Genomic DNA, 144,179 nt, shown 5'->3' on the forward strand with positions numbered 1-144,179 from the left:
AGCTGCATAGGAAAGGGGTGTACTCCCACAGAGCAGTCTTGTTGAGTTGGTGCCCTGTGCAGCTGAATAGTGGTGTGGGCTTATGAAACTGAACAGATATGATGGCTGAAAGGCTGCTGCATTTCTAGATAATGAAAGGTTTTTCATTGCCTCCAGTTCAGCCATGATTTATTTTAAGCACTAAACATAAAGCATTAAACTTTAAACATATAAAACTCTTTTCACTTGGAACCATTGTTGTTAATAATTAAAACAATGTCAAATCAACATTTGATATGGGAGTTCTGAATTGTATAAATATGAAATATGCATTTAATTGAAATATTTAATGTTGCCTTGATTGCTTTAATATAATGTGACATTACTAATTATATTACTAAACTGTGGTATGATTTTAATCCTTATTTTTAATATACATAAACACACATATAAACATGATGTCATTTTAATGGCATATTGCATGCAATTTGTTTCATTTTTTTCTCTAATTTTTATGGTTTCTTAAAATATTATCATCTGTCAAGTCTAAAAAGGCCAAATTAGAAACAAGCTAAATCCTCCTTTTCTTATCCTTTTCACCAGTTCCTGCTGTATTTTATTTATCATTTATAAAATGTAAGCAATTATGCAGAAAAAGGAGACACTCGCTTTGTCTTTGAGCAACTTTGTGCAAATGTAATGGATGCACAGCACAGAAGTGAGCTTTCTGCTCTGTGGAGAGGTGAGTGAAATGATAAACCTTAGAAAGCCCCTGCAGAAAAGCAATTAGGGCACAAAGAACATGCACATTGTTTCCTCAGTTAATTTTAAATGTGTTGTGGTAAATTACTTTCTCGTTATAAATACTGGATGTGTCATAGCGATAGCACTGCTGGAGCTGCATTTGACTAAAAGCATCTAGGTGTGGTTCTTGATCATTTAGTCAGAGGACAAATGAAAGGACACCAGAGAATTTCCCAGAGTAATACAGTTATCTCCCGAGGTATAAATAAAAAAAAAAACAAAAAAAAAAAACTGTAAAAGGATGAAATGTTAACCTTTTCCAATACTCCTCTGTTGTATCTTATTAAGTAAAACAATGACTGTTTTCTCGGTGGTTGGTGATAATGGAGGGAAGATAAGCATGCCATCCTTGAAGGTAGCTCCTGTGAGTGAGTTCTAGATTAAAATTGTTACTGTCTCTTTTGGAAAAGTGTCTTCTCTAGCTTCAAAGGGTTAAATAATTAAATATTTCTGGAAATCATGTTCACTATCCCTTACTTAGTTCCACCAGATACATGGTTAAATATTTGTTATGAATAAATAGAATCATAATCACGGGGGCTGGAACAGATCATTGAGTCCACCTGCAAAAATCAGGTTTCGTATTGTAGGTTGAGCAGGAAAATGTCCTGGTGGGTCTTGAATATCTTCAGAGGAGACACCACAGACTAACTGGGTAGCCTTTTCCAGCACTCTATCACCATTACAGTAAATAAGTTCTTTCACATGCTTGTATGGAACTTCCTTTTTTCATTTTTTCCCGTGGCCTCTTGTCCTGTCACTGCATGCCACTGAAATTAATGAGTTGAAACTGTTAGTGACTTGATCTTCATTTATGTGAAATCAAGTTACATATTTACTAAAACTCAAAAAATAACTTTAATGCTGTGAGTTACTCGCAGGCAGTCTCCTCTGTTTGATTCTGAATCTGATGATGATGTTTTTACTCCTTGGTGTACAAAAAATGAATAGGGGATGGCACAACTCCCTTATCTCCAAGGCATGCACAAATATATGATGTTTATGTGCATGTCAGTGTTTCTGTACACTGTGACTCCACTATACAAGTTAGGTAGAAAAAAAAAAAAGAATAAATAATGTTTATCCACAAGGTTGAACAAAGGATTTATCACGTGAAATACTTAGTTAAAACCAATGTGAAGGTAATCCCCCAGCTGTAGCACTATGGAATGCAAATGGACTTACATTTTCTTTTACTGCATTTTAGGCTCTTCTGTGGAGTTTTTGCAATGTCACTGAAGTGTCTATTTGGAAAATTACATCTAGACTACCTATACTAAAAATGAAACAAGACAATCCCAACCTACTACATTTTATGAACAGAACAGCAGTCCTGATAATTAGGTGAGACAGATGCCATATTTTATTGTATTTTACTCAAAGCCAGATACAAAAATGGAGAAGGAAATAATGAATCAAAAATAAGAATTCTCAAAACTCAGCATTTCCCAGGTTGTGCAAAACTATTTTAAATATATGCTCATACTGCTGAGTGAAAAACTGAGAATTTGACCAAATGACCATTGGAACTTAATTCTCAAAGACAGTCACCTGAAAGAAAAGATACATAGAACCCTGGATACTGAAAAGTACAATCATGTGTTATACTCTGACACCAGGAACTGTTTTGAGGTACACACGGCAATTCAGACAGGGTAATTAAACTGAAGTATCTTGTAGGAAATGCTAAAGTGCTCTTTTTATTTGGAGGTTCAGTGCCCACTGGAAAGCTGTCTTAACTCAAAAAGTAGCACTGAACTGGGGAAATAATTAGTTATGACTGGAAATGGGCATATACTTTTAGACAAAGCTATGATTGTCAGAAATTGCTAGCCAAAGCTGATGTGAAAACTTCTCCCTGCCAGATAGACTATGACATGTTTTTTGTGTTAGCGTTTTAGATATTTTCAATGCTTTTTTTTTTTCCACTTGCTAAACCAAAAATTCTGCAACTCTGGCTTTAAAGAACATGAAGAAAACAAACCAATTTTAGGAAAAGTTTGAAAGCTTAAAAAAAAAATTAATTGACCTGGACTATTTTCAACTCCAAACTTTTTTGCTTTTCGTATTAGTACTGTTTGACATTTTGAAATTAGAGCAGTACCATTTTTTTATAGCTGAACAACTTTGATAGCTCAGCATTTTTGGGTGAAAGAGAACATCCTAGAAAATGCTGCAGGTAGGATATATCTTCACCTGTTGTTTGCTGTGGTATGTAGGTGTATCCACTGGAGCTCTGTCCCACACAGAAGGAGGGACTTCCTTGAGGATTTAATCCTTATGGGGACTCATTCTGGAAAAGAACAATAAGGAGACAGGAGCAGAGCATGAGAGCACTGTGCAGTGACAGCATCCTCCTTTTCTGTCCACAGTCCCACAAGAAGGAGAGGCTAAGCATGCACCATGAGAGAAAGGTGCCAGTAAGGAAGACTGGCAGAGACAAGTTGGACTGAAACCAAGCGTAGGTGAAGATTTTTACCTGTTTGTTTGTTTTCCAGTTTCTTCTTAATGTTCAAACCAGTAATTAAAAACTAATGTTAAATGACAATAAATTAAAGTAAGTGAAATCCCTAAGCTGAACCTGTTTTGCACATGACAGGTCTTCATCCTGAAACACTTGTTTTATTGGTATGACTGAGGAGGAGTTACCATGATGAAAGACGCGGGGTTTGAAATGACCATGACCACCTCACTGTCCTCAAGTTATGGATGGTTGTTCTTCCTTCTTCTCTCTTTCCCATTCCCTCTCCCCAGTTTTCTTTCTCATCTCATTAGAAAAGCTAGCCCCCAAAAGAAAACAACATTGGTGACAGGATACAAAGCAGATAAACAAGCATGAGAAAATTTCTTTAGAAATGATATGGTGGAAATTCTCAAGGTGTTCAGGATTATGTCCTTGAAAACACTGTAGCACACAGGATTATCTTTGAGGATGGCCACATGCTCCTACAATTTTATAAAGATTTTTACATTTTTATTTAAACTACATTATTAAAATGAATGGAATCTACTATAATGCCTTACACACTTGACAGGGGAAAAAAGGAGGCATTTATTTGTCTGAGGAATAAATGCAAAAATAAATCTTTATAATGAAGCCTACTTACATAGGCCTCTTTCAGATATTAAACCATTATATCTTGCCTCCAAACTACATTATTCCCAAATGCAAACAAAAAGTTTTACACGGTGGCATTTCATATTACACATCTGAATTTATATAAAGTAAGACATACAGTGTTCAGAATATATTAGTGAAAGCCTTTAAATTATATTTCTTAGAACTAGGTCACATAAAGCATTCATTTTAGGATGAAGATATGTATGTACCTGCACATACTGGCACCTTCAGCTGTGAATGAGAATATGTAACTATTTAAAAGATATCTGTCAGGCAAAATAATGGCATTTTGTTTTTCTCTGAGTTGATAATTACTCATAGTTTACATGAAGCTGTCATTACATAGTTTACATGAAGTTGTCATTACACTGCTTCTCTGATATTACCATTCACCTTGCAGGTGTCCACGTAAGTGTACTGTCAGTGTCACTTACTATCTTGGTGGGTTTTGATCATCCTGAAAAAAATGGAGATGTTGTGGGAAGTGGCTTCCTGTGTCACAGAGTTCAAGACTCTGCTTCTGCAGATAGCTTTACTCTATAGCATCCACTCCCCCCCCATTGTTCCCTATAGTAAAACTGCCTGCTTTTGCTGCAAGATGTTTTTCTATGAGATACTATTACAGAATTTCACTCTGCTGGAGAACAGCTTTCTTCTCTTTGTGGAGCTGTTGGAAAAATGATAATTTTCAGTTTATGCTCATTAATTCATGCACCTACAGTGACCTTTAACTTAAAAAGCTCCTCTTCACAAATCCTGCCGTACTTATAAAGCAAAAACCACATCTACTCCCAAACTCCAGACTTTATTTCACTTCAAAGTATTGCAGATGAAACCAAACAGTGCCTTGTCTAGAGCCTTAATTCTTCCCTGTTACTGAAATATTTCACCTAAACTGCTTCAAAGTACCACATTTGTATTTTTTTCTTTCCTGTATTACAGATGTAGTCACTTTAGGAATGATTAATCAGAAAATGCAAATGCTAGTAAAATAGAAAAATCAGATTTTTGTGTAGATAATTTTAATAAAGGGTTAATTTGGCTCATGAGTTTTTATAGAAAATGTCTGATCACGCAGGTGAATCATCTTCAGCTGTGCTCCTATAGTTGACCAGCTCTTTCCTTCAGGTGCTCATTCAGTGTTTCAGGCTGTGGCTCAGCAATTCCCATGCAAGTTGCCATCCCTGAAAACTAGTGGGATGATTCCCATTGCTGGAGTGTGGCTACAAGGTATTCAGAAGGGACAAACAAGGAAGGAGAGGAAGTGGGCATTGCTATCTACATCAGGAAAGGAGCAGAATGTGAAGAGCTGTCCCTAAGGAGTAGTTATGAGCAAGTCAAAAGCTAATGAGTGACAATTAAGAGACAGAGGCAGCAAAGGGAGCCCTGTGATTGGTGTCTACTATAGACCACCTGATCAAGTCGAGCCTGTTGATGGGGCCTTCTATCTCCAGCTACAGGAGGTATTGCGATTGCAAGCACTTGTTCCGCTAGGGGATTTGAACCACCCAGAATCTGCTGGAAAAGTAGCATAGAGAGTTGTAGGCAATCTAGGAGGCTCCTGGAATGCACTGAGGATAAATTCCTGAGTCAAGTAATAGGTGACTCAGTACTAGACCTGTTGCTCACCAGTGCAAATGAAATGATTAGTGATATCACGAATGGAGGCTGCCTGGGTTTTAATGACCATACTATGATGGAATTCACTGAGGCATATGAGACAGGCAGAGTAAAGGTATCATGGAAAGAGTAATGGGAAGCTGCTAGGCTGTGTAGGGATGGGGTCAGGAAAGACAAGGCCCAGCTTGAGCTAAATTTGTCAAGAGTACCAAGAACAACAAGAAAGGCTTCTTAAGGTACCTTAACCAGAAAAGGAAAGTCCAGGACAGTGTACCCCACTAGTGAGTGACGCAGGCCAGCTGGTAACAGCAGACAAGGAGAAGGCTGAGGTATTTAACAACTTTTTTGGCTTGGTCTTCTCTGACAACTGCTCATCATGCAGCCCTCTGACATATGGTTTGGGAGGAGGGGACTGGGGAAGCAATATCCCTCCCTCTGTAAGTGAAGATCAGGTTTGTGACCACCTGAGAAGCCTGAACATTCACAGGCCTAGGGGTCCTGATGAGATGCATCCCAGAGTCCCGAAGAAATTGGCTGATGTAGTTTCCAAGCCATGCTCAATTATTTTTTAAAAGTTGTGGCAATTAAGTGCCTGGTGACTGGAAGAAAGGCACTGCCACACCCATTTTTAAGAAGGGTAAAAACAATGACCCTGTGATCTATTGACCTGGCGGCCTCACCACCATACTGAAAAAAATCATGGAGCAGATCCTCCTGGAAGCTATGCTAAAGAACATGGAAGACAAGGAAGTGATACAGGAAAATGAGAATGGTTTCACTAAAGGCAAATCCTGCTTGAAAATCTAGTGGCTTTTTTATGGTGGTGTAACTGCAACAATGGACAAGGGAAGAGCCACTGATGTAATCTATCTGGACTTCAATGAGGTCTTTGACAAGGTACCCAACAACATCCTTATCTCCAAATTGGAAAGATACTGACTTGATTGGTGGATGAAGAATTGCCTGCAGGATTGAATCCAGAGAACAGTGGTCAATGGCTTCTTGTCTGGGTGGAGATCAGTGATAAGTGATGTGTGGTAGACACTTCTGAGGGACAGGATGTCATCCAGAGAGACCTAGAAAGGCTTGAGCAGTTGGCCCAGGAAAACCTCATGAGGTTCAACAAATCCAAATATGAAGTCTTGCACCTGGTTTGAGGCAATCTCCACTACCAATACAAGCTGGGGGACGAAAGGATTGAGATCAGCCCTGATGAAAAGAACTGGTGGATGGGAATCTGGAAATGAGTCAGCAACATGCTCTCTCAGCCAAGAAAGTCAACTTATATCTTGGGATGCATCAAAAGCAGTGTGGCCAGTAGGTTGAGGGAGCTGTTTCTGCCCCTCTATTCTGTGCTGGTGAGAGCTCACCTGGAGCACTGCATCCAAATGTGGAGTCCTCAGTACAGGAGAGACATGTACCTGTTGGAGCACATCTAGAGGAGGGCCACAAAAATGATTAAAGGAATGGAACACCTCCACTACAAAGACAGGCTGAGATAGCTGGGGGGTTCAGCCTGGAGAAGAGAAAGCTCTGGAGTTACTTAATAGTGTCCTTTCAGTATCTAAAAAGGAGCTACAGGAAAGAAGGGGACAGACTCTTTAGCAAGGTCTGTGGTGACAGAACAAGGGGAAATGGTTTCACAGAATCAAAGAATCGCAGAATCACTCAGTTTGGAAAAGACCTCAAATATCATTGAGTCCAACTACAACCCAACCATACTGCCCTCACTCTAACAACCCAACGTTACATCTTAGCACCACATCCAAATGGTTCAAGCTTGAAGAGGATAGATTTAGGTTAGATATAAGGAAAGGATCTTTTACAGTAAGGGTGGTAAAGCACTGGAATGGGTAGCCCAGAGATGTGGTGGATACTCTGTCCCTGGAGACTTTCAAGCCAGACTTTGTTTGGCAGCAAAGCTTTCACTGATGAGCTGATCTCTGTGAGAAGTACAAAATCTAGAACTTTGCCCTTTTAGATGACTGCATATTTCTTTGTTGCAAAGCACAGGACAAATAAAAAGAAGAGTGAATTCATAGTTTTATGTGCAGCACATATAAAAGAAGAGATACTTTCCTCGAGAAATGCAAACTCAACCACTTTCATTAACTGTTCATTCACACTTGAAACAATTTATTTCCAATTTGTTACTAGGTGTGTTTTAGATTCCACTCTTTCACTGAGAAATGCAGCTAGGTTTGTTCCTGAACACCTGTAGCTTTTGCTGAGCCAGGCAGTTTTGGGCACTGCAAATGGGAATATAGCAATGAGATGCATTAGGTATGAGCAGATAATGCAGTGAGGCAGGACTTCCTGTAAATTGGGACTGAACTGAATAAATTAGAGTGAATACTGTTAAATTTGTAGCTTGTGACCTATTTTTCTATTTTATTTCACCAAGTAAGGGGATAGTCAAAGAGTCTTCTTCAAGCTTTAATGAGACCCTTCCTTTTCCTAGTTGAGCTCTGAGAATAAGGAAGAATCCAAGTGAATAAATGCCAGGGAGTCAGGTTCAACTAGACTATGTGAATGAGAAAGTCTTTTCTAGCATCATTAGTTTTATAGATCTACTGGGCTGACAATTCACTTACACTGACACAGAAAAGTCCAAGTGACCTAATTTCATCCCAGAAAAGGCTACAGTACCTTATAGGCATTAACTTATCTCTATAAGTGTTTGAGGTCTGCCCTCTACATGGGGCTATCTAGCTGTAGATAGCCTGGAGGATAGTCCAGAATTCATCTGTAAAACAGAGGTGCAACAGGGTGTCACATTGGCAGGGGTAGCAAAAACTTATCTTTCAAATTTGAAGATGCTTGGGATAGACTTCCTGCCATTAAGTTCTTCACAGTCCAGACTGCTGCAGAGACAGTGGTCAGTGAGCACAATAAACTGTTTTTTTTTTTTCTTTTGGTGCATTTAGCACCTTTTAAGGACATGATTATTTGAGAGTCACTATTTTGGAGGTATTCTAGGAATTGTGTTGTTGTAGATGATACATCACAGCCTGGAACAAAGACTCCAGAACAAAAGGCATAGGCTTTTCCTTGTTTCTGTCTTGCTTCTACCTTTCTAGGTGTTCTTACTATCTTACAGAAGGGCAAAAGTAAGACTGAACACACTGTTTGGTGAGCAAAAGAATCCAGAAAGGAACCCAAAGTTCCTTTCCAGTGCTCTGCTCTTCATATCTAGTATCAGTTTCTTGGTCTCACATGTAAAACCACAGAAGAATGCAGAGCTGATGAGACTTCCAGTGTTGGTCTGGTGCCAGCTGACTGAAAATGGCCACTATTAAACTCCAACATTTTCTACACATAGCTTTGCTTGTTTACTTTTTATGATATAAGGTCCTGTTGATGTTACAGGAACTCGTAAGTCAAAGGGTTTGACAGTCTCTCTCGAAGTGTTCTCCTGGAGAAGCTGGCAGCCCATGGCTTTGACAGATACACTCTTTGCTGTGTAAAGAACTGGCTGGATGGCCAGGCCCAGATAATGGTGGTGAATGGAGTTAAATCCAGCTAGCAACTGATCATGAGTGATATTCCTGGGGCCTGTCCTGATCAATATCTTTATTGATTACATGGATGGGGGCATTGAGTGCACCCTCAGTGAGTTTGAAGATGACACCAAGTTGGGAGGAAGTATTGATCTGCCTGGGGGTAGGAAGACCCTACAGAGGGATCTGGACAGGCTGGATAGCTGGGCTGAGGCCAATGGTATGAAGTTCAACAAGACCAAGTGCCAAGCACACTGGCTGCAAAAATCCCAGGTGGTGCTACAGGCTTGGGGCAGAGTGGCTGTAAGACTGTAGAAGAAATGGACCTGGTGCTATTGCTCAGCGCTCAGCTGAACATGGGTCAGCAGTGTGCCCAGGAGGCCAAGGAGACCAATGGTATGATGGTTTGTATCAGAAATAGCATTGCCAGCAGAAACAAAGGAGTGATCATCCCTCTGTACTCATCACTAGTGAGGCTGCACTTTGAGTACTGTGTTCAGTTTTGGGCCCTTCACTACAAGAAAGACATTGAAACCCTGGAGCACGTTCATAGAAGGGCAGTGAAGCCTGTGAAGCCTCTGTAGCACAAGCCCTTATGAGGAGTGGCTGAGGACTTGTTCAGTGAGAGAACACAGCTTGTTCAGAAAAGAAGGCTCAGGGGAGGCCTTACCACTCTTTTCAACTCCCTGAAGGGAGGTTGTGGTGAGGAAGGGGTTGGCCTCTTCTCCTGTTTAACTAGTGACAGGACTAGAAGGAATGGCCTCAATTTGTGCCAGAGGAGATTCAGGTTGGATGGTAGGAAAAACTTCTTTGAAAGAGTGGTCAGGCACCTCCAGTGCCTGGGCTGCCCAGAGAGGTGATGGAGTCACCATTCCTGGGGGTGTTCAAGAAACATTTAGATAGTGTACTGAATAATGTGTTTTAGTGGGAAATATTTGTGATAGGTGGATGGTTGGACTGGATGGTCTTGGAAGTCTGTTCCAACCTTGATGATTCTACGATTCTATAGCAGAGCAGACACACTTCTATTGGTAGGTATGTGCTTTCCTTTTCTATTACAGCAGCAGAGAGCATAGTAAGATCTGAGCTGGAATGATGAAAGTCAGGTCAAGGACCTGAGGAGCACTGAGACAGCAGGCAGGCAATTTTCCGAACTGCTCTCTTTATTTTTTGGCTCCACAAAGGGATATGTCTCTTCATTGTAAATGAGTATGAAGACAGTTTTTATGAGGGAAAACTATCTTAGAGGATGTACATGATCAGGGGTATGCATTCAGCTTAGTGAGGGGACTACAAGCAATAAACATAAGGCAGGTTGATTATGTTTAGGCATATTAATACTGGTTATATGTTTTGACAGTGGACATTCAAATTTGTCTTGGCTTATATAACAAATATAAATCTTTCAAGGTTTTCTTTTGAATTTTTTTTCCTGTCTTACGTATTTGTCCTATCAGAGGTACGCAGGATAACAACAGAAAAGTCTGCTGCATCTTTTCCTATTCTCTGGAAATATTCAGGTGCAGTTGGATTTGAGTTCAAAATCATAACTCTTCTCAGGAATTGGTGCTATCCTGGACTGATATGTCAGTTACAGCTAGTACTATGGTAATATCATAAGCTGGCTTTCATATTTCTCCTATGTTACAATGTATGGCTCAAATGGGTTCTAGAGGCCCATCAGAAAAATGCTGATTATTAAACTACACTGAAGCAACACATCCTTTTAAAACATCAGCCAGATGAACAAGCAAAATGGCACTGTGCAAGTGTTTTTTTTCCTTGCTTCTTCCTGTGATGTCCACATTTTTGCCTTCAGCACAGGAAATGAGAATCTTTCTCTCTTCTTTGCTTTTGAAAAAGCAACTCCTTTGTTTCTCAAGAGTGGACAAGTGGAAGTCTGAACTGGCCCTCTGAATACATTTGGAAGTTGTACATGAGAAAAAAAAAATACTACTTTGGAAAGGATTTTGACATGAATCAAAAGCTTTTGAGAGGTGGAATAAGTCAGAGCAATTACAGATGAAATTCGAAGCACTGTAGAAGATTTTTGAAAGAAGTCAAAGAGTTGTAACATACAAATAATCTACCCATTCTTTTTCTGTCACTTTGATTGCACTCCTTGAATCACATGCACAGCACTATATACCCTCACATTATTGTCTTCTTCACTGGAATTTCAAAGCTTGCATTTCTCCCTCCACCTAGTGCCCATGTTCTCTCCTCTGTTACTTTTACTGTAATTGTTACGGTGTCAGCTGTGCTGATCACTTCAGAGAGCTGAGACCTGAATAGTGTCTGTATACACATTCAATATTTATTTAGCTTTTTATCTGTAGGTTATTATTATTATTTTCTTCTTTTGCTCGCTGCATCAATGGAGAAATGAAAGGGAGGTTATTGCAATAGCCTCAGCCTGGAAATTTTCAAATGACAAAGTTACTTTTTCAAATATACCCATGATAAGAAATGAACTCCAGATCTATGTTCCTTGAATTATTTAGCCTGCTACTTAACAAACAGAGCAGCTAAAGTTCTCTGTGGAAGGAGTTTAGTTAAGAAGGGAAGCAAATCAGTCCATTTGCATATTTAAAGTACGAGTGTGCTAGTGTGTGAACCCACACCATCATGTCAACTTTTGATAGCCATTAAAAGAAGATGATATATTTTGTTTCAGCTTTGGTGACTTAGAAGGTAATGTTGAAGGTTTCCCTTCTCCTGCAAACTCACATTATGCAGTCTTTTTTTGTTGTTGTTGTTTGTTTTTGTTTTTTGTTTTTTGTTTTAAATCCAATCTGTCTGTGTCAGAAGCCCAGCAGTAAGTCTGCTTCTCTGTATGAGGGAAATTGTTTTCTACTAACTGATGACCTCAGCGTAGCAGTTTCTTTTCCAGCACATCAAAGCTCACAGTCAGACTTGCTACAGCAAGTGCACTTTTGAGTGGCTTTATGACATATAAAGACCCTCTTTGGCATTCATACTGTGCTTCTCTATTGTTTACAAGCTAGCAGTGAATTATTTATGGAATTTGCTAGAGATACAACTCTCTTTTTACCCAAAAGCTGTATTTTATCTTGTGGTGAGATTTTACGTGAAAGCTATTTTGGGGGTTTATGTCCTTTCTACATTTATTTGACAGATTTTATGAATCCAATCCCTTGTCTCCATTTTTATAACTGTTAAAACCCGTCACTGAAAATTATTACTAAGTGCAGCATGGCTTTAACTGAGTTGATGATATTTTTTGTTTGCATTTCTCTTTTTGAATGATTTCAGATACAATCATACTGAAAAAACAAATAGTATTCTTAGCAAAGGAGCAGCCATTTTGTTTCTTCACGTAAAACTTAAGGTCATTGGTTCACATGTGCAAAGTGCATATCTTAGATCAGGGACAAATTATGCTTCACTGCCAGTATTTGTAAGTTATGACGTCAACCAATAATTGCATTGGCATAAAGACAAGCTGTTAATAGTGACCAATGTAAAAACTCACTGATTGATATTAGAAGCTATTCTACAATTTCAGCTCTGTGGGAGTGAACTATAATTTGGTATTTTCTTTCCCCAGTTTCACTGCCCTATTACTCTTAAGATGTTATTTAGACTTCTTTCTATGAACACCAGACTTGGAGAGAGATCATTTCAGAGAGCAGGATGATTCCAGACGCTGGTATTTAAAACCGTCTGAGAAGGACTTTTCTTCACCAGGTTTTTCACCCTATATGTATTTATTCTCTGGATGATGGGACTGTCAAAATGTCATAATAGAGATGGAGTTAAGGACTTCTCTAGCTCTTAAATTCATATTCAGACATACATGTACCATTTGTCATCTCCCTGGAAGTGTTAGCCATGTGTTTAAGTCTATTTAAACTGAGAATCTAGAATGCTTACATATGTGTATTTGCAGGCTGAAAGCCTAAGAAAGTAGATAACTGGATTTGTTGCTATGGTCAGTGGCTACGCTGCTGTTATTTAGCATGACTTTTTGAACATTTGTTTATTTATTTATCTATTTTTTTCACAGAGAATTGACCATACATGGAAGTCTATGTCTCACGGACTAAAATTTAGGTTACTTTGGAAAGCAGAAATGCCCTAGTGTTGATATTTCTGTATTTGCTTTTACAACATGGAGCCTTTGGATTGATTTAGTAGTGGTGTAATTTTCACATCAAATGATACATTCACTTCAGCTAACTCCATGTGTCTCCACAATAGGTGTGTAGAACTAACATAACCATCTTGACTCCCAGTACAGTCAATAGTGAAAAATAAGTATCACTAGACATTGACTCCTGACTCCAAGACATCAGCTGTTCTTAACATCACTTGAGCATCTGTAAGTTACTGACAATTGCTTCTTAATAAATGTGATGCAATCATCATATGATTCATGTTAATGACTGACTGGATCAAACTTATTTGCAATTGGTATGACCTGTCAGCTCAGAGACGTAACCATGGGAATTGTTTTGAATATATAACATGGAATTTGCATAGGAATGTAGGACCATTAAAAAATTGTTTCATTTCATTGTAAAAGAGTTGGGTTAGAACTGATTGCTTTTGGGTATCATCTGTTCCTCTTGGGGTTGAAACACTTGTGTTGGCAGCTTCTTGTTTTTCTTCTTGAAGAAGTGTACGATCTTCTGATACTTTTCATGGGTGCTAAATTTTAATCTGAAGAGCTCAGTTGAATTGCCTACACACAGATATTTATTTTCATTTTAAATGCCTCAGGACATCCCTAACATCAATATGAATCATGCCCTAATCCCCTTCTGTGTTTTTCTTCAACTCTCTGGTTGTGGTAGTGGGACAAAAGAGATTGCTACAAAAGTCCTAGTAAGATAATAAGACACATTACACTTCTTGTCACAACAGCTGTAACTTCCTGTTTGGCTTAAGGATGTCTTATCTAGTAATTATACGTAACTTTAAATACCTCTACATACAGGAATATAGTTTTACAAATAGGCCTTTGGAATAGGTCTTGGCAACAATACAGATATTACCATGCAAGAAAAGCAGTTCAAGCATAGAGGACTCTGAGTGTAGAAGAAGTGGAGACTTACCTCCTGCCTATTTATTGCTTTTCTACTTACTCAGCATGGAAAACAGAAATTAGTCTTGTTCTCTGTAGGTGGGGCATGGATTTCATAAGATCCCATGCCTATTTGTCTGAAATTTTTATACTTATTTCTAAATCAAGGCTTCTCCATTTAGTCAGTCTCCACAGAGTGATATTTCAGAAATATAGCATGAAATCACAGAATGGTTTGTGTTGGAAGGAATCTTAAAGATCATCTATTTCCACTCTCCTGCCAGAGAATGCCTTCTGCTAGACCAAGTTGCCCAATGTCCCAAGAGTGGATGGGGTATCTACAACTCCTCCTGCCAACCTGTTCCAGTGTTTCACCCTCATAGTAAAAAATTTCTTCTTAATAGCTCACCTAAATCTCCAGATTTTTTTTCTAATAAAACATAACATCTTTGCCCCTTGTTACAAACATCTCTCCTTCAAGATAATTTAAGTATTGCCTGTGAGCTACATTATTATATATAAAGTACGACCCTGTCTCTCAATATCCGAAAGACTCTGCAGCCTGCAAAAAAAAAAGACTGTATTCAGTCAGTGAATTCAAGTCTTATTTTCTGCCTGAGTCAGGAGACTGTTTGGAGACGTGATGGAGCTAAAACCAAAAAGGAATAAGGTTTTAATATTTAAGAGAAGTTTTCATGCCTGCTCCTATGATGGATCTATATAGTGAACTTCCATCAAATTCAGCTAGTCCTGTATGTGAGAGGCAAATATTGAACAGGAACTGATCCAGTCAGCTGCCTCACTAGTGAAAAAATGAATGGGAAGAGAAAAACAGGTGACTAATCATTTCCAAGAAAATTTTCCCAGAAAATAGTAGTAAAAATTAGCCCTATATCTTTCACTAGGAAGCTGTTTTTTTTTTTTTTTTTCCCCATTCTGAACAATGTTTTTGGTCTTTCAGACTTGCTACCAAAAAGCAGTGACAGTTATGTTTGGTTCTTTAAATTCAGTAGACAAGCATCTCACATCTGGTCAATTACCTGTGTCCTCCTTGCCCTTTCTGTCTAATCCCTCTCATATACAAGTCCTTTATGATGTGACAGTTGAGCATTAAAAACAATGTGAGGTTAGATTAGAAGCAAGCTGAAGGTAACCCCTGTCTGAATGACAGATGCTTGTGTTTTACTTACATTTTGCTTCTCCAGCCCAAATGCCTAAGACACTAATCTTTCATATGTGATTTTACAGAAATTTAAGTTAGAAGAAAATTGTTATGAGACATTTTCAAAATTAAAAACATTGACAAAATGAGTTTTACATAAAAGGTCTATTTATTTACAATAGTGCTTAAAGGTACAAGATTCTGAAGAATGCCTATTAAAAGTGACTGAACTAATCCTGGATTTGATGCTTGGGCAATGGGGTAAAAATAAAGCACTTTAAATGCCTTGTGCTGTTGTGCTGATGGATGACGCCTTCATGATCAGTTTATGAGCAACTCTAGTGCTATAATTTTGGGATGCTTCAATGTGTAATTTAAACCCATTTGGAGTCAAGAAGTTCATTTCTATTTTGTAGTTAGAACTTGATTTCTCTTATATCTCATCCTTTAAATGGTATTCTAACATTTTACTTATGACCAATATGTACTGGGACTGGGTATAATGGAAGAAGTGTCAAAGAAAAATTGTTCATGGAATAGATATTCTCAAGTAACTATTAGTTCTTCTGAGGGTCTAGAGCAGTCCCAGCCAGAGGCCTCTAGCCCTTGCACGGATAAAGAAGGAACATTTTTAGAAGTAGTTTTGCCCCATATTTGTGTATATTTAAACCAATACTCAGATGCTGTCCTGCTGTGCCTGACTCACAGAGCTCCAAACGTTTGTCTTTTCACTTTGTTATTTAGTTAATCATAGCTAGTTTCAACAAGACCTGTTTCCAAAACATGGTCAGATGATGACTGCTGGACTACAAAACAATAGAAATTAATTTATTGGGTTATTATAACTCTGGTTTCCACAGCATTCATAATTTCAAGTGTAATGGGTGCATGACTGAAAAAACTGAAGAGGGCAAAAAATGACCCAACTGGAGAGTGATGTATTCAGTCATTAATGGAGATAACCTAGATGAAGAACTCAGGCAGTGATCTTTAGTCCCAGCTAATTTTCATTCAAGATGTTATAGTTTGTTGGCTTAATCTTCAACTTTTCAGAAATGGCACTTTTTCAGCAATGCTGCATAATACTCAAGATTAATTTACTATTCAGCATAGAATTAATGGAAAATATTAAAAATATATTTTAATGTTTTTGCCAATATTAACTATAAACTCCATGACAAAGGATGAAGAACTATTTATATCTGTTTTCAGAGCTCTCAGCAAATCCATACATTCACTCCTCAGCCCCAAACTGCCTGCCACTTCCATGCCCTTAACGTGATATTTATTCACATCAAATTAAACTTCTGTATTATATCTTGTATTCTGTCATCCTTTAATAGTGGAAGCGGTGATCTAAACAGACTGCTAGATTCCACTGACATATTCATTAGGACTGAATAATGAGTTCAGGGCATCCTGAAAGTAGGGACTGTTTAGTACATTTGTACAGGTGTCATCTTGCTGCAGGAATAAACCAGGAAAGGAATGACTGAAAAAAAAAAAACAGAAACCCCCCAAACCCAACAATTCCTTCCATCCCCCCCCCCCCCCCAAAAAAAAAAAAAAAAAAACACCCAAAAAAACAAAACAAACCACCTCAAACAAACAAACAAAAACAAAAAAACCAAGTGCTGTACCTACCACTTGTTTTGGTAACTACATCTTCCTTTCCTCCTCAAAAAATAGTATTCTTTTGACAGGATTTGTCTGACAGTGTAAAGAAGCTGACATTTAGAACCAAATGTAGGAAAAGCAAGAACGATCAGGAGTTTTGGGTAAAATACAGTTTAAAACATGACAAAGAATAAAACCCACTTGCTGCAGTATAATTTATCTTTAGAAAAAGTAAAAAAGCACAGAAGTTCACATCACACCATATGTTGTTGAGTTAAATCTAGCTTTGAGTCAGGAACATATATACTCAATGAAGTGGCAGTTGTTATGGAAAATATGCCTTCTTGTTAGTAAATAACATTAGAAAGCTACAAACAGCCCCTTGAGTGATTTTTTTTCTGTGATAGATTAGCATGCAGAGCAGCCATTACTATGTAGAAACCTTTAAGGCCAAGTGACTTCTAATCACTTTAGAGGCTGGAAGAGGTGACTAGGGGTGCATGAAAGGCTGCACAAGCCTGCTTGTCTGAGGAGATCATATAAATACATTTTTTATACTTCAGGTGGCATTTTAATATTTCATTACATATTTTTGAATGAGGAATGCTCAGGCTGTCAATCAGAGAAACAAGAGAAACAGACCTGTTCATGCTGGAGACATTTTCTCTTTTGATCCTAAATATCATATGTATGTAAATCAAGACATGCAGCCTGCCAAGTGAAAGATAAGTCAGGCTGTGTGAGCATTTGTGGTCACATTTTGGGCAGAGAATTGTGACAAAACTGCAATTGTTTCAGCACAGCCCTCTGAAATGTGTGGAGACATGCTGGTATTCTGTTGGCAAACAAGTGTGCTCCAGACTACTGGCAAACACTATGTCAACACTTGTTACAGAGTGATAGGCCTATGGAAGGGTGGGGAAAGCTTTGAAAGCCATAGATGAAAACAGGTATAAAAAGATATAGGAGGGTATTAAAAGGGTATAAAAGAGTTTCTGTGTTCATGCACAGTTTTTACTCTGACTACTTCTGTTCTGAGTTTGGGAATGTTAAAGGATATTTGGGCTTCTAGTGCGTGTCAGATGAAGAAGTAGACAAACTCAAATACTTCAGTGTCATTAACTTTAGTGCTAGTTCTGCCTGAAGCCTCAAGGGTAGTTTCAAACAGTAGCACATGTATATTCTGTTGGGGTAGGGGATAAAAGCTGGTATGCAAGGGAGCTCAGAGAGACAACAGGATGGGGGTCCCAAACAATACCCTGCTCATCCACCCCCACGTCCACCCCAGGAGCCACAAGCCCATTGAATGCCCAAGGACAGGCAGGGAGACACCCAAATTAAAGACTCAAATTGAGTGACCTTGTCTGGGCTCCCTTTGGATCAGATTTTGGACTTAGGGTTTTTTTTTGCCTATAAGTGGGATGCATGGGGAAAGCAGTTTGGGATCTCACAGGACTTATGGCATACTTTGGGGAGGAAGCAAAAGTGGGAAAATAGAGAGGTAGGGCAATAAAAAGGGCAGGTCACATGTAAATAGTGAGCTGGTCATTATGCTTGTCTGGCTGTGCCGTGTACTTGGTGAGTGTAGTCTGTCCCATATTCATACTAGACAGCTCTCTTCCAGTTGAGGAACTTTACTCTGCATGTGTGTATATAGGTGTGTGAACATAGCAACTGCAGTCTGACTGTGGATTGAAGAACCTCATGTCTGAAATGACTGCAACTGGAACAAGGACAGATATGTAAGTATATGATGACTAGTGAAGACCAAGCTTGACCAGCTGGCGAGGAGGGGAAGTGGCGTAGGGACGAGGGGTGGGTATATCTGCAAGGACTGACTGTGGGAGTGAGAAGCCAGTCTATCTCCAGCGGTGAGAGCAGAGCTCTCTAGCTATATTCATTCTGTGTTATGTTTATTATACCTTCTGTTTTCTTTCTTCACTCACTATTCATGTTAAGAGACTGATGATAAGTAAAGCTTTCAAATGAAGCAAATTTCTAATGATTGCACCTTTTGGTAGCACTTGTATATCCTTCTCTGAATCTTTGCCAATAGAAATAGCAATTTAGAGCCCATTGTTCTGTGTGCTGCAGTGATCTGCTGGAGCACATACACTCTGGGACAGATCCATGTGGAGTCCAAGCAAATTAAGCATATTTTCTCACAAGCCACTAACCACAGACAGAGAGCATGGAATTAGGCTCATGACAGCTGTGAATCTCCATAACTCATCTTGCTGTGAGTAGGAATGATTGCCCCTCCTCAATTAATCCTGACATAAGAAAGATTGGACGCGTGACAGCTGCTTTGAAAAATATCTAGATCTTAATGGTTAATCTCTGAAGCCTTTACAACCAATGAAATATGACTCATCTTCAGGCTTGACAAGATCCTGGAAAGCTCAAACTAGTTGGTACTCTCTGTAAATTACAGAGTAGTTGGTACTAGTCTGTAATGTTTAATTAAATAACTCTTCAACAATTGCATTTTGGGATGCAATTTCACCCATTTTGACAGTTCTTAGTTCTTTGGCTTTATAATTTCCCTACTGTACTGTATGACTGTGTTTGAACAGACACAGACTGTATGCAGAGTGGGAGCTCTCTAGTCAACATTTTATCTTTCATATGAAAAAAAGCTTGAGATTGCCTTTGAGATTCAGTGTAACTGACTGTATGTAACATCTGAAAAAAATCTGTCTTCTTTCACATCCTTCCCTTGTTTTGTCCAAAAGAGGGCAGTCTATGCCTGACATTCTTTCAAATTTTTACTCTTTTTTTTTTTTTTTACATTCAGTCTGTAATTGCACAAAAGATGGTGACACCTTTTACTTACAGTTCAAAATACATGGATCCACTTGCATTGTTGCTAATGAGGAAAACTGCTCACTGTAATTTAGAGAATAATGAAGCATATTTTCTCTTTGAAGTCTTTTTTCTTCTTTTTTTTTTCCAAAAGTGAAAGATGAGAAGTCTCTTGGTTTGACCTGCCATGTTAACCTGCTAACAGTTTCAGCCAGGGATGTAGTGTTTGCCCTTTCACGTAGTGGAAGGATGAATTCATTCTGACAGATTTAGTCTCATGCTTCCATGGAACACCATGTGGCTTCTCCCTCATCATTAAAGCTCCATGGGACAAAGACAGGCATTAGGTAACTTGTTCTTTGACTGCGCAGCAGCACTATCTTATCAGGATATAGTCAGTCATCCTGAGTAGTCAGGAATTCACCAGTGCACCATACTGTGGAGAGTTGCTGTTATTTAACTCTGTATTTTTTCCTATCTTGTTTACTGTTGCAGGCTGTGCCCCTGGTGTATACAGGAAAGAAGGAGTGCTGCTGTGTTACAAGCACACCCGCACCCCAGAGCTGTTCCTTTGGTGGTTTCGTTTGTTTTTTGGTTTGCAGCTATGCAGGAAGAAACAAGTCCATTCCTCTGCCTTTTATAGAGAAGCTGTATGTTGTGTGAAAGCAGATTTGCAAGTGACTTAGCATGGCAATCAGCGCAGGAAGTGCAGAAACTGCTATTCCACAGTCAGTGAAAGTTTAAAATACATTGCATACTGTTCATATTGGCTCCTAGTTTAGTCCCTTTTTTCTGTATGTGTGACTGATATAAGCAATGGCATATAAAAATGACGTTTGTGGACACTCATTTATAGGCCTCTATAGCTGGCAACCTGTGAATAAAACTCCCTCACATCAGCATACTTATTATACAGCATACATCATGCACTTTGTACACACAGATATGCATATAGATATGTATATGTATAAAATGTTCTCCATGTGTACATATACCATAAGAACAATTCCTAGTGAGGAGCTTTAGTGACATAGATGTGTGGAGTGATGTAGTGTGTTAACAGCATACATATTGATTAACATAAAAAATCTAGACTGTTATTTCTCATTAATTTATTAATATAACTATTCATTAACATGGAGCAAATTAACCCTGTCAAATAGATCACACTGTAGCAAGTTGTCCAATACACTTCCTGCCGTACAGAAAATTTCTTCCACCATGAAATACCATGGGGTCTCTATGGCTATGTATTATGCCAAGAGTTTTGAGTGAACAGAAGAGACAAAGGACATAAATACACATATACTCATCTTACTCTTTTCGTAGTCCATAAAGTAATGAGTCCCTGTCTCTGTCATTTGCAACATTTTCTCTTCAAATCTCCTTGTTTCACCTCTTTTGTCATTTCCTCTCTTTGCAGATCACTGCATGACTCACAGTAGGCCTTGGATGAGGCTATAGACTGCTGCTCCTTTTAAATATTGCCTATTTCTTCACAGCTTTCTCAAGAAAAATTAGAAATCACCAGAGATTATTTTAAATGAAATAACAAAGGGTGAGAAATGCTAAATTTGACAGCAAAAAGGTACTGCTTAAAAATGGGAAAGTGAATTAACGGATGGCCAGTTTCAGGGAGCACTTAAAGACCAGAGGAAAATAAGACAAAGTCTATCCAATAACAGAAATCTTTCACCAGCCTCTGCCTGCTATCTTTGGCTGAACAGTATGGGTGTTCCCTCCTACAATCACCTATGAAACCAGTACAAGCCTAAAATTAACCTAACTCTTCTATTGTCTGTCTCTTGTCAGTCTAGCTGAAAGAAATACTGAGCATGGGGATCCAGACAGTGCTTGGGAATTTGCATCTCAGAATTAACAATAGGATTTTAAGGATCTTTAAGAATCTGTGCACTAAATTCCATGCTCAGTTTACCTTATCTAATGATAGGTGCACATTAATCATTGAGCAAATGTAATACTTTACTCCCTCTTGTGATTATAGCTGAGGGCTAAATTCTGTCATGACCTGTACTCTGCTAGCTGCATAGTTCAGGGAAAAACTTTCAGAGAATATAAGGCCCATAGAGGTGATGAAAAAATCTGTTTTCTTTCTTTTCAGAACAATTACAATATTAAAGCAGGATCTGTCAAAAAGCGGTGTTACCTTACTTAGAAACTGTTGAGTCCTTGCCATCCTGTGGAATGTGGAAGTGACTTGAAACCTAGCTATTTGCTACTTATTTCTTAGGACGTCTGTATTTCGCTTCCTTTCTTCAAACAAAATTAAGGATTTCTATGTTTTAGTTTGCATCTGTGGGTCAAGAACTCTCCATTGGTTTGATTTCAATTAAGAAAATCAACCATGTAAAATATTTGAGTTTTTCCTTCTTCTTTTTTTTTTTTCCCCTCCTGATGATCTTTCAATTTTTTATCAAGTTTTTACTTGTACCTATGCCTGCACATATCTCTGTCTATCTATAAATCATAGAATCATTTAGGTTGGAAAAGACCTTCAAAATCATTAAGTGCAGCCATCAGCATAACCTACTGAGTCCCATCACTAAGCTATGTCTACACATCTTATCTATATCTATCTATATTGTCTATCCCTATCTCTATCATCAATATCCACAAGCATATATTAATTGTTTGGTTCAGTTTGAATTCTTGCAGACTTAACTCTCAGTCAGCTAAAGGAAAATAGAGTACAGCTACTTTTGTGCAAATAAAAATGAGAGTTCTTAACATTTACTACTTTGAAAAGTCATAAGTTTAATTCCACATATTTTATCTGCTGACTTTGCTTCTTTTGAATACCAGTGATGTCTTATTAGCTACTTTTGCTTGGTTCTCAGGGTTGGGTACAACACATTACCACAACACTTTGAGTTCTACTTGATTTCCATTTCACTGCATGTATTTTAAGTCATCAATGAACTGGTCTCAGTTTGTTTTTCCATTTTACAGACAAACCTCTCCTATGACAAGTGTAGGTGAAGCAGTTAGTGACAAGCAAACCCACTTCGTGACAAAGTGAGTTTGTGTCTTTGTGAATTACATTCCCAAGAAAACCTTTTGACTTCTGAAATTTTATTTGTCAGTAAGATACATACATATATTTATATGTAAAGGTATATATACTTTTGAAAAGGTATTCAGGAGCTGCAAAAAAAAAAAAAAATGTTCTGTGGGATTTTCAGAATTGTAGACTTGTATCTCTGTCTACTCAGCTACCATTAAAACCTGACCCCAGATGGTTGAGTTGAAGCATCTTAATATGATTCTCAGATGAAGCACTTGAGGCTTTGTGATCCCTTCAGAGAGCCCTTGCCTATACCAAAAGGATGTTTGTTCCTCAGCCCAACATGGTTTTAGCTAAATGGGATGCTATGCAAATTTATTACGCAGCATTACTTCTCACCATATGTGTAGAAAGTCTGTCTTTCTCTTTTATCATAGATTTCTCCAAATTTCCTTACATGGTGCTAACACTGTGAAGGGATTTATTTTTAAATCTAAGCTTGCAAAATCTCACATTAATAATTAGGAAGACTTTGAGAAGAGTGTGCAAACGCCTATTCTATTAGACAAGTGTGTGCTTAAAGACTAAAATATAGTTCAGTCATGCTTTCACATTCAAGACTAATCACCTCCATCTACATGTCTACTCAGCTCTCTTTTCCTTATTGTGCATGATGACTGCATTGTGGCTTATAGCTGGATGAAAGTTTGAAGGAAAAGGAAAATCATGCTGAGGCACTGGGTTATTCCTATCCTTTGCTGCTGTGGAATATAGCAGCAGAACACCTCCACATTGTATTTCTGATCAGTTTAATCTCAGGTCCAGCATCGTAGACAACCAGCTGCAACTATCAGGGACATTGCTAACATGTTCTTGTCTCCCTTTCAACAGGGGTATTCCAGTTTACATTCAAATTACTGTTTCCTAAGGTGAACAGTCACTGTTTCATGTGTGCAAAAAGCTTTCACATAAATCAAAACTGTCATCATGGATGTACGAAATTTAAAGAAAGCCAGAAAGAGGAGAACTGCAATTACTTCCCTTCCTCTCAGATGGCATTTACAGTATCAGGTTTTACTAGTGGACCAGATCTCCGGTGTGTCTTCAATAAAACCAGTTTATGATATGGCATATTGCATATTTCAAACACATAGATTATAATTTTTTTTTTCTGTCTCTGGAAAAAAATATAAAAGGAGAAATTTAGAAAGTAGCTTAAAGAAGTTTATTTATAATTAGTATATATGTTGAGGCTTCTATTTTATTATGGTGGTCTACAAAGTCAGAGGCAGATGTTGGTAAGGCAGCAGAGGTTGAACTTCCTACCAATATTCTGTTACATTTTGTTGCCCTGTGACAGATGGCAGCAGAGTGACAGTTTGACACAATGGAATTCAACATGGAAGCGTGGATGAAACAAACTCCTACATTTCTGTGATTCTGTAATTCTGTGAAATGGTTGGGGCCAGGCTCTTTTCAGTGGTGCTCAAGTGACAAAACATTCAGCACTGGGCACAAGCTGGAGAACAGGAAGTTCCATACAAACAGAAGGAAAAGCTTATTTACTTTGAAAGTGACAAAGCACTGAAACAGGCTACCCAGAAAGGTGGTGGATTCTCCTTTTCTGGACACTTCAGGACACTTTTCTGCTCAACCTGCTGTAGGGAACCTCCTTTTAGCAGGGGGGTTGGACTCAGTGATCTCCAGAGTTCCCTTCCAACTCCTGTGATTCCAAGAGACTGTAATTATTTAAGTGTGGAAGAAAAAGAAGTATACAGCATCTGATTTATTCTCTGTCTTGTTCAACACAGGCCTTTTTTTTTAATTCATAATGAGCAAAGCCTATATGAAATACAGAGACGACAAGTCAGTCATTAAACAAGGTTGTCTCTTCCATTAAAAAAAATTTGGAAGTAGGTGAATTTGTTACCTTCAAGCTTAAGAGTCTTTAAAACCTGAATGGAAATACATTCTTAACATTGTCAGGTGAGCAAAAGGAAATCTATGGCAATGGCAGTTACATCCAGTCAAGAAAACAATCAGTTCAAACACGCTCTACAGTTTTTGAAAGTTGTAGAGGGTTGGATCAGGCTTTATGTGATGAAGTATATTACACTTGCTCATGTTGGAGAATGATTCAAACCTTAGTAACAGGGCCTCAATGGGACACATTTTGCTTACAATTAATCACATGCATAAATGATTATCTTAAATGGAGCCCTGTAGGAAAATTAGGTAGAATGACTGCCTATTTTTAATATTAACTCTGTGGGATATATTATAGGAAAATTGTTTTTCATAAATAATATGTACTTGTTCAGAGGACATTCAATGAAGATAAAGCTTCTGAAGCAGAGAATTCAGCAAGTGAAAATCTTGGCAGTTGGGATACTACAAACATAATGGTAAAAATGTTCAAGAACATTTGACCCAGCTGTATTTCCTCAGTTCTTAACACAGCTTATGGTTTAATAGAATCTTAACACCACTGCCATTAGAAGAAGTTACCCTACTGTAGATATGCCATCACATACCGTGTTCAAACAGTCCTCTAAGAAATTTTCAGCTAAAATATAATTAAAAAAATGGATGCACCTTGATTTTGTTCAAGCTAATTATATATTGTGACTTAATGTGTTAGAAACAGGAATTCATGAAGACTGTATATTACTTTCACAGTTGGTGATCAAAACATTATTTAGTGCTTCTGTAATTATGATGTATTAGGAAAATTCATGTTCAGACTCACAACATCCACCTGATTTGTGAAACTAGTTGGAGTGCACTGAGCTATAATAGAAAACATATAAGAGAACTGTTTAAAGTATGCTAGCAGACTTTTCATTGATGATGAATTCAACTAAGTTTGTTGTTAAAAAGCCACAGGTGTAAAGCACATTAAAACATAATTGCAGTGACTGTTCAATACAACTGTTACATATTACATATTAGGGCACATTTTAATTATTCACTTTTAAGAAATTTAGGCACCAGGGCAACCATATCTAAAATATCATAGAAAAGGAAAAGGTAAAAAGAAACCATAAAGCCAAATGACAAAGAGAACAAGAGTTACAAACACAATTGTTTGAGCATTGTAGTAAGTGTATGAATGGACAAGAAAGTGCTTAATGCACTTTCATAAACATTTTCCACCGCAGGAAGAAATCAGAATGCACTTATCCGCAGGCTGCTGTGTACTGCTGAGTTTTGACTAGTCTCCTCAAATGTTAATCATTCGCAAACTCTCAATTGCTAATGTGAATAGAAAATAAATAAACAGTAAGTTACTCAGAACTCAATTTCTTTGCATTTTTCATAAATTATTCTGCAGATTGCAATTATTTTTCTAATTCTTAAGAAACCTTCACTCATCCTAATGACATCTCCATCTCAAGTTCCTTCTCCACCTTGTATTAAATGAATGAAAAATTTACAAAAAATAAGTGGATTATAAAGCTAACAAGGTAATGAAATAAAATTACAAGGGAAAAATTAACAAGCCTGTATCCTCAAAAAGGGAAGAAATAGAGATCTCAGAAAACCTATTAGCGACTAGCTTGTGATATTGATTTTACATGGAAGGCAATCAAATTCAGTGGTAAGCTCCCTTCGGAGATAATTCTGTTTGAAGACTGAACAGGTATATATGTTACACTTCTCCTGTCTACTATTGGCATGTAGCACAACCACATCAGCTGCTTAACTGATGAAGACTGACTTGGATCTAAGTCGAAGGAATTTGAAACCTTCAGCTTTGGTGTGAGTCACATGGCTAAGAGTAATTAGAGTAAAACCAACATCTACAACTAGCAGCTGGAAATGGGTTTTCTTTGTATAGGCTGAAAAGAAGTGAAGAAAAAATTAAGGCTAGCTATTACTTTATGGAGAAATGACACTGGATCTAGTCCCAGAGAACAGTCTGTCCCATTCTGTATTATCCACAGCAGGTGTTATGTGATAAGCCTATACACTCCAGACATCAAGACTGAAAAAAACCCCAAAAAACCCAGCTTGGCTAACTTCCTTATAAAAATGAGAATCACTCTCTGGCCAGAACTTGCAGGTAGTGGCCTGTATTCTATAGAAGTATTAGTGACCATTACTCCTCTTCCCACCTCTGCAGTTGATGAAGACTAAAACTCACAATCCTCAACTCTTACTTGACACATGAGTATTCTAATTGCCTATTTCTGTCTCTATTGCCTTCATTCGTTTATTGAAAAACAAAAACACCCCTCTCTGATCCACATATTTTTTCAGATGGTGATGTGACAATTTGATTTCCAGAGTCTCAGTCTGGTGTTCAGCACTTTCTGTTGGTTCCCAGGGTAGACACAGGATGGGCACAGCTGCCTGGGGAATATCCCAGTGAACTTAGTTCCAAATTTATTTCCTGTGGTCTGTCCCTGACCACAGGGAATATAGGTGTTTTTTTTAGTTGGAAAAGGTTTCTGAAACATGTAAACCTATGAACTTCAGCCCTGTTTTCATGTTTGGCATCCTCTGTACCACAAAATGTTGAAGGGAGAATGACTATATTATCTAACATTTTCTCTATTTAACTTTTGAGCCTAGTTAGGGATTGCCAAAAGTGAGCCAGTGGAGAGATGCAGAATATTCCAGAGGGTGATGTGGAGCAGCTAGGTATGATTCTTGCTCTGAATTGCTCTATTTCTCTACTCACTGATACTAGGCTACTTTTGTTAGTAGCAGTAAATTTCTTAAAACCTTGCTGTTTGGATACTAGTTTCTGTAATTTGTCTCTTTCTCACAGTAATATATGCAGTCTTGAAGATTCAGGGGGATGGTGAACATGTTGCAGATGTAATATAAACCTTACACATTCCTCGCTATTTCTACTGTTTAATTATTGTGGTTATCTGATCACTTCCCTTTGGTAAAACTGTGAACCAAGTGCTTCATTGTCTGAAGAACTGAAATTAAAAATCGTATATTGTAATACTGGCAACACAGACCTGGCCAATAGAAGAAAGAAATTAAGTATTACTTTGGAAGCATGGAAATTTTATAAAACTATTATTGCTTTGGAAGCATGGAAATTTTATAAAACTATTCTTGGACTGACATCAACTTCTTGCTGGCTTTAGAAGTGCCAGAATGAACTCAAGCATTGCATGAGGGAAGCCTTCTTTTTCCTCTTCAAAAAATCCTCCTGATTTTATTTTGGAATTTATAGTGAATCAGAATCACATTGATCCGCTAGTAATTTGCATCAGTTTACTAATCAGTTCATTACACAACTCATTTTGGAGACACACCTTCATCTTTCTCAAAGGAAAATGGAACCTGTCTGAAATGATCCAAATGGTAAATAAGCAGGTCAGGGAAATAAGACTTATTTTGTTTTATTATTAAAGTTCAATGACCTTTTACCAATGACACAATTTTAATGAAAGGTAATTATCAAAATAAATAATTTTCAATAAACACAATGTTGTCTTATTAAGACATACTCAATAGCTCAACAGAACTGTATTTTTTATTCAGTATTAAACTTTACAACAAATAAATTACAGAATTTCTGTCAGGCATGGTATGATTTATTCTTCAAGAAATGCAACAGTGGCTGGTAATATGACAGGACTAAAATTAAACTCAAGGCTTTCTGAAGATAAAAATACCCAAACACTGTCAGCCATGAAGAGGTCTGTTGGAGCTTAGCTCTGGTGGTGATTAACATCTTATGATGGAAGATCGTCACACTTTATTTTGAGTTTTCATTTATAAGTGCTGTACAAATGAATAATAAGTAGACTTTTCAGTTAGCAGTTTATTGATAGAGCTCACTGGGTCGATAGACTGTCTAAAATTGAGGTTTATATGCATCTACTGTAGTAGTTCAGGTATATGCATTTACAGCTCAGGTCCCTGGGTTTGATCAGAACAGAGCAGAGGAGCTGAGGGGAGGCCTGCTGGCGGCTGCAGCTCTCCCAGGGAGCGGAGGGGCAGCGCTGAGCTCTGCTCTGTGTGACAGCGACAGGGCCCGAGGGAACGGCATGGAGCTGTGTCAGGGGAGGGGCGGCTGGGGGTTAGGGACAGTGCTGCACCACAGCGCGGTGGGCATGGCACAGGATGCACAGGGCAGGGGGCACCACCCTGGGTGCTGAGGTTCAAGGAGTGTCTGGACAATGCTCTCAGACATAGGGTCTGATTTTTGTGTGATTCTATGTGGAGCCAGGAGTAGGATGCAATACTTAGGATTATGAGTCTCTTCCAACTCAGGATATTCTGTGATTCTATGATTCTACTTATGTGCAGACATTATCTACAGTGTATTATATTTCTAATTGTAGTAAAGAAGTAACACTGATTCATCACATATAACCCATCGAAAATACATCCAATATACAGTTATGAGGGGTGATGGAATAACTCTGTATGATGCTTTTCTTTAGTTAAATGTTTTTGCCAAAGCTGGTCAGACTTTTTCTTAAATCTCTTGTTGCAGGCAATCTCAGTGCAGAGGGTAATCGCCTCCTATTTTGAATTACGATTCATATTTCCAAAGATTACCAGGTGAAAGCAAAGGGGAAAAGGAAAAAAAAAGAATGTGTATCTGAACTGTGAAGCTTATGTATGTAATGTATAATTCCACAGACTTTCCTTTCTCAGCAATTCAGGTCAGGAAGAGTACTGAGGAAACATGTGTCTCTATTCCGGTTCACCCAAGAACTGTTCACCTACTACTCTTCACCCACTGAAGTCCCAGGAAGGAGCTGTAATGTGAAACAATTTCAAATTCTCTGTTCTTGAATTCTACATTTTCAGTGGTGCAAGTTTGGAGGGGAGATTTCATTTACAAACCCTAAAATAATTGAGGATACTCTAAATGACTCTTACAAAATGAAATAATAAGAGGGTGTGTGTATCAGGAGGAATGGAGAAAAAGACATATGCCCTCTGCTAACTTTATCTCTGAAGAAATAGTATAAAAAATAACCAACTATCCTTCCATGCTTCCAGAGTGATCTTAAACTCATTTCTTTTTCTAAGATTTCAAGTATCATTATTTTCTCAGAAACACAGAGCATATTCTGACCCAAATCTTATTCGGTATTTTAATTCCTCTCCAGTTTAGGATATACTTTAAATGCTATTTGGACCTGCTTATTCTACATTTAATGTCTTGGAGAAAGAAAGAAGCATGACAAATGATTGCTCTTGAACAAGGTAAAATATATTTACCTTATGTTTGTGGAAATAGACCGTGGCTGCAAAGGTCAATGATTGCTGGGAAAGAAGTGCCAAGCTCACGGAATAATAGTGGCATTGCCAGGAGGGCAAGGGCCTATCACTGAGCTGTGTGGTGTTTTGGCTGTAAAAGTGGTACTAGGGAGGAAGATGTTCACTATAACTGGGATGAGAAGGAACCGGTGATGTTAACTGTCTCAACCCATCTCAGCTAGTTGGTTACAGGTAGACCAGCCTTCTGCTCAACCAGGTGGAGCCAATCACCAAGTTATGGGGGAATCTCGCTATAGTTACAGAAAACATTTTTTAATGCTTTTTACTGTGGGATTTCAGAAATGTTCCATACTCACTTATTAGCCATGAGACCCGAGAGGTGGGAAGCCATGCTGAGCAACATCATGATGTCCTGCACATCTGTGTGCAAAAGGCACTCCTCATCAAAATGATGTGATCTTCTGTACAACACAATTCTATACAAGTCTTGTATACTTGAATATGCACAGTCCTTGTTTATGTTGTCCACTGGAAGAACTTCACTTTCAGAGAATTCTGCATGAGCTAGGGGAAGAAAAGAATCAAGATAGAACACAAAATCAACAGAACAAAACAGTAAGTAGAATCATTTGAAAAAGTTCTGTCAGACTGAAAGATACCTAAATCCTCCCTCTGATCGTTCATCACTTTTCCACTGACTTGAAAAGCCTAGAATAAATACCTCCTGCTACTGAAACTTTGTCAAATTAATTTAAAACTAACCTTTTTTTGACATTATCTCATTTTTCTTCAGTATTTATCTATCCTCCCACAGGTCATTTATGTCTGTTTCTGTCATGCATTCCAGTCCTCTTGGGAAGGCAGAATATGATATTTTTAATATAATTTTTTCACAGTGTCTATCTTTCTGTCTCCTCTGTCAGTGAACTTGTCTCAGAGTTTCAAATGTGGCAGTGCCTTCTTCAAAAGTCTCTTGATAGTTATGCCTCCACTCTCTTCCCTGCCCCTAGGGGTTAAAAAAATAGGAAAAATCTGTTACTCCTTTAACCTTGTTAGTGCCTTGTCCATTCAGAATTGGGAGCTCCTTTTTTTCCCCCATTCTTGATCTCTCATTATTGTTCTTTTTGATGTTTAGCAAGAACTTACTTTCTTTCCTTTCATTCTTCACCATTAAGGCTGACTGTATAATGCACATGACCCTCAGAAAGTGTTAAATGTTAAATTGATTAACGGCATTGAAGAGAAAGAGCAAATTGCACATTTGCTTAGGACTCTGCCCTAATATCCAGTATCTATCTGATGCTCGCTTATCAACTAAAATCTCAGGAAGGAAACTAATAATTTTATTTTGATTATATGAATTTTTGACTGGATTTCTTTCTTATTGCCTACAATATGAAATCTTCATATTAAGGACCAATTTTCACAGGATTTAGTCACTAACATGTATTTACACAATTTGCCATTAGTTTGACATTACTTGAGAAACCTGTAACTACTTGACATTTTTTCTGGTGAAGGAACTGGAGGTGGTTAAGTCACGCTGATATAAGATATAATAAAAGCAATCTGTTCCCTATCATCTTGTCCTTTCATGCCTACTGACCTTGTACCTCTTGAACTGTACAGCATTTTAGGTGGTGATTAGAGACTAAGGGCTGTGTCAGAGCTTATAATTATGAGCCTTTGGTATTACAACAAGGAGCTTAAGGCTGAAACTTGAGAGGGAGAGAATGAAAGGAGACTCCAGATACTAACAACAACCACTGTACTGTTTTTTAACTGAAATTTTCAGAAATGATTACATTTTTCCCCAAGCTCACAGTGTGCTTTCTGTGATGGAGATGTAGGACCCAGCATAAATGAGTGGTGTTCAGCATTTCTGACTGCCCGTAGCTGACACTCTAAATGGATAATATGTGCTCCCTATCTTGGCTTATCAGTAGATCTATAGTCACAAAGAATGGGTGTACTGGCAAGAAATGAAGTTCAACTTTGATGGGTGCAATTTTTTGTGGATGGAGGAATTTGGTTCCACACTTTTGCTTCAGAACACATTGAGAGCAGTCCTGAGAGAAGGACTTGGGGCTTGTCATGAACAAAAAGCTGGACATGAGGCAATAGCATGCACTTGCAGAATGGAAGGCTGACAATATCCTGGTCTGTATTAAAAAAGAAGTGGCAGTAGGGAGAGGGAAGTGACTGTCCCTCTCTACTCTGCCTTTGCAATGGAGTACTTTGTCCAGGCCTCTGGCCCCTTCTAAAAGAAAGATGTGGAGCTGTTGGAGTGCAGTCAGATGAGGGACTTGGAAGATGATGAAAGGGCTGGAGCACCTCTCCTATGAAGGAAAGTTGAGGGAATTTGGCTCTCACATCTCATATGTTCTTGTATCTGAAAAGTTCTCATGTCTGACATGCATGTTAAAAAGTTAAAACAATAAAAAAAGATAAAAAGTTAAAAAGCAGTTAAAAAGATAACAACAAAACCAAAAAAATGTGACTGTCTTTGAGCTCACATAGACAAACGTCCCTGACAACACTTAAATCAGATCCAGTTTATAAACTTAGCTGTATTGACTTAAGTGCATTTATCAGTGCTTTAAGGTTGCTAAGTGTAAGTATAAATAACATTCATATCAGCCCTGCTTTTAAGTACTTGGTAGACATTATATTAGCTATGAATTGAAAAAAAAAAACCCACCACTTGTCAAGGAAAAATGGCCATGCTTAAAGAAGTCTGAATTAATTTTATGATCTCTGAAGTTGCAAGACTAGGCCTTACTCAGGACAGTATTTTAACTGTTCCTTTATGTGATGCTTGTGACTGTAAATGAAGCAGGGTTTTGTAACATGCCTTGGTAAAGCAATATGTTAATGGCTTTCCCTTTGTGTGGACTTTACAAACATCTGAAAATACACTGGATGTCGAAGGTATCACTCCAGGAAATTTGTGTTTATGCCCAAAACTTCGATCAGCGAGGGGAGAACCAGGCTGGAGGGGTTTCTGCCCCAGAGAAGCAGAAAGTGTAAAAGAAAAACCTAGGAAGCTCTAAGAACATAATCTCCATGGTTTGCACTTGAAAGGCATGTGAAAAGAGCCACCACCAGGGAAAGTGGCCAAGGAAGAGCTCTGTCATTAAGCAGAGACCAGAACTGTGTTGAACAGTAGCTACCCTTGTGTCAACGGTTTACGGGCAGGTTCGGCCCGGTTCCGTGACGATTGGTGCGGGGGACCCACGGACCCACGCCCCAGGAAAAGGGAAGGGGGAAAGGGAAAAGGGAAAAGGGAGATGGGCCTAGAAACAAAACAGCGGCAACGATCTGAGGAGGAAAGCTAATTTACTAAATAAGATATCGGAAAGCAAAATAACACAATATAATACAATATAATTGGAATTAAAGCTAATAAATCAAATAAAATGAGCAAGAGAGAGTGTCCGATAAACCGAAGGCCTTACGCTAACGCTGAAGGCGGACGGCAGCGAGCACCCACTGCTGAGTCGATCCCAAAGGAAAGAGCGAGTGTCCCGTGACCGCAGACAGTTTTTATCTTTCCCTCTGAGCGTAAACACGTAAGAACGCAAAACATCGCAAAGTCCTCTGGGGAATGGAGTTCTTCTTCTCTTCTGAGACAGGTATACCTGGAACTATCGATGATCCACGGAGCTGGAGCATTAACTCTTTAACTCTAAATGCACTACATGATGTTATGATGTGGAATACCAGTACCAAAAATCATAAAACCATGACATTCCACCCCTTATTCCACATCACTACATCATGTTTGATATATATGTATAGAAGAACAATGATTAACATGCATTAAGCACACACACACATAACATATATAAGTATATACATGGAATTAACGACTGCACTCGCCCAACATCAAATTCCCTTGTGGTACACACTGAACATCCCCATTCTTCTGCATCACCCACCAAGTGGACCCAGGTCCCTGAGCAAAAACAGTTCCACGGAGAGGTTTACCCTTTCCAGAAGCTGGAAGGACCCAAATTGCTTTTCCCAACATGTTCTTTACATGTACTACAGGGACCTTATCTCCCTCTACAGTAGGTAGAGATCTGGATTGGGCAGGACCATCGCGATTGATGGATCCTCGAGTGTTGACCAGCCAGGTGGCTTCTGCCAAATGCTTCTCCCAGTGCTTAAATGTTCCGCCACCCATTGCTCTCAACGTGGTTTTTAACAACCCATTGTACCTTTCAATTTTACCAGAAGCTGGTGCGTGATAGGGGATATGATAAATCCACTCAATGCCATGATCTTTGGCCCAAGTATTTACAAGAGAATTTTTGAAATGAGTCCCATTATCGGACTCAGTTCTCTCTGGAGTGCCATGTCGCCATAGGACTTGTTTCTCGAGCCCTAAGATGGTGTTTCGGGCAGTAGCATGGGGTACTGCATATGTTTCAAGCCACCCAGTGGTTGCTTCCACCATGGTGAGCACATAACGCTTACCACTGCGAGATCGTGGCAAGGTGATATAATCAACCTGCCATGCCTCCCCATATTTATACTTTTGCCATCGCCCTTCCCCCCAAAGAGGTTTCATTCTCTTAGCTTGTTTAATTGTGGCGCATGTATCACAGTCATGGATAACCTGTGCAATAGCATCCATAGTTAAGTCCACCCCTCGGTCTCTAGCCCATTTATATGTTGCATCTCTTCCTTGATGGCCAGAGGTCTCATGGGCCCATCGAGCTAAAAATAATTCACTCTTGTGTTGCCAGTCCAAGTCTGCTTGAGCCACCTTGACTTTGGCAGCTTGATCTACCTGATGGTTATTTTGTTGTTCCTCAGTTGCCCGGCTCTTAGGAACATGAGCATCTACATGGCGCACCTTTACAGCCATATTCTTTATTCGGGCAGCAATGTCTCTCCACAGTTCAGCAGCCCAAATAGGTTTACCCCTCCGTTGCCAACCATTTTGTTCCCATTGCTGTAACCACCCCTATAAAGCATTTGCCACCATCCATGAGTCAGTGTAAAGATAAAGCACTGGCCACCTCTCTCGTTCAGCAATATCTAAGGCCAGCTGGACAGCCTTTACCTCTGCAAATTGACTTGATTCTCCTTTTCCTTCAGTGGCCTCAGCAACTCGTCGTGTGGGGCTCCACACAGCAGATTTCCATCTGCGGTGCTTACCCACAATGCGACAGGATCCATCTGTGAACAGGGCATATCTCTTTTCATTGTCTGGTAGTTCATTATATGGTGGGGCCTCTTTGGCACGTGATACCTCCTCTGCTGGTGTTGTTCCAAACTTTTTACCTTCAGGCCAGTCCATGATCACTTCTAGGATTCCTGGATGACTGAGGTTCCCCATCCGAGCTCGCTGTGTAATCAGCGCAATCCACTTGCTCCAAGTGGCATCAGTAGCATGATGGGTAGAGGGAACCTTTCCCTTGAACATCCAGTTCAGCACTGGCAATCGAGGTGCCAGAAGGAGCTGCGTTTCAGTACCGATTACTTCGGAAGCAGCTCGAACCCCCTCGTACGCTGCTAAGATCTCCTTCTCAGTTGGAGTGTAGCGCTCCTCAGACCCCCTGTACGCCCGACTCCAGAATCCAAGGGGTCGGCCTCGGGTCTCTCCAGGAGCTCTTTGCCACAAACTCCAAGTGGGACCTTCCTTTCCAGCAGCAGTGTAGAGGATGTTCTTTACATCCTGTCCCATCCGCACTGGCCCCAGGGCCACGGCACGGGCTATCTCCTGCTTAATTTGCTCAAAAGCCTGCTGCTGCTCAGGGCCCCACACAAAATCATTCTTCTTCCGCGTCACCCGATAGAGAGGGCTCACAATGAGACTGTAGTTTGGAACATGCATTCTCCAAAAGCCCACTACACCCAAAAAAGCTTGGGTCTCCGTCTTACTAGTGGGTGGAGACATGGCAGTGATTTTGTTAATCACATCTGTAGGGATGTGACGACGTCCATCTTGCCACTTTATACCTAGGAACTGAATTTCCTGTGCAGGCCCTTTCACTTTGTTTCGCTTGATAGCAAAGCCAGCTCGCAGAAGGATCTGGATTATTCTCTCTCCTTTCTCAAAAACTTCTCCTGCTGTATTGCCCCACACAATGATATCATCAATGTATTGTAAGTGCTCAGGAGCACCGCCCTGTTCCAATGCAGTTTGGACCAATCCATGACAAATGGTTGGGCTGTGCTTCCACCCCTGGGGCAAACGGTTCCAGGTGTATTGAACGCCCCTCCAGGTGAAAGCAAACTGTGGCCTGCATTCTGTGGCCAATGGAATTGAGAAGAAGGCATTAGCAATGTCAATGGTGGCATACCACTTGGCTGCTTTTGACTCCAGTTCATACTGGAGTTGTAGCATGTCCGGCACAGCAGCACTCAGTGGGGGTGTGACTTCATTCAGGCCACGGTAATCTACCGTCAGCCTCCATTCTCCACTGGCTTTATGCACCGGCCATATGGGGCTGTTAAAAGGTGAGTGAGTTTTGCTGATCACTCCCTGGTTCTCTAGCTGTCGAATCAGGTTATGAATGGGGAGCAAGGAATCCCTGTTGGTGCGGTACTGTTGTCTGTGCACCGTTTTTGTAGCAGTCGGTACCTGTTGCTCCTCCACTTGGAGCAACCCCACAACAGACGGATCTTCTGATAGGCCAGGCAAAGCAGACAGCTGCTTAACGTTGTCTGCGTCCACAGCAGCTATTCCAAAGGCCCATCGATACCCTTTGGGATCCTTAAAATATCCCCTTTTGAGGTAATCAATACCAAGTATACATGGAGCCCCTGGGCCAGTCACAATAGAATGTTTTTGCCAGTCTTTACCAGTGAGGCTTATTTCAGCCTCCAACATGGTTAACTCTTGGGAACCCCCAGTCACCCCAGAAATATAGATTAAGTCTGTCCCTTGGTGACTCGAGGGCATTAGAGTGCACTGTGCACCAGTGTCCACCAGGGCCTTATGTTTTTGTGGTTCTGATGTGCCAGGCCATCGAATCCACACAGTCCAATACACTCTATTATGCCTTCCCCCCCCCCTGGCTGGGGGGCAGGGGCTATTGTGGCTGGTAGGTACCTCGCTCAGTTCTGAAGGAGTACTGTTCAGACAGGAGGGTGTCTCGCTCAAACTGGAGGGTGTCTCTTTCAGGTTGGAGGGCGCCTCTCTCGGTCTGGAGGGCTTCTTGTTGAGACTGGAGGGTGTCTTTCTCAGTCTGGAGGGCGTCTCTCTCGGATTGGAGGGCATCTCTCTCGGATTGGAGGACGTCTTGTTGAGACTGGAGGGTGTCTCTCTCGGATTGGAGGGCGTCTCTCTCGGATTGGAGTGCTCCTTGTTGAGACTGGAGGGCATCTTTCTCGGTCTGGAGGGCATTTTTCTCGGTCTGGAGGGCGTCTCTCTCAATCTGGAGCGCGTCTCTCTTGGCCTGGAGGGCGTCTCTCTCGGATTGGAGGACTTCTTGTTGAGACTGGAGGGTGTCTTTCTCGGTCTGGAGGGCGTCTCGCTCGGATTGGAGGGCGTCTAGATTGGACTGGAGAGTCTGACTGTCAGTTAAAAGACTCTCTTTCTGGATCAGGAGACTGTCCCTTTCGGCTCGGAGACTCTCTCGCTCTGTTTCAAAAACTCTATGCCTCTCTGGGATAGTATTGAATAAGGCCCGGTAAGCATAAGCCAGACCCCAAATAATTTGGGCCTCCTCAGATCTGTTTGAGCTGCAACATCCCTGTCTCAAATATCTGCTTAAGTTCTCAGGATCTTGCAGGTGTTCAGGAGAAAAGTTCCATGACACCGGTGATGCCCATTTCTCTAAAGTCTCTCCTAAGTCCCTCCAAACTCCCTGCCAGTCAGTATTCTCTGGCTCTGGGGAGGGTTTTCTCAAAATATTATAAATACAAATACTGAGTAAAAGTACATTCAGGGAGACTGATACCACAGTCATAACAAGCATTGGATGGGCGTTCAGAAAACGCATAATGAATTCAAAGGAGAGGCCAGGAGTCTGTTTAAAAATCACAAGTTCCATAGAGTTAGCAACTTCATCTGGAGTTACTCCCTCTGGAACTGAATGCCACATCGTATACAAAAGCCAGGTAGGTATTTCCATCAGTGTTTTTAGTTTATCATACAGAGACCAAGCTCCATGGATCATACTGGCAAACTTAATTAAGTCCCAGTACGTTCTGAGCATTACAAGGGAAAAACCGATGAAATGCAGTCCCTTTAAGACCAGTTTAAAAAAAGAAAGCATTTTTTTTTCTTTTCTAAAACTAGCTGGCAGTACCCAAAAAGTTTACAAATATCCCAGGACAACTGGCAGTACGCCCAGACTTCAAGGTCGTGTTTTGCCGTACAGCACCTGCAGTACAGATAAGCCTGCTAACGAGAGACAGAGATTCACTCTAAAAGTATGTCTCTGCCCAGCTAAGGCAGCTGGTTTTGCCCCACGTTGGGCGCCAAAAATGTCAACGGTTTACGGGCAGGTTCGGCCCGGTTCCGTGACGATTGGTGCGGGGGACCCACGGACCCACGCCCCAGGAAAAGGGAAGGGGGAAAGGGAAAAGGGAAAAGGGAGATGGGCCTAGAAACAAAACAGCGGCAACGATCTGAGGAGGAAAGCTAATTTACTAAATAAGATATCGGAAAGCAAAATAACACAATATAATACAATATAATTGGAATTAAAGCTAATAAATCAAATAAAATGAGCAAGAGAGAGTGTCCGATAAACCGAAGGCCTTACGCTAACGCTGAAGGCGGACGGCAGCGAGCACCCACTGCTGAGTCGATCCCAAAGGAAAGAGCGAGTGTCCCGTGACCGCAGACAGTTTTTATCTTTCCCTCTGAGCGTAAACACGTAAGAACGCAAAACATCGCAAAGTCCTCTGGGGAATGGAGTTCTTCTTCTCTTCTGAGACAGGTATACCTGGAACTATCGATGATCCACGGAGCTGGAGCATTAACTCTTTAACTCTAAATGCACTACATGATGTTATGATGTGGAATACCAGTACCAAAAATCATAAAACCATGACACCTTGTCTGTTTTATTGCTCACTAGATGTTCACACCAGATTGCGAAATAAACTGTCACTTCTGGGACCAAGGATCAGTTTCCCCAAAATAAATAGATGTTAAGAGGCTTGTGGTCTAAAGTACTTTAGAAATGGATCATATCCTTACAGGTCAGATTTTGAGTATGGTGACTGGACTGGATGGAAAACACATTTGCTACAAGTGAAAGTAGAAGAAAAAAATAAAATGATGACTGTACTGTTTCACACTGATTTTACTTAATAGTTCAGTAAAATGAAAACAGGTTCCTGAATATGTTGACCATCAGATAAAACAGGCATTGCCTTTACTTTGGTTCTTGACATGCCCTGATTTGAACATAGCAGATCATGGTGCTAGAGAGCATCTTGCAAGTCCCACCAGACTCATTCTCACTTTGGATTAAGCTGATCAGCCTTTTCTATTTCTTATCCTGGTGGTTCTTACTTTAAATGTTCAAAGAACATATGCTGTGACACTTTATTATTGAACATCTTGCATTCCCTTTCAGAAAGAAGCCATGTAAATACCACCTTCCAAAGCAAGATTTGAAAATAGAAGACTATTACAAAATAGAGAAAAGCAATAGAAAAAAAAAACAGGCACAGGAAAATAGTATCGCACAGAATATCAAGAAGACTGCAGTCATTTGAAGTTGCTATATAGACAAATATAAATCATTTACATTTTCAGCCTCAAACATTCGATTTCTTAATTACAGTTTTTATCTAATTACAGCTGCTAAAAAAACCCAATATACCCATAATGGCAGTTTCTAATTTTATTTTAATATTTTAGATAATTGTTTAGATAACTGCAAATGGATTTGAAGGGAATTTTAGATACAAGAATTTGTGATTGGCTTTGATCAGTATTTTTTTTATTTTTGTGCTTTTCAGAACCATGTTAGATAAAAATGCAAAGCTTCCTGCTGGAATGTATTTTCAGTAAAACTTTTTCCTTAGGAGAAATAAATCCTAAACTTTCAGTCAGTTTTATCAAGAGGAAGAAAGAATTTTATGATTTCCCTTTCAGCAAGGGAACCTGTCTATGCAAATGTTATACAGTTTCATTTTCTCTCCATGTCCCTACAGCTGTACTTGTCATTACTATTTTCCATTCATCACATTCCTCCTGATAAGATTCCTGACTTAAAGAGTGAAGTTCTTCAGAAGTTAAACTGGCTTTTCAGTAGTTTTAGTGTGCAGAGTGTACTGTCTGGAGAACTGTTATAGGAGATGTTTGGAGCACAACTGACATGTATGGCTGATTGCTGACTAGGAACCAAGAGGGGCAGTGCTTAAGTGCTGCCCAGATCCTAGAAAACAACTGCTTCTAAATTGCAAAGGCTGTGAGTATATTACTATATAAATTTGATTTTGGAGCATACATTACTATATAAAGTTGGTTTTGGAGCATACTTATAAAATAGTTATTATAATTGAGTTCTTTTACTGTAGTTTTGCTCATAAATTTAAGAGAATTTTCAGAGATCATGAATAATTTCCTCTCAGATAAAACCAGATGGTACTCTACAGGATTGCAACTAGCGTGTTCCTGCCCCAAGTGGTCATTAAGCCTGTGGAATTTGATTAGAGCTAATCTGATGTAGAAGTTCCAAAATAAATGTAGTGTGGATACTGGGTCCTCAGCACTGTGTCTCCCAGTCTGGCTGTTTCTCATGTTACTGCCGCAGACACAGCTACATTTCATGTTCTGCAATGTGGTGAATATTAGAGAGAAATCCTCGATCACGTAAGAAAAAATAATATTTTTTTATAATGAAAGTACACATGTATTTAAATCTACAGTATGCCTAGTGGGTATGATTTCACCATGGGATTGGAGCAGGGTGGATGGGAGGTAGTTCTACCTGAAGGACTGTTCTGTACAAAGTGAGGAATATTATCCTGAAAAAGCAGTTTCCAGCTTTGCATCTCATGCTCAGAATGAATTATGATTCAAACACCTATTTATACAAATCCTTTCAGTAGTTCTTCATCTCTTGAAATGGATTATTCTGACTGCAAGAGAGCAGACATAGTATTGCTGTACATTTCTGGGACTGCCTTTAGATGTTTGTAGCTGGTTTGGATAGCTTTCCATGGCTTGTCCATGAAACCATGTAAGTTATTTCCTGAGCTATGCATGCCACAACCAAAGAAGCACCCAAAATAGGGATGCTGATGGTTTGGACTGCAAACAAACAAACAAACTAACTATCTAACTAACAAAACAAAACAAACAAACAAACAAAAAAACAAAACGAAAAAGGAAAGACTCACAGAATTGTAGGGGTTGGAAGGGACCTGTAGAGATCATTGAGTCCAACCCCACTACCAAAGCAGCTCCCTAGCCCAGGTTGCACAGGTAGGCGTCCAGGCGGGTCTTGAACATCTCCAGAGAAGGAGACTCCACCACCTTGCTGGGCAGCCTGTTCCAGAGCTCTGTCACCCTTAATGTGAAGCAGTCCCTAGGCACATTTGTGCAGAACTTCCTATGCATCAGTTTGTGACCATTTCCCCTTGTTTTATCACCACACACTGCTGAGAAGAGTCCGGCCTCATCCCTTTGCCGGTATTTATCGACATGGATCAGATCCCCTCTGAGTCTTCTTTTTCAAGGATGAATAGACCCAGGTCTCTCATTGGGCCACAGGCCTTCTTGGCCACCAGGGCACACTACTGCTCATGGCCAACCTGTCATCCACCAGGACACACAGGTCCCTCTCCTCAGAGCTCCTCTCCAGCAAGTCATTCCCCAATCTGTACAGGTGCATGTGGTTATTCCTTCCTAGGTGCAAGACTCTACAGTTGCTCTTGTTAAACCTCAGAGTACCTCAAAGGCATTTTCTTGACTTGTCAGCATTATTTGAGCTAATAGAAAGGTACTAAAAGCTTTCAGTAATAAACATGAAGTATATGCCTGAAACAAACATTTTTTTTTTCTGGAAATAAGTTTAATGAGAGTGTACAAAGAGTCTCTGAGGTTTTCAATAGTTTTTAATATGAGCTGAAGCAGTTAGGTAATAAAGACTTTGACAATGCTTAGAGGAGGAAATGAGAAGAGATTCCATAATCCTTAGAACTGTCGATCTTCAAGCGTCTTCAAAGAGAGATTGGGAATTTGCTATAACCTAGTTTCCTGTGGAAGCATAGGGGCAATAGAAAGCAATATTATTTGCATATAAATTGATATCGTCCAAATGCATTCTTTCAGTTGGAGAAAATGGCCAGGACTCTTCGCAAAAGAAAAATGTTATGTGGTAACATAGGAGAGGAAGAAAATACGTAATTTAAACTGTGAAAATGTACTGTTAAAGAAATATGACTGACAAAACTGTGGCCAATTGTTCCATTTGCAAGTAATCTTTATGTTGATTTGGGAAATTCTGTAAAATAATTGTTTTGTTATCTACATTGTTTTGAGTTCAGGCACTTGTTTCTCTTGAAGTGCTGGACTTTGGCATACTGTCAGAAAAGGAAGTATCAGAGAAGTAGATCAGGATCCAAATGCAATCATTGGGAATTTGTTTGCTTTTTAGTAGGAAAACATCAAGGTCTGTATCCATGCCAGGAAGACAACCTGTAGGCCCTCCCTTCACCCATGCATAGTCAGAGCAACAACGCCAGCCAACAACAGCATGCACTGTTACTCATCCAAAAGGCAAGATCTTAGAGAAAGTGTCTTGATCCAGAGATTGACAGCTTTGAGCATATCTTTGAAGAGGATTAATCTTCAGTTTTCAGTTTGTGGAGCCTCTCTGGAACATTTCAAAGACTTAAACATCATGTGTAAGCATTAGTATAAATATCTTACAGAAATCAATCTAAATGAGAATCTAGGCAGTGCTTCTTGATAAAAACTGTTTTGGTGTGTCATTACTTCCACAGTGTGGTACTGTGTCTCTGCAGGAACTTTTCAGCATGGAGAGAGGACTGCTTCTGGGTGTTTACAAAGACAGTAATGTGAACTCTATTAGGCATCCAGTTAGGGGGAAAAGCATAAACTGTATGTATTTGGATAATTAAATTATTAAGTAAGCGTTATGTAAGGCAGGGGGGTTATAAATGTTAATATCAAATTTTGACTGCAGAAGGCAGCCAGGTGTCCTTATTCCCCTCCAGGAGACAATAATCTCTTGAGAAATCAAACTCCCTTCGGTAGCCTTATTGCAATTCCAGAATAGCTTTATTATTTAGCAGCACAGTGTCATTCTGCATTGGAAAATCAAGTTCAGTAGGCTGCACAGAATTTAGAGCAGAGCTACATAAATCCCATGGATCAGCGTTACCACTTTAATTAATATTTGTATTAATCAGGTAGTATTAATCAGGACCCTCTCCCTTTTTAGCAGGGCTGCTTTGAAAGAAATGCCTACTTTATAACATTGTTCCAGTGTTAGAGGCAGATGGAGGTGGATGTTGGGAGACAATTGGATGAGGCCTGGCACTTCTTGGTGATGTATAGTGAAAGGACAAGGAGCAAAGACCTAAAACTTGAACACAGGAAGTTCCATAAAAACATGCAGAAAAACTTGCGTTATGATTGAGAGAATACTGGAACAGGATGCCCAGAGAGGTTGCACAGTATCCTTCCATGAAGTTATTCAATATCTTTCTGGACACCTATGTGTGTGACCTGTTGTAGGTAACCTGCTTTAACAGAGGGGTTGGACTCAATAGTCTCTTGAGGTGCCTTCCAATTCCTGCAATTCTGTATGATTCTGTGTAAGGCAGTAGAGATTGAACCTACCTACCACCTTCTGTTAGTTTTTGTTTCTGTGTAACAAAAGGTAGGGAAGCACAGAGGAAATCTGACAAAATAGCACCTGTAGTTGTATAATGGCAACAGGACCAGTGCAATTAGATGTTACAAGGAAAGACAAAAATGGAAGGCTTCCCCATCACTGAGGAAAGAGGCTCACAGGAAAAAATTCCACAAAAGAAGGATCTCCAAATAGAGATCCTTCCTCAGTGGCAGTCAGCCTTTAAATGAGGTCTACGAGGGGTAGAGCCTGGCTGCACCCCTTCCGGTCATATAAATGAACTGCCTTCTTTCCTCCAGGTGTTCAATCAGAGAGGTTCAGGCTCTGACTCAGCAGTTACCATATGGGATCTAACATGGAAATGTGGAGGAAGCAAAGGTGTATTGCTGAATTCTTCCACGAGGAATAACTGGCACCTACTGACATTCATTGATGCTTGCTGAACATTTAGGGAGACCAAACAGTGGATGTGAGCGTAACAGGGGATGAGTGGTGCATTTCAGCAGTGGTGATGGTGACAGAATGTCACCTCCACTGGCACAGGTTTTAGGAATATTGCACTCAGGCTCTTATTTATCTCTGGAGAAGATGCATAGCTAATGGTGAAAAAATTGTCTTTTGTAGTCAAGAATTTGCTCCATCAAATAGTGTGTTAACTGTGCTCTTTTTTTTATCTGTTGTAATTTGTATGTTAATTATGACAGGAAGCTTTACTTTCTGAGTGATCTGTGTATATTCATGTCTCAAATACCAATTTTCAAGGAGACTTTCAGGGTGTATTCTGTTGAATGAATCTTCCTGTGAACAGTCAGTAAGGCTAGGAAACAGGAATGGCTAGGCATCTAACAGTCACCTCCTCCTCACCTGATCCTGGTCACTTGTGCTGGGATCATTTCAAATGCAATGATAAACAGTATATTGCATATATTACAGACTTCAGGAGGAAAAGATCTTCCCACTTAACCTGTATCAGAGGAGTCATTGAGAAGTTTTCATATCCAGACATGCATCACTGCAAGCAGAACTCTCTGCTCTTGGTATTGGATGCTTGATATTGTCTTCCCTTCTTGTAGGTGGAGAGATACTGGAGAATGGAGAACTACACCATGGGGAGAATATGGGAGGAGGTTTCTTGCAGAAGACAGGAGGGTTCAAAGTGAGGAGACTTCTTCCCCCACTATTACCAAGTAGCTTTACAAAGGCAGCAGTTTCTTTGGCACAACAGTTCTTTGCTCTCCAGTGAATATGGCTCCAGTAAGCTGCACTGGAAAACCCCTTTATACCCAGTGCTGGAGTGACCTAGTTACCTCAGCTGCTGATACCAACAGGTACAATTCTTTCAGTTTTGGTTAAAATGTGATATATAATATTTATACAAAAAAGTTTGTATTATTTTATTTAGAAGAACATTGCTAGCAGCATTATTTGTCTTCCCACCAAATAGACAAAAACAAACCCTAAACAGTTTTCATGATATATTCTAGTATGCTTACATATTGGAGAGATGTATTTATACAGTGATGTGGACTACTTTCAACCATGTGTAATAAGTATGGTTATGCAGTTTTGCATATATATGAAATGTTGTAAGCTAAATGTGAATAATGATGTTACTATTTTAGTTTTAATTTATACTTGAAGGCAAGAGGTATAGTTTCTCTGTAATAGTTTTATCTCAGCTGTTTGAATCCAGCTGAGAGCCAGCTGTGTGCCCAGAGCTTCTCAAGGGTGTGATTATTTAATGATAAAACTCATTTTCTGTAGTAGCTGCTGATTACTATTGCAAAAATTACTTTAACAGACTGAAGTGGTAAATTTTTGAGCTGAAAGAAGACAGGGTTAGCTACTCAGAATATTGAGCAGCCTTTTCAGCAGAAGTGTAGTAGGAACCATAAAATAACACTACCTGTCAAAATACTTGGCTGAAGTTGAGAGTCTGGTTCATCTTACACTGCTGAGCTGACTTCCTAGCTGAATAAAAAAACAACTTTTCTACCATACCATTAACTTAATAACATTTAGTTAAACATTTCTTTAAATACAAAAGTCATTCCAGGTCAAATGGACTTTGTAAGCCTTGTATTTGACCTCCACTGAGGCCAATAGTCTGTGCTGGAGAAGACTTTCTGTTTACTTTCTTTCAACATAGGATTGAGTGCTATGGTAGATTCTGAATAGGAATTATGGAAATGAAAAGAAAGCTTAAGTTAGGGGAAAAAATCATTGTGATGGTTCTTATGAGATGTGTGTCCAGTTTTGGTACCCACAATTTGAAGAAGACATGGAAAGACTGGAGAGGGTCCAAAAGCTGACTTAATTCCCCTTCCCCTTCCCCTTCCCCTTCCCCTTTTCCCATTTATCCTCTGTTTCTGACATACTGAGCTGAAATTTGAAAAGAGAAAATCTGGTTTAAAACTGCGCTTTGAATTTCAAATAGGATATTTTTTGCCTAATTGAAGTAAAATGTATTATTTTGAAACATCCAAACTTTAGAACATTTAAAATATTTTTTCTTCATTATATCACTCTAGAAGTTTAATATTTGGATGAATTCATCAATGACTAAAAATAATAAGAATAAAAAAGAGCACTCCTGCTTTGCCTGTTTTGATGACAGAATTTACAGCAGACTAGTGGTTCTAGTGGATTAAGACAACATATCCTAGAAAGCCACCATTAATCATCAGTATTGGGTTGTTTGGAGGTTTTCAATTATGTATTTGACTTTCAATTTGGGTGACATTCACAGATCACAGCTAATGATAGTAGTGTAATCTTCTAAGGATAAAATGATATCAGTGTTTGCTAATTTGTTAAGAAGTGCAGAATTAAAATTTCCACATTTTAGTTGTACTGCACAAAAAGAAGCAGCCTTCTGAACATTGCTGCCAAGGGATAGAGTATGAAATATAAAAACTGTATCTGAGAGTTATTATTATCAACAGTTTTTATGTAAATGATTCCCCTTACTTACAAACACACACACACACACACACAATTTTTCATCCCAATTTAAAACATAATTGCAGCCCTTGACAGACTGCCATTGATTTTTTTTCATAAAACGAATTAAAATACTTCAAGTAGGAAAAGATAGAAAGGAACATTATGTCCCATTAAACTAATCAAATGTACTAAAACTAACCTCTCCACTCCACATCCACCTCCTGCTGCCATCCACAGCATCAAAATGGTTATGAATGGACAAATCCACTTGGCAGTTTACAAAATGAGGTCGAGATAAGAGTATGAAAAAATAAAATTAAAGCTCTTCATAGCTAGCAGGATCCTGCCTTAGTATCAGTGAGTTTAAATCAGGGCAGCAAGATCAGAAAAGTGTTTCCAAATCCTTCCAAGATCAAATTATAATTTTCTGTTTCCTGACTAATTTCTATAACTGTTGTGTTAGTTTGTTAAAAATACTTCCCATTTTCTAGGGGATGTTATAGAGGCCAGCAGTGGGATTTGACTGAAAAAAAAAAAGATGTGACAACTGAGAGCAGGACAGAGGAAGCTGTAAAACAGGGACCAGATGACCAGTTGCTCAAATGACATGAAAACAGTGGTCCTCCGTCTTTTGAAGAGAGGACACGTGATGAAGTAACATCAGAAAGTCCATCACTTTCTCAGGGCAGTCACTCTTAGGACTTCTGTAAAAGTCACTTCCCTTCTGCCTCTTTTCTTGTACAAGCACTTCTGTGGTTATCTATAATTCACTCTGATATGGTAAAACCCTTCTTACTGAGAGAGATCCAGGGAGGGGAAACATAATTCACTGTCTTCAGGAAAACCATTTTTATATACTGCAGCAATTTAATTACCACAACAGTTAATTGATACAATTGAGCTCCCTAATAATGGTAACTGTATGTAAATAAGGAGTGCTTTTTTATTATTTATAAACTAGCTTTGCATTATTTCTGTTTAGTTACAGATAAATGAACTTAAACAACCACCTTTTGGGGGGGAGAGCTTCATTTCAGATTTGAGTTCTATGCAGATATAATGGACATACCAAAATAACAAGTCCAAATAAACTAACAATTGACTAGTGTTTCTGATAGGTGAGGTTGTGCAGTTTGGAAAAAATTCTCTACACACATCTAGGTAGCTTCACATTAATAACAGAAAAAGCTGTTGTTCACATTGTGTACTCCTCAATTGATTGGATAACACAGACTTTGGGCCGCAGTATTTGGTATCTTCCCTGTAAATACATTATGTAAAGTCACTTTCTGTAGTCATTCTGGTCCTGAGAACTACTGCTTAATGTTTTACAGTTTTCAGGTTTTCTGTGTGATCACAAGAACACATCTCAGTTTGCCTGACCAATTTAGTAGCCTTCCATGATGGACTGATGGCATTGGTGGATAAAGGAAGAGTAACAGGTGTCATCTACCTGCACTTGTACAAAACCTTTGACATGGTTCCACACTACATGTTTATCTCTGTATTGGAAAATATGGATTTGGAGGGAGATTATTCACTGGATAAGGAATTGGTTAGGTGGTGGAAACCAGAGTGCTGTGATCAGTGGTGCTATGTCCAGGTGGAGGCTGGTGACATGTGGTGTACCCTCAGATGTCCATCTTGAAACTAATGTTCTTCAACATCTTTATCGATGACATAGACAGTAGTCTTGTGTGCACTCTCAGGAAACTTTTGTAGAACAGCAAGCTGAGTAGTGCAGTTCATATGATAGAAGGGAGGGATCTCATCCAAAGAGACCTGGACAGGCTTGAGAAGTGGGCCCACGTGAACCTAATGAGATTCAACAAGTCCAAGTGCAAGGTTTTGCACTTAAATTGGAGCAACCCCAGATATGTGTACAGAAAAACTTACTGAGAGCAGCCCTGCAGAGAAGGGCTTGGGGGTTCCCTTAGTCAAAAAACTGAACATGAGAACAGTGTGTACTTGTAGCCCAGAAGGGCAACCGTATCCTGGGCTGCATCAACAGAAGGCTGGCCAGCAGGATGAGGAATGGGATTGTTCCCCTCTACTCTGCCCTTGTGAGGCCCCATTGGGAATACTAAATCCAGACCTGGGGCCCCCACTGCAAGAAAGTTGTGGAGCTGTTGGAATAGGTTCAGAGGAGAGTCAGGAAGATGATCAGAGGGCTGGAGCACCTCCCCTATGAAGATGGGCTGAGGGAACTGGGCTTGTTCCACTTGGGGAAGAGAAGGCCCCGGAATGACTTCATTACAGCCAGTACTTAAAAAAAGCTTATAAACAGGAAGGAGATGATAGACTTTTTACGTGGTCCGTTAGTAATATGGCAAAGGGTAATGATTTTAAATTAAAAGAGGGGAGATTTAGATTAGATGTCGGCAGAAAATTTTCAATCAGACAGTGGTGTGGCACTAAAACCAGGAGAAGCTGTGGAATCCTCATCCCTGGAGCTGTTCAAGAACACGTTGGATGGAGCCCTGGGCAGCTTGAGCTTGTGGGTGGCAGCCCTGCCCACAGCAGGGAGTTGAAGTTGGAACTGTTTAATTTTTAAAATTCCTTCTAACCCAATTCTATGAATTTGTGCTTCTGATTAATCTCTTCTACCATGTACCAATGAAAGACATTTTTACCACAGAGATGTTTATATCACACAATGTATTATTTATGTGAATGGTTTCTTATGGTCTCATGTGTCCAGAACTCAGTACATTATAATATTCCATCAGCTTTCAGTCTATTGGAAAATACATCTCAGATGCGATGAATAATTTTGCAAAAAGGAAAGACATGATCTAATGTAACAACCTGAAAGGATCCTGGGAAGAATAATTTCAGATGTCTGCATACATCGATGTGTTTCAAAAGAAGTACTTCAGTCATTTAATGTTCATATAAATTTTCAAGATTGGCTTCTAAAAATGTGACTACCCAACACATTATCCTTTCAACTCATAGTCTGAGTAATTCAGGTGCGATTCTATTTCAGGTAATGATAAAAGAGCAGTTAATACAGGTAAGAAGAGCAGAGAAAACATGTCCTCATAGTGCTGTCATTATAATCATGGCAAAAAAAAGAGGTCTATTTCTTGCAATGTTCAGGTCTAGTCTTTTATTTGAAATTAGGAGAAGAATTTTAAATATAGTAAAGATTGATTCTTTCTCGCTAACAGTTTGAGAAACTGTCTTTTTTTTTTTTTTTTCCAATACTGGTCATCTAAGGTGATGAGGTTGTGGTTCCTGTGGTACCAATCAATAGTTTAGGTTTTCAGTGTATTTCTACTTTTCTCTGCCAAAAGAGTGCAAGTCCCCCTGGGTCATGGTTCACAAGAGCCAAATCATGGATGTCCCAGGCACCTGGGAGCATCTAGAGTAACAGTGGCTTTCAGGACTGAGGAAACTAAAATGCATCTTGGCTGTTTCAAAATCATAATTTTAAATGATTTTTATGCATTAAAAAAAACTATTGATTCCTTCTGAATGGTTCAGTATGCACATACATTTTATTGCTTCATATCTGGAAACTTAACTTGATCCCTGTAAATGATCTCATGTATTTTTTCCTATTTGATAGTTTGAGATTGAGCATTATTAAATAAACTGTAAACCAAAACTGACATGCAATTTTGAAGTGTTTTGATTATGGTGAAAATTACCCAACCAGAACTCAAAAACTGCACAAAGGGCATTTGGGGTTTTTTTATAAAGTTTCTGGTTCACCAACTATGCAAATGCTTCTATTGATTGATTCCTAATAAGTTAACTTACAAATATATAATTTTTAGAATATATGGACAATAAATATGAATTAATCTAATATTCAGATTTCACTGTGTTGACTGTTTAGGAAACATTTCACCAAAGCGTGAATCACACAAATACACTGCATTGTGCTGATTGCAAAATTCATAATCATTATAAAATTAAAAATTGGTTATTGATTCATTTTTTTAGCTAGCTTAAATGAAATGCTATATTTTTACATGTGTGTTTGTATTATTGAAATGAGAGTGCCTCTTCTGTATGAGAAATGAACTTGGGAAGGATTGTGAACACATTAAAATGAAAATTGTCTTTTGAAAGTATTGTGATTATACAGTATGGAGATGAGTAGCAGCATAAAATCTTAAGAGAAATTACAAGTGTTCAAATATTCTACCAGCACACGTTTACAATATTTGCAGCTCACTGTCTGAATCTTAGCAAATGCTGTGCTTTGGAAACTAAGCAACAAAGCAAATTTAACAGAGACCAATTAATCATACTTGAGTCTCATATGAAAGGATTTTTATTAGTTCTGTATAATCATAATAAAAGAGCTCCACCCTACATGCACAATAAGAATTTGAAATGTCTACTAATTTACTCCAGTGAGAGCAGTACACTTTTATGTTACAAGGAAGACCCAGTCTGTTCTTCTCAAAGGCCATTTCCTGATATAATCAACCAAAACTGTAGGCCTCTGAAGGATTGCAATTTTCGTAGACAATACAGTTTTTCATTTTACTTCTTGTAAAATGTATACCTCACACAAACCCCCCTGTTTTGTGAAATTACTGTGGAATCAAGAAAATAGTTATTGGTGGTGGTAGAGGCATAATTCTGATATTTCCCATTAATTGTCTTAGACAGTACTTTGCCAAATTACCATATGCAGATTGAACTGCAAAGAAACAGTCTCAGTACTTACTGTGTTACTAATATCTGGATTATGACATTACTAATTTTTGGTAGAGGACTATACATGTGTCTAGTCCTTGAAGCATTGAAGTATATGAGTATGTGAAGGATACTAATTTGAAATCTTTCTGAGTGAGATAGAAATGCAGACTGTTTGTCAGGCTGTAAGAGGAATTTATACAGCAATGAACAGGCTGCTCGAGAAAGTCACTCTGAATCTTTGCTCTTCTGATATGGCTTCAACTGCTTCAGGAAATAACTCAGTTCAGACATATCTAGTGAGTAAATGTAGTACTACCTGAATCAGAAAAGTTTAGTGCTGGTCCATATTTTAACTGTTTGCACTGTGTTAGGTGGTGCTGTGTCCTTACAAAAGCATGTTTACTTTTTCTCCCATAATAAAAGTGTAAAATAAGAAAAGTAAAATGAATATATATAAATAAAAATACAAATGAACTAAAATCATAGAATCAAAGAATTTCTCAGATTGGAAAAGAACCTCAAGATCAACAAGTCCAAAGACAGCCTAACCATACTACCCTAACTTGAAGAACCCACCACTAAATCATGTCCCTGAGCACTACATCCAATCAGATTTTAAACACATTCAGGGTTGGTGACTCAACCACCTCCCTGGGGAGCATATTCCAGTACTTAACAACATTTTCTGTAAAGAAGATATTCCTGATATCTAACTGAAAATTCTCCTGATGCAACTTGAGGCCATTTCCCCTGATCCTGTCACCTGTCACCACTGAGAAGAGACCAATCTCACTCTCGCTGCAATCACCTTTCATGTATTTGAGGAGAGCAATAAGTTCTCTCCTCAGCCTCCTCTTCCCCAGACTAAACAGCCCCAGTTCCTTCAGTTGCACCTCATAGGGCACATTCTCCAATCCCTTCACAAGCCTTGTTGCCCTTTTTTGGACCTTCTCCAGCACCTGAATTTCCTTTCTGTATTGAGGTTCACAAAACTGAACACAGTAGTTGTGATGGGGACCTCACCAGTGCTGAGTACATGGGGTGGATTATTTCCTATTTCTGCTTACCACACCATTCCTGATGCAGGCCAGGATGCCACTGGCCTTCTTGTCCACCTGATAACACTGCTGGCTTATATTAAGCTGACTGTCCATCTGCACACCAAGGTCACTTTCTACCAGACAGCTTTCCAGCCACTCCTCCCCAAGCCAGTAGGGTTGCCTGGGGTTTTTGTGACCAAAATGAGGGACCTGACACTTTGTCCTACTGAAACTCATACAGTTTACCTTGGCCCATTGATTCAGTCTATCCAGGTCCCTCTGTAGTGCCCTTCTACCCTCTTGCAGATCAACAGTCTCTCTTAACTTGGTGTTGTCTGCAAACTTACTGAGTGTGCACTAGATCCCCTCATCAAGATAATTAATAGATGTTGAATATGAGTGGCCCAGTACTGAGCCCTGGGGAACATCACTTGTTACAATATAAATTATAAGTAAATAAAATATAAATAAATGAAATGGGAATGAAAACATAACCTTAACAATTGGGTTTGAGGAATGAGTCAATAAGAATGATAACTGGAGAATAAATAGAATGTGAGAAAAACAATTGGGGAGTTTGTATTTTAGCTGCTCTTTTGCTTATGCTCCGTTGATTTTTTCTATAGATTTTTGGTTTTAAATTTTCCCAAATTTATTTGAGAAGGTAAGGTGATGACCCAGGTCAATGGGTTGGTATTTCTGGGAAGGTTAAATTAATTTACATGGGAAAAAATACTTCCCCTCATAATGTAAATCAAAGAGAATGTAGATGGAAAAAAATTGCTCCTGTTATATATTAATTATAAATGAACTTTAATAGAAAATTTGTGTGCTTATTTGCAAATGATCTCTGTTTCTTTTTGCCTTGAAGTGCTGAATAGTAATTAGAATAAAAGGTGTGCCTGCACTGGGGCCAAGTGCTTTTCTGCATGAGCCTCTTGGTTTCAATAGTGTGCAAGCTGTAAGCATCTTCTCATATTTTTCCAGTTAGGAGTGACTAGTGTTCCTCTATGTTTAGCAAACCTATAAACAGTCATTTATCCCTACTGGAAGCATATGAACAGAAGCTATCACTAAAACTATAATTTAAAACAAAAACAAAACATCAGCAGCAAAAAAATCAGTCTTTACAAGTGCCTTTGCTTTGACTCAATGTTGAGCATCATATTTTTAATTAATAAAAAAGTCATGAACTTCTAGGATGACACATAGTATAGCTTAATAATGCCCATTCAGAACAGCTGTCTGCTGAAGAACAGAGGAGAGATAAAATAACTTAAAAAATAATGTTAATTTGATGGTGCATAGTTAAACACTTAAAACTTGCAGTTTATGAGATGGTTGAGCCAAAGACTGGAGTGGAGCTGGGTTCCAGTGCTGGATGAGTGAGCTCTGGCTGAGAACTGACATGTAGTATTTGAGAGTCTTGAGAATCTGAGTATGGAAGGGATAGAAACCTCTCTGTCTGAACTTCTGTTACAGAATAAATACCCATTATGGTGTTCTACATACTATTAAAAAAATGCATTTGCATGTAATTGACAGCTCTGTTACTTCTGTTTTTTCCTCGCCTAAAGGATTGATGATGATTCCTTGGTTCTGAGTTCCATGATTGAAACTGCAGCATGTGATGGACTAAATGTGAAAGTCATCCTTCTGGAGGTACAGTCTTATACAGTTGCAGTAATCATAAAACCCATTCCTGACTGTCAGGTCTTAAACATGCAGTAATGAATTATGTCATTTTAATAAAATGCTTTTTATGAGGCTCAAAGGTCAGAGAAAGTAAATGAAAGCACAGAAGGAAGAAAAGAGACTGATAAGCAGCCATTGAGGACTCAGGTCACAGGAATTACAGATAGAGACCATTTTATAACGGACAAACTCATAACCATTGAACATAGAAGATAGTTGTTACATAATAAGTCTGTATTAAGGATGGCTTTTCCATGAATGTTCCTCACAGAATCTGTCCTGTCTTCTTTACTGTCTCATTAATGGCAAGTGTCAGAGAGGCCAGACAAGTTACTTTTTCCACATTTAGACATATTTTTTTCCTTTGTTGCCATCTATTGGATCCCTTTTAAAACATTCCTGATGATATTTCTTCGCCTTTTCCATAATTATCTTCTTTTAGGGAATGCTAGCATGTAGTCTCCTAGGTCTCTTTAACTTATCACTAAGTAATTATACACAATCTGAATCTAAGTGAAAGCAGCCTGATTTCAGACATCATGTTGAGTACTTTCCCCTCCTGCCACTTAGGTTCCTGAGAACTTTGCTGTGTTTTTGTTTCCTCAGTAAAATGCAGAAAATGATAATGACTTTTGGCTTTATTTTCATACCAAAAGGCTATACTATATACTAGGGAAGAATGACCTATAAATGCTTCATGTTCATTATTTCATTGACCACTGACACTTAATTCTTGCCTGTGACCCTTTGTTCTCACCTCCTCTTTCTAGCTCCTGCATCTGATCCACTATTTATACTTCTTATAAATTGAACTGCTGCACTTTTCCCATGATCAATCTCTGTCCGTATTACTCTTAAAATATTCTTACCTTTACCAGAATCCTTGCTTCTTTGCTTCTAATATTTGTAGTATTTCCTGGGTTAAAATCATCAGCACAGCTAATTAATGCAGCCAATACTATTTTATTTATATGCATAAGTGATCAGAACAATGTTAATTTGATTCTCATTTTTATGCACTGCAGAGGAGAAACTCAGTTTATCACGTTAATCGTATGCATCATGTTGGCGTGTCTGAGGCCATCAAATTCATGGAATCAAAAAATCATTTGAATTGGAAAGACCCTTAAAGGCCATCTGGTCCGACCCCACTGCCACGAAGAGGGATACCTAAAGCTAGAGAAGGGCACTCAGAGCCCCATTCAGCCTGACCAAGGAAAAGTATTCATTCACCTGGTAGAAAAACTTACTTGATCTGGATACTGTTGTTCCCCTGGTTGGTTTTCTTTTCCGTATTCTAATGCTGGTCCTTGACATTCTTAGCAGCCTCAGTTGGTTTGGAAATAACTTCTTGCTTTCCTTCCACATGAAGAACAGTGTTTGAAAATGTAATATGATTAGTAACTTAGGCACTGGTATTGGTAATAAAAGAAAAAAGCAGAGTAAGGAAAAGGAGTGGTAGATAGGAGGGATTGGAAAACAGAGGAAATGGCTTCCACATGTAGATATGCTCTATGTCTTTTTTAGCTGAGTGATCTTTAAATGTCTGTGCCAACATGTGATTGAATTGTTCTGGAAGAAGAGCAGACTGCAGTGTTGGAGGGAATCTGCTGCAGCATGAGGTCACCCAGGATGGTATGCTGTCCACTAACAGACAACTTATTTCACCTGTGGTTTGTAAATGAGCCCACAAGGTCTGACATTCAGAATCAAATTGAAAATCAGTATTTCATTCAAAAACCTAAAACAGGTGGCAGTTGTCCAGCATTGCTTCTTGGAACATTTCAGAGCGTAAATAAGTAGCTGGCTGTTTTCTTTTACTGAGTGTCCTCTTCTGGTTCCATAAACTGCAACCCTCTTTCTGACGTTTGGACAAATATTTCACTGAAGTAATGGCAGGAGACTGTAATTAAATGTGTGTTTCTCCAAGAATCCCTAAAATACCAAGCTGAAGCTAGAGCTTGATGCGCAGCAGAAGCTGCAGGACGGAAAAGCATGTTTCCTTGCCTCAGTGACATGAACTAAATTAGTACTCTGAAGCCATACACTTTTGCTGCATGTAATGTGTGATACCTGCTGGTGCCAGTAATTGCAATTACTCTGCTAAAATAAGTGAAAATTGTTGTTGTCATTGACGATCTGCTTGGGTAGCAGCTCTTGTGAACAAAGAGCTTAATACTGTGGTAACATGTGCCAGTGCCACAGGATGACACACACAATTTCCTGGGAGGCTGCCTCCCAGGGAGGCACATCCTCTCTGTGTAACATCTGAAGGAAGCCATTTGCTTGCATTGCTTCTATGGTAGACTGCTTGTTTATGGGGGGGTTTGGGTCACACAATGTATTATTTGGCCATGTGGCAGTTTGAATACCAGTGTTTTGCTCAAAAATACTTTTCTTTTTTTTTTTCCTAGACCTTTTGCTTTAGTTAAACACAATTGGCTTTAGTCTATTGCATTAAAAACAGAAATTTGAGCAATTTTGAGCTAGTGATGAAGACAGTGGAAGAGTGTTTTACCTTGTTAAAAAGACCTTTGGAGACATTATTTTCAGTTTAATAGTTTAGGCTTAGGATGGTATGTGCAGTTAAAAATAAACAGGTCTGAAATAGCACAGAAATGGATGGGGCTTTAGGATGCACCAACTCTGTGGTAATTTCAGTTTGCTCAGGAAATAAAGGCTGATGAAGGTGTGTTTGTATTTATCTAGCACTGTGTCTCCTATTGCCGCAGGCCAGCAGTAAAAGAAAAACCTATGCATGGTACACCAGATGTGCCTAAATGAACATGCGGAGCTGTGAATAAATAGTCAGGATAGGCTGATGTACTGTTTTACTTTTCCTTTAAAATGCAATTGAGAAGAGTGACTGCATGGCACAGTGCAAAGCCAGACTGTAAAAATGACAGTACCTGTTGTCTTCATTGTCACCTGACAGTGTGGCACATCTTTGAGCCGTTGCCTCATCCTCGGGGTACTCTGAAGCTGCTTCTTCTGAGGACATGCCTTTCTCATGCTGCTAATAGGATTTCTAAATAATGCAATTTATGACTGCATAGCTGTTTAATAGCAAGTAATTTACTGTTAAATTATTCTTAACATCTTTAATGGTGTTTGTATGGAGAGAGAGAGGATCCTTTGTTAACATAGCCAGCTGAATCAGTGTGAGGATTCAGCACTACTGAGGTACCAGTGCTGCCTCACAGTTGGCAGGAGCTGCCACTACACACTGTCAATAAGACCAGAATAAATACCTGTTGCCTTATCCTCTGATCTATTGCTTACCAGCATGATTGCCAGAAATATTTTTTGTCCCAAAGATTATAGGCTGTCCAGACCTCTTTTTCTGCTAGTTTTCTGTAAAAAAGCGTGCACAGTAGGAAATTTATTCTCAGACAAAGTTCTTAAGCGCTGATGGAATGCAAGCAGTCAGCAGCACCTTTTTACTGACTTTGTTTCTCATTGTCTAGGATAGGAATCCTGTGTTGTGTCAGAGTGATTTAAAAGAGGAATTGGGAGATTTTATACGTCTTTTTATTAATTAATTAATTTTAATTTAATATTGAACTATAGAAGTGATTCACATGTAAATAAGTACTGTAAAATACATACTGTTATTCTCTGTGTATGTGTCCTCCTTGACAGTAAAAGCTATGAGTGTAAAAGCAGTCAAGCTTTACATAATCCTTTCCAGAGTTCTACGTATTACACACTTTCAAAAGTGCAATGCATACAGTTCAAGACCTACTACAAGCAGCTCACATCTGGTAAAAGTGTCTACATAACACTTGGAAAATATCATGGTGATTCTTGTGAATCCACAGTGATGCATTTCAACATGATAATGAAATGGAACACAAAATTCCCAAGAAGAATTTGCTCTTGCTGCTGAAGAAGAGCAGAAGTGCTCAGAAGAAAATGGTTAAAAAAATAATCTTAAACCTCCAAGTATATCACCACAGCTAAGTAAATTTCAAAAAAATATACCTAGCAGTGGCAATTACTGGATATTTACAAATCCTTTGTGATATTTTTAACACTATTCTGAAATGTTACCGATTCCCATAGAAAAAAAAAGCTATTTTTGACCCTGTCTCTATCTACTCTCTGCCTTGTCAGTGGTTCAGGGAATGGGAAGCCAGGTACCTGTGGTTCATTTGCAGTCCACATTGTTTCTTCCTATGACATAGATCCTCATACATTTTTCTGCAGTTTTATTGAATAATGTTCAGTTACACACTAATTGTGATGCACTTGAAAAATCTGTTCGAATATCAGGAATGAAAAAACTCATCCATGGGATAGCTGACTAGTGCTCTAGCATAAAATCCATGCTTACTCATGTAAGTATGACGCAACTTGAATATTCTTATTCAGAATGAGACCTTATCTTTAAAGTTAAAATGATGAGTCAAAATGCATCAAATTTATGGTATATTAAAGTGTCCTCAGCCTTCAGAAGTGCATATTAAACCAAGTAAGATACAACGGAAGGAAAAGTTTGTAGACCATGCTGAAGGCAGGAATGGGAGGAGAGGCTATACCAGGAGGTGCTTAGGCCACCTTGCACGAGTGTTCTTATACCATTTTTTGTCTGTAACTGGTAAAAGTCTGTGCCTTTTGGGTAACAGCTTTATTTTAGTATTTGGGCAGAGGGTGGATATGCTCTGAGTGGTAGCTTGCTGGTGATCTTCCTCCAGTTACACTATTGTAACTATAATCACAGTATACTATGCTGACATCAGATTATTAGGATGCAATGTAATTTTAAAAAATTGTAGACACAGTTCTCTACAGAGCAATGATTTTATTAATACATAGAATACATACAAAATACATAAAAGTATATTTCTATCATTATAAATGTTTGAGAATATGGTGAATAGGGCCACAGAACAACAGTGGCTTAGTGGTGAATCTTGTATTAATTTTCATAGAAAATATGATGAGAAGGAAATGAAAAGCTACATATGCCAGACAGAGTCATCCCATACTGCTGGCTTTTAGGACATGTGCAGGGAGGGAGGCAGTCAAGGACCATATGGTGCAGCACTCTGCTTTCACCTTAGTGATAAAGTAGTTAAAGGCACACAAACATTTAATGGAGTAATGGGGCTCTGCTTCTTTGTATGAAGAATTCAGTGGCATCAGGGACATTCAGAAATATCAGCTGCCTCAAGCCCAGTGAAGCTATTTCCTCAGTCTTCTCTACTAGGAGGCTTAAGCTGGCCAAGTGATAGCATTCTGCACTCTTGTGCTCCTCATAGTTTCACAGTGGTAGAGGCAAAGACCATCTTTGCTACAGTGTTTAAATGTTTTTTATGCACCTAAATTTTGAAGTGTCAAAGTGCTAAACTGGCTGAGCTTTAAGCAAGCTTATATCCACAAAATTATAGTTTAGACAGTTGAACATAGTCAAATTTTCCCATTGAGGACAAAGCACCCATGAAGTTTCTGTGACTGGCAGATTTCCCCTGCTTTGAACTAGGTTTTCTTGGCCATGCCCTATAACCTGACATAACTTTAAAAACTGTGGTTTCATCTGCAGAGACAAAAGTCTGCTTGTTTGAAAGCTGTTGTACATTTAATTTCTTTTAGATCTCTCTGCTACTGATATCTGCTACGTATATCTAAATGTGGTTGTCTACATAGCTTTCCTTTGTGAGCCAATTTAGGGCTAAAACTTCTGCAGTTTACTTATGAAAGGTGAGGTAACATTGAACCTACTGTCTTGAATTGGAGTTGTTTTTAATAGGTATAGCTTTTGAATAAATAATTAAAAATTTACAAGAAAACTCAGGAGTTAACAAATGTTTGTAGCCAGCAGTGCAGAAGGAGGAAGATGGATTTCTGAGTAGCAGAATGAACATAGAGGCAGAGATCTTGAAGCCAATGATATCACTTCTAAGCTTATCATTGTCAATAAGAATAAATATTCTGCAGACAAAGCCTAAGTAACAATTCTGACCTTCTCTCTTGTGGAGGAGAATTCAGCTCACCTGTTATGATGGCACTAAAAATGCAGTATTAACAAAGGAACAAAAGAAGGTTGTAGGTGTTTTTTTTTTTCTTCTATTTTTTGACTTTTGATGTCAACAGTAGGTCCAGGATGAACTAAGAAGCCAGAAAAGGTTATAAATAGTTGTTAGCAGGAATGCAGCAGTGTTTCAGTAGCTGTTTCTTACGGCACTGTCTGGTAAATTAAGAAATGAGATCAAGCTTCTACAACTTTCAAACATGAAATGGCGCATTGTATAGCTGACTTTTTACTTTGACATTTTTCTCTCTCAATTTTGGTGTTTAGAATCACATATGAGCTAATTTTGTGATGTCATATATAGACTATGGGATTCCCTTACATCTCACAGATGTATATTCCTGGAACATTAGGAGGGAAGGTGGCTATTGATCCCTTATATCCTGTCTCCCTATTAGTGGTAAAATTTACATGATACTGGTATGTCACCTAAACCAAGTAGTATAGTTCTGGGCTATATATCTGCTTGCACTATTAGCATAGCAGATGAGTTCATAGAATCACAGAATCATAGTCAGGCCTAGATTGGAGGGGTCCTTAAAAAAATCACCCAATTCCAACCACTTTGGTAGGGCTGCTACCCACCAGATAAGGTTGCCCAGGGCCCCATCCAATCTAGCTCACCTCCAGGTCAATGGATTCAGCATCTGCAACTTCTCTGGGCAGCCTGTGCCAGTGCCTCACTGCCATCTGAGTAAATAATTTCTTAAAGTTTATCTTGTCATATCACTGTAAGAGCATGTAAAAAGTTGTTCCCCCTCCTGGTAAGTTTTCTTTATGTACTGAAAAACTGCAATGAGGTCTTTCTGATGAACTGATATTGTGGAAGATCATTACTCTTGTCTATCTAAGAGTAAGGATTTATAGGAGCTGTTCTTCCTTCCAAAGCTACAGGTACTTGGCTGAGATTTCAAATTTGCCTATCACATGATCAAGTTGAGAGATTTTCCATCTCTGACACACTTTAAGTATATGGTGTCTTTTACCTTTTTCTCTGCCACCCCTAATTCTATCATGTAGTTGGAAGTCACAGTTCCACAGTGAACATTAAACAGCTGCTTCCTTATAGGCTATGCTTCTCAATCAATCTGAAACTGCACTGGGTATAACTGTGGTATGTGACACTATACCTCCTGACTACTGCCTCTCAGTAAATTATCTGTATTTGTGTTGAACAATTACTTTTTGTACAGTAAAGAACCACCACTTTTTGTGAACAACTTTGCAGAAGGGAAAAATGACAGGTGAGAAACAATATTCACAGTATCAATGCTGTAGTTAGGTTAATTGGTTTGGTGAGTGGGAAAGGGTGAAAATGTGGGCAGCCTTCTCTGACATCTTAAATTATTAAAGGAAGGTTTCCACTTAAGAGAAGAATGATTGCCAGTAGTGTTTCTGAAGTGTTGATTTATTTGTCTGGCTATAACATATTCCAGGAATAGTTATATTCTTACCTCCTGAAAAAGCAAAAAAAGGTTGTTGCTAGATTATAACCAATGAATCATAAAGTATGTATAATTATTTTACACAAAATGATAAACTTGGCTTGGACATATGAATATATCAAAATGTTGCAGGGATTCAGAATCCAGCTCTAGTTCAATGTTTTTCTGGAGCTGCTTTGTATTTCTATGAAACAATTTAAAAGAAAAACATTCCCTGATGTTAAAAGTGTCCTTGGCTCTGGTGCCCTCTCAGCCCTGTGGGTGCCCCTACCCAGCCCCACAGATGTGGAGGCTCTCTGCCACCAGGTCCACTTGGCAGTGAGGCTGTACGCATGTTCCCAGTACACACACAAAGACATGCAGAAACACACACACAGGGGACCCCACAGATCAATAAAGAGCATTGTGTCTTTATCAACTGTTGTGGATAGTTCTGCATGGACACGATGATCACGGATGGTGCCATCTTCCTCTCCAATTTCAGGCTGGAATTGTAGCTCACTAGTGGTACGTACATAAACCTTCACTTTCTACTTCTCCAGGCATACTCACATTCACAGACCCTAAGTCCATCTGATAGCCTGTCATGATATCCTGTTTCATCACCCAGTCACCAACCCAGAAAGACCCCACCTGGGTCTTTCTATGACGGGACGGCCGCGCGTCATGGTGGACTACTACGAAGCGCTGGGTGTGAGCTGCAACGCCACCGCCGACGACATCAAGAAGGCGTACAGGAAGGCAGCACTGAAATGGCACCCAGACAAAAAACCCAGACAACAAGGAATACGCTGAACAGAAGTTCAAGGAAATCGCCGAGGCCTATGAAGTCCTGTCAGACAAGTAGAAGCGTGATGTCTATAGACCCACCTGGGTCTTTCTAGAGTTTGGTCTTTTACTGCTATAAATCTAGTGCCAGCAAGCATGTACACAAACTTGTACACACACAGAGACTAAAGAGTCATACAGAAAAAAGAATTAGGATCTAATGGGAAGACAGCGAAATTGACAGTGATTATGTGTTGTCTCCGTTCTGAAAGGTTGGACCACTGGGGCTAGCGATCTCCCCACGCTAGGACCACAGCCACAAACAGACACCAATATGGTGATATAGAAAATGGAAAAATGGCACTTAATAAGGCACGACAGTTCTTTATATACATAGCCAGCATCGTCTACACCCCTTAAGCACGCGTCACTCATCAGTCTCAGAGCAGGGCAGGTCTTATCGCATCACATCCCAATGTCCCAGCCACGCCTACTACAACAACTATGTGACTTGACAACAGCACTGATTAGCTGTTTGTTTATGTGACCATGTTTATTCCCCCTTTAGTCTGTCTTCTCACTTCCTGCTTTATTTGTCTCACTCCCTCTATTTTCCTTAATCCCATCCCACAAGCATCCCATAATAAGTTTCATACATTCCCATATCCCCTTATCACATCACATACAGGCCCTAAGACTCTGTGAGTCTATTTTCCATGGAGATTGTTTCTTCCCTTCTTATCAGCTGTAGATCTGTGGTAGTCAGGGCCTGTCAGCCCATGAGCTGCCATCCTCAAGACTGCCTCTGTTATCTACTGTCCATTGCAGTTTGCATATCTGTGGGTTTAATTTTTCCATTTCCAGACTTTATCTTTTATATGTTGAACAGCTTTTCACTGGAGAGGTTTCTTGACAAATCGTAGAGCCTTTAATTCATAGAATTAATTCCATATTTTGATGGACAAATGACAAAGTGCTTCAAAATGAAGCAGATACCGAACCTCTGTTCTTGGTTTAACATTACAAGCAGAGCCAGGATTTCATCACCACTGTTGAGTTAGTTTCCAAAAGTGCTGCCAAAATAATGTTCCACCCTGCCCCCTAATATGTTTAATGAGATGAAGTTCTACTGCAGTCCAAGTAACCAACAACTCATTCTCTTCCATGTCAAACTGTTTTGACAGTGAATTCCTAGGAAGGAGACAAAATCTAATACCCACCAACAGAAAGGCATCTAATGTGAACTAAATTTTTTTAATATCTCTGTGACAGTTTCAGGAGTGCTCTTAAGATGATTTACCTGAAATGAGGTGTAAAACTGTCTTCACTTAGATAAAGCTTAGTTACGATTATTTCTACTAGCCAGATGGGATTCACCAATATCTCTTGCCTTGTGTAGAACATTAGTAATATATCTTGATGCAGTTAATTTCTTTTCCTCATTTATTTAGACTGAAGTCTCAAACTCAGTAGGCCACCCTCAGGAGCATGGTCTGTGCTTAGAAAATCTCTGCAGAATGACACAAGGAAGACTACATCTAAAATGATGCGTTTTTTCCTTCTAGTAAAATTCTCACAAAGGTTATTGTTACTTAACATACTTTTAATTATAATACTCTGAATTAAAGCCCCCTACCATTTTACTTTTTAAGGAGATAAGACTGGATTATCAGGAGATTTTCCACACAATCCTATTTTCTCTCCTCACTGAGAGAGAGAGGAAAAAAGACCTTATGAGCTTAAAACTACCCTATAAAGGAAGCTAAGGTTTCAGTACAGTTGGTTCTAGTGAAGACAATCACCAGGTACTGTCTTACCGTGTTCAGAATTGTGCATTGTGACTTTCAGACAGACAGCAAAGACTGACAGGAAGAAGTGAAAATGGGTTGCAGAGAGACAAATGTTAGAGAAGAAAAATTGATGTGGGGTGTAGTCCATAGAGGTTGAAATAAAAGCTGTACAAATATTATGCATGCCTGAAGATAGCATTTAATGAAGAATCCATTCAGTGGTGCATTAGGGATTAGCAAAAGTCAAATTAAGAGTATTGGAAGACAGACTGGACAGAACCCCACCAGAGATTATTCTGTAGTCAACAATGTCATTTAGAAAACATGCATATATAATCCTTATTCTTCACTTGCTGTCCTTCTCCTTACAGTAGGTCCTGCTCCTCTGTCACTGAATGGAAATACCCTCATCTTCTTGCGGCTCATCCATTTTCCCTGCTGTTCCCTTCTCTCCTCTGCAGCCTCCTCTGCTCTCTAGTTACCATCTGAGCAATAAGACCTCCAGGGTGCACTTGTACTGTTCATCTGGTCAATGCGTATATGCTGATTTGTCATCAGAGAAAATATAATAAATTATCATTGAATATAAGCAGCAGAATATGTCATATGAGACATGAATTTGTGGTTTTCTCCTTTGTTCAATGGTCTGTGCTCTTCACAATATTTCTACAGACACTGTAGTCCTCTGCCAGATTTGTTGAAATTGACTAGCAACTTCAGCAGCTATGGGGAAGGATACCAAGAGACTGATGGAGAAAAAGGCAGGCAGATTCTAGTTTCACTTCCTTGGGGAGCTTAGCTAAATTATTTTTGAGAAAAATACCTACATTAATTCTATGCTTGACTGATTTGTCGTATCTTGAGGGTGACAATATCAGAAATCCTTGAATGTTCAGGGAACACAGGCAGAAATATGTTTTTCAGTTTGCATCTGTGCCAGTAGTATAAAGGAAGATTCAATGCTTGGGCCCCCAGCTGTGCAGGCAAAAGCCTGCACACCACAGTCTCCATAGGTTCATAGGTTCATAGGTTCATAGGTTCATTAGGTTGGAAAGGACCTACAAGATCATCTAGTCCAACCATCCTCCATCACCATCCCTACCCACTGAACTACTAAATCAAATCCCTTAGCACCTCATCTAAACGCTTCTTGAACAGCGCTAGGGATGGTGCCTCAACCACCTCCCTAGGCAGGCCATTCCAGTGCCTGACCACTCTTTCAGAGAAAAATGTTTCCTCAAATCTAATCTAAATCTTCCCCAGCGCTACTTGTGGCCATTCCCTCTCGTCCTGTCATTATTTATCAGGGAGAAGAGGCCCACCCCCTCCTCACCACAACCCCCCTTCAGGAAGTGGTAGAGTGCAATAAGGTCTCCTCTGAGCCTCCTCTTCTCCAGACTGAACAATCCCAGCTCCCTCAGCCGCTCCTCATAAGACTTGTGCTCCAGACCCCTCACCAGTTTTGTTGCCCTTCTCTGAACACGCTCCAGGGCCTCAATGTCCTTCTTGTAGTGAGGGGCCCAAAACTGAACACAGTACTCGAGGTGCGGCCGTACCAGAGCTGAGTACAGGGGGACGATCACCTCCCTGCTCCTGCTGGCTACACTATTTCTAATACAGGCCAGGATGCTGTTGGCCTTCTTGGCCACCTGGGCACACTGCAGGCTCATGTTAAGCCGAGCATCAACCAACACCCCTAGTCCTTTTCCTCTCTACATTCTTCAAGCCATTCTGCCCCAAGCCTATAGCATTGCATGGGGTTATTGTGGCCAAAGTGCAGGACCCAGCACTTGGTCTTATTAAAGGACCAGGACAGACAAAACATAGGTGTGATATAGGGCATAGCTGCTGCACTGCACCAGACAGTCTGGTTACAGAAGCTGGAAAAAGAGAATAGGGAGTAGAGAAAGTGCTACTGAAGAGCAAATGTCTGGTAACACTGTATGCTTAACAAATAATTTTCTAATAAAAACACAGTGTACTGTGTAGTGGATTTTACATGATCACAGTCTCCCTCATAGTTCCCCCCCACCCCCCCGCCCCCCTCCCAGTATCCTATTACTTTAATTGGCTGAAATTTGGCTGAAAGCCACCACACCCTTTGGTAGCTTCCTGCCTGGCCATTGCTTGTCTAAAGGAGGAGTGCCACCAAGACTGAGGAGAATCAAACTTGTGTGGTACTTCATGTTCTCTTATTCTCTGTGCAGCCACCAAGATCTTAATGGTGCTAGTCTCCCTCAAGAGAAGGGAGCATGCTGCATTTATTGCCTATTGTTCCAATGAGCTTTTCTGCCTTGGAGAATAAACATAATGACCCATAACAAAAAAACAAACAAAAAAACAAACAAACAAAAAAAACATAAGCAAACATAAAAGGGGATAAGGAACTGCTGGATGCCAGCAAGAAATGTGTGCACATGCATGTACATGTGAGTATGTGCTAACTGTTCCTAATGGTTTTGCTTCAGTATAGAGGAATTGGGTTAAAAAGTGTGAACATAACGCACTATGAATACAAGTTTTGGCCCTGATCTTTTTGAAGCCATCTGTGTAATCTGAAGGTCTTGATAGGTTTCACCTATTGCACCAGATTTTTCCGCTTTATCTGCAATTCCAAAACACCTATTTTGGGCCTGTTATTGCTACACAAGATTCAATTTCATAAACTTGTTTTAATCAGAGCTATTGTATGCTTGCAGGTGGCTGCATTTGGAGAGTCTGACTTGTGGAGAGTGGTCATATGTATTACACATATGAACAGTGCAGAGCTTGAAGTGAAAAATGTTCTGTCCTGCTATACCTTTGACACTGAACTTCCTCTGTTAACATCTCACCTTTGTGCCACACATGCTCTGTGGCCATATGTGGGAGTGGTTTAGGGGATAGAAATTGTCCTTTGTCCTTTGACTGCAGTCCACAGCTGCTATTTCCAGTTCTTTACTTGAGCTATCTAGACACTAGTTGTCTATTTTACACTATACCTTTCCTAAACAGATATTAAATGGAGCATTCATTTGACACTGTTTAATGAAGAAGATTGTCAGAGGTTAGATTACTTAAACACCTGAAGAGACCATGTCTGCTTGAAAAAATAAAACAAGACACCTCAAAGACTACTGTTTCCCAGAACTTCAACCCAGTGCATTTCATCTGATGTATAGTTATTTCTAGGCCATTTTAATATCTTACTGCCCCTGATCCTGTTTCTTTCAGGTAACTGAGGTTTCATCATATCGATTTTACTATTATGCCAGGAGAGATGGTAAGACATTTGTAGTAGTTTTATGCACCATGTTCCCCATAGAAGCTTCTCTACCTAAAAAAAGATACAATCATCCATTCTGCTTTGTTTATTTCAGACTGTATAAAAATAAAAAATGACAGCAGGATAGTTTTGTAAAGAAAACTTTTTGTGAAGCACCAAATAATTGAAACACCATGGAAAAACATATTGCACATAATTCGCTCTTTTAGACCCATCTTTATGCTCTGATATGACTTTTTTTCCCCTGACTCCTAAATGCCTTGAGCTTTCATTTCAAGCCATCCGATGAGCAATTAGACACTTGTCAACAGTAATTATTTATGCATAGACTTCTGTATATATTACGTACATTTTACATGCATGTATGCAGCTTAAGTGTAAATGCAAAGTGTACCATGGATAATTTTATTCTACTACTGAAATAGCCTGTAGTAGTCCTACAGTTCTGAATATCTCTTAAAGATATTATACAGGATGTGGAAAACAGTTGACTGAGTAACCTGGCCTGTATTAGAAATAGTGTAGCCAGCAGGAGCAGGGAGGTGATCATCCCCCTGTACTCAGCTCTGGTGCGGCCGCACCTCGAGTACTGTGTTCAGTTTTGGGCCCCTCACTACAAGAAGGACATTGAGGCCCTGGAGCGTGTTCAGAGAAGGGCAACAAAACTGGTGAGGGGTCTGGAGCACAAGTCTTATGAGGAGCGGCTGAGGGAGCTGGGATTGTTTAGTCTGGAGAAGAGGAGGCTCAGAGGAGACCTTATTGCACTCTACCACTTCCTGAAGGGAGGTTGTGGTGAGGAGGGGGTGGGCCTCTTCTCCCTGATAAATAACGACAGGACGAGAGGGAATGGCCACAAGTTGCGCCGGGGAAGATTTAGATTAGATTTGAGGAAACATTTTTTCTCTGAAAGAGTGGTCAGGCACTGGAATGGCCTGCCTAGGGAGGTGGTTGAGGCACCATCCCTAGCGCTGTTCAAGAAGCGTTTAGATGAGGTGCTAAGGGATTTGATTTAGTAGTTGGGTAGAGATAGTGATAGGAGGATGGTTGGACTAGATGATCTCATAGGTCCTTTCCAACCTTATGAACTTATGAACTTATGAACTTATGAACCTGATAAATATAGCCTTGATTTCTGATTCTCCTCCAAGCCATTCACATTTCTGGTAGCATCTTGGAGGTGGACTGGGACTGATTTAATTCAACACCATAAACAAAGCATAACAGTGTTTTATCCAAACTGATGCATCCTAATTATTTCTAAGCATTTTTAATATGCATTCTGCTCAATTAAATATTGCTCTAAATTTTATATTTTGATAAAATTGTGCTGTGGATAAATCACTCCATGAGAATTGCAATGATTTAATTAATTGGAGAGTACCATAAAAGAATATGTAAATTGAAGAAAGACATGGAACAAGTCAGAACAAATATCAGGAAAAAACCTGAAAAATTACTTCTGAACTTTTAAACAAAGACTCCCCAAGAACTTGAAATATGAATCAATATGCAATTATCTTGTCATCTGCTTGATAGAGCTGCACGGAAGACTGAGGGTGTTTATGTCAGTTGTGTTTTTCAATAAATTATGTAGCAGAGTGGTGGAAAGGAATCTCTGTTGAGCCTGGATAGACACTTGCATTCATATATTATATTGCAGTGCTGTTAAAGATGGACAAGATGTCTCTGGAGAAACTGGAAGGTGCATTCAACATAGCACTGAGATGCCGCTATGGGTCCCACTGTGTGCATTACCAGATTGGTGTAGCTTTCCACTTTGATAAGAAACAGAGGTTTTGCCTTATTACAGAGACACTTTTCCAATCTAAGATTTGAGAACAAATGTATTTCTGCACTTTGTGGTAAACACTGTAGAAAATCTGTTTGTCCAGGAATAGGTTGTTGTCAGTTTACTTACCTGGGAGTCTGGTTCTCACAGACAACCTCTCAACTTCCTTAAGACTTACAACAGAAGACAATATATTCTGAGCCATGTGTCTGGCAGCATGGTGAGACCACTCAACAGGAGCTTGGGTTAGGTTATTTTGGCAGCCTGGTGTTATGCTGTGATGCTAAAATCAAATTGTGATTGTGATTGGGTGGAGCCTTCTCAGGTAAAAAATCTCCACCTGGGAGGGAAACCTATGACATTACTAAAATATAAAATAGAAATAACTGAAGCTGTAAATTGTCTCTGATCACAGCGTGACACTGGTTATACTTAAGTCATGATGAAACACAATGCTACAACAACTTCTATTCTCTGCCCAGAGAGATGTTGCAGAGGGAAAGCAGACTATGTTTGCTAATTCCCAACTCTGTTCATGCAAAAGATAGGAAAAATGTCCAGCAGAGTACAAGTTTCCTGCTTCTTTCCAAATCCAGAATTCTTCCAATTAAAAGTATCTACAGTCTGTGATTCAGATATGCCTCTAAATAAAACTACAGAACAACAAATAACCTTTGAACAAAAAGGCTTAAGGAAATGTTGGCAATGATGAAAACTGAAAAAAATTCTCAGCAGGCAATCTCTACTCACCTACTCCCCAACATCCTTTCACATAATGTATACTCTCTTGTGTTTTGCTTTTCTGGTGATGATAATTTATACAGGCTTTTTGGAGGATAGGGAAAAAATCTGCCTACCTCAAAACAGTAGCACTACAATGAATAAGACTTTGGAGTAGATTTTGTAATTCTTAGTGCAAGTATATGTACTTGATCTATATGTTGTTTTCCTTATTATTTTTCAGTACTTTTTAATGACCTAGTTCAGATCCATTTATTGTGCATCTCCTTAGAAATTTAGCCTACAATGCTTATCTGGATATTATGAATTATGTCTGACCAATGGGCACATAGCATGAACATAAATGTAGAGAGCTGAACTGATGGAATACAACTGATGAATGATGAAGGCCATATGTTGGACTAAAGAACATTTGTACTGCAAATGCATAAGATATAAGTGACAGTTCCATTGGATTTACTGTGTATATTCTTTGTATGCATTCTTTGTGTATATGGCAGTTTTCCCAAACTAAGAACAAGTCAGGTTGACTTTGTCCATTGAAATGAACTGTGCAAATTCTGTCTGTAGTGCATAGTTTATAGTCTATAGCCAGGATGCTGCTGCAGAATTATGATCTTTCTATTCATTCTGTGTGCACCTTCTGACACCTGCTAACTGCATGAGTTTCCTACTGCGTAGCTCTTCTTTTTATAGTCCTGTTGATGTTTGCTAAGGGAAGTACATCATTGTAATATTAACAATCTGTGTCTCTTGTTAAAAAAAAATAAAGATGAGGATGCTTACCCAATAATATTCTCTGCTTACCCAATAATATTCTCATCTTGAACTTGATTTAAGCTGTGTATAGAAGGTATTAGGCATTAGATGACATTTCATTTCCTTGCATCAGAATTTCTGGAAAAGATAATTTAGACTAAATCTACATTCCTAGATGTAGGAATAATCAACACTTGTATGCAGACTTGCTGAATCAGCCACATGTCACAGAGCTATGAAGAAAAATTCAGATGGCTTATACCTACAATACCTATTTATTTTCAATAACTATTAAAGGAGCTCTGCTGTGTGATAAGCTCAGAAGTGCATGTGCTCTTTAAAGATATTCAAGTTTTAGTGAGGTGATTAATTCTCAGTTTGGTCCATGATCAGTGCAAAAATAATTGCTGGTTTTGTGCAGAAGAATTTATTTAGCTGATCATTTCTGTTTAGGTATCAGAATTATCTTACAGTGCAATTAAGCCAAATCAAGGGTATTGGGTACTTAGTACTTCAGATAATAATTTCACTGCTCCACTTTTACTGGCTAAATATGGAAAAGATTCAATGGCTTTCTCAAGTGTCTCATTTTTGAGTTCTTTTAAGGATCTTGACAACCAGGAATCAAAACCTTTCTTCTGCAATATCTGCAGTATTAGCAGAAGGGCTCATACTGCTGACAAAGGAGCTCTGTGAATAAGAGGTGGCTGACAGAAACAACTTACATCTAAAATAGAAAGGATTCTGTCATTATAAATTATTCTAGACAGAGAATGGGAGTTTTGGAGTAAATGAAACATAGTTTCCTCTCATTTTGCAATAAGAAAATGTCTAATTTTTGATTAGAGCTAAGTTTGGAAAATGTTAAGTTGGGAAATATATTCAGCTATGAGGAGTCAGTTTTGGAGTCAGGAAAGCCTAACACAAATGAAGGGGACATTATAAAAAGGTAAAGAAAAGAAGAAAGAAAGAGGTACTGAAGTAATTGAAGCCTAAAGGGACAAGGAGTTTTTGAAACATGGTAATACCAACATTCTTAACGGTCTTTTTTTGTTTTGGACATTCTAAAGTATTTAAGTTCTCAATCTCCCCGCCCTCTCCCCCATGCCCACCCCCCCCAACAAATGATATTTGTATTTTTTAAATAAATATTCTAAATTATTATATTCGAGAATTATAGAGTTATGTTTATCTGCCAGTAATTGCTTATCTTTCTGCTCTGCTTTAGGGATCAACTGACTAATGATTATTCTTCATCATCCTTTATGGACAAATACAATAAGCCTATAGGAAGAAGCATTTCTTTCGTTATACCTTAAAAAGTGCTCCTTGGGATTGCATGACTCCTTTATTATTATTTTTTTAAATCTCATCCTTCCTCTTCTGAAATATTCCATCATTTCACTATAATTCACCCTACACCAGTATGCTTCCAAATACTTCATTCTCCAGGCTGAACCAAAGTGCCTCTCACCCTGGCTTCTCCTTGCTCTTTTACTAATAAGATGGAAATCCAATAGCATTATTTCACTTTTAATTCCAGTGAAGTGCCTCCATAGCAAAAAGACAATAAACCATTGTGCTAATAGTTTGAGCAGTCATTTGTCATCCATGGAGCAATTATGCTGAGAAAGAGTTGACAGAATGGACCACTTTCTGTTAATAGTGCCAGCACTTCTTGAAAGCAGAAACTATCCACAACCCAGCCTAGCTAATGGGTATGTGTCAAAAATGATGTTTCTGAAGCAGAATCTCAGGTACTTAAGACATTCCTATTTCCTCCCCTAGACATCTGCTTAAGGTGATGAATGAGAACCTGTCACTCTTCTATATAATTATTGTCTAAACCAATATTTGCTGATAGCTGACTATCCTTAATATTGATTACCTGGAAAGGTCAGAATAATACCAGGTATTATATTAGATTTATAAATAGAAAGGGGAAAGGAAAAAAGGGAAAGGTAGCAGACAAAGGACTCAACAGTATTAAGAGTGAAAGTAGGAAAGACAGCAGATGCCTCTAGAAAACAGCTGTACATACAGAATAACAAGAAAAAAATGTAATTTATATATGATGCATACATATTATTAAGTGTTACAAGGAGTGAGACAGAAAGACAAGAGAAATCAAAACTTGCCACCAGGAATAATAAAATAAGGTAATATTTTCACTTACATTTGGAAAATAATTATCTTAGTAGCGTGCATAAAAAAGAGATGAAATGTGCTTCAGTTGGTGCATCCAGTAGAATTGTGCAGAGATTTTAACCTATAAGGAGTGCCAGAGCTATTAAAGGAAAAAGAAGTCCAGTCAGCAGTAGTATTTTATACCCAATAGTAAAATTGTAAGTCAGCAATACTTTGGAAATGTCTTAAGACATAAACTGCCTCCAATAACTCTTCCTGGTTGATATTTTTATTCTATTTTGATTTATACACTTTGTAAGGTTGCAATATCTTTAGTAGAGAGCATCACATTCAATCTCTGAGCAGATAAAGGTTTCAGCTGCTGATTGTCATTCTAGAAATGTTGAAAACTTCACGTCTATATGTCTCTAACCAGCACTGTCCTCAGATCTAGATAAGATGCATTGTTCATAAACAAGAGGGGAATTTTAAGCATTCATTTTGATGACATTTGCACACCAGCAGAGAGCCACTGTCTTTCAACAAATAGTCCTGCCAAGAAGGGAAATATTTTTGCTACCTTCATCACCTTATCTTTGGAGGAGGTTGGAAGGGGAAACTCTACTGCAAGATGAATAGCTTTTACAGTTTATCATGCCAGTGGAAGCCACAATATAATGGCACATTATGCCACCTTGGTTATCATTTTATTATCAGTATACATCAAATTAAATCCCTGTTTACTCCCACTAAGCAAAACTAGGAACTATTAGTGCACTTGTATGTGCATTTCTCATATTGTTGTCATTTTAAACACTAAAGAACAGTAAAACTTGGAATGTTCTTTTCAGAAACCATACATCCCTGTTCATAACTTGTTCATTCTGCTCTAATTTGTGTCAAAAGCTAATCCTGAAGGAAAGAAACCTAAGGGTTTGCATTCTTAGGTGTGTCTTTGAGCCTGATACTGTCTGAGATGTTATGTTAATATTTGTACCATCGTCCAAAGGAATCCCAGTCCCTGTGTGCAGTACTCCAATCAATTCACACTTAGCAGAAATATGAAAACTGAAAAAAAAAAAAAAAAAAGACAAAACAACCCAAACACCTCCAAGAACAATCTCCCTCCACCTTCAGTACCACAGTAAGACTCCCCTCTTTCCTTACTCATGGAAGTTTGGATTCATGGAACATTCAGATTATGTTGTTTATTTCTTTTTCTTTTACTGAATAAATTTCAGCTTCATTTGGTGTTATTTTGCATATCGCCTTGTCTGCTGATGGCTGCATCTTAAACTTTTTCTTCAGTGGGAAATTCACATGCCACCAATCATGACTGCCATTTCGATTCTGTTTCATAGTGGTGACACTACATCTTGTTACTGATAATGATGTGATCTGGGAAATTGCCATCTTCAACTCTGTATTGGTAGAACAGGTCCTGACACACTTGCATAGCGTGCTCCTTCTGTTCCTGTGTGAGCATTTGTGGGGCACACCTGTGTCACGCTCCAATATAAAGGAGTGAGACAAGGTTCTTTGATTATGTGTATATCTGGTGTGAGATTAAGACACAACGGGTCAAATATTAGCCCAACCAGTTTATTACAAACACTAGTTGCCTAGGGATATGGGGAAAGGAAGGTGAGCGATAGAAAAGAGATGAAAAGCAAGGAGTTTTGTCAGAAAGCAAGAGAGATATAATCACCACCGTGGATCCAGAGAGGTTTTTATAGTAGGTTCGTTAATCTCAGAAACTTGTCAGGTCACCGCGGGGGATGGGAGATGGCAGCAAGTAGGACTCAGGGTCCATCCTAAGTGTTTCTCCCCTCAGGGAATTCTCCATTTTCTCTTCGGGAGTTCTCTGTCAAGGATTTTTTTCTTTGGGAGTTCTTCTCCAAAGTTCTTTTCTGAAAGTTCTTCTCCCAAATCCTTGGTTCAGTGAAGGCCGTTTATCCCCTATTTCTAAGGTGTTTTTTCCTTTTCTCTTTGTGTGACATGTCTGGCCTGACAGATAAGCCAGCAGCGGATGTCGCCTTCATTGCCATGCAGGAGCATTGTTGTCTTTTTTGCGGTGGTCAGCTTCTCCAAGACGTACCCACCCTGGAAAAGACTATTTGCTCCTATTTCTGCTTGTCTTTACAACCATAAGCAGAGACAATGGCACCATAACACCCATCTAGATAAAAGGCAGTTATCAGCCAGAGTCTTGACAACAGAAAAGGCTTTACGAAGCAAACTTTGAGACAAAGGAAAACAGTTTCTGTCTTTCACAACCTGGTACAAACTTTGTAATATTCCAATATTGTCTCCACTGTTTTCAGTCCACTGAAGCTGCTAACCAGTTCCATGCACAGTTCCATGATTCTAATCTGCTGACTTGCACATGAGCTGATGGAAACGCGCCTCATTTCATGGTGTGACATCCATGAATGGGCACTGGGAACATGGTTTGTCTTTCACGTCACTGTTCCCACTGCTGAAATGCACCACCCATCACCTCACTGTGCTTACATCTGCTGTTTGATCTACACAAATGCTCAGCAAGCATTGATAAATGTCAGTGAGCGCAATTTTTTCTGCATGGAGAAATTAAATTCCATGCTTTTGCTTCATCTGCTCTTCCATATTAGACACCATTTTGTCAGACTGCCCTTCCACTGCCATCTGTCACATAGCAACAAAATTTAATGGAATATTGGTGGGACAGTTCAATCCCTACTGCCATACCACCAACATCCATCTAACATCATGGACCAACATAATGAAATAGAAGGCATTACTTTTGGAGCAGTCCTTGTGTGTTTTCTCCTTGAAATTGGTGGAGAAGAGTATGGCTTCAGAAAAGTAACTTATGGATGGTGTAAAATTCTATCCTACCATTATAAAAATGGAATGTGATGTCATCATATTGTATCTTAGACGCTTGAGAGTTAATGGGTATAAGAGGTCCAAGACATAAGGTAAAAATACACAGTGAGGTAAAGGAAAGACACAAGTTCTGAAAAGATATTTTTTCTACTCCGTAACAGGATTGTTTCATTTTTCACACCAAAACTCTGAAATCTGTGTTGCTCTTGGATCCTTTAATACGTCAGGGATCTCAGGTGATGCTGTCATCCAGGAATGCCATCTTACATTTGTATCAGTCTACCTACTTAATGGTCCTCTCTCAAAAACAAAACAAAACAAAACAAAATTTTCATTGTAGTTATAAAAAATCTTTTATCAGATTAGAATACAACCATCTGCTCCACACCGGGCTATCTATGACAGCCAAGAAGATGATTAAAATCATAGAATTCACGGCTGCTTATATACTTAATCATATTAAGTATAAAATATTATTTCAGGTCTTTCCCAGATGAATAAGTTTCATATTATGTTTTGAAAAAAAATCAGAATGTTCACTCCATTCTGTGAAAAGCTGTATTGGTGTTAAATACCCAAAAAGCTGTCACTGATTAAATTACAGTATAATGGAAATAATGTCCCCAAGTTCATTATCAGGTAGTTGCTCCAGATTTTTATAAGCTCTTGAATGTGTTTGATTCAACTTTTGACACTGTCAAACATCTGAAGTAAACTTAAAATTGTAAGTAAATTGAAAAATCCTCTGGCATGACATTTTCTCAAATAAATTTCATATATTTATAATGAGATCCTTAGGCAGAAACAGCTTTGTGTAACTCTAATAAAACAAAAACCAATGGGTAGTACATAGCTGAGCGGTAAACTAATAAAAAAAACCAAAAAAAAAAAAAAAAAAAACAACCAGCAGATGAGTTTAAATTTGCATATTTAAATTCTTTATAAGGTGGGAAAACACCTTCTGTGAAGAAATGTCAAGTCACAAAATGTTCAGAATGTGAAATGCTTCAAAAGGAGCTCTTCACTATCATAGCAAAGAATTTGATATTCATACTCATTTCTCTTTATGTACAGCTATTTTCTTGGCTCAAATCAGACTCTGTACATAAAGATGAATTTGGAAAGTAAGAGGCATTAGGATATAATATTTGGACTAGAGGAAACAAGGCCACTTTTTTGAAATGTTTGTGCCTTAAACTGATGACTTCACAAAAGTGATTCTTGATGGGAAGCAGAGAAAGGTACACAAAACTCCTAAAATCAGAAGAGTGTTTTTTTAGTGCTATTCAGCTGCTGAATAAATTTGTCTTCAAAAAGATTGTCTTTTTTGTCTTTTTTCCACATCTGTCACCACTGCATCTGCCACATTAAGCAGAGGCTCATACTCCATTATTCAGTGGTAAGATGGAAACGTCTTAGTCTCCATACTCACTTCCTGCTCTTGTCAGGTTTGTTCATTTTTGTGCAAGTATCTGTCTGGAGCTTGAAGCTTTAATCTACTGCTGCAGGCAGGCTGTGTCCTGCAGTGCTGGCTAAGAGGAGAGGCTTCAAAACCCTATGGGAATCTGAGATGTGTGAGTAGATTTTCCATCAACAGTTAAGACTGTTTGTTTGTGGTATATGGGTTCCTGGACCTAGGGTGAACTAGGATTTAGACTTTTTAAAATATACATCTCCACTCTGTTCTTGAGAAGTTTGGGATTGAGAAGTCTCCAGTGAGACATACTCAGCTGAGTTGCTTTAGGAATATATTTCACTTTCAGAGTTTGGCTTTACTCCTAAGTCTACAAGTGCTCCCTTTGAAGTCAACAGGAGTATTCCCTCTGTACTGCAATGAAAGAAAGATCTAAGCTGTAAGCATGTGCCATGAGACCAGAGGCAGAATTTGAGCCTTGGGCATCATTGCCATGGATTAAGCCTTGTTAGGAGCCTGGATAGATCAAGAGCTGCTGCACGAAACAGTGTTGGCTTCTGTGCATTATGGGCTGTTTTGTTCTTGCCTTTGCACTTCTTATCAGCCATCAGGAGAAAAAAGCTAATTAAAAAGTGCCACATGATCCAAATATACTTTCCAGTATATAAATGTACTCATAACAGTGGAGCTGCTGTTGATTTACACCAATGTGAAGAGAACAGCATCAGTCCTAAAGATCTTTCAGCACAGAAAATGTTTATAGGCTCCCTGCTGTCTCACTCTGATAGAAGAGCAAAACTTTTTAACTTCCACTACAGATAATTAAATCCTAGAAATGAGGTCCAGATTATTTCCACTAGGGAAAGCTAACTAAGACATGTAGGAATCCATTCCATGTAGAAAAAATAAAATAAGATAGAATAGCTAAAATGAAATAATTTAAGAGGTGTCATTAATATTCAGACTTCTGGACAAAAACTTAATGAGATTTTAAAGCTACAAAGTAACAAAAATCTTTAAAATTTTCTTTTGCTGAAAGCATATGAGAATGAGTTAAGCTCCACTGAGATTTTTAGGCAACATTATTCTTAGCAGTAAAAGCTAATCTGCTTCAAACAACTGCAAGAACTGTAACCAGTATTTGTGTTTTAAAACTGCATATTAAATAAGCAGCTGTAAACAAAACATGCTGATGGACTATAAATGTTGTGGCTCACCATACAGACTCCCTGTAATCTGAGAAATGTGCTACCTGACTGAAGTCTTCAGTATTTCTGTCCGGTAATTTATTCACATCCCAAATCCCCGACATTGCTAGGAAATATAAACTTAAATGTTTTTATTGCTTACATCAAACAGAGTCAGTGAGACAGCTAATGGCAAGCAGGCAGTTTATGGAAAATAAAAGTGTCTGAAGTGGCAGAAAAAAACACTGATTTTTCAGACCAAATGCTATGCAAAATAAATCTGCCATCTCAAGAGATAGCAAAATTAAACAGGATAAGTGGAAGGATGAAATGGGAGCAGTTTACCATATTAGGTTTCCACACTTATAGTATTAGAAAGAAAATAGCCATCTATTTATTTTCTTTTTAAAGGTCTTACTATGTTATTTAGATTTTGGCAAGAAAAAGTTGTAGTATTGCTTGCTCTGAAGAAAGTGTGATATTCTTGGTTCAGTAGAAGACACCTGTACAGATGTTAGCCAAACAGGGGCAGTAATGAAGAATGATAGTAATAACTAATAGTAATAAGTAGGTAATAAGTAGGTAACTCAGCATTCTCACTTGGCAAAAAAGCTTGACTGTCAGCCAAAGCAAGTAGAGTCTAAGCAGGAGATCAAAAATGAGCTGTGGTAGATTTTTGTAAAGACACTGATAACATGAAGTATTTTTTTCTGGTAGTCCAAATCAGAGATAACTATAAAGTTAACAAAAACTTACCATTACTCTTGAAGAACTTTTCCTATGAACACATGTACATATGTGGTCAATGTGGTGCTCCTTCGCTGAAGTTTAGAACTGGAGCCATATGCAAATATGAATTACCATTCAAGTATAAAACAACATTCTAAAAACGAGGTCATTCTTCTCTATACATTTCTTAGGGCAAGAACATGGCATATTAATTTGCACATTAACTTGTGCTTAGCACATTTACTTTCTGACCAGCTCTGAGGTGACCACAGTGATATTTAAACCTTCATGCTGAGTGTACAAATTGCTTCTAGATGCCCACTTTAGTCTTTGTTATCTATGATGAATTTAATCTGTTCTAGTAGTGCTCAACTGCTTTTTCAAGTCCTTACTTCTTCCTACCAGCTTTTATTGAATAACTTAAGCCACTTTATGCCTATGTGAGTTCTTCCACTTTACTTTTTGAGAAAGTAGGACACCGGTGCTACAAAAAGAAGTGAAGCCCAGCACTAGAATTGTTTTGTGCGTATGCACTTTGATCTAGATTATCTTAAAATTGAAGAATCTTATCTTAAAATTGAAGAATCTCCTTGTGACCTGGGAACAAAGTTTTTCTGTATGTAGGCATCTCGAAGCTGAGCTTGACATGTTCATAAATGTAATTAAACATTACAAAGGAGACAGAATTATTAATGAAAACAAATGGATTTTATTTTCTACAAGTGAAACAGAAAAATATACAAAAAATTATTAAAGGCATAATGTTGATGAGTCCCAAAGAAAGCTCGAGAATCATAAACTCATTTAGAAACAACAGCTACATGAAACTACTCATCATTCTAGCAAATTTCTTCATCTGAGTCCTTCCAGTATTGAAGCATTAAACGTGGATGGGCATTTTCTGGGCAGTTTCAATCCCTGTTGGTCATCTGTGGCATCAGCAACTCTCTAAACTTATCCCATGTTCCCTTTTTGTCTATTTTCTGTCACATGGCTTTTCTCACAGCCTGTTTTGAGATTTTAACATTGGGACAATTTAAGCTTCTCAGTATTTCCTCTAACATTTCTGAAAATCCTGTATTTTTGACATTTCCAGACACTTCCAATACTTTGTATACTGTGGACTACAATCTGCCATGGAACTTCTGGGCACATACTGCATCTTCTCTCCATCACTGCTTCCCTCCATCATTATCTTTAATTTTTTTCTTCAGCAATTTTGTACTGCTTTAACACTTACCTGCTATTTTGTTATCATGGATGAAGCATATCAATTTTGGGGGAATTTTGTATTTAAGTCACTTTTACTCTTTATTTGCATCAGGGTAATTTTTACCCGATAATTTATAGACATTTGTATGACTGGCAAACTAAGTCAAAAAGAGGAAAATGAATGATGCAGCTGAAATGATATTGTTAGTCAGTAAAATCTTTGATAATTTCCAGTGGAAAACTCTTATTTCTGTTTTTCTTTTACCGTAAGGTAAAGGTAAATAGGAGAGCTTCTGCATGTCACATCTGACATCGTTGCTATTCACAATGACATGAGAAAAACTGCACAGTAACTTGTTGGAAAGTGCAATCACATCTTTATTCAATAACAGCTGAGTGATTGAGTGCTTCTGAAAATACCACCGGACCCTAGCTTTAATACTTCTTGAAAAATCTGGCATAATATATATAAAGCTAAGTTGCTTCTGAAGATGGGATTTAGTCTCTCTTGGCGTTTTAATGCTGATTTGGACAATACCTAAATATCTTAAATATATCTAAATTTGGGTCCTAGATCTCCGCTTCAATGTTCTGTTGTTGAAATATGCAGCTATTTTGGATTTTCAGGGGACCTGTATTTGCTTTGTGTCTCTTTATGTTATCATTTAAATTGATTTGGCCTGGAAGTTGCCCCTTTTTCTACATTTGGACAACATCAGAGTGATTTCCATTCTAGCATTAGCGGATAACAAGGAATATGCTACTGGAATACCTATTCAACTCTTAAAAAGAAGTTTTGATTATATAAGAAATGAGTGACAATTTTGGACATGGGAATGAAAAGAATAAAAAAAACAGGTATGGAGAGATTATTATGAAGAAACCTAACCTTACCAAAAAACCCAAACTCCAACTCATTTCCCCAAATCCTAAACAATCTCCTTATTTCCCAAAAGAGAATCTGAAGGCAGTTGGGTTTTATTTTAATTTTTCCTATATCAGATATTTATACACATGAAAAAGAGCCCCCTGAATATTATCTATGATATTAGACTAGTACTGTAGAAAATACATATTCTTTTGAAAATGTATTTGGTAGAAAATTTTTAGTATTACTAGAGAAAAAGATATGTGTATATATATATTTGTTTTAGAGACAAAACAAAAAGAAAAAATGATGAGATTTAGACAAATTCTGAGAAGCACTAGCGTGAGTAACAATGATCAAGACTAACAGTTATCAAGAGAAGAATCATTACACATGTGAAAATCACAGTCTGCTTCTAGACTAAAGAACAAGTTCCATACGATAGTGGATTCTAAGCAATGAATCAGTTTAGCGAATGACTTTAGAAGGCAGTGAAATATATGCAGATAAACTATCACTGCCATTAAATATGACTGAAAATGTTGCAAAATCTACTGATCACTTGCAATTCATGTCATTTAAGTCTTTACCCGATGATTCAGGTTAAAGAAATAGTGTAAGCATTACTTAACAAATAATATTATGTCAATAGAGTAAGGGAGGCAAATCTTTTTTAAATGTTTAAACAAGTCAAATGTCAATTAAATGTTTCCAGAAGCCTGACCTGACTTAAACTAAACAGTCTTTGTAAGTTTATTTAGTAAATAGTGAAATAATATTTTCTCAGCTGTTAAACTTGGCCCCTAGTTACTCAGTAAATATACAGAACATTATAAGTTGCCTTTTGGAATACTATAATGATCTGCGAAATCCAACAATTTCAACACAGAGAGAAATAGTAGAAAGTGATATGATCTCAGTCTTTAATTCCCACTCTAGGAGTTTGTCTAGGATATTGCTCAGCATCATCATCACCTCTGGGGAGAAGCACTAAGGAAGGCCCCTTTCTAATTTAATCATTGCTTTAACATGCATTGGGAAAGTGGTAGTTAGATGAGAACACAGTAGAATCAGAAAATAATGGTGAGAAGAGATGCAGATAACATACCAGTGCTATTATAGAGGTATACATTAGCTGTAGTGACTCATTATTGGCACAAAACTATACCTGCATAAAAATCGTTCATAATTTTTCTCCTCCTATTCTTTATAAGTTGCTCATTTCCTCATCAGTAGAAAAGAATAGCATGGAAAAAGATGCAGAAAAGTAAAATATATTTTTGACAGCTGGATTGCATTTTTGCCTGAAGCCTTCTATATTTTTCTAGTGTCACTGAGCAACTACTCCAGAACTGCCACTGAAAGTATTTATTACTCTCCTGTATACGTCACAGCCCTGGTGCCTGTGGCATGTGTACTCATCAGTCAAATACAACTACTCACCGTGTTTGATTTACTGTCACTGAATCAAATCTATTTGTGGGTTTCCATAACATAAAACATTTTGCTAGAGATTAATTCCCTGATTTGCATGTTGCTCGTGGGAGCTATAACACTATTTTCCTTGATAGATTAATTTCAAAGTCAAGAAAGATGCAACTTGATTTTTACTCTGTATTCAAGGAGGGGTCTTGTTCTTTGTCATCTGACCTTTACATTAACTCTTCTCTTGTCACTCTCAGAGGTATTATTCATATTTGTGTCTGCTAGTGGAAGACAAAGAGATTGCAGCTCAATCAGGACAGTAAGGATAGACTCTCAGAACACCTGGTGAATGTGATGGCAAATATCATGCTTCTGATCTAGGCATTGTTGCCCTTTCTCAAGCTTGCTGCTGGGAACCTGTTAGAAAATCAAATTGTGTTTGTTCACTGACATCTCTTTTAATTCATATTCAAGGATGAACTTGGATAAATGCCCACAAAAGTGGTTGCTTGTAAGGAATTTATTGTATGGTACAAAGGTTGCTAACTTACTGTAATGGTGGTTTAATTCAAAATATTTTGGTCAGTGCTAACTGGAATTTTCAAGGCAAAAAAAAAAAGTATTTATATTTTTATTTATATGTTTGTAATCTAATCATTTTCTTTTAATATTCATAGCCTATTGCTGTCTGGGATGGTAGCCAAAGGAATGATTTGTAACTTTTTAATTCATGAATTAATTTCACTCTGGTAAAACCAAAGTTCTTACTTGAGCTATCAAAATAATGTCACTGAATTTCTTTCATTAAAGAAGCTACAGAGGCTGCTGATTTTTCTCTTGCTTACAAGACTAAACCCAGGATTCTTCACTGGTATCAGATCAGTTCAATCACAGCTGAGAAAGGAGTTGGACACAACACTGTTACCTTTGAATGTTTCTATGCCTAGAAATAAGGAAATTTCTTGAAGCAACAACTCAGATCACTTTTGAGATACCACAATCTGTTGGTACATGTTGCCAATCCTGATGAGATTTTATGTCATGTGAAAAAAATAATTCCTAATACAAAGTTAAAGATTAGAATCATTCTTTATCAGAAAGAAGCGGAGACCTACTCCACATTTTTTTAAACTTTTTTTTCTTCTCTATTACATTGCATTTTTCAACAATATTGAAAGGAGTTCAGTATCCACAGGTCTGCTGACAAAATACTGTACATTTTATTATTTTTCTCCTAATTAATATGGTACAGCTACTTTCTACGTTGGCTGCTACACAGATGTTGCCACTGAAATGTAGTTATTGGACAGCGTGTGATTAATGAAGGCATAGTACCTTTACTGATATAGACTTTGCCTCATTTGCACAGAGTTCAAAGCATGTGAATAACTTAAAGCTTTCATACTAAAAGTTCTTAAAGGACTCTGTTTAGTGGTGTGTTTCAAACAAGAAGTTTCTTGTCATTTCTGTGTTTTTATCAAAGTTAATAAAACATCTTGTGAAGCTTTGAACAACTTACAGCCCATCTTTCTTTAGAATGGTAAGAGGCATGCATGAAGGTTATCTCCAGATGAGGAGAACTTAACTTAAATTTTATTCATTTAACCTCATGCTTAAATCAATTTCTCCAGAATAAAAAGAAAAAAACAACAAAAAACCCACTAAAATGTATGCTTTCTATACTTCATTTCTGATGTGTGCACAGCACCAAGACATTAATCTTGTTCCCAGAATTATACCCTGGATCTTTTTTGTCAGATTTGTCTAGGAAGAAGCTTTTGATTTTTTTTACTAACACACAAAGATCACTAAAATTCCTTTGGCATCCTTCTGCCCTTGTTTATCATAGAAGAGAATCATAGAATCTAACTTAGAGTTGGACGGGACCTTTGAAGGTCATCTAGCCCAACTGCCCTGAAATAAATAGGGATATGAGCAGCATTATCAGGGTGCTCAGAGCCTGCCCCAGCCTGATCTTGAAATCCTGCAGGGATGGGGAATCCACCACCTCTCTGGGCATCCTGAGGTTTATTTTCTTAGAAAACTAGAGTATTTCTCTTATAAGACCCTGTCTACTCAACAGCAGAATTAGCTAGGATATTAGCTGAGAAGATGACAGGACTAGCCACAGTTTGTAATAGATTAAAAAAATATTGAAACATAGCACAGTAAAAGGCTAGACTTTCAAATGCAATACAATGCATTGGTGCATTAGGAGGAGGTATAGGAAGAAAACTGTAGTTAATTTAACACTGTGGTCAGATCGAAAAAGCATAACCCATGAATGTATCACTACAATGATGCAAACCTTTCAGAAGAAGTTAATAAAAATAGTAATAGTAACATATCAAAATAGTATTTGTCTAACATGAATGTTATCCTTCCACATAAACTATGTACTTAGGGCTGTCATTTTTTTTTTCTGTTCAGAGTGATATTTGGCAGGGCTTCTGATTCAGCTTTACTACAAACTGCACTTTTCAATTCAGTGTGCCAACTTAGCCTAGAAGAAATCGTATCAGGCTCTGATACAATGCAAGTAACACCTTTTGACCTCTCTCTCACAGAACTGAAATGCAATGCAAAACATCCTTTTATGAGTTTGCACTGCTACAGTAATCACATGCCTGAGATGGGTTTGTCTGTGTTAAACAATTTTATCATGGAAGAAAAACTGCTGATGAAATTCAATTAGTTTTGTAAAGTACAGAGAGATGGACTCCATGATCATCTTTGGTGAAAGTTTTAGTAGCCTATATAATATTCAGAACACAGACAAGAAACTTTTCCACATAGGCGAGAGCCAAACTTAATGAATCTAGCTAGTCATATGGATGATGTTTAATGAGATAGATGTAGAAGGATGAAACACAGTTTGAAGCTACGTCATTTGCTTGGTCCACCTGGGCATACAGAAATTAAAAGCACAAAACTCCTCAGAGAACAATAGAGAGAAGTGTAAGGAAGAATAAAACAAGCATGAAATAATTTATTCTCCCTTTTCTTAATGGAAAGTGAGCAAGAAAGATGTCAGTGTTCCCTGAAGGAGAGAGACTGATAGTTTTGAGTGTAAGAAGATGAACCTATCTAAGGGGACAGAGAATGAAACTGATTGAATTTTGATGTAAAAGCTCATAACAATGTTGTTCAGAGTGTCCCTGAACCAATACTTTTTTCATTACATTCTTTTTAAAAGAGAAAACTTAAGGTGAATTCTTGGCCCAATGGAATCTAATTAGACTTTTTTTTGATGACTTAAATAGAGCAGGGTATCCATTATGCACATAAACATTCCTATGTTTTTATCTAGCTCTTGACTGCTTTTTGTAGATCTGTTTGTTAAATACAATGCACTTATACTGTACGGAGCACTCCATATATTAGCCAGTAACAATATCTGGCAAAATATATAAACCGTCCTATTGTTGTATGAGTATCTAACATTGTTCAGGTGAAAGAAGTAATTACCATTAAGAAGGGAGTTCAGTTCCAGTGTTGGTTCAATCACTGACAAACATTTTCACTCACCATCAGAGAAAAAATTATCACCCTTCAAATTACAATACAACTCTGGAACAATTAGCTTTTAGATTCTCACCATGCAATGTGCAGAGTTCAGGTTGTGTGGGTGTGAGGTCAGGAGAGACACTGTCTAAGTGGAGTTTGTTGGCCTATTGTTACTTACATCAAGCCCTGCACAACATTCAGGAGGAACACAAATCAGAAATTGGTTTCCTGTAACTTCACTATTTTGAACAAGTGACTGTGAAACATTTGGAAAGAGATACCTCTAGGCAGAATGGTTCTGGAAAAGACAATAAAGCTATAACTCTTCCTAGAACAAGAAAGGTTGAAGTTGGTAGTGAGGCAAACAGCAGGTGAAATTTCAGAATTTCCTTTTCAGAAAAGGTATCATGTTCATTAATATAATCAGAGAATCTGTTTCCCCAACACCTTTTGAAGCCATGTAGGCAAATAACATTTCAGATGATTAAGCAGCTTTAGGCTGTTACAAGAACAGACATGTAGGAGTATAGATTTTGCCTTAAATTAGAAGAGGAATAATTAGTAAATAAGAAAATGACAAAAATGTGTGTAAAGGTGCCATTATCAATCTGTAAGACAAGTGAACACATGGGAATCAAGGAGTAGCAGCTATGGAAATCCTGTTTCTGCAAAATTATCAGACAAAAACCAAACAAAGAAAAAAAGGTACACAGAAAACTTCTGCAGAGTTAAAGTTATAGCAAGAACTTGAGCTGGGTGCCTCCAAAGAGGGACCCCAAACAAAGAAATCCCAAAGCAATAATGCCCTTACACTCTACATTCTCAACTCCTTGCCTGATAGTCCAGATCAATACTAATGTTAGGGCTGGAAGTCTTTCTGTCCTAGATTGATTTTTTTATGCCTTCTCTAGATGAGCTGTTTGCTCTTGTCTTCAGGTTGCAGTGTAGTTTTCCTTACTTTCTTGTCTTTGAATTCAAGCCAACTTGGCCTTTCTTACTTGTAACTGGGTAAAAGTTCAGAAGTCTGTGACCTTACACTTCAATAGATGTATCTACTTGCACTAAACAAGTTCTATACAACATTCTTCTATACTAAATCACACATTAACTTTACAGCCTTCATTGAGTTCATAGTAGGAAAATACCTGATTTGCTTACAAGTGACAAAGAAATGGGTCTGTATTACCACTGGTACATTAGAATTTTAAGAGCAATTTTTGAATCTTACACTGCCTTTTTCCTTGTTTTCTAAAGAAAAAGAAAAGACCTTTCAGCAGATTCTTCACATCTTATTACCTGCACATAGCACAGAAGAACAGAAGGAATTCTGAAAGCTTGTATGAAATTCGTAGCAAAGTTCTTCCTATGTATCTCCATGGAAACCTTAATTGATTCGTTCATTTCAGTGATGTCCTCTGTTGGAAATATATGGTAGAATATGACCTGGGACAAATGTTTCTAGAAATGTGAGCTGATACATATGCGTTAAAGCATGAGATTACTGGATCTCCAAACATGGCATAGACCTTATCTCCTGTATAGCATGTTGTAAAGTGCGAGTCAGGTGAGACTCTTCTAACAAAAAGTGCCTAGATGCACCCTTTGCCTTGACTTGTGTGTTAACTTCTGGCATCCTTCTCAGTGACAACAGTTTCTTTGTTGTAGACTCATTGTCATTAACTTTAAAATGGAAACAGATAGATGCCATAGGGAACTGAATTCCTTCAGATTGAGACTGTGCCTGCAGTCACCCACTGTAGTCTCAGATGTCAACAACAAACATAGCATAAAAATACTCTGAAGAAGAAATAGGAGTTTGCAATTTTCCTTTTTTAGAAATACCTCAAAAGCATGTCTATGCAAGCCAAGCAACAGATGCTTTATTTGCATGTTGACATGTCTGCAAATTGTCAACAAGTCTTAGAAAGTATTACTCTGTAGTGTATATTGTCTTATGCATTTGTGTTTGCTTAAATGTCCAGTATGGATCATTGCACTGATTATTATGTGTCATACAAACAGAACTTTGAGGAAGAAAAATCTTAGAGCAATGTGATTACCCTGCATGTCGAAGTGTAAAGCGTTTATAATGTCATAACTTTCATAATGTTTCCTAAGTAGTCATTATTCAAAATCTTATGAACATCTGAAAAAAAGTATTTTACGATGTTAGGGTTTTATGGACCAGTTATTCTAGAACTCCAGATCTGGAGGGTATTTTGAAGTGCAACTCCCAGAAGTCTGTCCTTTATCATGCTTCATCTTGTTCTGTCCAGTGGACAGGATGATTTGGAAGAGGAAGATGCCAACTTAGAGATCATCTAATAAGCTCCAGGCACTTTGAGTGTTCAAATTATGAGTTAATGAAGTCAACCTCAAAACTGGATAGTGTAGCTCAGAATCAACTATTTCTCGCTATAAATTTGCTCTTATTGGCCTAAGCTACCTGACAGGGTACAGAAAGGAACAGTTGTGGGATGAGAGTAGGAACTGACTGGGTAGCAAGGCATAGACCTCACTCAGTGGTCCTGTTCCAAAATTCTCACCATTTTCAGAGGCATTCAGATTATCCAGACTTGAGGCAGTGACTGGGCTCATCAGTCAAATGAAAGGTGATAAGTGAGATTCAGGGTTAGTCTAGGAAATGCAGTCAGCATTTCAGGACAGCTGGAAGAGCACTGAGCAGTTAAAGCACAGTTCAGGTCAGAACTGACAGCACTGTCCTGAGATGAAATGGTGTCTTGAGTCCATGGGCAGGGGTGGGGGAAACCCACCGGAAGCTGGGTAAGAATGGTAAAGCCTGATACTGCCTTCAGGGTCTGACAAATGTAGACATATCCTTAGCTTTTTTTCCCCACCAAAGTATATATATATTGCTGTTTAATGACCCAAGTCCGTGCATGTGTTGGATAACATGGACTTGCCAAAATATTCTCTGTCAATGTAAACTTTTGTGCAACAGACACTGAGCAATATCACTGTGTGTGAATTTCTTTTTGTTTTGGCTAATTGGTTTCATGAGATACTGATGACATATTCTGTGTTCTAGGGACAAATTTTCAGATAAAGTACTAGATCACATTGCCCCGGGCAAAGAAGATAAAGATACTGCCCAGGATAAAGAGGTGTTGAAGAGTTTGACAAAGTTAAAATAAAGAGAGAAGGAGGGCAGCTCCCACACAGCTTTAATTACTGTCTGTACTTAGGTACCTAAAATTAGGAGCCTTGAGCTGTAGTCACTAGAGGGAAAAAGGGGTTCTGCAGGATGACTCAGAACTCCTAAGCTAAGGCTTATCTGCAACTCAGACACTCTCTAGAGAGGTCTTTTTCTCTCCTTATAGTCATGGGGAATAAAGGCTCCTGACTGAAGAAGACAGGACATAATTTTTGTTTAGACACTTCCTAAAATTCTATTAATTTCCACTCTACACATGTATATGTGAAGCTGAACATTCATGTTTTGATTTTTTTGACAACATTTTGCAACCTAGATATAAGAATATGAGGTAGATAAGGTAGATTATGTAAGAATATAGTTTTGTCTTCAGAGCCCAAACTAGTTTACTTCCTGTGAAATCAAATGCAAACTCATTCTTCTGTTCCTGGTCCTCCATTCCCTGCAGTTGATTTAAAATGAATGAGTGGGTGCTTGACTGCTAGCTGGCATACACTGTGCTTCAAAGGCAGGGGGTCTTGATTTGTGTGAGGGTCACTTCAGTGTGAATATGCCATAAAATAGAAATTTTGGAATAGAAATTGCTATCCACCTTCTAGACCTATTCCACCTCATGAAAAAAATTAAATTAGTGGTGTCTCTACAGCTGTGCCACCCTAAAAAATCCCCATAATCATCAGATTCAGATAATGAGAACTATTTCAGAATGAATCTTCAAGAGTATGGCTTGCTTGCAAGCAGAACGCATATTGAGGGATTGATAGCACAAGCCACCTTCCCAAACTACTTGTATTTGTCTGCTATTCGTTTATTGCTAATAGAAGATGAGAGAGTTCAGTGTGATTTGAAGAGGGAAAGACTGGCAGAAAGTCCTCTTGCTTCACGGAGTCTAGAGTACTGTGTAAGTTTCAACCAAATGCTTCATACACCATGCCAAAGGAGTTTGCATGCTTTGGTTCATTCTCAGTTATTTCTTAAATATCTGTTACAACACCTACCCATCAGCATGAATTATTTAACATTATTTATAACACCAAAGGCATTACTCTAGTTTCTTCTAGTTTGACCAGATATCAAAGCAAAGTGAGTTATATCTGTCAGTGAGAAAGTGATGATGGATTCTAACTTTTTTTGCAGTCTTTAATGTAAAAAAGATTCCTAACAGAGCAAAAGACAAACATTAGGTGACACTGACTTTCACTAAGCAAAATTCCAAGCAGTTTACTTTTTCAGGGAGCATACTCTCTTCTCTGAATAACATTGCTGACTCACCTGTATGTCCTTGATGTGCTGCTGGTGCCTACTTGCTGTGTACACTCCAGAGTTTCAACAGAGCTCACTAACTTGTTTTTTATCTATCTCCCAATGCTGGTTTTCTGCCCAATGCATTGAAGACTTCAGGTCCATTTTGTGCTCGATGGAATTTCTGGATGATGGTTTCCATTTCTTTTCCACAGGGGGGACTGGATGGTTTCCCACAACAATTCTGAATGAATGGCAGCTGTTAAATTTGCCATTGTCAGCAGGGTTCTGCACAAGCATGCAACATAATGACAGCATCAGAAGGAGGAGAGGAAAGGAAAAAATTTGGATTAGATTCAGATAATTGTCCAAGCAATATTATATTGGGTTTTACAGTCATTTCACAAGCACAGTTATCTGAACTATTCACCTTGTAAATACTTTATATTAGTCAGCAGATGGCATTCATTGTACATTAACTATTCCACCAGTATTACTACAAGTACTTTAAAACACAAAGCATATGGTTCTCTCAAAGAGACACATTATTTCCTCATTTGCAGTTCAGTGTTAATTGTGAACTATTTAGTGAAAATAAAATAAGGTAATTTTTCATCCTCATTTACTTTGTGTAACAGATCGAATAGTCTACAGTTGTGTAAAATGTAAGTAACACCCACAGTATCACAAAGATTTTCAGGGTATACAAGCTAATAGAAGGTCAGGCATTGGCTTTTGGCAGGGGATTCAACTGTGCTGCTGAAATATTTTGGGTAATGCTAATGAGATCTTCCAACGAAGTGTCAAAAGGGGTAACTGTACTGTTTCTATACTCATCATGAGTTCAGAAAGCCAAAAGCTCACTTAAAATGGCTGTGGAATATACTTCTGTATTTTCATTATTAATGTAGAGCCATAATGGTGTGGTGATTGCATAGTTAAATCTCATAAAATTGCCTATAATCCACACAGACTGCCCTTTCAACAGCCCTGGGAAGGAACCTGGCCCTTCCACACAAAACTGATGTACACACTGTTGTCTGGCATGCTTTGCACCTGTACTCATATCCATCTGTCTAGATGGCATAATGCCTGCTTATAGGGTGTCATATCTGTTTTGATAGGGCATAAGTGCCAATTAAAGATCGCTTTGCAGCTAGAGTATGGAATGTTTAAAGTGCCTTTTTCCTCTATGAAGGGAATGTCCTAGTGGAAATAAAGGATGGCATGAAGGCTACATGATTTAATCCTTGGAATCACAGCTACTAGCATTGTACAGAGACTTGAAAAGCAAAATTTGCACCACTGTAAATTTACTGATAATTCATTTATTTTCAGTAATTTTCTGAATCAATGATACATTAATGTTTCTTATTTTTTTTTCCCAGGTATATCTATGAATACAGAACTTTGCAAGTTCTACTTTGAAACAGTAATACAAATGATTGAGCACATACGTTCACATGTATTTACTTTATTTTCCTTTTTCTTAGCCTCCATTGTTTCACTATGCAAATTCAAATCTTATATAGTCATAGATAATTTGAGTTCTCTTTGCTTGTTCCTGATTACAGAGTCTGCAGGTTTCATGTGTTTTCAGCTCATTGGCCAAATTCTGCACTCATTAATGTTAAACTCCAACAACTGTCATCAGGAATATATTCATTTAAGCAGGGACTCTACTTTCCAGTAGCTTTCCCTTAACCATATTTTTCTTCTTTTAATTGTTTGTGAGCTTTCTTAGACATAATTATAAATGCACCTGCTTGACCAAGGATAAACTCAGCTACTTTTTCATTTAATGGATCCCACATAGAAGTTTGAAGACCAATAGGATTTAGTTATCACATCCTTTTATCTACTATTAGTCAGGTCACTGTAACTATGGGGAGACAGAGAACCATCATAAATGGTAGTATGCTGTTAAATATGCCAGTAATATGTATCCAAAAAGAAGTTATTACAAGAAGTAGATGCCAAATATCCTGGGTTCTGGCAAATTGATATTAGTATGTATGGGATCCAGTTGGATGTGTATTTTGGAGTCAAATTTGATAAGTTTAGATGGTAAACAGGTGGATATTTTACTTCCACCTTTCTTTTTTCCATGCAATAAAAACAATGGTATTGCTAAGGAGAATTCTTCCTGTCCATTTTTCTTCATCCTGGTAATGAAACAAAGAGTTGAAGCAGCATATGTGAGCATGCATGAAGATGCCATTGCTTTTTTCACAGGTAAAACTTTTTATCTGCTGGGCGTATTAACGCAGCATCTGGGCAGAAATATAGTCAAAACATCAAATATATAAAAATATATTTATCTATATTTAGAAAAAAGACATTCTTTAAGAAACATCCTTTCTAATAGTTGTAAACTTTTTCCATATTTCCAAACAGTTCTGCTAATATATATAATAAAATTTTAATCTATAGTTACAGATCTTTTTTCCTACATTGAGGGAAAACCAGAAAAATTTCAACAGGTCTATGTCTATAATGGGAAATCTTAATCTGTAGAAGCGTATCTTAAAGGTTTTGCCATGCCCTGTTCTATTTTCCTGAACTGAAATGAGAAATTCTTTATCTGTATGCACATGGCACCTAGTATATATATACACCATGGTACTAGTGTATCCACAGCTTTTTTCCAGGTAAAGAGATATAGAATATTTCAGGTCACTGATTCAAACACATTTCAGACTTGTTCAGTGAGGCATAAAAACTCATTCAGTGTGATCACCCTGTCATAGGTAATAATTACAGCTCTGGCTCCTGTGATCAGAGGGAAAATGCTATCCAAGTTATGAGGAGACATTGCGTCAAGGAGGAATGCTACTAAAATTTTATTTGTACAAGACTCTTTGTCCCAGGTGGAGCCTAAAGAGGTTTCTCCTTTCTTTATTGTCATTCTGCATCTGAAATGACTATTCATGTAAGCTGATTCCTTCCACATAAGGCATAAGGTGAGGTGTGTCTTTATGGTCTGTAATTACTGGGGACAGGAAACTGAGTAAATAAGGCCAGAAGCATCAATGACTGTCAATTGAGACAGGAAGAATTTTTTGTCTCTCATATCAGTTTTAGGCTCTACAAGTTCCAAGAGCAGAGTTTTAAGACAGAAAAAGAGCATCTGGTCCAATTCGTCTGCATATTTATGCTTTTCTGAATCCCAACTCTTAGCTTATTTTCCAAATCCTGTCTTCTGCAGAGGCAATCACAGACTCTATGTAAACACTTGATTTCATCAGTTTTTCAGGGTGGTTTTGAAATAGTACTTGCAACCTCAGTGTCACATTCTCCTTTACTATCTTCTATTTATTTTTTCTATTTTTTCATTTTACATTCTTCAAAGCTGTCAACATATTACTGGAACAAACTACCTTAATGCACATTATTGCTTAGCCTGTCCTAAGATTTTACAAGCTTTTGTGACATGACCTCTCAGCACGACCTATTTTCAGCAATAATGTAAAATCTTTTGTTGAAATAGTACACTTCTATTTATTTTTTCTTTCAGTTGGCATTCTTTCCAAGGTGCTATTCTCCTATTATGTTACAGATATCAGCAATGTGTCCTGTATTCTCAAAGACCACAGATGCAATGGAACAATGAATATCTTAATATTACTAGATAACACTGTGTTTACAACTATGTAGTTTCCATACCAGTTGACTCAGGATCTATTATTTCACAAGATGCAGGTACAAGCTTGGTTTTGGGACTACAACAAAAATGACCGAACTTGCATCCAGATTCAACACAGACATCCCTGAATACAACTGGACTACAAAGTGCCAAGTGCCTTGTTTCTACCCCTTATTTTATAACATGGATATTATAAATCGCATCTGTGATCTTTGAGAATACAGGACACAGTGCAGATCTTTGTAATATAATAGGAGAATAGCACCTTGGAAAGAATGCCAACTGAAAGAAAAATAAATAAAGTGACTGGGCTTTGTGTGGAAAAGTCAAGTAGAAGGAGTGACACAGTGGCACCACTCTGATGATTGTGCTGGAAGATTAGCCATCACTAGAAAAACGATCGTAACTCAGGTTAGGTGTGGTCATTTTTTGCTTGCATGTGGAAGAGTGAAAAATTATCTTAATTCTGCTGATTCTGACCAATGAGTAAAAGACTTCAATAATGATATATGGACAAACAGATTTAGCCAAGAGAAAGCCAAGAGAAGAGTGAAGGCTGAAAGTTAGATAGTATCATCATGATTTCAAACTTATCTGACTTGAGTCTTAAAAGTGAAGATTTCTTCTACATATTTACATTCATTAAATTTTTGGAGAACAAGGTATTTATCAGAGGTCATTAGGATGGGATGAAACTCTGTTCAGCTTGGAAGACAGTAAGTGGGAAGCCATCTTCATTTCAGCTCCAACAGCAAAAGAATACTTCAGGGAATATCTTTCCTTCTCTGTCTCTCAGTTTTCATTCTGTAGAAAGGGAATGTGTACAACCTTTTCTATTGCTTCTGCCTTGTCTTTTTGTTCCCCAGTAGGTGACCATATTAGGTGTAGATCCCTGACTGGAAGTGCTGTTTAAGAGTTGCCTGAATTTTGTCCTACCTTGGGGAAGACATCTGCAGAATGAATTGCATTAATTTTAGCTTTCTAACAACAGACAGTGGGAGCCATGTCATATGTTTTAGCTAATTAACTGACTGCAGAATACAAAAAGGAAATTGAGTGGTGTGCCCCAATGAAATTTACACAATAGGGAAGAGCTGCTTGTTCCCCCTAACTATCTTGTTTGTTTTGATGGTTTGAAAAGAGATTGTTCTGCATCCATTAACTTTTATCTACAAAGTATAATAAAGCTGGAAACATTCACTTGTGTCACAGGTATTCAGGACAGAAAAAAAGAAAACAACTTTGTTTTGATTCAGTTTGATTTATTTCTCTGGTAACAGTGCCTTGAGGTGTGAAATACCATTTTTCAAGAGCAAAATAATGCTGCAAAAGTTATGATTTTAAAAAGAAAAAAGCACATGCAGTTTCACCCCTTGTTTTAGCAATTGCAGTCTCTGCAGATGTTTTGCTGAGCATTTTTCCTTAAGAAGTGGTCAGCATCGTAAGTAAATATGTGATTTAATCCATAACAAAAATACTACGTAAAGTATAATTTATTACTTAAGGAGACTTCAGTAAAGCATACAGAATGAGCTGAAGTTAGTGCTTCAGTGAAATTTACTGCGACAAAGATCCAATTACTGATGTCTGTGATCTGCTATAAAAGAGAAATGCTCTTGATGGCAGCAGAATTCTAATCATAAGCATGTAACCCATGTCAGGATTTTGATTACGTGCTTTGTACTAAATCTCACACACGGGAAGCTGAACAAGCTTCTGCAAGCTAAGTCTCTGCTGCAAGAACTCATGGACTGTTGTTTATTTATTAAAAAGAAAAAAACAACAAACATGCTGAGAACTAAAACATGATGGTGAGGTGGATGAAATCACATCAAAAACCTGTTACTTCGTTGATCACAAAGGAACTTTCTTGGAAAGGGATTTTTTCACTCTCTCGCTTTGAACATTCTCATGTAGGAATTTCTTCTTAACCACCTCAAGTGACACTAATCAAATAATTAATTACCAAGCATTTCTTTTTAATTTTGTTTGAGTATACAAAGTACATAGAAAAGTAGACTTCACTGAATTCCGCTGGTCAGAAAAATGTCATCTTTTTTTTTCCTTATTTTTTTCCTGCATACTTTATGTTCTCTGACTCAATCAAAATTCAACTGAATTTCAAAATAGAAACAAATAAGGCAAAGTTTAACAGTTTGTCCTTGTTTATTTGAATTAAAATACTTTATGAATAACTAAAATGTCATCTGGGAATTGGAGAGAAGGGAGTTCAGTAGAAACTATGCTACAGTCTCTTTTGTGGTTGTCATACCATCTATCATCTCTTCTAGAAATAACACTAAAATTCAGGATGTTGAATTTTCTGGCTACATTTCACATGATCATTTAAATATCTGTATCAGATACAGCGGCAGGAATAGTCTTTGGTTAAAGGACAAGAGTATGCATGTGAACCATGCTGGAGGGCATAGTTCCTTCAGCCAGCATAACCATGTAAAGAACTTATTTCAGTCTGTCTTTTCTGAGTAACTGTTGTTTCTTTAATCAATATCAGGTTGCATCTATCTGTTTATCTATCTATCTATCTATTATCTATCTATCTATTTTTTTTTCCCAGAAACCTCCACTATGCTGGGCAAACATATTTTATTTAAATCTCTGTCTCTTGACTGATTTTTCATCTTTTTTTTTTTTCTAAATCAAAATATGCAATTATTCAGCTTCCCTACATAATGATTTCTTTTCATTCTGAAGCAGAACTAAAAGTTACTATGTAGATAGCCTTTTCTGCCCTGTGCCAGTATGTGAATATTCAAACAAGATTCTCTTCCTACTTCCAGACTGCCCAGTGAATTTCCCTTGTCTGAACTGTTCTTATAATCAAAATATGTTCTACTCACAAACTCTTTGTTCTTCTAATTTCTTGTTGATTCTTCTCACTTCTTGACAAAGGGTTTTTAAACTGTTAAATAGTAGTAAAAGGTCTTAATAATATGTTGTACAAGGGGTCAGGCTTTTCATCACTGAAGAAAACTTAGTCAACCAAATCCTCCGACTTCAGACTGGTTTTAACTAAGGCATCAACAAATAACTCTTAAGCACTCCTGCCCTTCATTTATCCTAAGTCAGCAGTTTTTATGGAGTTCTGCATTCTCATAATAATTTGCCTTGTATTGTTGAAAATTTAAGACGCATAGAGGAGTGTCACAAGGTGAATGTAATCAAAGTCCTTGGGAGTGGTAGTTACTGAACTGTCAGGAGAGGGTCAGAAGAGGCAATAGCACTTCAGGTCATAAACCCATCTGAACTAGTAACAAGCTTTGTGAGATGCTCAACTCCAAATGAAAATTACTCTCCTAAATACCCACATTAGAGCTGACCTAAAGCTGGAGTTTCTCCCTGTTGTAAAGCTATTTGTATCCATCTCCCAAGTCATGCTTGAGAAAAAATTAATTTTTTTTCCTCAATGTCTGCTTCAAATATTTATAAAGAATCTTGTATCTTGTTGTGTCTTTTCTCTGAACAGCTGTTGCTTGTAATGTTTTTTCTTCCTCTGACACCTGAGTTCCTTTGACTGTTTCTTCTTACATACTCTGAATCCTTCTCTAATGAGCTGTAGCTTCTCCACATGTAAATCCCCCCCAATAGCTCATTCTTCCCAGGAGGCATGTACTATTTTAAGAACTGTGCAGTGTCATCTTTTAGATTCCTCTCATGCTTGTGACATACCTTTACTGTTTTAACTTTCACTGGTAAAATGCAACCTTTGCTTTGCAGATGGAGTAGGAAGAAGTTGAGAAAAATGGAGATGCTGCTGACTCTGGATTTTATACTGTGTGTGCAAATATAGGTATTGAGTCAGTCCAGGCTCACTTGTAGACAGTGTGAAAACATACATTTTGAGGGCATAATCCACCTAGGCTTTTTTATATTTATGATGAAGGACATAAAACCTTGTTAAGTCCTATTCCTATCCATTGATATTGACTGGAACCTCTGGTGACTACTTCAGATGTAGGTACTGGACACTGCTTTCAAATATAATTCACTTTCACAGCAAGGAAGCCAGTCCAGTTGGCAGGACTAATACCTGAAGAATCAGACAGAGCATCAGTTTCCACTAAGACCTTGATACAAATCCTAAAACCCCTGTGAGAGGTGAAAAGTATAAAGGGCATTGCCGGACATGTATTATTTCATAGCTTTGTAGAATTTTTCAGAGTAGACTTTGAATAATAAAAACTGTTTAATAAATTCTCTATGAACGTTTGTTCTGTTTGTGATTTCAGAGGAGATAAAGCTGGAAAGAGGATTGTCAATGGTGGGAACCTGAATAATATGGAAGTGATTGGAAAGGTTTTATTATTTTTCATATTAGTTTTCGGAGAGCAAAAGAGTTCACTGTGGAGTCCTTTAGCCCAGAGAGGAGAAATCTGAACCTGGGTGAGTGGTTAGGTACACTGCAGCTAGGAACTGTAAATACACTTTTTCCACAGCTGATCAGTTCAGTTATATGTGTGTGATACAAAGGCTTGGTTCAATTAACAGTCTGTTGACTTTCTACATAGAGGATTTAACAAGGAGTGTGGTTAGGCTCACAAATACCTGCCACTCAAATGCTTTTTCTGGCTGAAAGGAAAAGAGACACAGGTGAACTTTGTTAATGAGAGAGACAAATATTTAAAAATAAGATCTGTCACATCTATTAAAATATATACAACAAGAAACAGGAGTACAGACTTTTCCATTGTCATATACAAATTATACGTCTCAGAGGTCAGATGCATTCTTTGTTATGAAAAAAATTTCATATAGGACTGTTGATATATCAAAATGTAATAAAAAAAAGTTGTCCTCAGAACTAGAAGTTCTTTTGAGTCTGCAGAGACAGGTTTTCTTTCTTATTGATCAGATGTGAAGGATGTTATGTTTCCTGACAATATTTCTGTTATGTCTACAATGTTCTTAAAGAAATGCGATTGTAATTGTTGACAAATAGTGTGTGAACAAAGCACAATGATACCAATGATGTTTTTATTTTTTAGAATTATTTGTTGAAATGTATGTTTGATTGACTGGGTTTGCTCCTCTTCTGTGATTAACTTACTATGGGAATTTTTTACTAAGTATGTTTAAAGCAATCTTTTTTCAACCCCCAAAACATACTGTATGGCTGTTACTTAAGCTCAAGATATCGGTGAAAATTCTCCAGCATAGAAGTGTGAAGTAATTCACAAAAATAACCTGCATAAAGTTTTTGGAGATTAATAATTATTGGCATGCTTATTTGATTAAACTCCCCTTAAAAATCTTATTATTTCATAGTAATGGTAAGTGATTAAAATTCTGAAAGAAATTTTTATAGCGAACACTTCAAAGAGCTCTCATAAATATCAAGAGAAGTAGGAATAGGCTGATGCTATTCTAAGTGTTGTTGTTGGGGAGGATGGGGGTGTAGATGTGTTACACTGGGAACTTTACTTTGGGGCTTTATGAATACAAAAAGAGAATTTTATATGTTGAAGAAAATGGAAATCTTCAAAGATTAATCAGCTCATTAATTGCTTTAAAGAATGAATGAACTTTCCTTTTCAGCTTTTGGAAATTAGAAGATGAAATGTAAAGTTATTCTTAAAAAAAGAAATTGGTGAATCCAGTCTTGGTATCTCATACTGAGGAATTCATCCTTATTTTCTCCCATGAAACTGTAATTATAAAGAGCACATTGTATATTCCTCCTTAATGTACTACATCAGAATAAATTTTGCTTAATTTCATTTCAGAATAATGTGCATTGTTTTTAGCTGTATTGGGTTTCCATGGCAAGGTTTTGGTAGTGGAGGCACTGCAGGGGTGGTGGCCTCTGTGAGTAGTAAACAGAACTGCCTCCCACATCAGAGAGAAGCAGTTCCAGGCAACTTCAAAATGACCCACTGCAGGAGACAGTTGACCCCATCAGGAATGTTTATAATGTGTCTTTTCAATTGAACTCTGTCTCCATTGGGCTGCGACGCCACAATCTTTTTAGTCTTAATTCTACTGATGATGTAATTATAGAAGTCCCTGGTATTATTATTCACATTCCTTAATGATTTCAGATCCAGTTGAGCTAAGCCCTTCCTAAATCCACTTGAACTAGGAAACATCTCTGCATACCAGCTAGGAAGCCTTTCCTTGCTTCACCCTTCCAAACACTCTGTTTCATATTTGAGTTCAGACAGGATAATCTTTCCATCCACGAAGGTCTTTGACCGTTCTTCCTACACATCATAATGTTCTGTCCTTGTACTTTGAGGAGGTTGTCCTTAGCTATCAGCTGTTCTGAGCAACCTTGCTCCTAAGAGCCTCTGCCTCTGATAGGATGCTTCTATCCAGATCCCTCAAACTAATACATACTGTCCTGAAGCCAGGGTAATTATTCAAAGGTCATCATCAGAACACCTAAAAAGAAGTTTAGTTCTTCCTTACAGTATGTTTTTTGGGTTTGATCCACCTCTTACCCCCTTGTATTTCCTCTCACCCTACATGTCTGAGTCAAGGTTGTATTACCATCCTACCTAACCCTAAAGGTCATTCATCTACGAGATACTACAGCACCTACAGTGATTTAAATGTAAGTTAGGTTATTCCTTCACAGATAGCTGGATATAATCCTATAATACCTTGCATTTAGAGAGTATATTATTCTAATGTATACTATTCCAAAGCTGAATGTCAGTGAAATAGCATGTCAGGGGAAATGAATTAAATTCACAGAGCTCAAAGTAGAACATACCTTCATGATGCATGGATAGCAAATAATAAACAATGATATCTACAAAATGAGTGAGAGAAATGCCTCAAGTTACCAGTCAGCTTCTTTTGATTATCTGAATTCCTGATAGCTAGTAAAGGAAAGCAAAAGAGATTATTTTAGATCAATGATACATTGGGATGACCACACAACTTTAATGTAATGGGTTAAGATAAAAGTCATTTATCTTACCATATTCAACCTTCCTTGGATAGAAGGAAAAACAGACATATAACCTTTTTCTATTTTTAGTTTAAACAGCGAGTACTGCCAAACAAGACTTAGAAACCTCTGTGTTTTGTGTTCTTCAGAAATGCGTATGTTTACTTGTGCTATTTTAATGCTGTGTTAATGCTATGTTGAAGCTAAGGATTGATCTTCATATCTCCATAAAAGATGAAACTAGACAACAAAGTAATAAAGATCTACTTGACTACCTATGAGCTGGAGGAACTACAGCATTTCCTAATTAAAAGGCAAAACAGATACACAAAAGACAATGAGAGGAGACAAAGATCGAGTTTAGGTCTACTTTGTGAACAGTGATATCCTTACTGTTGTCTATGCTAATTTTGTTGGATTTTGAGTGAATTTTTATAGGTGAATGGATTGCCCTCAGTGAACTATCATGTCAAGTGTAGTTCTGACATGCACACAACTCAGAACTGACTTATGCTTCAGCTTAGATCTCTCATGTCATTTTCCTTGATATTTTGTAATATTTTTGAATAGGAAAATAAGTATTTTTGTTAGATAACCAAGATTTTCATTTTCTTTCATGTCAAGTTCTTTGAAAAGAACCTGCTTCTTGGGAAATAGAACCTGGGGACCATACATTTTCTTAGTTTAGTCACTCTAGCTCTACAACACCCCTAGATCTCTGTTCTATGCACTTTTATATATTTTTTATCAAGTGGCACAATATATTGCTTTCTCAGAAAAAAGATATAAATTGTAAGTGATTCAAACTTCTGCTAAGACTCTATTAAAAATTAGAAATCAGATTGTATTGTTAACTTTCAGCATCTACTGAGATGGGAGCAGAGATACAAAACCTTTTATAATCTATTTTGTATGATGCATTGTTAATACACCTTTATTTCTGAAATGGTGGCTTTGTGTTGGACCTTCTGATCTCTGTTGTTGACAAAAGAGCTTATGGTGTGTATGGAACCTCATTGGAAATTAAAAAAACATCATTTATTTGCAATATTTTAATTTGTTAATTAGTAACTCAAAAGAGTGCTGAGAAGATTATTAACATTTTTTGTTTTTCTTTTCAGGGAATTTCAAGATCCTTGGAACTGTTTGAAACTATTTCTGTATGTAGATGAGCAAGATGTAAATCAAGTTAGCTGGGGAATGTATCATTCTAACTTGTACTAATAATCTAGTACCAGTTAATTCCCAAACCATCAAATCATAATCATTGCAAGCTCAACACAGCATTAAAATGAGAGGCGTTAGTCAGACAGGTGTGATTCTGTGTTGACTTTGTTTGTTTGGATATTTTGCTAATGAATTCTAATTAATTTAGTCAGATGGGTAAATATATTGTTAAATTCCACAATGATTTATATAGAAAGCACAGTAATGGAAAACACATCACACTTTGTCATTATGCTGATTTTGAAGAGTGAAAATAATTGCTTCTACTGACATAATAGCATGATATGCACACAGATGTGTAGAAAATGGATTTTCTAAGTGTTTGAAAGGTCAGATCATTAGTTTGTATTGCCTACCATAAAAAAAACACCTCCCAAACATGAAATCTCACTATAAGCTCCCAAAATCTGAACACCTAGGGACCTACATTTACATTTAAAAAGTAGGCAAATACTTAATGAAACATTCACCTTGCCCCCATTATCACACTCCAGATATGTTACAGCCATGATGGATGTATTCTATCCAGAAAGGACTGTTTTGTCCTACAGAGAGCAGTGGCAGCCCACAGAGGTCACCTGGCTGCTGAGCCACATGAGCCAACCAGCAGCAAGCAACAATCCTCCAGTACAGAAATGCTGCTGACAGCTGAGGAAGGCAGTTTTGTGCTTGCTCAGATGTCTTCTCATTCTCGTGCTGTGACCCCTGAGTCTGTGGTGGGAAGGGAATCACTGAAAAGCAGGCATGTTTCTGACAGGAAGAGGAGCATCTAAGCATTGCAAGATGCACAGGAATGACTGCATCTCTTTCTCTCTCTTTTATTTAATCATATTTTAAATATAAAAGCACACAATTCTTTTCCTTTTTTCCCTTTCCCTTTCCCTTTTCCCTTCCTTTCCTTCTTAATTTTTTTTTCCTTTTCAAAGATTTAGAATGTAGCCTATATCCAGGACTCAGGAAGATAGATAAATGCTGCCTGTAATCGCTTTTGCATGAACTGAAGCACATTTAATATATCCTGTCCACTAATATTTTTATAAACTTATGACATTTAATTAACAGAATAATGCGCTGGAGATTTTATTATGTATTCTGTTTTATTATTTCATTTTGATTTTTCATTTTTTCATTATTTCATGTTCTGTTTTGTTTTGCTTTATTAATACAAGCTACCTTAGTTTTTCCTTAGGACAGTTCTATCATAGTATAGTTTGAGCAATTCTGACTAACAGGTAAGTGTTTAAACAAAAGAAGAGTTTGGAGCCATTGCATGAATATCTAAATTTAATGATGGGATGGATGAACCAAATATACATCTGATATACATCATCCTACTGCTTTAGTTTTGGAAAGTGAGTTGAATTTCTACTTCACTAAAATAATGCTTTTTCACATAAGGTTGTCTCTTTCCCTAACGCTGATAGCTTGGATGAAGCATGGAGAAAAAAACAAACTATACGGGTAGAAACATTACGTTCTCTGGTGAAAAAATTAAGCTGTATTTGTTACTTGTATAGAGGCTGCTCTGATGACAAACCTTTGTTTTGATCTTGAGGAAAACTTGATGAAGGAGTACCTGTGGGAGAAAATAATGCATTACATTTCTATATAGTGCTGCTTCTGCAATTCAGGTTTCATTTTCTTGTCCAGTTTGTATGTGACTTGTGTGATCCTCATTAGTGAAAACAGTACAGAAAAAGACTGCAGGGAAGAAAATATCTGCCATATTTCAGACGCTTAAAAAAGCATTTTTTTTTCTCTGAACAGTCCTGAGATGCACTGAAGGAGACAGGAAAGCAATGATTCTGAGCTACACTGATCTCTGTCTACTTCCCTGTGGCCTGTGTACACTTCATATGGTTCTATTTTAATAACACTCATTGCTGACAATTTGGGAGAGCAGACCTACTTTCTCTTGAACGTTACAGGCGAAGTTAATAAATGTGGGAATTATCTAAATATCAGTTCTTCTTTTATTTTACAGTATTTATTTTATTTATACATTTCAGGGTTTTGTGTTTTTTTTTCCTAAATTATTGATTGTTGATTTCCACCATTCCATTTCCATGTGCTGGGAAATTAGTTACACATCTATAATACTCACAGAGCTGATGCAGAAAGCTGTGTGATTCTTCCTTGAAATTAGTACTCATCAATATGAACTAGACAGTAGACAATAGAAAACAGAATACTCATCTAAGTGAACCACTGTTTACATTGCAATACAAAAGGAATGGGTTATACAGTTTGGAAAATCATTAAAGTTGTTTAAAAAATACATTTAAGATGTGAATTTGTGGAAAGCAATACAGGTACAAGTACATTAGCTTCATTTGATAATGAAAGTGCTTTGAAAAAAAGAAATGTCTGATGTATGTGTAGCTAATAAGAACACATACTACATGGAAGGCATCCAGTTTTGACATACATGGAAAAGACACACAGGTGAAAAAAGCCATGATTATTAAGACATATATGCAATCCTAAAATTGATTGATTGTGAAAAGATGCATAGTTTCACTCAGTTGTCAGGTATGTGACAATCGCAACAAAAATTACTTGATCTTTTTCACACTATATTGAAAGATGACCAACACTCCTTTGTACTTGCAATGAAAAACTGACCTACTTTTTAAGCTTACTCTGTGTTATAGACACGTATATTGAAGGAATTCAACTGTAACCCTTTGTAATTATGAATAATGTCTATGCATAATATCTGGTCTGCTTACAGAACTTAAAAAATCAATTAATTTCTTATTAGTTGCACTGTAATGGTTCAACCTTTTTGACAGAAAACAGAATAAACTGCTGAACAGAGCTTTGTGAGATAAATGCAACCCAAGATATTAATTTTACTCGTTTCTGTCTCCAATTTAATTATATTTGATCCTATAATCCATTCACCAAGCCGGAAATAGAGGAGGTTTATTTAATCTTACCTGATAGTTAATCAGGCTAATGTAGTGTAAAGCTGGGTAATGACATAAAATGCACCTTAGAATGTTATATGCTTTTTATTTATATGTCTATAGAATGCATCACAAGAATTCTAATTTCATGATCTGAAAATATATCAGGCTTGTATGAAAGTATAACAAAAGTATAACTACAAAATGCAATGCTTGGTTTGAAAAGCCCATATTCTTGCCCAACAGCCACTTCCAGGAACTTAAAATACCCAGTTATAAAACTGTTTAGATTTACTGCCTTGTTCAGATTTTCTCATATAAAGCTATCATAAATGTCTGAAAAACAGATGTTCATGTGACCAGGAGGGGAATACGAAGAAGACCAGGTGCAAAGGTAAACATTTTCATTACAGTTAGCATTTGTGTGGATCACAATCTCAGTTCTCCAGCGGTAAAAAGAGCTGGTCAGAACTGTACATTGAATTTTATCTATGGGCTCACAGTTATGTTGAGTCATAGCTGCATTAATTACCCATTTACAGTATTTCTTCCTTCAGTATTATTTTCTCTAAAGGAAAAGCTTTTCTGGTTATTACCTAGGATCACAGTCACTGTTTACTGATTTGCTTTGCTGTGGAAGCTCGCTATTTCACTGAGCTTTTTGTATTCTTTCAGACTTCACAGATTATTGCCATTGTTTTGGAATGTTTCAATGCATAATATTGCATTTTACCATTGAGTTTGTATTCTTTTTACTTCTCTGTATGTCCTAAAATCAAAAGTCTGCCAGTGTGATACCCTGATCCTTCCCTGTATTGACTGTAATTTTCAGCTTTATGCCAACAATGCTATGAGTAGGCAAGAATAGTTCCATTTGTGATCCTCAAAGTATGTGTGCATCCTGTTTTGAATAGGATATTTCTTTTTTTTTTTGTCAGACCTTTACCCAGAATGTTTCCTTTAGAAATTTTTGTATTTTCTATCTTTATCAAGAATTTTCTACAAAAGACCTTCAAATGCTTCACTGAAAATCCTCACAGTGAATATCTATCACATTTCCTTTGCTTATGAAAATACTTTTCTCATATACCCTAACTATTCTCTTTCAGTTTTTGTTAAAATGCAATTATAATTGCCTGAATTCAGAATATATCCAGTTCAGAAATTCTGCCTCTTTACAGAACAGGCAAACACTGAGGAAACATCTTAGTTTTAATGTAATTATGACAAAAAACAGTGTATCTTTTATGATTTTAGGAACATTTGAAATCCTTATGTTTCTATATTCATTTACCATACTATATAATACTAAAATTCCATCCAGTGTGTAGTTCCAAATATAGAATGCCAACTGTGTCTGAATTAGCCCTTCTCATATGATATGATCAAGGCTGAATCAAGGACTTGACATACATTGTTTATTTTCACTGTGTGTTTTTTGGACAGCATAGTGAGAAAATGGCTTCAAAACAGCTTGAGAATGCATTTAGTTTAGGCTATAAAAGTCTTTCTAATCAAGTCATTGGTGGTTTGGTAATATTTCTCTGGTTGCCTTTTGCCATTTCATTTTACATTTTTTCTGACATTTATGTGATGAAATTATCTAGTTCATTATTTAACTAATTTTAATTTTAAATTAAAAATTCAGTATTTAACTAAACAATTCCAAAATTTGCACTGGGACCATTTTCTTAATTTAGACATTTGTAGGCAGGTAGATATATAGTTCAGTGGTCTACTTTTGGGCTTAGAGATAAAGTTATACCTAAGTGCTTTTCTGGCACTGGATCTCAGTGTGTCAGAGTTCCAGAATGATTAACAGCATTTACTCAGATAATTAAAATCTTTTTTTGATGCATATTCTCCATTTCCCCCAAATTACATAAGTTCATATTTGATGTTCGGTTTCAACACTTGGATTTTGAATGTCCTGTGTGCTTTATTTTATATTGAAATTTGTTCTAGTTGGTGCTGGAGTTTGGAATATTCTATATTTATTTCAAAAAGAGCTACAGAACATATCTAAAGAAGGTATCTGAGAGTTATTCTATTTTATAGACAACATTTTCATCCTTACAGTTTGGTATTCAGGATGGACACTGTACGATAAAATGAAGGGGAAGATGCATTACCAGCATGGTGGTCATAGTGTTTAAAAAATCTAGAGTCCTCCTATGAATCTTAAAAAAGACACTTTGTCAGTTTATTTAAGTACATATATTATAGTTAAAAAGATTACTTTTTTTGTATTCTTTACAAGTGATTTATTGTCCTTTCATAACTTGTTCACATTTTTTTACAGCTATGTAGAAATCCAGATTGCAATACAATTTGACCATAAAATATGTTGTCAAACTCCAACTAATAAACTAGTTTTCTTATTCCATTATGCCTCTACCAAGAACTTCAAAAAATTGCCATTGAAAACATACTTTTGACTCCAGGAAAGTGTGCTTTGAGAAGCTGCTGAAGACTTGAAGCATGATTTTTAATACTAGATGTTTCTGCAGGTAGTGTATTTGTTTATTTGCGTATATTTTGCATATTCTAAGCATAACACATAAAGAGAAGTAAAATGATGTACTCTCATGCAGTGGAAATCTTGAGAAAGGTGCACAGAAACTGATATATATGTTTTTTCAAAGTTATATTTTACAAAGTTTTCTTTGCCTCTTTTCCTGTAATAAGAGCTTCAGTAGAGAGCATGATGGTGTTTGTTCTGTTTTAGCTTTAAAAATCTCTTTTAAAAATTCAACTTGATTGAAAAAAGATTGCTTTCCATATCTGTAAGTGAAAAAATTGAACCTAATTTAGGAATCACTGTAGCTGTTCTATATTTTAATTGAAATTTCTTAAAGTTTGACATTAGTCAAATGAATCCCAGTACCAGATAAAATACACTGCTTTTTGAAGGGTAGATACATCATGCAGGTGTTATTTAATTTAATTATATGAGCAAAGAAAATGTTGGCTCTCATTTAATAAAATCTCTGGCATCCACTCCTGAGTACCTTAGCAAGACAATTTACTTTAAATGGGATAATCACAATAAAACAAATTACAACAGAAATGAATCATATCCAACCTTTCTAGCTTTATGGAAAAGTAGTATGCAAAGCAAAAGGCTGATAGGGATTTGGTTTGGTTTCAATTAACATTGCAAAGCCTGAAAACCATTCAGAACCTTACTGAAGAAATACTCTTACCTACTCTGATGGTATTCATATATCTGGTGGGCAAATAAAGACATTTAGCAAAGATCCAACAAACTGATTTCTGCAAACATGCTTATTGCTCTCTATTGACTAAAAAAAAAAAGCCAAAGATGTCTACTGCTGATTTAGCCTTCCCCACTACGAACAGCTCAAACTATGCAAAATAAATTCCACATTTAATATCTGCAGTGTAAAATTCACAACACTGAATTGAAGATGTGCTTAAGGTCTTGAAAAACATAGCTTCTTTAAATACTGATAAGGTATTGTACATTTCAGAAATTAAAATATGTTTCACTGAACCAGATTCAGATTATTAACTATTCATAAATTCACCAGGAAATACATAATTGCAAAAAGAATAGCTTGTTTCCAAGGGGGGAGTTTCAGAGAGGTAATAAGGACAAACAATAATACATATACTCATCTGGTGTTTTTTTATCTAAAAAGATGAAGAGAAGTTTTCTAAAATACTTTGAAAGTTGTCAATAAATGCCCCTATAATACACAAAGTGTTGTAAGAATACGTATTCTTTTTTCTTTTCTTTTGAAAATTCTTTAGTGCCATTTATAGATGACTCTACATTAGAGTAGAACATCTTTTGTCTCTTAAAATGAAAGTCTATGAAAATATAAATTTTAATTTATTATATATTTTTCATCCTCTATTAAATCATAGAAATCCATTCAGATCTTTTTATATTGACTCAATTCCTTGTTCTACACAGAAAAAGAAGATATGTGCATGGCTGAGTGTTTTCCTATTGACTTGTATTGCCATTACCTGTTCGTTTTGTACCACAATGGTTAGTTCCAAGTGTATCTAGGCATGTATTTGTTTCTTGGTCAGATGACATTTTAATTGCATTTGGGCAATGTATACTCACTTTTTTTTTGAATTAGGAATTTTCATGCATAATATCAGTTTTAAATTCATACATTCTATGAATATTCCCACTAATAAACATTTAGTAACTTATTAAAATAAAATGAACAAAACCATACTATTTGTTTTGTTGGATTAATTCATGCTAATCCAACTGGCAAAATTATGTATGAATGTATGTTTGCTTTACACAAACATGGAAAAATATTTTGACCAAATATTTTGATCAAATATTGCTTTCTGAGATGAAACATATTGGTATTTCTAATGTTTCCTAAACCCCTTATATTTAATTTTTGCTCTGAAGGGCCAGATGGTGTGGTTTCTATTTAACTATTTTATACAAGTGCTCATTTCTATCCAACAATGGAATCAGAAAATCTGACAATTTGATTTGCTGGGGCTTTTAGTAAGATTGTTTGAGCTTGTTTGTCCATGTAGTGGAAGTAGCCCTCATCTTTTCTTTTATCACATCTATATTTTGTGCTATGGCTGTAGCTCTCATTTAATTTATTTTAAATTATTTGTTTAACTAGGTTATTCTGACTACATATATGTAGAGTTTAGAACTATGATGAAACTTGTAATTTATATCTCAGAACAAGTAGAGTAACTAACATTTTTGTTGCACGCATATTGAAATGAGCTTAGTTTCCTTGTCTGTGCATTCTACACAGTTTTATTTTGCTATCAAAGATTATTCATAATCTCCTTATATTTTCTTGCCAAGTTCAAACAGCTAAAATAATATAAGTAGCTCATGCTCTTTTTCCTCTTGAGCAAGTTTTACTACATAATTTTACCAGTGATAAAGTACTATAATTTGAGATATTCCAACCACTGGGCTAGATTTAGAACATATATAAGAGTGGAAAAAATGAATATTAATTCACAAGCTTTTCAAGAAGTATTTATGAGGAGAGCTTTTCATAATTGGTTCAGAACAGATTGCAAACTACTGAATGGAAGAGTGTTAAACCAAAACCTAAGACATGTAAAATTATGAAACCAATGTCTTTCTGTAGATCCGCCAGAACAAGTATCTTAACCTTTCATATTAATATAATCTTTGTTATTAATTATGGAAAAGAAGATGATGTCTCCTTCTTCAATAAAGTCAATCCTTATTTGCAGTAACTTTATAATTTCTTTAAATAGGAGAAGTCCAGAGAAAAGCACTGAAGTAGTACTAGCTTTAAGGCTTTCTACTGGATAGCACCGATGGTTCAGGATCAGCTGTTTTAAATTCTTTGTCCAGATTATTTACAAAATAATTCACATTTATGTTCTTACCAAAACAGCAAATACTGATAGTAGTTTTCCATGAAGTCTGGTAAACATATTTCATTTATTGGGTTATTTATTTTTGTCTTAAAACTCAATTATTTTCTTGTATAGTCGATTAAAGATATAATAACAAGGAACCCTGGTAAAAATCAAGTATCTTGCTGAACAGATTTGTAGTTTAGATTTTCCATGTGTTCTCTATGTCAAATTTCCATAAGCTGTTGCAATTTTAATGAAGCAAAATCCCCTAAATTTTAGCTGATTTGCATGATGATTCAGTATAAACATACATTGTACTGTAAAGAAAAAAGAATAATTACATTAATGTTGCATCAAGTCTATTCTCATACCACAAAATGATTCACATAAAATCTATGTCTTCTTCAAATCCATTATATGTAAGAAGACATGAAAATGTGAGCAAGATTCTGATATTCCTGGGCTGACTATGCTAGGACCCTTTTAGATGAAATATATCTTTCCATTTAGGTTCCTTGCTAAGAGAAATTCCATGCTGACATAATGTTCAGTGTGGATAATGAGACCCTATACTTGCTAACCAAATTGAAAGACAATAAATATTTTGGAGGGTTGCTACAAGATCAATTCCATGAAAATTATCTTAAGAATTATAATTGGCATTAAAAGCAAAGACCTGAAATATAATTCAGACCTTCGCAGTAGGAATTTAACAAGACATTGGGTAACCTCTCAACCTATATGCAAATCTTTGCCTTACAGATTTGTGTCAGATTATTTTTTTGAGACCTGCATACTGATCACAGTATTCCTTGATAGAGTCTTGTTGGTTAGTAAAAAAAAAAAGTTCATTTGGTAATTTCATTGAATGAAAAAAGCAGCTGTTTGACTTGATGTATCCTTTTTTTGGCTTAATAAAAACTATTTTTTTCATTTATTTGTTTGTTGTCTCTAAAGGAAAGTTACTTATCTAGAGACATTGTGTTTCCTTTCTACTATTTCCTGAAGAAGTTTTGCTCTTGTAGTATATCAGCATATACGTATAGTGGGCATTTTAATCCAGCATTGTTATGCAGCAATACTTTTAATAAGGAGGGTATAAGCATAACTCCAGTTATTTCAATTATTTCAAATCAGCATATCTGTCTTCTCTTACCCCTTCACAAATATAGTGATGCAGAAAATGTAGAACTGAATAAAATGCTAGTGGGAAAAGTAAATTTAATTAACTATCTCTGAAAACCATGATATGACGTGAATTATAACTCAAATTTCAAATAATATTACTGGCCTTTTGCATTGCTTTTGCAACAGAGAGTAATAAATAATTTGGAGTGTGAAACTAAAGTATTTCTTTTCTTGCTTTGACTTACAGCACACAGTGTATACTTTATTTAATTTTTACTCCAGATTTAAAACCATAGCAAAGGCTCTATAAAATTTCTTCATCCTTGTCACTACTAGAAGGCAATTTCACACTTTTTTGACTCTCTAAAGGATGTAATACTTGGAAGTGTTAATTGACTGAATCATCAGTAAGAGGGAGAGAAGAAAGGGAACATGAAATGTAATTCTGTTAATGATTTTGACTCGGAAGTGAGGAAATGGGCAGTACGTAGCATATATCTAGTGGGTACAAAACTTAAGCTCCTTTCCATTTCAGTAAACTTCTGATAGTCTCAAGTGGACTACTTTCACTGAGCAATAAATATAGTAGTATTCTGTTGAAGGAATGGAATTTTTCTGTTCAGGTGTCAGGAGACTTCTATGGTTACTTCGTAAGAATCTCAGAACTCTTGCTGGATTTGCCAAAAATTTGTGTTCCATCTTTGATCCCAATGCTGAGGGAAGCTGAAGGCACTCCATATTAGGCAATGTGGATTAGTGGCCATTTTTTTTTCTTCTGCTTCTTATCCTTTCTGCCTTCCTTGTTTCAGTTGCATTTTTGGCAGCTGTATCTTCAACTGCTCCTATCATCCACCAGAATAATAGAATTGCAGGTGTTGGAAGGGGCCTCAGGAGTTCATCAGGTCCAAGATCTCTGCTAAATATGTTGCACAGGAAGGTTTCCAGACTGGGCTTGAATACTTCATAGAAGGAGACTCTGGGCAACCTGTTCCAGTGTTCCATCACCCTTGCTGTAACGAAGTTCTTTCATGTGTTTGTATGGAGCTTTCTACATTCAAGTTTTAGGCTATTACTCCTTGTCCTATTGCTATGCACCACTGAGAAGAGCCTGGCCTCATCTGTTTGCCTCTCATCTCACTTTAGATATTTATTTATACAAAATTTATACTTATAATTAAATTCATTGTACTTTATTACCCAGAACTTTATGTGGGATATTAGAGTGAAATGAGAAAAATGGAATTTTTTTGCGAGATAGGACTAAAAATCCCAAATCATTTACACAATATCAGACTCCCAAAATGGCCGAGATAGGAATGGAAAATGGTCTCCCTGGAGAACACATAGTTCGACAGGAAGGAATTTCCAACTTGGTATCAAGTAGGATCTTTGAGTCCATTTCAGACTTTTATTTTTATCTCAGTGGCCTGGGATGGGTGAAGACCAAAGGCAGAGAAGCATTCAGAATCTTGCCCTATTCTGTGTCTACAGTCAACAGATTCCCTGACTCATTCAGAAGCAGGCCTACATTTTCCCTAGTAAGACTTTTGCTGCCAAGACTTTTGCTGTCTGCAAAAGCTCCTCTTGTTGCTCTTCATGTCCCCCATCAGATTCAACTCCACATAGGCTTTGCCTTTCCTGTGTTCCTGCGCCTTATGCCTCTAGAATTCTTCTAGGTTATCTGCTCCAGCTTTTGCCTTTTTGACATTTCCCCTTTATGTTTAAGCTTTGTCAGGAGTTACTTGTTCATTCATGCAAGCCTCCTGCCACTTTTGATTGACTCCCTGCTCACTGGGATGGACCCTTCTTGGAAAGTGATATATTTCAGTGTCTTTTTCACAATTCAACATTCCAGCTTCAATTTACCTTGGTAATTAGACTTTGTTTGCTTATCTGTTCTAATAAAATCAATGAAGGGTATGCAGATTTGGGATGTTCTAACAAACTATAAGGTTTAGGATTTCTGAGGTTTGACTAGCCTCAGAGACATTTCTAAACCACTCAGATCATCTTCAAAATGAATACTTACATCTTTTTTTTTTACTATTATCCATAGACCAGGCTATGTGAATCAAGGAGATCTCCCTTCATATGTCCCTGAAGTGCAGTAATAAAGGCACAAGCCAAAAACTGCTGCAGAAATGTGGTGAAGGTGACCTATGATGTGACAGATCACCTTACTATCTGTTCTTTACAAATAGCAGGTAGAATAACCTCCGCTTCTGTATGGAAATGGTGAGAGCACTTGTCACTGGGATTCTCTAGATCACTGTAGTTGTAAAACATTTTTCCTCACTATACCATTGAGACTTTCTACGAACAATGAACTGTGGAATATATACATTTGCATTGGTCAAATTTTGTCTGGAATTCTTCTTTTGAACTATTCTTATCCTTTATCTTCTATTATATAATACAGTGATGAACTATTTCTTTGGAAAGTGAGATTAGGAAGTGTGATACAGAATATATATTGTTCAGTGTGTACTTATCACTAGGACTTGTGAGTGTTATACCTCCATATATCCCTCTGGAGATCGTCACAGTATTGCTGATCATAAAGTATTACAAGTGAGATTTTCAAAGGAAGTTAGCATTTGCAGAACACATGTATGATCAAAATCAATGCACAAATTTGAAATTAGGCCTCTACACAATAGTTTCAGAAATCTTCTCCTTTGTGCCATGGTATAACTGATTAGGGTATGATTTCTATTTTTTCTTTGCCAAGATATCAAAAATTAATAAATGCATCTATCTGAGCTTAATCAGATAATAAGTGCTCAGAATATTTTCTAAGAGTAGATACATGGAGAAAATATCAATGTAACAAATGGCTTTCTTTCACAACCATTTCCCTACTCTATTCAAGATCTGGTAAAACATGCAGACTGTTTCACTTCAGGGTAGGACATTAATCTGGTATAGTGCTTAAGTTCTGGACCCCAACATTTCTCTGCATAGTGTACTGCAGACCTAATAATGCACAGTTTTAAGGAACGCAGTTTTGATTGTTGAATATAGAAATATGGTTTCAGTAAAAAAACCTAAGCATGTTAATCATAAATGAGCTATAACAAGATATTTTAATAACTGCATTGCATGGCTCTGAGAGCCATTTTCCAAAGCTGAAATGATGAGTGACATTTAGTTTACATAGTGGGTAATAAAAAAAGGATAAAACAATTTTGAAACATAGTTGCTCATAAAGAAGGTAAATAGTATCATATAAATCTGTTAACAAGCCATTTTCGTGATAATATAAGCACTCTTAAGAGCAGTTAATAATCAGATATTCCCATTTAATGATGTTACAATTTAACGGTGTTTCACTGCTAGATCCCTGACATTATGTATTTGTATAATGTTACCAACCACAATCACTCCTATGCTAACAATTCATACTTGAAGTTCTCAATGATGGTAAGAAAATGGTATCCATAAAATAACTGTATAATCAAAATTTACATTAATATGAATTTACAGAGTGGGAGTGACTGTTTTTTGTGTTAAAGATCATTTGAGTGATGGTGTGCAGCTTCATGGTAGCTTCTGCAGGTTCCTAATATTTTATTACAATGATTAATTTTAAACTAATAATATAGCATCAGAATTATCTTAGAATTATGTCAAAGAAAAAGGATTTTTATAATCGGTTATCTTGCTGAAAACCCCTTTAAATTGCAAAACTGATCAGTGAAAAAAGTAAACCAAAGGCCAATACATACAATTGTTCACCATGTGTTTGGAATTATTTTTACTGAGATAATGACTAAGATAAATAAAACTTTCAATGAATAATTTTTGAAATTATGTAAAGATTTCATACCACTGGAAAAAATATTCCTGAATATCTTCGTTCTGTGAGCAAAATGTCCTTTAATTAAGGCTTTGGATAGATGTACTCTTTTGCATATTACTGTGACAGTGGAAGATGAACAGGCAGTGCTAAAGTGCTTCTTGTCTTGATGTACTGTCATCTCAATTGTTTTGACAATGGGTTCTGCAACAATTTCTGTAAAAAAAAACCCACTAGAATAGCTTAAATATCGTGAACAGTGATATTTGTTATTAAGCTCTCCTTGAGGAAGAGAGAAGCATCCAGTGCGTGGCTATGAAGAGCCACATAAAGGGAATGGACCAGGAGTAAGCTGGGGAGTCCCTGAGAAGGAGTTATCTTTTCTCCTATCATCACTGCTGAGTCCAGAAATAAGCATTTATCTACAGTCCAGATGTTCAGTATGACCTTAGAGAAGCAGGATTGGGTGCCTTCTCCTCAAACAGTGTTACCCTACCTTGGAAAACTCTAGTAGGGTGATGCTTGCCTCACCACTTATACCAGGTGTACAGATTGGTAAATAAAAGTGATATTCAAGGATTGGAAAAGAGAGAGTGCAGCAAAATTGTACCAGTATTATAAACTAGTCTAACTTACATGAAGGTCAGGTAGTTTTCATCTGGGCCTATTTCTCTCTCCCTACTCCCTTTTGGTGTCTTTCTAAGACAATCAGTGTTGAAGGTCAGATTTCTATTACAAAAAACTGTAGCATTTTTGTGCTCAGGGAATTATCCTTTGTCCCACAAATTTCTGTGACTGCATAGTGACAACAGTCATGCTTAAGGTGTTGTATTGTCTACTGTCATTAATGGCTGTCATTTTACTGAGTTTAGAGTCCTCTTGGAGTCACTTTCCTTTGAGAATTAAGATATTTTGTGAAACCTATCTTTTATATCACTACGGAGTGCTTTTAGGGCATCTACATTAAGTAATATATGGTATATCAAGAGCTGTTAAATGCATGGTGTGAGAGAACTTAGAAACATATGGAGGTATATTTAACAGGGAGGAAGGTTAACTCAGCTGAGTGAGAGGCATAATGAACATTTAGTGACATTTAACATCAACACTAAAATTCCTAAGTTGTTTGCAGTAACTTAACGAAGTGATAACATGACCTTCATAAGACTGGTTTGATATTTTAGAACCTTTGAGTCACAGAACTGTTCAGGACAAAAAAGATCTCATGAGGTCCTCAGTCCAATGTTCTGCTCAGTCATGAAGTCAACCATGTTACTTAAAGTTTTCTCCATCTAGGTCTCAGAAGCCACTGTAGATTACACTACATTTGTGGATGTAATTTCTACTGCATAATTACACTCCTGGGGAGATTTTTCTTCAATGTTCCTTCCTTACGTATCATTGATATAACCCTGTGTAGCAAAAGAAGAAAATATTTAACTAACTCTATAAAGATAATGAAATGAAGTTAACTAGGGTATCAGACAGCTGTCCTTCAAGTATTTCCAGTTCGAGTGGGAGAATTCTAAGTAAATAGAATTCAAAAAGAAAAAATATATGCCTATAACTTTGTGTGCCTGTGCCTGTGTGCAAATGATTCCCCACTTTCTAACACATCTAGAACCTTTGAACTTTATCTTCCTTCTAACACAAATTTTCAGATGCTTTGGCTTTACCATCAATACTGTTATTATTTCCTTATATTTAATTGCAAATGTTATCAAAGTTTTTCCTCACTTGTATTTAAAATATAGGAATATATAAAAATCTGTGTTTGTGTTTCTTCCCAAAACCTACCTGTGCCAGCAGTATTTTGAACCACTGGAAACAAATTCTGGATTTACTGATATTTATGCCATGATTTCTGTTTATGACATGAATGTTTTTGTCTGGATTCTACTTTTTGATTATATCCATTTGTTATCTTTTTTTTCCTCCTTTATTCTTATCTTTAAATTGAAAGCTTTTTGGGGATGATAGAGATCTTTTCTTTACGTGTCAATCCATTATGGAAAACCCTCTAGTCCATGATTGGGTTCTTTGATGGTAAAATAAGTAGTAAAGATCTGGAGATTTAACTGGACACCTTAGCATGCCAACAAACTTTTAAAACCCAAATGAAAATTTTCAGAAATCTAATGAGAAAGTCAATGCATAATTTTTTTTTTGTTTTTAGTATTTTACAAGCAGAAATACTTGGTCATGTTACTAGTGTGAAACTCTACCTTACTTACAGTCAGACTTCCTTAAGATTATTTAAAGGATTTAGTGGGAAATGTTGTTTGGAAGAAGCAGAGGATGGCACTGTTGGACTATAATTATGAGGCAATATAGCCTGCAAATTTTGAATTACATTACACAACCTTAAAGAAATCATATATGTCTTACAGGATACACAAGCAGGAAAATGGTTTATGCTGTTTTTCTTTGATTATCAGAATTTTGGATGAATTCTAGCAAAATGATTTTTTTTAATTTAAATGAGATACGGTTGTAATGTAGAGTGATTATGTAAAGGTATTAAAGAAAAACAAAAATGTTAAGGTAGGTATTCTGGTGAAAAAATTAGGTGTATAACTGATAAGGGCTCTTCTGGCATTGTGTTGCTATCAATGAAAAAGCTGAGGTACTGATTATTTGCAAAGATATTGGATATCCAATGTAGCTATTATGGCTTCCACAGGCTATTCCTCAGATGCCTTCTCCCATAAAGGTGGAAATTTGAATAAGAGATGAATCTGGAAATAGGTAAAATACCCTTTACAAAAAAAATTGATGTTTCTCTTAAAGTTACGTCACTATTTTGTACATGCTCAGGATGTGACAAGCCTGTTCCTCCAAATTTCCAGAGGAAAATCTTTAATCTTACATAGGTAGTTGATAAAGTGAGAAGGGAGAAGCATATTCCAGGAAAGTTAATGAGATTAAAATAATGTGCACTTAAGTAGTTCAATTTTGTCAGGATGCCATCACTGCGAAAACCTGAATTTTTTGCTGGCCATGTATCATCCTTGTACACTTTATGCTTTTCTCTGTCTTCCTAGTTTACTTAGTTTCAGCTGAGATACTGCTAATTTTCTTCATTGTGGGTGGCATAATGCCATGTTTTAGATTCAGTATGAGAATTATGTTATTAACAAGTTAATATTTCAGTTGTTACTGAGCAGCGCTTACCCCAAGTCAAGTACATTTCAGCTTTTCCTGCTGACCTGTCAGTGAGCGTACTGGGGAAAAGTTGCACAAGGGGTTGGGAGGGGAAAGAACCAGGACAACTGACCCAAACTGGCCTATGTGATATCCTATGTCATATGACTTCATGCAGAATGATACTGCTGGGGGAGTTAGCCAAAGTTGAGAAACCTTTGCTAGGGGATTGACTGGGCACTGTCCAGCAGGTGATGAGCAATTGCTTTGTGCATCAGCTATTTTTGTATATATTTTTATTATTAATGCTATTATTAGCATACCTTACTTTTGTGTCCTGTTAAACTTTTATCTCACCTCACAAGTATTACCTTTTTTTTCCAGTTTCCTCCCTCAATCACAGCTGCAGCAAGTGAATAAATAACTGTGTTTCCAAACTGACTACTGGTTTCAACCACTACACTTATGAAAATAAAACACAGTGACCCTGTTAGGTTAAATAAATGAATATTCTAAACTGACTCCTGCAGAGGATTTACTCACCAATCTGCAGAGCTCAGAGCTCAGAACCTTTTGTGCAAGTGGTTGGGCCAAATAGCCCTGTGAGATATTTGTTTGTCAGGATGACCTAAGCTGCCAAGTATATTGAGATAAGATCAGAGCACATGCTAGCCAGACAGAGTAGTGAAAAAATAATTATCTGTTTAAAAGAAATGACATTATAATAGAAGTACTTAAAAATTGGCACAATCACTTTAATTGGCTCAGCACTCAGAATCCAAAGTAAGTCCAACTGCTCTCATAAATTTACATAATATTTACAAAAGAAGTGAGATTCCATGTTTACCTGGGAGTTTAGAAAAGTCTACATATATTTTTCACTGTCTCAGCTCAATTTCATTGTAAAGAAAAGTTGCTTTAGTTTTCATAAAAAATCATGTTGCAGAACTCTAAAAATACCTGGGTGTTCTGTATGTCAACGTTGCGGCATTATCTAAATTATTTTTTCTGTTGTAGCAAATATTCACTTAATTGTTTCATTATTTGTGAGAATAAAAGAAGTTATTACATTCTGAATGTATTTTTTTGCAGTAGGCATCTCAGACTTTTCCACATTTATTATCTTTTGAAAGATGAGTTGTATTCTGCCCTGAAAGTTATTCTGTCAACAAATTTGTCTTTTATCTTTCTAAAGATAGGAAAATTATTGTGATTTAAACTGAGTACACTGGTTATTTTACAAGTGCGTATGATTTTTTTTCTGTGAATAGCTCCTGTAAAAAAGATTTAATTTTGGGGAACCATTCTAAAATTCTCCTTTGTATGAGATCTTTAATGTTCAAAAATGATTTTATACTTGTTTAATTTATTTATATTCATATGGTGAAATGAATGAAGGTATCTCAGGGATACCTTGTTACTGATTATTTGTACCAATTTTATATTAGTGTTACCCTAGTAACATTTCTGATTCTTCAATATTTTCACTTTTATGAAGTACTAATAGCATAAGTAGTAACAAATCATCAAGAATTAAATGGAGCAACAAACATAATCAACAAGAATCAAACAGGAACCATTGCATTATGGAATCATAGAATAGCCCAGGTTGGATGGGAATTATTGAATCCAACTCATGGCTCTTCACAGAGCCACTCAAAATAAAATCCGATTTCTGAGAGCACTGTTCAAATGCTTCTTGAACTCTGGCAGGATTTCTGCCACGACCACTGCTCTGGGCAGCCTGTTCCAGGGCCTGACTACCATCCAGTGAAGAACGTTTTCCTTATCTCCAAGGTGACTCTCCCCTGACACAGTTCCATGCTAGGGAGCTTGGATCCTAACATTGGTCACCAGAAAGAAGAGTTTTGTCCCAGATCTTCAGTGGAAGCACTTGGAAGGCATTGCATCAATTTCTCCCCCACCTATGAAGCAGCCTGGAGCCTCCAGCTAACATCTAACTTCATTCAAAACATAAAATGTTTGAACAACTGAGCCTTGACAAGACTCAGATTTTTTCCATCTTCAGTTTCCACTTACAGGCTTTCTAAAACTGTCATCTTTCCAGAAGATTCCTAGTACATGAAAATCAACATAAGCTAATTTTTGGCATTCTAAAAATTGTTGCTCAGCATGAAATTAGTAGAAGTTCAATCATGGGTTAGACAAATACTTGGACAGTTTGTCCACAAAAAGTTTAAAATTAAAACAGACTCCACAGGGATATATACTTAGCAACCCCAGTGCAGCAACTGCTGAAGTGAAGGGACTCCAGGAGCTTGCAAGGCTTGAGTATACGGGTTTTCTTACCACTAACTAGTTTAGTGAACTCTAGGATGTACTTGTTTTATCGTTTCAAGTAATTCAACATCCTGTAAAATAAACTATTTCAAATAAAATAACAACTAACTAAATTAGATTCTTTTTTTTGGAAAAAAAATAAGTTTTTCTCAGTTTAAGTATTTAAAATGTGTCATGGAAAATTTGTCTCAATAACTAGTAGATTGTCAGGACAACTTCCTGTGGTCACTTATTTAGTTACAAGTTGCTTGATTGGTTTGCACAAGTATTTTGCTGTTTTTAAAGTATATGAAGAAAATAATCTCCTTTACAGACTGTGTTAATTTCAGAAACATTAAAATCATTACATTTCTAGACTTTTAACTTAAATATCAGAATTGTTTTATCAGAAATATAAAATTAGATGTTCTTGAAATAACATCCAATAGTCAATACACTTTTTGACAATATCAAAAGAAACTTCTGATAACTATAATAGGCTAAAAGATTTAGAATCTTAATTTCTGGGGATAATTGAGTTCATTCATATCTAACTTTTTATTTTTAAAGTATAGAAGTTCAAGAATTCAATAACAGAATGAAATATGCAGGATGAAATCCCAATTTTGCCTTAGTCAGTGATATATGTTTAATTAGCTTCTGTGTGGTGCTTATAGAATCATAGAACCATAGAATTGCCTGGGTTGAAAAGGACCTCAAAGATAACTGAGTTTCAACCACACTGCCATGCCCATGGTCAGGGTCACCAACCACTAGAGCAGGCTGCCCAGATCCACATCCAACCTTGCCTTGAATGCCTCCAGGGATGTGGCATCCACGTCTCTGGGCAACCTGTTCCAGTGCGTCACCAACCTTTGACAGAAAAATGTCCTAATATCTAAACTAAATCTCCCATCTTAGTTTAAAACCATTCCCCCTTGTCCTATCACTATCAGCCCGTGTAAACAATCATTCCCCCTCCTGTTTATACGTTCCCTTCAAGTACTGGAAGGCCACAGTGAAGTCTCTCTAGAGCCTTCTCTTCCCCAAGCTAAATAAGTCCGGTTCCCCCAACCTTTCCTCATACAAGAGATGACCCAGCCCTCTAATCATTTAAGTGACTCACCTCTGGACCTGTTCCAAGAGCTTTGCATCTCTCTTGTGCTGGGGGCCCCAGGCCTGGATGCAATATTCCAGATGTGGCCTCACAAGAGCTTAGTAGAGGGGGACAATCACCTCCCTCTCCCTGCTGGCCTTTCTGTTGCTTTCTAAACTTTTTGAAATAGTACAGAAAAATGCACAATGCATGCCCAGAACTGTGAGTGAGGCTGAGCTTCCTACATACACACAGAGAACAGTGAGTTCATTTATTCCTATGGTTGAAGATACTCACAAATACTGCTAAACAAATCAGCTGAGTATATTCTCAGCTTTTTTTTTTCCTATCTGATTCTGCTCCAAGTACCTCAAGGTCACCTTGTACCTGCTCTTTGCATCTTTTTATAATAGCTTCTGTACTCTGACTATTGAAGATATGTACAGACACTCACTTAGTACTCCAGGGTAATTGACCAGCATAAAAGGCCAACATGGTTTATTGGGCAGCAAATTCATTTTAGAGATAATTATAGACTATTTTTTATCCCATACTATCATTTTTCTTGCTCAAATGCTTCACAGCAATAGAGTGGTCTAGGCACAGTTAATGATTTGTAATAGTTGTTACCAAGGAAGTATTTGCTTCAGTTTGTCCAGTATTAGACACTTGCACAGTAAGAGGTTGTGGTATATTAAAGAGTTCATATGAGAATACTGGCACCAACAGTCATGGGACAGGCAGCTCTGAATGCCTGCAGAGATTAATAATATGAAAGCTTATTTAAGTTGCTATGTTTTCTCTATATTACCTGCAACTTGGATAACTATAATCCCTGTAAAATTCTTGTGCCCCTGACAGGTTCTCAGAAAACTCAGAGGACCTGAGGTCCTATCAGCAGTGAGGCACGAAATGTGTGAAAGAAAATGAATACACTGAGAGAGTCTGATATGGAAAGCTATTGGAAACAGGAAAGCTCTAAGGTGATTTTCCTCTTAAGGTTTGCACTTGCAAAGTCTGTATTGTTAACTGAGTTTTATTGAGTTACAGGGTTGTAACTTTTTTGTTGTTCTCAAATTCTGTTCTTTTTTTTATTATTATTTTTATTTTGTTGTTTTAATAGCTAACTCAAAATTTATGCACAGGGATTCTTGGTAAAAGATACTGTGTAAAACACTTCTTGAAACAGAACATTAATGTTGATATACTCACCTCTCAAAGGGAGCAACAATCAGTTCTACAGAAAACTGAAAGAACACAATAAGAGATCTGGAATTTAGATTGTTGTTTCTTTTCCTGTAAGTCTAGCAATTTTTTACTTTGATTTTGAAAATCCATACTTTATAAATTAGGCTGAGTAGGTTTTTATCTTTTTCATTAATATTTCTTCTTCTTTATAAAAAAAGTCTTTGGCTTTACTAATTGCAGTAAAGTTTTGCATACCTATTTTCATAAAGCTCTTGGAGTTATTGTTAGAAAACCCCAACAAAATGTTTTGTTGCTGGGCAAATTCAATCCAAATCAAAGGAATATCTACCAAGGATGATGTTATCATGGTTTTACTTACTTTATCTTCACTCACCAATCCATCATTCCTATCATTTCTGTTTTAATTTCATCTGTCTGCCTGTCTAATAGTAGTTAAAGTCATCACACACATTTAAGAAAAAAAGGAAAAGGATTCCCATTTTCCTCCGAACTTGTTTTAATCTACTGATTTTCTTGACTTGAATGAACTTATAATGAGATTTATTTTGAACTACTTTCTACGTGTACATACATAAATGTTATGTCTGACAGCACATTAGACCTTATGTCTTTATATAATAATGAAAGAGAGGTAAAATTCTCCTGGCTGTTTGGCATTTCTTTTACCCAATTATTGCCAAAAAACAAGTTTTTACTGAATAAAATCACCAATATCCCTATATATGGCAATTTTCAGTTGATTTCTTAATAGAAACAGTTTTTCCTACTTGTCTGTTGCATCTTTTCTTGTAGCAGTGACAAGATAACTTACTGGGCAAACAAAAAGGTAATACTTGTGATTTGAAATGTTGATCACCAGACTTTTCAGTTCACGAAGACTTTTCACTGCAGCTTTAATAAAATACCTGGTTACAGCAGAATTTCTGCATTTTGTTGGCATGACTTTGCATTCTTTGCCAAGGGCACTTCAGCTCATTTGTATGAAGATAAAGTAAAAAGGCAATTCTGCGTTCACCATACTGCCTTTAATCTGCTGGCAAGAATGTGGTGTTTGTACATACAGAATTTCAGTTTAATGACTGCCTGTTCAGGATAGGTTTTGCAGCCATGGAAAACAATGCATTTTCCACTATATTGCATTCTGTCTCTACCCCATTTACTTGAGATACGAGGTATACACCTGATTTTCCTTTTAAAGTTTGTCTTTGCAGGCAAGAGATTGTGAGCTGCCCAATTTACTCTTATGGCTTTAATTTATTATGTGCGCATGGCTGAGTATCTTCAAACCTATCTGGCACTGAATAAAATGTTGAAGGTTGCAAGCTTTTTTTCCTTAAAAAATGATAATTGTTTCCTCTTGTAGAATGCATAAAATTTCCAGTCTTCTATGCAAATTTGTTTTGTAATCTGAAATATTATTGGTTCAACAAAAATTCAGTTAGATTGTTCTCAATAAACCAGGCATGTAACAAATCTCATAGAACAAATTTATTTGGACATCGTTTATGGTCCTCACTAATTAAATTTTATGGAACCGTTCTTAGCACAATAATTTGCTTAAATAAATTATATCATATTACTTCGTTGACTTTTTCTCCTTTTTATTGTTAGTCTCACCCTGATCGACGGTGATGATTAACATTTACTTCTTACCACATTCATCTAAATATAATCTGATATTTATTAAAATGCATGTAAAAATATCTACACAGGTCAGGAGTTTCCTGACAGATCATAGCACACTTAGTTGTTTGACAGCTAAAAGAAATGTTTTAGGGATTCAGATGTTGTATCATGGCATTTTGTAATTAACATATTTCAAGAGTTATACTCTGACATATTTAGACCCACATAGATATAAAGTAGGTAAAAATTTATAGATATTTAAATATAAAATCATACAAAATTGATGTTTTATCTAGTGTGTGACTGTATACTCACTGTATGTACTTGGAAATTATCAAACCTAATTTGTAGATAAAACCCTGGAAAACAACATAGCTGTTTCTAGTGTCTTTTTCCAGTATTACTGGCATACAATAGTACAACATAGACAAATTCCTACTTCAAGAGACTGAAGAATATATGTTTGGCTGCAAATCCTGAAAAGAGACATGTCTGTGGACAACTGGGAAAGTCTTTCTGGTGACAGCTATATAATAAACAATATTCAATTCAAACTTCAAAGGGGCACAGATGGCAGAGAAAGGATGGAGACAATGAGTATCAGTCAACACTTGTTTTCTTACTGTAAAATCAGTCTGTCCTTTAGAATTCCCACATTAAAATTAATCTTCAAGTCTTGGTGGGTTGCTGGTGACATGTGAAGCCCACCACAGATGTATTTATGGTGGGAAGGTTCCTGTGGAAATCTGCTTTTGTAGAAGTTCAGCAAGTGAAAGGAAGCCATATCTGTTGGTTTATCAGCTCTGCTGTCCACTGAGGACCAGATGAGACATGAACTGGCATGGGGCTCATGCAACAAAGGGAAGTTCATAGGCAGATATCTGAAGCTGTTTCCCTTGTATGAGAATAGTGCTGCATCTGGTGGTGTGCATTACCTAGGTACTACTCAGTGCTGCTAACACATTCTGTATAGTCCACTACACATTCAAAAGTCTGCTTAATAAAGTAGAAATGAGATTTAAGCAAAAAATTCATCAGAAACAGGTGGACAGGAGGTGGGCAGTTTATATCTGGGACGTAAAGTAACAGTTTTGAATTGTAGCTAGTCAGTTTTCCCTAGGTTGTGGCTTAGGTGCAATCTGTCACAAAATTCAGAAATGCATCCTATAAGAAGTTATGATTGTGAATATACAGATAATAAAATAATGACTTCAAGAGAGTTAGGTGGTGAGGAGTTCATGGTGTATACTGATTCAGAAACTAAACATTATGCAAGTCAGAAGCTGGATGAATGCTTTAAAGGGATCACCAGTCAGCCAGAAGAAGCAGGTTTCCCAGAAAACAGAGCAAAACAAATCAAAACAAAGCAAAAACAAACAAACAAAACAACAGGTGATTTCCCTGAAATCTACAAACATAATCTATGCAGTGCATTTTGTAACCATTTGCTGAATAAGAAATGGCAGTAATGGAGAATTTGTTGTGATCCAAACTTTGCCCTGTTTTGGTAATATTTGCTGTTGTGAGGAATCTCTGAATTTTCTTGTATGATATGGGACAATTATAACTGGCAGAGAGATTAGGGAGGAAAAGGAGAAATTACTCATGGGATTTTGGAGATACCCATAGAACTGAGGCAAAGAAAAACTAGCAAGGTTTTCTAATGAAAGCCAAGGGATATATATCTTAATGAAATGGAATGTATTCAGAGCATCTCTGTACACTGAGAGAACAGATAACTTTTCCCTGTGCTGGAATCCTGGCACATCACTGCAACACACTATATAGGCTGTACTCCTGTATTCTGGCAGAGAAAGCAGTCATGATGTGATTCTGGCTAGGTATTGTGGATGAATTTGCAGTGCTTAAAGCTTGAATATCAGAAACAAAGATAACAAGTCTGTCCCAGAACAACACAGATGGAAAACCACTGCACTTCACTAGCAGTTTCTAATTTCTTGTCTCCTTTTGGTACTGTGGCTAAAACCAACTAAAGTCAGTGTGGGATCCGACATGATCTTTATCAGTGCAACTAAGATTAGAATTAAGAATTTTTGTTTATATCTATATATTTGAAGATGATGGCATTTCCTAGATAAACTTCACTTTAAATTTATCCATAACATGATTATGTACCCATAATCACCATTTCTTAAGGAGCCTAATTAATTGTGTTGAGTTCTAGCTACAGTTTGTCTCATTCTGTTCACTGGTGGCAGCTTAGTCAATGGCTAAGCAAGGCTGCTTACTCAGGTATTGTAAATCAGCATCCACCATGACATTAATAGATCTTTGCCAATTTACATCAGATGGGAGCCTCTCCTGCTCTTTCTTCCCCAGATTTATGAGAATTATGAAGATGAGCTTTAGCCCTTGTGGCAAATGCATCATTTATGTATGCCAGGTCTCACGGATAGTGTGATTGCTGTGCTCTCCAAATCTTCACAGACACTGTGTGATATATGTGATGACTAAGCAGTAGAAGTCAGTAGAAAGAGGAAAAGATATGGCAAATAGAATTTACCTTCAGGTATTATTCTCTTATCTTTGATTTCAGAGAGTGGGGTTAAAACAAATTAATATGTTGTCTGTATTCTAATTCAATGTTACCTGTGAGTTTCCTTCTTTTCTGTTAATATTTGTGTTGTTGTGTAACTAATTACATCATTTTCATGGTCTCAACATGCTTTTCACATAGTTTATTCTTGTGGTAACTAACTACCAAGAGCTGAGGCAATTGCTGAGCCTACACTTCACACAGAACTGCTGACCTTGTTGCATGAAACTTTCATAACTGTGAACTAGGGAAAAAAATAAAATAAATAATGAATATGAAAGAAAAATAAAATAAAAAATGAATACTAAGAAAACCAGAGTCCTCTAAATGTGCTTATATGTGGCTATAGTAAGTTCCAAGGATGTTTTCACCAAATAAATTCTGTATTGTTTCTAATAACAAATAAATACACATTTCATTTAAAAGATATGTCCATTAATAGCATTTAATTATCTCCCCTTTCCTGATCTGTGGTTTAAAAACCGAAAATCAGAACCTTGGAAGTAAAAAGAACATGGGATTTGTGTCAAATTTTTGTCTTTCTCTCTTAAGTAGCTTTGGTTTACCTCCTCTTTACTGTAGACATTGAGATTTGTAACAGGTTTACTTCCCTGTTTGCACATCACATGGGATGCCAGTTATGAGAGTAGCACGTGAAATTTCGAATTGTGTTATCAAAGTTTCTATTAGGTTGACGGCACAATTGCCTTCTCAGTGTCTGCTGATGAGAAGGATCTCACTTTTTGGAGGGGTCTGAATGTCTTGAGGACTTATGGTTCTGATGCTGCCCCTTAGAGTGGTGACAAGCTGTGCCAGTATACTCCTCTCTTAGCACCCTTTAGCAAAAGATTAATGGTCATAGTGGGGATGGGATGGAGGGACAAATATCCTAAATACCTGTCTAGGGTGGGTGCAAAGTGTAGGTAAAGCTGGCAAACATGAGTGATTATAAATAGCTGGTTATGTCAAAGCAAGACTATGTGAAATGTCAAGAAATTATGTGAGAGGAGCTGGAAAGGTGTAGCTGAGCAGGACTTATGGGTGGCAAGCTCATGAGTAGCAAGCTCTCTGTTCTCAAGATCTGACACAACTCCACAGTGGTCCAAAGATACCCATTAGTCACAGAGATACTGGAAAAAGAGAACTTTAATATTATCGTATAAAATGTATTTGTCTTTCAACAGCATTTTTCGCCAGTAAAATCTGTCACCATGATGCTTTGCACTTTACCACTGAATACAGAAAGGCAGCCCCTGGCTGAAGACCTGATAATACAAATAAGCATTCCAACAAAAGTGTAGGAGTAAGAACTCTTCCTTTTTTGTAATCACCAGATTATATTGCTTGCTAATTACTTTAAATTCTATTTTGGGGCTTGGCAATGGAAAATGTCTTGCTTTGTTTCACCCAAGGTCCACTCTTCCTTCTGAAAAGAATTCGTCCCAGAATGGCCCTCAGATTGTTATATGTTAAGATGCTGAACGATATCAGTGGTAACACTGTTAGAGGGAAACAGGATTTTGTATTATTGATTATTAACAGCAGAGACATACATGTGACTTTTAATGACTTCAACATTATTACTTACTCCTGCCTACGTGCCTCTTATCTGATCCTCACTGCCATTAATTCCAGTTCAAAACTGTGGTCAAGACGATTTGTAATTATGTCAGTACAAATAAGCATATTCCTGTTCACCTCAGTTTAGTTTCCTATATGATTCCTACATAAATATTTTTGTGCTTCTGTGTACCTCACTTTGAAAACCAGCCATCGGTTTCAAGGAACTTTATAAGAGAAAATGATTTTGAAAGACATTAAAAGATGATTGCTTTAATGACAAAAGGTGGTGAAATAGAAATTAAGGTCATTCTTGTTCTGAATGAAGACACCTCATCAGACACTAAGAATTGACACAAGAAGCTAAGAAGCTGCTTTAATGAATATTTGACAAAAGCTGCAGATATAGGTGACAGACATGCAGCAGATGCAACCAAAAGTGAGGCTGAGGCAGCTATAAGAAATGAAGCTTTGCTTTAGTTCTCACAGAACTATTTGTCCTAACTTTAGAAATTCAGGATAATCAGGTGGTGAAAGTTCACCTACATGCAGAACATGCTCACTTGTTAATCTTTGTTTTATTAACTTGACTATTTGCTGATGTGTCATTACTTCATTACTCCTTCTCTGAGTGAACTTATGGCCCCCAAATGTGCTCTCCAAAAACAAACAAACAAAAAAGCTTAATAGGAAAATTAAATTGAACAGTGGAATCAAGGCTTTTCTGAGCTCTCTTGTGCACAGAGCAAAAACGTAAGAATGGCAAGGACACATTTAGTCTTTGTGCCTTACTGATACATAGCAAAGTTGGCTGGCACAAGAGCAGCAGGACCACCCATCAAAGTTTCAGGGTATTACAGGCTTTAGGATCAGATTGAAACACAAATTCTTTATCTCTATGTAACCAGCCTAATTTAAGAAATAACATTATGGTTTATCCTCAGTGTAGGATGAAGTTAGTGAAACTGAAATCAAAATGTCAAAGGAGTTTTGGAAGATGCTGCAAACTCCTAAAGAACTGCTTTTCAAAATACTTGAATAAGAGGATGTAATGGAAGGTACCTTGTGTGGATGTGACAGTGATGAGTGCTGGTTCCTCTCATGCTGATTTTACATTCCCAACTTAGCTGTTCCTGAGTACACCAGTTATAAGTACTGACTGACATTTCTGAAATTAAAGTACAGCATTCTGTACATGAAGTACAAGTACAGACTATTAATCTTAGTCAAATAAACTAGTCAGAGATGTAGAACACAAAAGCATTAAGAAGAGTCTTTCTTTTTTAGAGCAGAGCTGCTGTGATTGACCTTACGCTGACCAGTCATAGAACTGGATAAGATTAAGTGTAAAATTTAACATGAATATAGTGGTCTTCACTGAAGACTAAGTGGATGGCCTGGCCTAATCATGCTGTAAATTAGCTTTGATTTGACCAAGTTAAAAGTATTTGAAAATGTATCTTTTAAGGCAAAATTCTTTGTCTATATACCGTGGTCTCTCTACTGTGTTCTATATACCAATTAATTGCATTAATTGGCCTACTGATATAGTTTTGCAGTAAATTGAGCAGAACCCAGAACTGAAGCTTGATTTGGGCACAGATACAACCAGTCTGTGTTGGATTTTCCTTCCAATTCCCAAAGTCACATTACTCTTCAGATGAAACACTAGCTCTCATTTTTAAGCAACTTCCTGTCATGATTTTATGATTTTTTTATATTGGTATTCCACATCATAACATCATGTAGTGCATTTGGAATTAAAGAGTTAATGCTCCAGCTCCATGGATCACTTACAGTTCCAGGTATACCTGTCTCAGAAGAGAAGAACTACATTCCCCAGAGGACTGTGCAATGCTTTACATTTTTACATGTTGATGCTCAGAGGGAAAGATAAATACTGTCTGCTGTCACGGGACACCCTCTTTCCTTTGGGATGGACTCAGCAGTGGGTGCTCGCTGCCGTCCGCCTTCAGCGTTAGCGTAAGGCCTTCGGTTTATCGGACACTCTCTCTTGCTCATTTTATTTGATTTATTAAATTCAGTTCCATTTATATTGTATTATATTGTGTTATTTTGCTTTCCGATATCTTATTTAATAAATTAGCTTTCCCAAATTGCTGCTGTTTTGTTTCTAGGCCCATCTTCCTTTTCCTTTTTTCCCTTTCCCCCTTCCCCTTTCCTGGGGTGTGGGTCTGTGGATCCCCCGCATAAATTGTGTCAGAACCGGGCCAAACCAGCCCGGTAAACCATTGACACTTCCTTTTTCCTGGCCAACCCCAATCCACCATTAGCCCTTTTAAGGGGCTCATATATTTGCTTAAGAGACACAGAATCTTCTGCCTGAAGCAGCAGAGAGCCGTGGAGATATGGCTGCCCCACACGTGGGGAGGTGTTCTGCGTCCCCATATGTGCTCTGGTGGAGGGACAGAACTCCTTGCTACCATTTGTAAAAAAAAAATGCGCTTCACTTTTTTCCCATTAGTGTAACTGATGGGATGAGGGAAAGTGACAAGAGCTTTGCCTCAAAGTGTAAATATAAACAAAAATTTTCCTTAGATATCTTTGTGTAATCTTGTGAGAATTTCCCAAGTTTGATACACATGGTTCAGAAAAGCAAGTACAATCTGTACAAAAGTACAGCCAATTGGATATTTATTAAGATACATATCTTATATCATTTAGAAAGAGAATAATTTGGTATAGAGATCATGTAATGAAATTAAAATGCATTTTGTTTCTATAATAAATATGAATCTTTTTCAAAAGCCTGGAAGTTGTATGCGGAATCTTAAGGAGGGCATTTTCAGAAAGTTTAAAGGAAAACATTTTATAAGATAGATACATGCATGCATTAGATAAATTAAAAACTTATCAGATAAATAAAATAGTTGTTTATCTATGTATTATAACTTATTCCTTTCTACTATAAGTATGGTTTTACATCAAATATGTTGTGAAAGCAGAACTGTTTTGAAATACAAACCTTTCCAAAGTTTTCCACAGAAAAATAGAAGCTTGTTCTCAAAGGGAGATAACAAACTGGCTTGCTACAGTACTAAAAGTAAAAAAAAAAAAAAGCTATTTACAGTGCCAAAGCAGTATCTGCTGCACTGAATTTGTGACTTTCCTGATATTCAATGGCCCTGTAATCAGTTAAACAGTTCAACTGACTTGTGCAATTAACTTTTCCTGGAGGACTGCCTCATGGTCTTTCTTTCTGTTTATTTATTTAGTGTGTGTGTGGCTATCTCATTAAATAGAAAAAAAATCTTTTCCTTGCAATTGTCTAAAGGATCTAAATGATCTATTCCTGCAAACTAACAAAAAATAAATAAAAAATCATGTATGGAGTTTACCAAACTGGTACCATTTGCTTAGGAAACAAAGAATATTCAGCAGACAAGTGGCTATCTTTGAAAGAATTCTGAAGAGTTACGAAAAGGGTTTCAAGAGACGATCCTTTTTACTTCTTTCACCTGCTTATGTCAATTGATAAAAGAAAGAGCACCAAAGAGAAGTATACACAGCCCATGATCAGTGAAAAACAGCCTATACTTGTCATCATGGTACAGCATGAGATGACCCACAAGCACAACTTCATTTATTTACTTTTAATGCCTTTTAATAGTGAAATAAGTAGAACATTCTTCATGTTGAGTGCATGAGTAAGTAAAGAAAAGAAAAATTATTCTTATACTAGGTTGAAAGTCCATTTTTCTGGCACTGTTTCAGAAATTCTTCTAATACTCTGTCAGTAGTTTCACAGGTTCTCATTTTTTAATACACAAAGCCTGGAGTCTCTGAGGTGTGAAAAGGAATAGAGACAGCTAATCTGATCTGTTTCTATGGTGAAGTTTGGAAATGTTTGCTGCGTTCATCTTGCTTGTGCAAAATGAGTGAATCCAAATTGAGCTATTACAGTTCACAGACAAGAGCTGAAGTAGTTACTTGCAGAGAAAATCAGCTTTTCCAGTGATCTTCCCCACTACATTTTCTCCACAGAGAAGAGCCAATCTGAGGCTGTATACACAATTATGTCTTCACTGTTTTTGACTAATTTTTACATCAGCATACCTTGAAACCTTATTTAATGAAGTTTTACAAGACTGTTGTGATTTCTTCATCATAGTTAATCACAGTCAAATTTGTACTCCAACTTCAAGTCCTTTTTTTTATTCTTTCATAACTTACATTTCTTTTTTTTCCCCAGTTATACTTGGTAAGTAAGCTGCCAGAAGAATAATGGATTTCCCCTTTACCCAAATCTAATTGTGATCCCCTCTTTTCAGTAGGTATTCATGCACCACTGCCAACTATGGAGAGCTGAAATGCACTGATTCCATAAGCCTGGTTCACTTATCCTGAAAATATTTATGAAAGAGTGAGAACCACACTTACACAAGAAACAGAAATTAATTTCAGGCAGACTCAGGATATTTGAATGACTATCTGAATTTCTTATAAGCATTTTGAATTTGCTAATCCAAGTTTTCTGTTGAACACTTGAAAAGACTTTGGTCTATTGCCTCTAGGGAATGTGAGTGCCTTATTGGAAGCAAAATACTTTGTTTAGATATTAGGAATGAATTACAACAAAAATATCCTTTTTAAGTTCATCTGAGGAGATGCTGAGGGAATGTGGATCGTCAGATTAGGCTTCCCTTTTCCCATTAACGTATGCAAAGCCACCTGTGCCTTCACTTCAACTGAGAGCTACAGTTACCTCTGATTAAAACATTTATTTTCAGTTTAACAAGTAATTACTCACCATTAACAAATAATAAGTAATAATAATAATAATAAAATTCCACAGATACACTATTTGATTTGTGATCTTGGGAAAAGAAAGGAAGTTTATAGTCTTATATTTATTGTGAAATTGAGAGTAGAATACTTACATTTATAGCAAAAATGTCAATCAAGCAGAACAATGAGATTATTTAACAAGCTTTTGAAAAAGATTTGTAACATTTAAAGTGAGTCTGGAATATATTTTTATCCTGAAAAAATTCCATTATGACATCACCACTGGTGTTACTTATTTAATTCTTCAACTTGAAACAAATTATATTAATGAATTAAGTCAAAGATTTTTTTTCCAGTTACAAATTGAAGAGATGTTGTTTTGTGAGTCTACAGTAGGCAGAGAAAACATTTGATATCGTATGATTAACATGAGTAGAATAGTTCATTGGGCTCAACCTAGAAGAAAGTGCATATGGAAATTCCTCACCCTCCAAAATTTGGAGAAGAATAAGACAAAGCTAGTTCAATTATGAGAAGGTAAATTGTTTTAAGTAAAATGACAGAGTATAGTGTTACATGCAAGGAGTAGGAGGAAAATTGTGGAAGTGGCTTAGTTAACAGCTATATAGAATTGGAATAAGAATAATGAGTGAAAACATAAAATTCTTCCCATGCTTTTTTTTTTTATCTATAAAATTTATGGAAACATATGCAAATTAACAAAAAAATGTTCCTATTTGTCACACAGTTCTTATTAATTACTGTCTGAAGTAACAAAGTGACCAATAAATATATGTATGTATTTGAATATATTTGTGTTTTCTGTCAATTAACAGTTTCTAAACAGCATGAACCACAGACAATTTGCACATCTTTAAAACTGCTCAGGCCATGGAAGAAAGTGAGCTGAAATAGGATAGAAATATCATGATGTCTGCATTAGCAAGTAGCATGGATCAGCAGACCTGTATCTGCAGAAAAACAGATGGCAGCAAGGAGGTAACATTCACACCATAAGCATTTAGGAGGATTATTACTTCAGGTGGTCTCTAGACAGGTCCCATGGATTGATTGCTTGGGAGTGGTTAGAGAAGATTATAAACTCTCCTGGAGAGTATCTTCAATTTTACTTTCATCCAAATGACCCCAGTTTGCCCAGAGAATCCTGGAAAATATGAATCAAAGCACATTTGGAGAATTAATATGAGATTTGCCTGAAGTTGTTTTAGAGTTGAATAAAGATTGTGCAGATACGCTCAATGTGTACCCATATTCTCTGAGAAACAGAAGTTAATCTGTGTTGAGGTCTGTGCTGTTTTTGATAGCAATCAAGTTGCCAGCCATAGCAGGGCTCCTACCGATATAGAAAGTATATAGATCACTCAGAAAGTAGCACCTCCTATTTATTTCCATGAATATGTCAACAGATGTAAAGACCACAATAACAATATTTGACAGAGAAAATTCTTAGCTAAAAAACAATGGTTTTCAACACAGTCACCGCCATTAGTTATGCATTTCCACGAGAGATAAAGAATCTGCATTCCATGTGTAAAACAACATTCACTTGCGGAGGTGACCTGCTGCTGTTTGCATCACTGCTGACACACATGACCCACCATCTTGCTGTACTCACATCCATTGCTTGATCTCCATATATGTTCAGCAAATGTCAGTGAATGTCAGTGAGTGCCATCTATTGTTTTACATATGTCAAAGTCAGAATCCGTGAAAAGTTCAGACCTCTATCTTTATTGTTTGATTGATAGATTTATTTATTTATAAATAGAGCCTGATGGAATTACCCAAACCATATTACAACATGTATACTTGTTCTTCAAATTTTCAGTAACAGAAAAATATTTAAAATATAGTATGAAGTTTGTATCAGTCTCCATAGTAAAACTTGTATAACCACATTCCAGTTCCAGTCTCTAGATACATAGAAGAGGGTAACTTTGTTTAAGGATATGTGCCTCAGTGCATTTAAGTCTCTCTGGATAATAACCATATAAGGTAACAATGTGCAGCTTTAGAAAATATTAAATTTCAAAATTTAAAGAAGTGATTCTCATGTTTCTAACAGATAGAAGAAATTATTTTCTCTGTTTCATACTTGCATTATCTGAGTCCTGGAGAGAACAAATAAAGAGGATGGGAAAAAAATGTTTTTCATAGCATTTCCTCCACAATGATATTGCTTCACAGCATGCACAGAACATCATTTAATGGTATTATTTTTCTAAACGTCAGCCAATAGTACAGCAATACATTATCTGTTATTGTTTTCTATAAACCATACAGACCAAAGGATCATGTTTTATACAGGAAAATAAGAAGTTAAAAAAGAATATAGAAGAACAGGAAATAACTTTGATCTAGGACCAACCATGGCTTTGAAGCATGCACTGTACTGTACAGAGCTCAAGTTGGGAGCAAATAAAACCTTAATTTTAACTGTAATTCAGCATCATTGGGTTTATATTGACAGTGAAATCAATATCAGCATTGCCTAGAACATGCTTTGCAGTGTTCTTAGTATTGCAACTTAAATGTCAGCATTCTCTCAGAACACTAATTCATAAATACATTTTTTTTCAAAAATAAAGGAAAAATGAAATATTCTTCTGTTTGCTTTTTGTTGATGTATTTTAGCTTTTAAAATACTTATGTGTGAAGTGAGCTAATAAAATTAGCATATGCCTCTGAATGAGTGATGCAAAGGGTAGAGTCTGCATTAGAGTAAATGAATAGGAAATAAATGTTCAAGAATTATTATACAAACAACAGATGAAGCATCTTTTTTGTAATGATATCTAAAATGCCTATTTTGCTCTGAGTACATTCAGCTTTTAGATAGCAGCTGAAATACTGGGTCGGTATGTGTATTTCTTATCTCTGTCATTTTCAATCTTCAATTTTCAATAAGCACTACAAGAAGACATTATTGTATTTCTCTAAAGATGTTATGAATTTGAGATTCATTTTGCAAACATTGGGATAAGAAAGTGTGATATAAAATTACAGAGAGTAGGATATTGAAAGCATTTGATTTTTTTCCAAATAATTAATACAGAGTTGAATTTAAATCATTGACAGAATGTTTGACAACCTCTTTGACAAAGGTTTCCTCAAAAAAAACCCAACCAAAACAGTCATGTCAGTATTAGCATGGTATGATATATTGGTAATGTTAGCTCATCCAGAAATATATCAAGACTAACCATACTAATAGGTTACAAACATAGCCTAGATTTTAGTTTGTCTGTACTATCTTTCAAAATCCAGAACCAAAAAAAATTAAAAGAAGAAAGAATGTGAATTTCCCATTTAAAATAAACCCAGTATGCAAATGCGAAGAAATTATTTTACTTGTATAAATTGCCCTCGTGTCAGGTTACTATGTAGAAGACATACTGAGAATACCCTGTTCTCCATTTACAAGTCTTAGAGTTTCACACAAGTGGGTTATCTCATTAGATATGCACCAAGCTTCAGGCCTACCACAGAGCTGCTCCATTAACAAACAGTTTGTTGTTAAATATTTCACTGTTTTGAGCTCATACTTAAACCTAAAGAACAATCTGTGATAGAATGGAATGTTAAAGATTTTATTGCCCATAAAACAACACGAGAGTAACTTTTAGAAAGATACAGAAAGATTCTTGAAAGTGATGTCTTTCATTGTATTTTATTGCTTCTTGGTGAATATTTTCTATTTACCATCTCTGTACAGTAATGCAGAGAGGATCACTGTTAAGTCTATTGTGCAAATAAAATGATCAGAAACTCTGAAGCTTGTTAGCTAACTGTCTTCTGTCCCTTTAGGCTGCTGTCTCTGCAAATGTGAACAAAGCAAGTCTGAAAAGATCTTGTTTGAGTACCTTTACTCAACCTTGTATTATTTATTACTCAAAGAATCAAAATTTTTACACGTAAAATAGCCCACAATTAGGATTGGGGTAAGGCACTTTCACCCATTTATCTATGCGACTCTGCATAATGATGTGTTGTTCAGGGAGCAGAAGCTAGAAAATATATCATGAAGTTTGTTCATTTTATGTTATTCTTCAGTCTGGAGTTCTGGTTTCAAGCTGTCCTTTCTTGTAGGAAGTCAAAGGCTTCTGTCAGACAAACATACAAACCATTTTGGCAAAATGGACATGACTTACCTACATCTCACAAATAGAACTGAATATATGGGTTGCTGCAGTTAATAATTTAAGGTACCTTCATTCTGATCAGTACCTGATTGTCATTCAGCCCCTGTGAAGCTTAGAGACCTCTTTTCACATTCATCTACCTCAACTTTATATGCTGAACTCTTAAAACAAATCTCTTGAACTACTAAGTATTATGTATTAAGAGATACAATATCTGCAATGAGGAGGCAAACTCTCATAGTCAGATATGGTATTCCAAGAAAAAGAGAAGAAAGTTTCTACCTTATTTTGGATTGTACACTGCAATTTGTAAGACTTTTGCCTTTAGAGATAGATGTTTTCTGGCCTTGATAATACATGATGTGGTCTAGATAAGGTTGCCTTTTTTCACTTGATGGTTACTGTGGAAGTAAGAAGTACATCCAAGCAATGAAATTTAAAATGGCAGTGCAATTTCACAAGAACTGAAGGCCATGCCAGAATCAGTGGCAACTCAGAAAAGGCTTATGTAAACTTTACAGTCCTTGTAGTGTGGTTAACATCACCAGCCAGTACAAGTAATGCTTTCCCTCAGTAACATGGATATTGAATTTGTTACTGAAGCAGATGCACTCATTTTTTTTCTTTCCTGGCCATTTGCACATTAGATACGGAACTCCAGTCACAGCAACATATACTCTCTGCCCTTCTAGCAATTAGTGTACTCCATCAGCACTTTCTTATTTTTGTGAAATGTAGGCACATTAATAATTGTACCTATGAGTTTTCTGAATGAAAGCACAACTAAGGAAGATATTGAAAGGTTATAAAAGTTGATGAAGGATCCAGGGAAGAAGTTGAAAAAGGAGACAAGGATAAAAGTATTTCAGACGTATAGATCCATTGATATTACCTAAGGAATATAGTAAATTAGAAACGGGTTAAAAAGAAACATAAGTAAAGTAGAAACTGAATGGATTACAGCATAAATATCACAATTTAGGGCTAAAAATTATGGGAAGATGATCATTTCCTTTTTCCGTTTACTTTTTTCTTGAAAAAATGAACTTTTTTCCTGTCTTCATTCTCTCTCATTGTAAGCTTTATGACCGAGACCAGTAGGTCTCTACAACATCAATATGAAGAGAAAAACTGTTCAGTCAGCTCTGTCCAGTCTGAAATTGCATGACAGCTCTATGTGCTTAAAGAAAGAGCTATAAAAATACCAAAACTTTACCAAAAGCTTACTAAAACTTTACCAAATGCTTTGTAATGAACCAGTGTATAGACTTCTTTACCTCTCACCTGTGTGCAATTCAACACTTAAACTACTTGTTTTGCTGTAGCTGTAGCTATGGAGAATCTTTTTTACTGATATATGGCATTTTAGAGGATATTATTATCTCACTGAAATGTAACTGCAGTTGATATGAATAGCTTTCATATGTAACAGGGACATGAGAGTAGAATGACTTCATTGCCTTGCCAAATATACATACTTGGAGTAGGCTGATCATATGGTCACTATATGCATGAAGATAAGGACAGTGTATGTGCAGGTCAAATGGTGCCAACCCTAGGGACATGGTTGTCCCCTGAAGAAAAGAAGAATAAAGAATCCCTCAAGATCCTATCTCCTACATCAAAGGGGAAGGCATCTAGCTTACGACCTTTCTGATTTGGCAAGCTGAGAAGTGGCTATTTTAACCACCTGTGCTAAGCGCGAAAATGCTTATAGCTTGTTATGTTCTACTGTAGCTATGTGTAATGCATGCCAGTTACCAAAGACTTCTAAAATCCTTTTGTTTGTCTTGTAAGGTTAGTATGATTTCTTAAAACAATAGTTACAATGGAAAAGAGAGTCTAACAGTCTGGAGACATGCAGTTTTCACTTAGGTACTCAGGATCCAGATCAAAAGCTGTTCAAGACTTGTCACTTCCAAGCATCTCCAAGACTCAGTGTTTTCCTGTCTTCTACCTGAGGACTGCCAGAAAAAGCTGTAATTTTTCCAACTATAATTTTCTAATGTCTTAAAATTTTTGTCAGAGTTGGGAACATTACTCCTAGTTACACATATTTCAACAAGACTTTATGAAAAATCAAGCTCTTGACAGAGTAAGAGGCTCAAACAAAAAGCAGGGAGTATAATAAATTTTGTTTAACTCTGTTGTGAAGACTTGCTTCAGTTAAATCATATTTAATTGTCTTTATTTCAAATTTTGACATTGATTTTCTAGTAGCTAAGACTGATTTTCTGCATAGCTAAAAGATCTGACATTCTTGCAAAGTCTTGAAACATTGTTAACTTTGCTGCATGTGCCAAGTCTGTGTTAATATTTTGTAGTTTCTGGGCCCACTAGCTCCACTGAAATTAATATAACAATTTCTCTAAAAAAATTATTATCTGTAAGAGATTCTGTGAATCTTGTTGCATGGATCAAGCACTAACTTTCACATTTAATACTAAAATATACCTAAAAAGTGGATTTTTCTCATTTGTATTAAAAGATTTAATAAATATATCTCAAACTTATTTCAGTGAAGCAATTGATGGATTGATATTATTGACAACACTAAGTATTAAATTGACATACCACAAAACAACCACTACAAGACTTTCGTTGGAAGATTAGGAAGTTTTCTGTGGTAGCCATATGTCTTCGTTCATGGAAAGGTGTGAGAAGCTGAAAGAAAGCACTTTTGTCTCAAAGATTGTTCAGCATCACCCACCTGAGGCCATGGTAGGCCAATTAGAAGGACTTGTGTGGATGAGCAACCAGAAAGAATTGGCTGTTGGCTGATGTTTGCTGGTCAGGCTGACTCTTGGGGTTATTGTGAAGAAAATGACCACAATAGAGTTAGCATGTGGCATGATTGCAGCATGATCAACTGCCAGTCACCTGTCTGCGAGTAAATACTGTTGCTCCAAACAACCAGAGGTGCATGAGAGCAGAACAAAGAGGATAAAAAAATAAGAATTTAGAGGTAGGGTGAGTGTCTCCTCCACCAAACTGCAGCTGTGCAGATTGAGATGTCACTGACCAAATTGCAACCCTGTATGGACTAATGAGATCATTGCTAGATCCATGCTGGTGACTATTCCTGCTATATGTCTCATTCGCTAGGATTCCTCACTTTACTATTAACATCTCTATGTTCCCTGCACTCTTTAACTGCTTGGAATGTGTACTAAATTGGTTGGACATCATCTTGGATGTGTTTGCTGTCTTAATCTTGCTCTGGGTATATATATACCAAACCATTTCCTTTAATAGAGTGAGACAGGAGGCTTACAGATGGCACTGTCACACTGGTCAGTATGTGTAAGTAGTGCTACTAAGTTAATATGTTAAAGACCTTGTGTCCTTTTGGGATTTGGTATCTAGTGCACCACCTCCAAAATTAATTATTCTGCATACATTTGCAAGCACAGTGTTCTTCAGGTTACACAGAGATGTCTGATGCGCATCTCATTTGCACTGCTACGTGAATGAGAACTAGCAATAGCAATATGAGTTAGACGCTAAATATTAATTTTAAATGTTTATGTCTGCATTAATCTGCATTGAATTTTAGATGTTGTTGACTGTCATATTTTTGTATTCTTTAAAAACATGCATGCATCTTAGAATCATAGAATTCGAGAATCAGACAATCATAGACTGGCTTGGGTGGAAGGGAACCTCAGGATCATTTAGTTCCAACCCCAATACTGTACACAGAGAGACCTTCCTCTGACCAGGTTGCTCAAAGCCCCATCCAGCCCGGCCTTGAACGCTTCCAGGGAGGGGGTATTCATAACCTCACTGGGCAACCTGTTCCAGTGCCTCACCACCCTCACAGTAAAGAATTTCCTCCTAATATCTAGTCTAAATCTACACTCCTTCAGTTTAAAATCATTTCCCCTCCTCCTGTTGCTGTATGCTAACATTTAAAAATAGTGAAATTTAATGAAGGCCTAATACATTTTTGTTTAATTTTAATTAAAAAGCAAAAAGCTTCACTGAAGGATCACACCTCCAGAATATGATGTGAGTTTGTGATATCTAGAGAAAATCACTACAAATATTCCTTTTTAGAAAGATCCACAAGAATTAAGTCTAGAAAATAAAGCAATTACAAATACAAGAATCTCAGAAAGAAAAATCCTGCATGCCTCCTCCTATTTAATTAAAAAGTAGTGAACAAAACAGAATTATGTATAACAAAAACGTGCGTTATTACAATCAAATTATGGGAGAGGAGTATGAGTTATGAGAAATATATACATGTACTCTAATACATTCAATGGTAGTGCCAGAAGACGTTCTAGGATGTTGCTTTCAAAACACTAGATATTCACTTTGCATGAACTGAAGAGCTTTCATAACTTTCCTAAAGATTAAGATGGGGACAGTCCTGCATTTTTCAACTGGTTGCATATTGGTTACTCAGTCTGTGGTTTCCTATTTGTAAAAGATTATGAAAAGAATTGATCGTTGGCTCTGACATACTAGGACAAAATGAAATGAGCTTGAGGTTGAGATGGAATGGTAACAATAAATAATGAAGCAGTAATAAAGAAAGGCAAAGAACACTGCAAGAATAATAAGTAAAATGGAGTTCTACTCAAATAAATATAAACTGATCTGTCAGATGAATCTTTATTTCATAGCTCAGAATATATAAAATATGCAATGCCAAAAGTGATGCCAAGAAAGTAACTACTGGATCTACTTATGAAGAATAAGAAATTGACAAAAAAAATAATAATAGTTTTTACAGACTAGTAAGGGCTCAGAATCCTTATTATATAATACATTAGATTTTGTACAATAGCATGCATACAGAAAATAGGAATAGGACAAAGCTTCAGTCTTTCATATGTAAAACTGAAGGGACAGAGACAGATGATTTTAATGTAGTGGAAGAAGTAACAAGAGTTTCGTAAATTATGAAAGAAGAATTCAGAAAGTGGTGTAAATATATTCCATACATTTAAGTAGGATGAAAACAGATGGCTTGCAAAATCTGCCATTTACTAGTATGTTGATATGGAGAAATCAAAGTAGAAAAGGGAATGTTACTGACATTAGGAAACTCCCTTGATGAGAAAAAGCAGGGCAAACTGGGTTATGAACAGAGAAACTGCCATGGAAAATTAAGCCACAAAGTCCTTTCTTCTATCATCCTGTTTTTGACAGGAAGTAGCTATAAGTGTTTAAGAGAGAAAATACTGAAGTGCATACAGTAATGGAATGACCATTTCACTAATGAAGATTTTTCTCTATTAATTTGAGGTTGGCTCATCATTCAGAGGTTTAATCTTAGGATATCATGTAATTATAACAGCAAATGCTGATCTTTACTCCTTTCCATGCTTTTAGTAATAAATGTAGGTAAAAATGCCTATCAATATAAAAACAACTGCAGAGGTAGAAGAGGGAGATTATACCCCAGGTATCGGAGTATTTTATTATTCTTTCAAGACTAACTGAGAAGCTGCAGTAACACTCCCTGCTCTTCTGCTTGTTGGCTTTTATGTGGAAGTTTTATACTAGACAATGGAACTGGTGAGGGGTCTGGAGCACAAGTCTTATGAGGAGCGGATGAGGGAATTGGGACTATTTAGTTTGGAGAAGAGGATGTTCAGGGTAGATGGATCACCCTCTACAAATGCCTGAAAAGAGGTTGTGGTAAGTTTGGTCTTTTCTCCTAGGCAACAGTGAAAGAATGAGAGAGAATGGCCTCGAGCCAAGGAAAGTTCACATTCATTATTATTAACAATTTCTTCTCAGAAAGAGTGGTCACTGCTGCAATGGGCTGTCCAGGGAAGTGGAGAACACACTGTACCTGAGGTGCTCAAGAAATGTTTGATGTACTAAGGGACATGGTTTAGTGGGGAAATATTGGTGGTAGGTGTGGTGCTGGACTAGATAATCTTACAGGTCTTTTCTCACTGAGTCTATGATTCTATGAAATACTCACAATTCAGCTAAGTTAGCGAAAATAAAAAGAAGGTTTCTCTTTGAAACTTGGATGACAAAGAATAAACCATTTCAGATATGAAATTCTAGAAAACACCCCAAGCCTTTAAGCAAATCTTAAAAATTTGCTAATAATATTGTCATAGTTAGGAACTTAGTGATTTTTGCAATGACTACCTCTCCAGTTAGAGATGTTGCAAATCCATGCCTTCCCAAAAGTTGCCAGCAGGTATTTTTAAGCTCTGTTGACTGCTTCCAAGCTGTCAGTCATTTGTAATTTACTTGCTTGCCCTTCTTAGTCCACTTCCATCCTATACAAAAGATGGTTTATGTTTGCTGTGTTCTCAGACAGAAAAGCAGAACAAGGTCATTCTTTTTATCCTTTGAGATCTATATGGTTTGATATGTCAACAAAAAATGATTCAGAAATACAAAAGTGTGCTGAGGGATATGCTGATGGCAT

The sequence above is a fragment of the Cyrtonyx montezumae genome, unplaced genomic scaffold (genome assembly GCF_038088225.1).
Source record: "Cyrtonyx montezumae isolate F1298 unplaced genomic scaffold, pur_monq_1.0 scaffold_3, whole genome shotgun sequence".
In the NCBI taxonomy this organism is placed as follows: Eukaryota; Metazoa; Chordata; class Aves; order Galliformes; family Odontophoridae; genus Cyrtonyx; species Cyrtonyx montezumae.